The sequence below is a fragment of the Cygnus atratus genome, chromosome 1 (genome assembly GCF_013377495.2).
Source record: "Cygnus atratus isolate AKBS03 ecotype Queensland, Australia chromosome 1, CAtr_DNAZoo_HiC_assembly, whole genome shotgun sequence".
In the NCBI taxonomy this organism is placed as follows: Eukaryota; Metazoa; Chordata; class Aves; order Anseriformes; family Anatidae; genus Cygnus; species Cygnus atratus.
In genome coordinates, this window is record NC_066362.1 from 143,641,350 (window position 1) to 143,763,245 (window position 121,896).

Sequence of the window (121,896 nt, forward strand, 5' to 3'; positions counted from 1 at the left end):
TTCTTTTCCTGCCACAGATTCGCTTGACAGCAGCAGAGAGGAACAGCTTGTGCTGGCTGGGCTGGGCACTGCCTGCTCTGCTCCCAATACCAGGATCCCCTATAGATGTATAAGAGTTTCTGAAAAAAGGGAGGTCATGTTGTCTCCTGTGCGATGCATTTCATTTCCCGACAGCAAATGAAGTTCTGTAATACTATCAACACAGAACAAGGCATCAAGCTCTTTTGACAAATGTGTGCTTTTTTTTCCCTCCTGCCTGCAGGTAAGTAGGTCATTTTTGAAGCCATATGTTATTTTTGGAAAGATTCACACTGCCCACATCAGTGTTTTCCCAGCTTAGCTACATGCCTCTCACAGACTCACAGACCAGCAGAGTTTGGAAGGCACTTCTGGAGCTCCTTTAGTCCAGCCCACTGCTCAAGCAGGGCAACCCAGAGCAGGTTGCCCAGGATCAGGTCCAGGTGGCTTTTGAAGATCTTCAAGGATCTCTGCAGCATATTCTTTTCCAACATGCAAGACAGAGCCTCCTCAGGTCCCACAGAAGAGAATATGTTTGGCTGGTCAAGTTGGGAGATGCTGCAGGGATCACAATGGTATGTAGCAGCTGGGAAGGGGATCTCTGAGCACATGGCCCTCACCCAGCAACACATCCCCATCTACAAACACAGGGTCACCTGCTCTGCAACAGGAAAGGCTGTTCACTGCCAGAGGGTGAGGCCAAAGGGGCTTTTCCAAAACGTGAGATGGCATGTTAGAATAGGGGCTCTGCACTTCCAGTGTGTAAGGTCAAGGTCTGACTGAGGAGAAACACAAGGCAAGAACTCACAGAGGGACAGTCACCCTTACCTCTCAAGCAGCCCCTTTCACCAATGGAGAGTGAACATTGTTCCTTTCATTCCTGTTAAACCCCCAAAGGTTTGCAGTGATTCAGGGAATATCTGGCTAAAGAGCTCTAGGCCACTGATTTCAGTTTTATTCTTTGAAGCCTAAGCTTTCAACACTTTCCACAACACCTTTCTTATTTAAGCACAGCTTAAGACTATTGCTTTTTCTAATACTGTTCCTTTATTATTACTTTGCTTTCCCACTCTCTTTTTCTATATTCCCCATGGGGAATGACTCACTATTCTCCCTTTAAACACAAAAAGTCATCAGAACATTGATTGTGTTTGGTTTTTCCTTTTAAAATTATTTGATTTGTTAATATAAAATAATAACCAGTTCTTCATTTTTGCCCATAAATTATTTGCTATTTGTATTTTTGCTAAGCTCCCTCATCAACCAAGGTGAAAATCTTCTTCCCCTTCCCCTTCTCGTTCTCCTTTTCAATAAATAAGTCACTGTTACCTCTGGAATGATTTTGACTAAAAAGAACTGTTGTTCCTCACCATCTCACCTCATATATGACCTCAAGTCTCCCCTTCCCCCTCCACTCAGCTGCATGCTCACTAGCCTTTTATTTCTAAGTGATATAGTTTTGCAAATACTTACCTGAACACCTTCTTTGCTCGGAACATTACTGCACTAGAAGTTTTCCTTCACATTGCATATGTATGTGTGTCAGATTAATTTTTCTCTAGATGGATTAGCTTCACATTTTCAACTTCTGCATCACTGCTTCCCCAAGAGTACTTGGAGCTACTCCCTGATCTCCTTTCTGTGAAGCTTTGTCACTCCCAAGGGCTTCACTATTTAACACTCCTATTCCTTCTGTTGTCTTCCTTTTTTCTCTCAGGCAGACCTGTCATTCCCTGGCTTGCCTCAAAAGAACAGATAATGTGGAGAATGAGAGAGATGTCTCAGGCCTTTGGGGGATTTTTTTTCATTATTCATTATTCTTCATGAGCTAGCACCTTATTTTTAGATACTGAAATTTAGATTGCCTCCACAGCTATAGACATGATACATCATATATAAGTACACTTTATATAGTCTCATATGAAAATGAAATATAATGTATATTCAGTGAAAAAATGTATATTCATGATGTACAAAAGTTTTTTCAACATTCAATTAAAATTATTAAATTACAATGAGCTAGAAAACCTCCACTATCTTCTATTACAAATGGCCACGAGTCTCTGAGCATGACTATAGACTGGTTTCCTGCCCACTTGGCTTCCAGCTGTTTATTGACATAGCCAGCTCTGACCCTCCATTTACTTTTTTTTTCTTTTGGCATTGCTGTGAGCTTTGAACTTGTAAAAAGTCTCTAACTGACAGCATTGGAAATGGGACATATGATTTATTCATACAGTAAGCCTAACATGAGTAGCAGCATCAGTGTAATTTTGATCTGGTGCATTCCATGTCTCTACTACAAAATTAATAGGTCCAGTTTTCCCCTTCTATACTGACAGAAAAATGCCTCAACTCCAGAGAGAGATATTCTGAGTAAACAAACAAAGAACAGAGACCACTATGAAGACAACTAGAAACATCCTTTGAATATGTCATTAAAGTAATGATGTTTCTGCGGAAACTGAAGTCACTTTCAAGGGAAAGGAATAGCCACACATGACAGAGGGCAGATAACATCATTTTGGTAATGTGCACAAGAATAGGATACCACTACATAAAGTAAGATATTGATTTGTTACATGTCAGTTGCACTGTGGTAACTGTTTGAGTTTACCACAAAACACCTAAGAGGTAGCTTATCCTTCAGAGAAAGAGAGACAAGGCTGCCTCACATCTACCAATGAGGCAAGATATGCCAGTAAGCAATAGCAGTGGAACAGTTAACAGTAAATCCACTCCCTCCTGAATGTGAAGTCCATGACTGTAAAGACCTTCTGAGACACGTGTAAAGTCCTTGATGATTAGAATGTACCAGTTTCTAAGCTAAGCTGGAAGCAAGTGCCCATCTTCAGTATCAGGTTACAGTGGTAGTTTTGTTCCAGGGCCAGTGAAATTTTACACTGAGAGCATCAGCTCATTCATACAGCCACCCAATATTTGGCAATATGTTAATAACTTCAACCCACATTTAGTCTGCATTGTGGATTGGAAGCAAAACAATTCTCCTCAATTATCTCTTGCTTTGGCTTATTTTGCTGTAAATAGTTGTTTTCTGTCATTAGGCTTGGAGGCAGAGGACAAAGTAAATAATGTTGTTCTGTTCTTTTCGCATTTCCATTTGTGGATATGAAATATATTTGGTGAGATGCAAAATTATTATTAATGGAAATAGTGAAAGGCTGGGCTAGCAACAAGTAAAGCTAGAGATTTCACTTGCAGCACTTGTGCACAGCAAACAAAAGGTCTGGGCACTGTTGTAACAACCACAGAAACATTACTAGGGAAGAAGCTTTCCCTGCCAAGTTCACACATATATTAATGACATCACCATGAAAGATTTCACAGAATCATAGACTAATGCAATGGTTGTGGTTGGAAGGGCCCTCTGGAGGCCATCTGGTCCAGCCCCTGCTCAAGCAGGACCACCCAGAGCAGGTTTCCCAGGACCATGTCAAACCAGCTTTTGAAGGTCTCCAAGGAGGAGACACCACAACTTCTTTGGGCAGCCTGTGCCGGTGCTCCAACAACCACACTGCACAGAAGTGCTGCCTGGTGTTCTTTTCACCACTTACAAGAGCCTGGCTCCATCCTCTCTGCAGCCTCCCCTCAGGTATTTACAGACAGGGATGAGATCCCTCTGAGCCTCCTCTTCTTCAGACTGGGCAGTCCCAGCTCTCAGCCTCTCCTCACAGGACAGGTGCTCCAAGCCCTCCATCACCTTGGTGACCTCCCTTGGACTCTTTCCTGTACGTCCAGGGCTCTCTTGTACTGGGGGGCCCACTACAGGAGAGATTTTGCTCAGTATGCTAGAGAGAAACTTCTTTGGACAAAGTGTTCATTTCTGGCACAGACAATACATCTAATGTCTGCTCCCAGAAGTGGAAACCTAAGCATGTCCACACCCCTCAGGTGCTGAGACCAGCCTCAGTGACATACAGTGATGGCTGGGAATACTTGGACTGCAGCTCCAAAAGATGTCATTTTGCTGTGGGAAGTATGTCTAACTCAATAAGGACTAATGAAGGAAATATACATCAAGGGAGTTTGCAGCTTCCCCGGATTATAAACTTTCAAGTGCGGACAGTGACAGTCTTCTTGTCCTTTTACAATGCTGCTGCTGCAGTAGCACTTTCCAAGTGACTAATAGAGAATAAATAAAACATTTGTACTGATAACTTCATGGGGTATCCTGCTGAAGTCACAAGACTGGTTATATCTTCTGTTATTTCTGTCCAGCCAAGTATACATTTCTAATACAGATTAATAAAAGGATACTTGTAATTAGGTGTAGATTAATTTCCCTTAACTAATTATGTTGTGTGCACTAGCCATTAAGTTAACCATGTTCTCAGTTTCATAATGTTTTCATAAAGCAACCAACTATTTGTTACATACTTCCCATTTTAAAATGACCATGGTTAAAAGGGCAACAAGAGCTGCCTATGAGAGAATCCCCACAATCTTGGGGATTGTATACCATCAGTATACCATTGTCTTGATTATCCCACAAGAAATATATAATACAGCATGCCTGTATGATCTTGTTATCTCAGTACTAGATAGGACAAGGGGCTTAAAAATCAGGACAACAGGACCTATTTCTTATAGCACATCCTCTAAATAAAAGGCCTGAGGAGGGAGTGAAAACCTCCTCACTCTGCTCTCCTTTGAATGAGCCAAGCAATAGAAATCATGCCAAGCTATCTTGTGATCCCTGGCAAGAGAATTAAAGCATGAACTTCCCACCTGTGGCCCCTTGCCTTCACCTGGGGGAAGGGAGCCCTGTTTCCACCAAATGCTGAGGAGATGAATGTTTTGTCTCTGCACAGGCTCTCCTGGAGGTATGACACTGAGGGCGCAGCTCCCTTTCCCTGAGCTGTGGGTGCTGCTGGTGAGTAATTGCCTTAGCTAAGCCCGGGCTTTTCACACTCTGGCAGATATCACAAGTTCAGCTGTAATCTTTACTAGCTCAAGTGTCTCTTCTCACACAAAAGGTCTGGAGTCACAGTACCTTTCAAGTGCTGGTTTCTTTTTCTACTCCCAGAGTTTGTGATGTGGCCAGATGCAGTGGTGTGTTACTTGGTAACAGACCTGCCTTGACCACAGGTACAACACCATAAATACATAGTTGACCTCTACAGACATCATTCTGCAACATTACTTCCCAGAAACACAGTGTAGAAAACCCCCACTGGCCTATTGGACTCACAGAAATCTTTGGAGTTCAGAATGCAAGTCAGCAGCAGGGCAAAAGGATCTATGACAGCATTTCCAGTTGCATCTGCCTTATCTGCCGGGATTTGAAGCAATTCTGAAAGAATTATCTCAGAGATTTTACAGAAATATAATATTTCACAATCCACGTATATAATTCACAGAGAGTATGCTTGAAACACAGAAATGTTTTTAAAGATGGACAGACATAAAAATAATCACTTCAGTACAATCCATTTATCCCTTCTTTGTTGCAATCAAATTTCAGTACCTCAGAGCAAACATCAAACATTTCATATTACTCAGTACTTTTACTGCAGTAGATCAGCATTTCTAAAAACATCTAACACCCAGTGTCCTGTCTTAACAACACTAAAACATCAGGATTCTTGGACCAAAATTGGGTTATCTATCATGAACATGAGACAAAATAGACTGGATACATGCATTTGTTCATAATGCAACTTTTGTAGGAAACATCAGGAAGGCAGGCAGGCAGGCAGGAAGGCAGGCAGGAAGGAAAGGAAGGTTGGTTCGTAAATATCTTTGCTTCTCTATGCCAAACAAATGCTAAGGAAATGACAACACAGCTACAAAAAAAAAAAATCAACTTCCAGAAAATTTGGAAATTGATGAGGCAGCTGAATTATCCCAGTGGAGTTTGGAAGGCACCTACACTTACCCTGCTGGGAGCTAATCACACCTCTTTTAGCAGCTTTGCACCTCCAGTAATATAAAGCCGATATACAATCAGATCCAGTGTCAAAACCTACTCACCACCTCCAAGGTCTGAAGCTCTATTAGGAAATCATTTTATGATACCCAGGAATTCATTCACACCTATGCTGAGCATTGCATGTCCCTGAGAGGAAAGCAGTTATGATTTCAGGGGTGCTCCACTGATGAGATCACACCCATTAGCAGTCAGACAGCTCTCTAATGTGATGTCAGTAAATAAAGTACTCCACAGCCTCCTCAGGGAAGCAGAAGGTAGGAAAGGGATGGGGAGCACTTCTGCTTGAGGCAAAGGTGACTGAAGTGAAGCAAAGTCATCTCTGTTTGGAGATGTGGGAGCTGTGCTGAGGGATTCAGAGTTTAGGGCAGGGTGAGCAGGCCTGACTGGGGCAGGAAGATAAAATAGTGAGCGTATGGCAGCAGGGGCACAGGCAAGGAGTGACAGGCAGGCAGGGAAGCTGCTCTCCTACCATGCTCCTCCTGCTGCTGAGCGGAGCTTTCCCAGACAATGCCTATTACCACCCGGTGATTTATAGTCCTCTCTCTCAGATGAACCAAAACATGTGTCTCTGCTGATGGACTGTGTTCTGCAAAGCATGAGGTTTTGCAGTACAGATGCTCCATGTTATCGCCTACAAAGCAAATGTGGGAATATTTATCTGTTTTTTATAATACAACAATATATTTTCCCAGATTCTCTTGACTGAACACGTTGCTAACAGGAGTGTGTTCAGCTTTCCTTAATGCCTTTGGAAAAAAGAGAGAAAATATTAAAAAGCTGAAGACTCAAAGGTAATTTTTAAAAAGAAAAACAAGCTTTTAACTCCATCTGTGATTCTTTGTTCTCACGACTGTTCTAAAATCTACATTACAATATTGCTCATTAGCTGCATTTTATTAAGCAAGTCATTACCCAGAGGAGATTGGTCATACTAACTGGTCGGTTCATCACTATAATAGAAAACAAACAATGTCATACCATGTGAGCAGGCATAGTGCATGCTAGTAGCTGAATGTAAGCCCTCTTTATGGGATAGAAGTTGAGTCAGATATTAAACAGCACTGAAGTTCTAACACTCAGGAGATTGATGGAAAGTTTGCTGTATTTGTTTCAAAGTTTATAAGAGCATCTTCCTTAAACATTCATAAGACCATTTCAATTTGTACAGCTTATTCATTGATAAGTGTTAATAGATGCCAGGAAGTCAGATCATTTGTCATAAAATGCACTTCCTTATAATGCTTTCTTAAATTGGAATTAAACAGATCACCACAATCAATTCTTGGATATATATATACATATAACTTGATGTGTGTTTCTATTGATTCTCAATCTCACTGACATGAAGCAAACCTATTTCATTTTGAAGAATAAGATATCTCAAAGACTTCGAGAATCGTCAAGTATATCTTAACCACTAGAGGAAATGTTTTTGTGAGAGTCTGTTTTAGAAATGGGCCACTTTCACATTTCTATGTGTTCAAACAATTATAACTTGTCAGTTTTTTTGTGATCCTTTGTCACTTGAGCCTTCTTGCCACAATCACCAGGATAGTTTGCTTGACTATTAATGATGTTCTCCCATTGTCTCACAACTCTGCTGCTCTTGCTCTCAGGCAACTAAGTCCATGTTTCATGATTTTTTTCTACTGAAATTAGGCTGTACCTGCTTTGCTTCCTTTGACATCTGTACTACTTTTGAGGCTTTGAAAGTATACCTAGAATAACAATATCTAGCTACTAAATGTAAATGAGTAGATTTCTTTGAAATGTATATATGTGCTACTAATAAACGTAATTCTCAAACATTTAGTAGAAAGTGCAGCAAATACAGATATATGTACAGTATTTTACAGCTGATAAGAAAAACAAATTAAATTAGAAAAGAGTTTAAAATATATCATGTTTGAAGGTAATGTTCTTATCATTAACCTACTTTGAGCTATCTTGATCAATTCTAGGCTCTACTTAAAATTATATAAAAAAAAAAGGGGGAAAGAAAGAAAAAAAAAAGAAAAAGAAACAGAATTCATCACAGCAGATATTTAATTTTAATATCTTCATCTGTTAAAAAAAATAAAAATAAAAAAATAAAATAAAAATAAAAATCTGTTAAAAAAAAAGGAAAGAAAGAAAAAAAAGAAAAAGAAAAAGAAAAAGAAACAGAATTCATCATAGCAGATATGTAATTTTAACATCTTCATCTGTTAAAAAAAAAAAAAAGTGAAAATAAAGGAGAAAAATACAAAATAATGCAAATAATAAACCAACCTGCATTTAAGCAATCAATGCAGCTGCAAAAGGACAAGCACAGTTCTGGCAAATATTAAAACAAGATTACAGCCTCTGACATGTTGAAATAATCCACCTGACATACTCATCTGATAGTAACCTTACTGTAGTATGACACTTTGTTTTGGACACAAAATTTCAAGGAAGATATGAACCCATCAAAGAAAGAACAGTAGAGTATGACCAAAAGTCATATGATGTTACTTAAGAGGAAAACAAATATAAGTTAGAACAATTATAAAATAATGAGATGATCACCTTACAGTACATAAAAAGTTGTCTTTGGAAGGAAGAACCTACTCTTCACTGGTAGGCAGTAATGTGTTTAAATAACAAAAATGCAGATTACAGTTAGACATTAAAGAACAGAACGTTATAGTAAAGACAAGCTCTGGAATAGATTGCATGGAGAGATTGTCAAATTATTTACAGATCTTTAGGAAAACATTGCCTAAATATTTTTTGGAGGAGATCTGGTAGAATTAACCCTATCTTGTAGTAGTGCATGGAATGGAAGGCCATAGCTTTTCCTATGATTCTATGTTCTTAATTTTAAGCATAATATGTACTAGATTCAGTTGGTCTTTAATTTGCGTTAAATGGTTTCCTGAGTTGAAACAAACCTTGAAAGAGTGAATGAATTTAGAAACCTATGAATGCCAGGCATTCAATAACAAAGGGCATTTTTGAAAGTTTGCTTTAATCACTTCAGTTTCCAAGAACACTATATGAGATCAGCTGCTAACAACTTTGACCAGATGTGCATTATCAAGCAACCTCTGTAGATGCCATACCTCAGAAATATTTGAATTCCTCTGAATTTTCTTGCCTGCAAATTCAGAAGCCATGGACTAAACTAGAATAGAGAATAGACTAAATGCCTTCTTCTAAAACCCCTTTTACAAACAGGATAACACACTATAATCTTGTTATGTTTACTTCTAAAACTGTCTGCTTCCTTCTGATATCTTCACGTGATGTACGAAAGTTTGCATTTCTCAGGCTGTGTTCACATCTTGAAAAGAGATAGGACTTAACCTCCAGAACTTTATTTTGATATCTTCACCATCACTAAACCACATACAAAGAACCCAGACTTCAGGTAATGTACATCAATATAGTACCACAAATGCTTTGGAAATTTGGTAATTAAGAACAGTGGAAGATCTGGCCTAAAACTGTAGTTGAATGGGGAAATGGGGCTCTGCTAAGATTTACAAATCTTGCATAGAGGAATAGCATTCCTCTACGTGGTGTTTTGTTTGTTTGTTTAATATTTCAGTAGTTTGCAGATAACTATAGAAGTCCTCATATAAGCAAGCTTATCTGAGTAATTTTTTGATTAATATCTCCCCACCAAATTTGTTTGCATCTTGGATTTTGAGAACGGTGTATGCATAATCATTTGTGTTACTACCATAGCCTCTGTTTGGTCAATTGATTGTTTTGTTATTGTCTTTATGTCTGCTCATTTATACAAGTGAAATTACCTTGCCATTTTATCTTCTCTCACTGTTTTCTCAGATCATTTAACAATGAGCTACATTTCCCACATAGCCCTTTCAAATGAGATGAAAATGGAGTAAACTATTGGGGAGGGACAGAAAACTGAAAAGTCAGTGTCAGATCTGTACTAAGTAATTTCCTTGCTGACAGTGATTTTTCTCTGTTTTTCCAAAAATCATTGTCTTCCTGGTTACACGCATTTCATTTTTCCTATAAGGTCATACTTCACTGATTCTTTCCTGCAATTTATTTTTATTTCAGTCTGGAAATACTGAGATTGTATTTCTCATTTGCAGGAGACAAAACCAAACAAAAATATATTTTTTGTATTAACCATTAAAATGCACTGAAAATTACAAAAAACAAGTAAGTCATTATATTCCCACTTCTTTGGCCTTTTTTTTTTAATATTATTTACAATATTATTGCCACCTCATTCCTGAATAACCAACATTGTATGCCATAGCCTGCAGTGAGGGTCTTCTTGAACCCTACTGCTGGGTGTGTGCTAGATTGTAGCCCAGACCATTTGCCTGCTCAGGACACACTCACAGTTTTGTATCACCTCCACATATCACAGGCTGGGGTGCCAGGGTAAGCAGTTATTGATTACCCCTCCTTCTGTCCAGGAGGATAGGGAAGAAATTGGCACATACCTCGCACCAACTATCAGAGCATATTATTTCTCCTTTTTGTCTGGATGGTTAGCAAATGTGAACTAAACCAGAGACAGACTGGAAGTGTGCCTGTCTGAGGAGGGATTCCTTCCTTTCACTGTGCCTCAGCGTGGCCCCTATACAGCTGCACTGACATCACTCAGCTTGCATACTCAAAGTCTAACAAGTGTGAGACAAAAGTGAGTTTCACAGGCTTAAAAAATAACAAGTATTCTCTTTCCTGAGTAGCAATATGCTAGTCCTTAAATTATGTAAGACACTAAATTGTAAATGATTGTGCTGTGGCTAATATTTAGGAAACCTGCAAATAAACAGCTGGCCTGCTTGGGTTTTTTGTTGTTGTTTTGTTTTGTTTTGTTGTTTTTTGTTTATTTGTTTTGTATATATCTGTCAACTACCTAATGCAATATAGGAAAGTATAATACCATTTTACTTCATTTAATTAGCTCACATTGTTGTGGGCCTTGTCACATAAAATAAGAATGTTTCTGTGTTCTGCTAATCTGCTGAGTGACCTAGGAAAAAAAAGAGTGAAGAACAAGGTGGGAAGGGGAAAAAACAGAAAATAGCCACTCAGCATAGGCTGTCAGTTGAAGAGTAAGATGATGTCTAGACATAAAATAGAGATTGTCACAAACAATTTCCCCTGAAGCGATGTAGAAGCAGAGAACCAAAATGTGGCTATTCAAGCCATTGCTTTTTCTTAACATCCTGTTATTACAGCACAGCTAGGCCCTATCCTGTAATTAGAGCAAATAATATTATTAAAAGGAGAATCATGTGGAGAGGAGAGGAGAGGAGAGGAGAGGAGAGGAGAGGAGAGGAGAGGAGAGGAGAGGAGAGGAGAGGAGAGGAGAGGAGAGGAGAGGAGAGGAGAGGAGAGGAGAGGAGAGGAGAGGAGAGGAGAGGAGAGGAGAGGAATTCTGCTCCATGATACCTGGTGATACATGTCCTCAAATGTGTCTAAAATCTGTGGCAAGTACTGTGGTTGTGCCCTGGGTAACAGACTGGAAATGCTACATTAACTTCCTCTTTCAAACTTTTCCAGTATAAAATGTGAGATTTATTAATAGACCAAGTGGAACAGTGGAATTTTCCTTTTACATTAAAAAAAAAATTGTTAAAAGAAATCAGTGCTTCTTGCACTTTGGGTTGTCATCAGATTTTCAGATTTCCTGGTTTTAATATAGCATAGGCAATACTAAAACATCGAGCACTATAAATGAATGTTCCTGATGATAGCAACCATGGAAAAGCCTGCACATGGCAACACATGTTTCAGTCCTTCTTACACCAGTCCTTTGGTTTTAAACAAAAGCCGATGACATCATAGAGGCAGATGATCACATCAGGGAAATTGTTCTCTTGCCAGAGGAAAAGCTGAGAAGCTTATGGCAGTTGTGTGGCATCCTTTCTGGCATATGAAAAGGTTAGTCAACAGGCTGGAACTGTGGGATAAGCACCTTATCTTCATCTACTGACATCATCTTTCATTAACTAATTTAGATGGAGGTGGGCATAGAGGCGGATGGAAAGGAATGTATCCTATCTAACTTTTAGCAGTAAATGCAGGTGCCTACATAAAGAGCTTAATCATACGAATTTTTCCCCATAGTCAACAGAATGGGTAAGACAGAGATCTCAGCAGATGTTCCAGTCCATCTCCAGAGGAAACCATTTATCTTCCCTGATCACATACAAGCCTAGGAAAAACTAAATTTTTGGTTCAAGTAGCTCTATCAGATGCCTAAACCTGGGCAGCATTTCTTAGGCCATTACCTAAAATTTTCTTCAGTCAGCCTTTTGATCAGATGAGTTTAGATCATTCTTTCTATTTCCTGAAACAGAACTATTTTTTTCAGGCTGCCTGCAGGTTTGACGGGACAACATTACCTTGTTGGGTGGTTATTGTTTGTTTGTTTGTGTGTTTGTTTTTCTGCATTTGATTTTCATTGGACCATTGGAAAGAAGAGGTTTCATTCAAAGCAGACCCTGAATCCAAAGAAGGGGGTTCAAAATTACTTTCCTTTAATCACCTCTACACTATAACATAAATTTTATTTCTATCTGTTCACTATTTTTCTGTATCAGTAGTAGATATCTCAAAAATAGGGTATTTGAATTGAGACATTTTTCAGCTTTTAGTGTCTCTTAAATCGTTTCACTTGTTTTGATTGAAATTTTGTAGTGGGAGGGATGTTGAAAAATCGAATGACCAGTGAAGTATAACCAGCATCCAAGATAGTGTGAAGAATGTGAGGCTAAATTACTTAGGGGCTGATATATAATACTTTTGTCAGAGACTTATACTTGTTGAGGTATAAATTGCATACAGAGGAATTTTAATGTGTGGAAGTTTGTGGAATTTTGCCATTAGGTTGTTTTTCAGTATGAGCGGGAGAATTTGAACAACTCAGATACTATCCATCATTTGACTGCACATCCTCTAAACAAGTGTAGGGTTGTGTATGGCTTTCTAACAGCCTTCTACCCATAGATACTTAATCCTCCCCAAAATATTCACACTTCTGGATGCTCACCAAGTTACCTGTATACTGTTTAGTGTCAGTGTCCAAAGAGTCTGTCTGGCTAAAAACAGGCATCTGCAGTGCATGTGCCTACTTCTGAAGCTGTTATCCCAATGTCCCATTTAAACCACTGGAGAGAATCAGAGTTCTGTTCATCAGCTCCTTAGGAGATGTCTTCACAGATTCCGCTGACCTAAACCTTTCACTTCAGTTGAACACATGCTTCATTGGCCATAAAGCCAATCTGGGGTGACTAGCTCACATGAAGATGTCTATGATGCTGGTGTCTGAAGTTAGGTGAAAAGACTTCTTTTTGTAGTTAAAATGGTCACAAGTGAACCACAGACACTGTCTACTGCCACTGCAGTACCTGGTTTTGACACAGGCTTTCAGCACCCCTAATGGAAAATATGACTATTTCTCAAGTCATTCTTGGATCTGTATAAAGTAGTGCCATTAATATGACTTGTTTGTATGGGATTTTTGTTTGGTTTTGTATTGTATTGTATTAGCTTGGTTTGGTTTTAATAAATACAGTATCACATACAATGTATGCTTTGACATTTCTTTTTCTGGAAATCTAGTCCCCCTCACTGTGAGACCCTCCAGTGCTGTTCTTGTCCAAAGGAAGTTCCAGCAGGATAAGGGAGGGAGGGAACAACAAAGTCCATTCATTTGACTAACATGTCTGATGTTGCTCGGGAAACTGTGGTTCAGTGGCCTACTACCCATCTAGACCATGGTAATTTAGTAGCTGCTACTTAACAAGTAGTGGGTCGTGTCTATTATTTGCTGAGAACATTATTTTCAAAGATTGTTCCCTATCATGTTTCAAGAATGTAATACACCAGCCACTTCCTGGAAAAAAAAAAAAAAAAAAGATACAGTCCTTACTTCAAAGAGTCAGCAGTGTTAAAGTGGTTTATTTAGCTTGTAAAGCATGATTTACTTCATTTTTCACTGTTGTGTATATTCTGAGGTCTTAGGACACAGGAGAAATTCATACACTGATATCTTTCGCTGCTTGCTCCCATCAAATGGGATATTCAGGTGACTGAAGCTGGTATATGATGTCAGTGATAGGCTCTGCTGCAGGCTAGGGTTTGTTTTGGCAATCAGTCCTTGGGGAGGCTTTCGGCATCTACACGTTAATATTTCTCGGGTCGCATTTGAGCACCAGGAGGCAGCTCAGTTTCTGTCCATGGTGCTGATCTCTTCGGAAGCCTTCCTGGTACTGCTTCTGTAACAAAAAAAAAAATATATATATATATATATATATATATATATAAAGGCAAAAATAATAGATTTACTGGAAACTCAATGAAATTATGGGGAAATAAATGCATAAATTAAATTTTAAAACACTAATTATTGTATTATAAATACCATAAATAATAATTAATTTAATGCTTAATAGTTCATATATTATAAATATTAATTTATGCCTTCTGCCAATTTATGTCTTGAAATTACAACCCAAAACCCTTCTACAAATTACAAAAAGAAGTTAATCAAGAAAATTCATAAATTAAGATAAATATGTGTCTTTCAGTTTTCTTCTACATGCTTCTTCTTATTACTTGTTGTCATTTAACCCATCAGGAAGCTAAGCACCACCACACAGCTATTCGTTCACCTCCACTTGGTGGGAGGAGAAAGGGAATCAGGAGGGTAAAAGTGAGAAAACTCATGGTTTGAGAATAGTTTAATAAGTAATTTAAAAGATGTGCACATGAGCAAAATAAAGAATTCATTTACTACTTCCCATAGAAAGGCAGATGTTTAGCCATCTATAAAAGTAAAGCTTCATCAAACATAACAGTTACTTGGGAAGACAAATACCATAACTCTGAATGTCCACCCATCCTCAGTCATTGTGATGTTCAACCCCCCCTTTCCACCTCTTTCTTTCATGCAGCTTTAGTGCCAAGAATGATGTTATATGGTACGGAATATCTCTTTGATCAGTTTGAGTCAACTCTACTGGCTGTGTTCACCACCAGCTTCCTGTACACACACAGTTTACCTGGGGTTGGTCACTGTAAGAAACAGAAAAAAATCTTGCTGTGTAAGCACTGTTCAGCAATAACTAAAATGTTGGTGTACTATTAACATAATTTAATGCAAATCCAGAAGATATGAAGTGACATAATAAAGATAATTAACTCTATCCCATATCAAATCAGTACATTACTCTAAGCAGAGAGGGTGAGACTGCATTTTGAATACTTACATGCAGATTGATTTAAAACAAGTATATATCCACAAAACACATGTAAAGAAGCATTAAGTCAGTAAGAAGGCAAGTGGGAAGGAACTGAGTTTCAGAAGCACCTCTCATTTATTGAGATAAGTTCCATGAGTTTTATATGAGAAGTGTTGTTTTTATATTGCCCAAAAGTTGCTTCAGATTTGCTATCTTCTACAAAAGCACACAAGTTCTTTTTCTTGTTCTCATTACTTCTAAGAGATGCAGGATGGATAGCCTGTAAACCACAGAGCATGTAATAAATAATGAATCACTTTGAAACATTACTTTTATGAAAAGTCACATACAAGTATGATGTTTACTTGTAATTTGTTTAAGTTATAAAAACACTAGCAGAGAGTGTGACTTCCCTATAAATCTGCTGGAGTACAGGGTAATGAAGCCTAGCTTCTTTTCTTTTCTTATTTTTTAATTTTTCACCTCTGTTAATTTATGAGCCCTTTCCAAAATTATGCTCCAAAGCACATTTTTTAGTAAATTCCCCTAGTCAAATGCATCTACAGAATTGTCACGAGGTTCACTTCAATTTCACATTTTCCCAGTTTCAAGTTCAAGGAACAACAAACAAATCATTGAAAAACACCAGCTTTCTTGCTATTTGCATTTGCCTCCCAAATATGTCATAACACTAATACCTTAAGTATTATTTCACAAATGTGAACTCATTTATTTATAGTTATTTTTTTCCATAAATAAAGCAATAGAAGTAATTATTCTAATTAGAATATGAATTATTCGAAACTGCCAAAGAAAATTGTTCTGCCAGTGTCAGTTGCATTTCTGCTTTAGTAAAAATTACATATTCTAAATTGGAGACCTAAGCTTCTTACAGATCCATAAACATGTTTAGCAAGTCTATGCAAGTTTCCTACTTACTTGTGCTGCTGTGACTCAGGTTTGCAGGAACCATAGATTTTAAAAGTTCACCTGGTCTTTTCTTGAGTATACCAAGGTGACAGCAATTATGACTATGAAGTGGGCTCTATTTTGACATGAAGGCACACAGAGACCCCAGAACGCCTTACAAACACAACCAAAGAGTAGCTCTAGGTAAAAAGTTTTTTTTTGGCCAATAATTGATCTTATCCTACTAGCTTCAAAGGTGCCTCAGGAGATTGGTATTGGACATTCTAATCCCAGTCTTCTTTCAAAATCCTTCTTGCTGTGATCAGATGAAGTTTTGTCAAGTATCTCACAATGTGGAATCATTTTTGCCATTTACACTTTACTTTGCAGACTAAGACTCCTGTAATAAATCTATAGCATTTGGGGACTCAATTTTATTTCTTTAATTCACCCATTTTTTTACATCTTGATCCAAGTTTCACTGAAGTCAATGACAATAATTCTGCCAGGCACTGAAGCAGTCCCCTTGAATTGGGATTACGCACTTACTGATACATAGAAGTTACAAGAGACATTATTCAGAATTTTATCAATACGGATTTGGATGCCAAATATTTTCTGATTGCATTTAAAGTACTAGCTTAGATTAGAGAAATAAAGGGGGGGGGGGGGGGGGAACCATTTTTTTGGTAAAAACATTCTCAAGGTAAAGAGGACATTTTTGTCAACTGTTACGGACATTCTACTGAAAGTATTAGTTAGCTTTGACTTATTGGTTTCAAATACCTACAGGAACTGAATTTATCATTTAAAATTTGTAAACCCGTTACTGGAACCACTGAAATCTACAGGATCAGCCTGATTAACAACTAGTTATCCATAGGAAGATCTGAACTACTGATAGCAGAGCCTGGTTCATAAATAGCAGTAATGGACACCAAAACATAAAAATAATATTTAGTTTAAACAACTTTCATTATAGATGTGGTAAGGAAGCAGTAAAGAATTAAAAAAATAACAAAATGATTAACAAATAAGAAAGAACTATGCTCTGTGTCAAATTAATCTATGTACAGGGTCCTACAAAATGCCCAGGTAGTATCTAAGGTTTACTGAAGCCCTTAAACTAAAATAAACATTTTTACATTGTATCTTAAAATAAATAAATAAATAAAAAATAATAAAATAAAATAAAATAAAATAAAATAAAATAAAATAAATATTGTCATGGTAATCCAGTTGTTTTCCCATTCTGCTCCAAATCCTTTGAAATTACTTTATGAATTCAAAGGGAACACTTTTCTGCTCTTGAAATTTAAGTGTTGTTTTTTTTTTTTAATCTCATGAATTTCAACCAACATGTTCTAAAAGAAACAGATATTCTTCATTCAGCTTCAGCCCAGTGTTATGACAGTCTGCTAGACAACATTTATGAATGTGCATTAGTAAAAGAAAAAATACAAACCAATGTACTTCTCCTGCGAAGTTTTAGATTACTCAGCAATCACAGAATAGTAACTTGTGGTCATAAAAGATTATCCTGTTGAAAACAGATAGCATTTGAGACCAGAATTATTGGCTTTGTGAATCTTATCACAAAATGTGCAAGTTTTCCAATTTTACAGTTTTACATAAATTTAGAGTACCTTTCATAACATCTAACTCTTGTAGAACTTATAGTTAAACAGTGCCTTTATAAATTCCTGAACACTTTAAATACCACATTTCCCTCACATTCCTCCAAGGATATATCTACAATGATATTCTTTTCCCACACTAATTACAAACACTCTGCAAATTCCTGAGAGAAGTAGATGTGTTTATAAAATCATATATCAGATGAATGTGATGAAAAGGATGACTTCAAGGAGGATAAAATCAGAATCATTTTACTTTTTGTTTTCATTTTAGCTGTAAATATTATTTCAAGTTCTCTGGCTTAACAATAATGAAATGAGATATTTTCCATTTTTATGTAGCCAGATGATTTAATTTGAAAAGACTAAATTATATTTCTCATAGATCATTTATAAATTAGATCACAGAATTCTGAAAATGACTGAATTGTGTCCTGATGGCTGTATGCAGCTGGTTGGCCACTGAGAAGCTGACACTTTTTTCCTTTTTTTTTTTTTTTTGGTAATATGAGTGGCTTCTACAATAAGGATTACTTTTCTGATTCTTCTCTGTTAGCCCACACATTTTGCCTTGTGTGTGCTTTTTAAGATACTGATAAGTAAGAACATACAATAATTTTCCTAAAAGAAAGGAACAGGGAGCAAATGAACTAATATGGATGTTTAAATTGATACTGGATAACATTCAAGATAGAACAAATTTTAAATCTCTGCAGAAGACAGGTCTAATTTATTCTGAAAGCCTTAGAAGTATGAACAAACACTGAGATATCATGCCTAATGAGTTAAAAAAAAAAAAAAAAGTTGATTTACCTTATCCTAAACTCCTCACAGACTCAAGTCAATATTTTCAGTTTTTCCCCTCAAGAAATCATTGATTCTCTAGCTGAAATGTATGGGCATGAGTGTAGAGAAGTTGAAACCAAACAGCACCAGCTTTTGATGTATCAGTTTACCCAGTGCCATAGATAAAATAATTTATATTGTTTAGTTTCACTTAATGGTAAAGACTCACATTTCCTTCATTAGATTTTTTCAAGGAAATTCCCATGAATAAATCTCAAGGGGATTTTCTTCTTCTTTTTTTTTTTCCATAGTCTTTGTCTGTTCCTACTTGGTCAAAATTATGCAATAAAAATATTCAGAGTTTCCTTAAAAATGTCTTTTGTAAGATGACAAGCACCACACCTATTAATAATGGTATCATTTAAAGTAAAGCTTAAAATATATCTTCAGTTCATGGTTAACCAAATGCAATTTATGTGTGGTTTCATTTAGTGCTCATCAACTTTACTGTATTTTTTGCATTGAGTTCAGTTGGCTTTCTGATTTCTTATTAGAAGGTGGCATACAGGGATCTATGAAAGGAATCAGAATTACAAACATTTTCACAGATTTCCTCTAAATACTGAAGCTCTATTAGAATAAATATTGAAAAGTATGAAGATGGGTTGTTGTTTTATTTCAGTGATGGTACAGAAAAATCTTTTCTGTAATTTTTTCTAAAACTGCCTTTGTAAGACCATCTCCATGCTATCGCGCACAAGCACACACAAATCTTCCTAAACTGAAATTTGTAAACTTGATGCCTTTGAAAACCTTTCTCAGTTCCTATGATGTTTGGTTTTTTGTTGTTGTTTTTTTTTGTTTGTTTTTTGTTTTTTGTTTTTTTGCAAGACAGCAACAGGAAATTGGTTGGTAAATAATGAACAATTTGAATTCAGACAAATTAATACAAATCCTTCATGACTGGCACTGGGACAATGTAGCAGATTTTAAACTACAGCTGAAGGTGTTTTAAACTCACCTGCTAATCTTTTCATCCAAAAGAATTTTTTTTTCTTGTGTGCTAAACTTAGGACTACAGGCCATCTTCAGCACATTTTAAGAATATTCATATAGTCAGTAATAACACCAAAAGTGTTTCTGAAGCTGCTCATCCTCCTTTGATGGCTTTATCTTTGGTGTAATAGGGCAGTTGACTGTCTCCAAACAGACCTGTGGCCCATTTCTACATCAGTTCACACATGAATTTGTGACCTTATTTGCTGGGGTAAAGCTCTAACATTCTCCACTTACCAAGCACTTTTTTCAGCTTTTGTTTTATATCTGGATTTCTGTTTTCTGAGTGGATATGAGGCTCTAATGTGGTCTAAAGATCATAATACACAGGCAGGCACAACCCTTGCCTTCTCAGGTATGTGGCCACTGGCACACTGTAAGTCATCATACAACTCAAATTGTAAACAGCACAAGTGCTAGCCTAGCTGTGTGTTTCTATGCAACTGTCCACCAGTTCAAAGGTCTTTTACTGTAAGCTTAACAAACGGTGGGTCTCCTTTCAGACAGATTTATTGCTCAGGGATATGTTTCCCCAGAAATCCAATAAGCATTTCAATCAGCTTGATCTTACCTAGTTCAAGACACCCCCAAAAAGGTGGATCCTTGGTAAGTCTGTTCCCCTTTGCTGGTCCCAGCCCAGCATCTTTTCCAAAAATCAAAAGGAGAATGACAAGCATTACATCCAAGTAGTTTGCCAAATAGCTATTTTGTACTATGTCCTATGTTAAGAGTCACTAATTTGTATTATAGTTTTATTTCATTACAGTTATTTTATTTTTCTTACTCTTCATGTAGTTCACTGGTGCTGATCTACAACGCAGAAAGGCCTAAAGGATGTAGTTTCTGTCTCAGGGTCTTCCCTTCACCGTATGTTTACAAAGTACTTATCACAATGGAGATTTGATGTGACTGGCTTCTGGGAACTGCTGGCAATATCAACATTAAATAACGATAACAATACACAGCTTCCTCCCTTGCTTCTCTTTAATTATATACTCTGCACAGTTCAAATATAACAGTTTACCATAAGGCAGTGTATATCTTAGATCTGATTCACTCTTATTTACTCTAAGGTTAAGAAAATAATAATGCAATACAGCTGGTGTAAGAATGAAAAAAAAAATGAACACATTCTATTTTCTCTTTCAATCCCCTAATTTCTTCATTTCTAAATTTTTATGATAGCTTTCTCACAACATGTGTTGAAAAGCTAGTTTACTTCAAGTTGCCTGAAATTTCTCGCAATGAAAGCCTTACTTTTAATTGCATACAACTTTGCCAGGGATCAGGCTACCAGCTAAAATTTTTCATGCCAGATGTCTGACTTAGATTGAATATTGATTTTCTTTTCTTCAGCATTTCAGGAAAAGCAATTTTAATTATTTCTGAGATTTGCATAAACATGGAATAAAGAAGCAGCAGAAATTGACTGGAACCAAATTTTAAACATAGAACACTATAAAAATGCCACCCATTCCCTTAGCATGCTATGTAGATAAAATTATCAGAATCTGTGAAGCACTAATACCATGCACTGAAGAAACACTTGGAGGAAATCACCAATTCTGTTTTCATTATAAAGTTTGAATGAAGTGCAATATATAAGGCCACATGATTAAAGAGGAAGATAAATTAAAATTGTGAAGATTTACTCTCAGTGAAAGAGACAGTCATCTCAGGGAAAAAGTAGTATATGATCATGAAGTTAAAGACTATAATTAAGACAAGATAACTGTATTAATATTTCACACACTATCTTAACTCTGCTTTTCTTATGTTTGTAAGTACTTAACTTTTCAGTCTTGTCACTCTTCACTGTTTGTGTTGTTTTCTTTTAATATTATAGATTGACAGAAATTATGCCACACTATTAAATAATATGTCACATGTAGTATTTGCCACAGAAGGAAAAAGAGTTTTTTCTCTGACATTTTATCCAGTTCACAATCAAAAGTGTCATAGCAGTGAACTGCACTGCCTGGAATCCTGAAATCTCAAAACTGCGGCTGTATCTGTATCTTCCCTTAAGGTAACAAGGGACTGTTACTATCTTCAAAATATATCTTCCAAAAGAGTTCTCGTCCAGGTGTTTTTTCTGAGCTGTTGAGCAAATAGATGGATAATTTCTTTGGGGACTCCATGGTTAATAAAGAAACTGCACAGGGGAATCTAAGATGGATGCTATCCCCCAAACCACAAACTCATTGTGAGGCCCTTTTTTGGAATAATTTTACAATAAACCTTTCTGTAGCATCTGTCTCAGAAAAGCTTTTATTACAGGGTTTACAACAAGCTGTAGCAAAAGATTTCTTATGAAGAAATCTCTTATCAAAACTTTGTGCTTTTCTATTGTTGTTATTGCTTTGTTTTGTTTAAGGAAGATAGTGGTTTTTTTAAGTAACTCTGTAGTCCGATTTTATAAATGACATCATTACACTATGCAACACTTAAACATAGAAATCTGCCAGAAAATATAATTTTACCTCAAAAGTGTGTTCAGACAGGCAGATATTTATTTTTTAGAGGTTTTATATAATATTTATATTTTAAACATGCAGCAGCTCAAATACTATTAATTATCTTCCTTATCATAAATGTTCACTCCGGTTAGACTTCAGTTTCTGTCCCTCACATTCCCCAGTATTCAGATTCCACCCAAAGACCAACTAGCAAGAAGCATTAAGACAAATAAACTAGGTGGCAATTAGCCTCCCTGGCCATAACCAGATGGTTTTAAATTGGATCAACTCCACCTTTTTCTAAGCAAAATCTCAGTAATGGACATGGGTTTAAAAAAAAAAAATCTTTACTGATACCAAGAGAGAGTTCAGTAACTATATGTAGGCTGAGGAAATCTTTGGAAATACTGTAAAATGCTTGCTTAAAAAATGACTGTACATGAAAGCTAACTTCCATCATTTCCTGTGTAAAGCAATGAAGGAGGAAAGAATGTGACAAAGAGATGGGTAACAAGGATTGACTTAAAAACTGAAGGCTCAAGCCATCTAATTTGGGATGAAAAACAGTGTTCTGAAACAATCTCAGTAGGGCCCTGTACCTTTAGTCTTCTGCTCCTTTATAGTTATCCCACCCCTGTGCATACTCACCGCAAAAATATTCAAAGGATTTGACTGTCACTGAAGTAAACATCCATTTCAATATTTAGAAAATTGCCACAAAAAAAAAGGAGAAGGAGAAGGAGAAGGAGAAGGAGAAGGAGAAGGAGAAGGAGAAGGAGAAGGAGAAGGAGAAGGAGAAGGAGAAGGAGAAGGAGAAGGAGAAGGAGAAGGAGAAGGAGAAGGAGAAGGAGAAGGAGAAGGAGAAGGAGAAGGAGAAGGAGAAGGAAGGAGGAGAAAATTTGATGCCAGTTTCTGCTAGAGGAGTAAATCTCAAATGCATTCAAGTAACTTACTTTGCATTGCTCCAGATTTTCACTGTGGCTATTTAAAGTGAAATATGGCCTGTTACTGGTGTTTAACAAAGTCTAGAAGATAAAACTGATAGCCCAGTGCAGAATGAGACTTTGGAAGCTTGCAGCAGACTGGAGCTATTTGAGAAAAAACTTTGTTTACTGAGGTATGCATATTCATCAGATTATTCTTCAGTGCTTCACATTGATTCAGCTAACTTAACCTGAAAGGAAAGAGCAGTAAGCCAGTTCTGCCAACCCACCCCATCTTCCAATTTTGGACTGCCCTGTGATGGAGTTAACAAGCCCAGTGCTGTCACTGTTCAAAACAGGATTATTGCAGTTGGGCAGGGGCTGTCTATGGTGATGGGCAGCCACGAACCACCAACATGGATAGAAAGACTTGAATGTGATGTGAGATGAGTAAACGTAGGCCAACTTTCTTAACTATGAAAACAAAGTTTTAAGATTAATGTTTAAATAGTGTGTTTTGCAAGCTATGTTCTTAAATATACATATATACATATATATAAAAGAGGATAAAATAATGTTCATGCAAGGAATTATTATTTTAAAAGCAACAAAGTGCCAATGGACTGCCCAATTGTCTTTCCTGGAAAATATGATTTCAGATCTAAGTGTTTCTATACCAGAAGAAAATCTTTTTGTAAATGTGGTCAGGTCTAGTATGGAAGTTAGGAACTCTGGCATCACAGTGCATGTTTTCCCAAAAGCCATAAAATTTACTGGAACCCATTTGTGTACACCCTCAGATATGAGAAATGAACCTTATGTATGGCTCTGTTTGATGGATGGGGTACAGCTGACATAATGCACACAGGGATCCAGTGGAACAGGATCCTTCCCTAAGACAAGCACCAGAAAACTGCCTGAAATGGTACTAGTGGATTAGCAAAGAAGGGATACTCAATTATTAAATCAATTAATGTTCACATCTCACGAAAATGATTGTTTCGGTCTTTCTATCTACATTCAGGCAAATGCAGCTTAAAAACCCAAAGCCATATCTGCTCAAGGAACCTGTGGTTCAAATGAACACCTCATGAGAGACAGAATGTATGATTTAATTTACCTGTGGTTAAATCACTACAGGAGTAGATATAGGTATAAGGTAAAACTTGGCTACTGAAGTTGATTCACTGGTGAGAGGTTGTAAACCATTACAAATAAAAATTAATAAATCTTCAGGATTCATTTTAATGAATTTCATTGAAATTTAATTAATTTAAATTATTTATTTTTTAGAAATGAATAAAAATAATGTTTTGCACTTCAGTCCCATAAACAGTGGTCAATTAAGCCCACTAAGAACAGGAATTCTGACATACTCTTCAGTGAAAACAGTGGTCAATTAAGCCCACTAAGAACAGGAATTCTGACATACTCTTCAGTGAAGACTGAAGCTAGAATTTAACCTAAGAAATATTTATTTATTTATTTATTTTGTCATTGCATAGCATTTTTTGAATGTGCCTAAGAAAGAGTTTTGGCTAACACATTTTCCTAGAATTTTCCTCACTTTGTATTGTCATGTGTTTCTCTGTATTGAGCTTCAGTAAAACAAAATAAAAGGTAATTAATCCTTTCCATAAATATAATTTAATCTAATATTAACATTTTAGCATTCCACTATTTTCTATCTCGTTTTACTTGCTGGAGTTCACGTATTTACTTCTAGTTGAGACAGACTTAGCATTGTTTTCAATGTCTCTGACTTCTACTTATTATTGATGTTATGTTTGCCTACAATGGGATTTCTGTTGAGAAGGTGCCATGATGCTCCCCTGTGTCTAAAGTGCATCTCTGTTGCCTTTTGCAGGGAGGAGTTTTTACTGCAGTCTCCCAAAGCAAGCATTGCATCACTAGCGTCACTCAACAGTCCATGAGATGATTGGCTGACAAATATAGTAACTTTTATAGCATATGATTTGTTGGTCACCTTTATTTGGGCTTCTTCAACCAAGCCAAGAGATCCGAAAGCAGTATTATGTGCACACTTTGCAAATATGCAATCTTAATTCTTTGCACAAAATGTACATAGTAAACGGCTGGGGCTAACATGCTCCTTGTCATGATGGGCTCACCAGCCTGTGAGCAGGCAGCCAAAGGCTCCTTGCTGGCCAGACAGTTGGCAGAGAGCAGGAAAGAGCCAGCTCTCATGTTGTTCATTGCCATGGGTTGAGCATGGCTGGTCTGCCACCTTCCTCTTGTTTTTATATCTTCCCAGATCATGGTTTTCCTTCTTGAGTCTGTGATGATTTTATACAGTCTGTTTGATATTAGTTCTGACTTGAACCAGTCTCAGCTCTTTATTCCTGTGGACATTTCATCTCTACTTTTCTATCCTGCCTGGACCAACAACCCATGTTACCTGCCTCTCACGGGCTGATAGCGACTGGTGAAGCTCAGCATGACCTTCCCTTGGTAAAAACTGGGGCAACAACATGTATGGGTCCTCTTTGCATGTGTACCCTCATTTTCAGCCCTTAGGAGCCCATTGATCCAACATCATTTGGAGACAGAGGCCAAGTGCTCTTTCACAGAATATCTGATATTACCATTGCTCTGCAGGTGGGCTTTAAAAAAGGCATGGCAAAATGGGAGACCCCCAAGTACCAGCAGTACTGTTGGTGGGAAACACAGCTGCAAAACAGGTTTGGAAGGGAACTGTGGGGAAGGATGGTTGCAATCAGCCCCCTGTAGTCTGCCCCATGCTGGGTCCAAGGGCAGTGCAGGAAGGGTGCCAGGTAGGGCAAAGAGAGCACAGAGTGCACCTTCCCTCTCCCTACATCTTCTTTCTCCCCCTTCTCCATCCCTTTTTTCAGCATGCCTCTATTGATCAGCTTTCTTTTCCTCCTCTTTCCCTTGGGTTCCACACGATCCTGTTCCTTCCCATCTCCCCCTCATTCCCTTTTGTTTTCTCACCCCAGTTTTACTTCCTGACCCTGTTTCCCTGCCATGGCACGACAATCACTCTCCCTTGAGTCATCCTTACTTCCCCACAACGTCCCTTAGCACTCTGACGTCTTTCCCCCTTCCTCCCCCCAGCTCTGACGGACACGGTCCTCTCACCCCACTCAACCCTCCTCCTTTATAAAGACATTTTCCTCTTTTTAATCCACGAGCCCCCCGCCGCAGCCTCAGCTCTCGGTGCACCGCCGGCACCTCCGGGGGCGGGGTGGGGAGGGAAGGAAAGAGACGCTCCCACCTTTACTCCTTCGCCCCCCCGCGGCAAAACCCGGGCCGGGGGCACAGCCCCCCGAGCCTCACCCCCTCCGCCGCCCCGCGGGGATGGGCGGCCGTGCCCGGGGGGCTGCGGGGCAGCGCGGAGCCGGAGCTCAGGTGGGGCGGGCGGCCGGGGGGCTCCGCTCCCCGACGGCGCGGTGGGAAGGGGCGGACGGGCGGGGGGGTGCGCGGCCGAGCAGGGCGGTGCGGAGCCCCGCGGAGCCCCCCGGCAGGTAGGGCTGGCTCCGCACGGAGCCGTCGGGGTGCGGGAGGTTCTCGGAGGCGCCGCGGGGTGGCAGCGGGAGAGGAGCGGAGAGGGGAAGGGGGCTCCGGGAAAGGGCTCTCCGGGGGGAGGGGAGCCCCGGGGTTTGCCCCCGCTGCGGTTCGCCCTCCTCGTCTTTTTCTGCCGTTCGACAGCTTGCACGCTTTCCACTTGAAAGTGCGAGCGCGAATTGATTAATACTTTTTCCCCGCTGGAAAATCACCAAAGAGAAAGCGGAGATTTTTAAACGTGGGAGATGTCAGGTGGAGGAAAAGACTCAGCATCCCAACACGTAGACTCCAAAGACGTCTTTTGCTGTTGTGTTTACTACTTCTCTATAGTTCTTATATCACTCGAAAAAGCTCAGTGGCTTGTCTTCTAACTAGAGGCTTCGGTAATAGCCCTCATGGCCACGATCTTCTACCCTATTCCATGTACCATTTCTTGACGAAGAGTTCCCTGGCACTGGGGACTTGGTGACTAAAAGAATTCTGAGTTCTCTAACAGATTTCTAAGACCAGCATAGCTTTCAGCCACATCATTCATTTTCCATCGTAATCGCTGGTTACAATCGTTGGTTGTTGCTCCACAGTTTTAATTGGTATTTAAACTTAATTTCAATTACAACTGAAAGACTCATTTCATAAATTCACCAGAACAGCCTCTTTAATAACCATCTGAGTTTTCTTTGTGTATTGATTCTAAAAAGCATCTTAGCAGGTTTGTTAAAAGCAGACGTATTATTGCATCTTCTCCAGAGGTCTTAATGAAATAGCAATCAAGGAAACAGTCGGGACTTCAACATGCCTTTCCATGTGGAAGGGCTGGTGGCCATAGTTGTATTTTACCTGGCTATCCTGGCAGTTGGGATATGGGCTGCTTGGAAAACCAAGAACACTGGCAGCGAAGGAGATCGCAGCGAAGCTATTATAGTCGGTGGAAGAGACATCGGCTTGCTAGTTGGTGGATTTACAATGACTGGTATGTAAAAATAATTTTTCCCTTTTTTTTTTTTTTTCCTAACCGGTGTATAGTTTGTCGGTTTTCCATCTGAATGAAAGAGAACTATAAATTGTATGTTAAATACAAAATGGAGAAAATATCTATACTTTCTTTTCCAATTGCTGCTGATATTGTTTAGTGAACAGCCAAGTAACATCTAGATAAAAATAACAAACTGTTTAAAATTGTACAGGAAGAATATATTATATTTCTTATTCATTGCTTTTATAGTCATCTGTAGAACAGATATGTTTCTGACAGAAATATAGGAGTTCCACGGATTAATAAGAAATCCAGTTTTAAAATAATTGTTATTGTTGTTAAAGCCATCCAAATTCATGAGTTATTTTTGCTTAATCTCAGTAAGGCAAAATTTATATGGAAAAAGATTTGAGGGAGAGGGTTTCAGCATCAGTTTAGAATAAGATTCTAAAAGGAAATTGGCATAAATCTAAATTTATATGTCCACTGACTTACAAGCAAACTTATTTTGTGGATTCTTTTAGTTTCTTTTTTTTTTTTTTTTTTCCAACAGTTTGACAAAATAATACATTGCTGTGAACAGTACTATCAGTAAGAAAAGCCTCTGTGAAGAATGAGTTCACTAATTTTGTAAGCAGTGCTGTCTGACTCCCAGAGCCATTTGAACCAGATAACATGTGGGTAAACAAGTGTTTCACAATGTGATCCAAAATCTCAAGTTTTGCAGCTAACAGATGGGATCAGAACAAAACTACTTTATAAGAAGAGTGAATTGGCCCACCCTTTTTATTTAAGCAATTTAATTTTATTTAAGCATGCTTCATTGTTTTGATATTCTAAATTCTATTCTGGCAAAGCCCTTTCAATTCCCAAATTTGACTTATGAGGTTATGGGAGTTTTCATTCTGTCCTGTAGTGGTTTCACATTTACCTAATAAGGAAGAGATGCATAAAAACGTGAACCAAACTTCTGTATTCTTTAATCGGGAGTAGTCCCTGTCTTCTTGTAGAGTCATTTTCCTCATTGAAAGATTGAATATTTGGATAAAGAGTAAAGGATGTTTACAAAAGTTGTTAAAGTTTGAAGCCAGGCAGTTGTTCTACTGTTACCACTTCGCTATAATGTCCTGGAGTACATCTGATGCTTCAGTAGCCATATATCCATCAGCTACTGAGGCATCAGATATGACGAGGTTCTACTTACAGCAAAAGCTGGTTTGACTGTTTTCTGCCACATTAAATGTTTTCAAGAGCACCAAAACCAGAATATTTTGTAGAGATGTTGCTTGCCACAAAACTGTAATCATTAAACTGGGGGAGTAGACATGAAACAAGACATTCCCCGCACAGGTAGCTGTAACTAAGAGCCTTGCCTGTGGAAGAAGACACAAATTCTGGTCTCCTTTATCCAACCTTACAGGAATAGTTTTTGTAACAGCTGAAGCAGAGATGAGACTTGAGATTAGGCTTGCTGCATAAGAGGTAACTTTTATAACTACCGCAATTCACACCCACACATGCTCATCCTATTTCATGCAACCTTTGGAGATGATGTAGTATATCATCTCTGTGGTAGAGCATCAGACTGATCCTAAAGTCTTTGCTCAGGTAAAACACTCTGGTGTAAATATCATGGTTTACACACTTTCTCACCTCCACCTTCCATAAATATGGCAATTAAAGCTTGAGATGCCAACTAAATTCCACGTTCACTTTTGGGAAACCACAACTTGCATGTAGAGCCAGGTGTGGACACAAGCCTATGGAATCAGGGGCTAGTTAATGTTTTGTCTCAGTGAGAGTGATTGGGATACGTAGTTTGTAAAGCTATAACAAAACCACTGTGATATTTTACAGCTTTAGTTGTCTAAGAATTAAAAAGCAAAGCCTATCTATAAAAGAAAAACTAGACTTATTTAAAGAGAAGAAGGATAGAAAGGATATTATTTATATGTGCGTGAAACACTTCGGATTATGATTAATTCTGTCTTTCTTGCTTGAGACAAACTCTACCGTGTTCCATACTTAAAAGGGAGGATGACAGGATTTAGTCTATAAATTTAAAACATTCAGAGCATAAGGAACATGACTTCATAGGATGGACTAGAGATTCCTGAGTATTTAGTTCATTTTCTAAATGGCATTTAAAAGCTTTAAAGCAAGTGCACTCCCTATGAATAATGGCTATGGACATACATGGATTCAGACTATGATCCTGAAGAAAACAGCTATACCAGCTACCCACTGAGATGCCTGAACATAGAGGTTGATTGGCACTCGACTGAAAGTGGAGTATATCTGCAGCTATCAAAACAGGAGGGAAAATCCTGAATTCTGGATGGATCACAACAGCTCGTATTAAAATGATCTAACATAGGAACATTCCTAACAAAGGAAATATTTGAAATGATGTAATTAAAATCCTTACAAGTGCCACTAAAATGTCATAATCTATTAATGTAATTATCATTTTACTTGGATGGAGCTTTGTATCCTTCCACAAGAATAAAAGAAATAATATTAATATTATCAATATTCTGGGGCTTTTTAATCACTAGATCAGGAATTTCATCTTATAGAACTTGACAATTGATTCAATAATTTGAGTGGTTGGACAAGCAATCATTTACAAAGAAGTGCCAGAAAAATCTGACCTGCTAATATATATCAATATATTTAAAGAACTCTGAGATTCTTTTCTTTGTTCCTCAAATGAACTAAGTGCAGAATTACACTGCATATCCTCAGTATTTGCCTGATTGTTTTTGAGGGTGTTTATTTTAAATGGACATTTGTATTTGCAGCGGTTTGGGGTCCTTCAGATGTCAGGCAAAGAGAGGATTAAAATGGATTACCACATGAGTGTTTCTATAGATTATTAAATTTTATATTCTTTTTGTCTGATTTAGAAAAAGAAAAAGAAAAAAATTCACCAAAAAGGTATTAGACTAACTTTAAATTGTGGCTTAGCAAACTGAGGATCAGAACATTAATATCTTGGGATGAAATCCCCTCCTACCATATCCCATTATTTTCTTTCTAATATATTTACTGATAAGAGTATATCCATTAACCCCCTGACAAAACGCTGTGTAACACATTTCTAATGCTCTGGGGTCCTTGACAGGTGTTCCAGAGGAGCAATGTGCACACAAAAATTGATCAGCAGCTAATTTTTAAACTCCCAACCAAGAAATGAAGTAATCAATTAGAAAATGAGAGCTAAATCTTCCGTGCCAGCCTACCTACCAATACCCGTCCATAGGGTGTCATTCCTGTCCCCAGGCAGGGAAGGGCTATGGCCCCTGCAAAATCCTACAGAACTGAAGTGACCTCGTCCCCTCTAGGCAGAAACTAGGGAGCTGGGTACAGCATTCCAAGATCTCCTTGGAGGGCACACACCCTTTCAGTGGCAACCCCAGGCAAATCAATGCTGGACGCTGAAGACTTCTTGCACCACAGCTGCAGTTCTGCTGAGCATTTTTCCTTGGCTATGGAATATCTTTTCCTATCTGGAAGTGGGTATCATTCATGCAGTATTCGTGCTCATGCTTTTTCCAGGGAGGGAGACAAATACAAATATTTTTCTAATTATTTATTCAGTAACTTGCTACAGTGTGCAGGTGCTTAAAACATATTCTCAAAGTATATTCTGCTTGAGACACAATAAGCAACACACATCCCAGATGTATATTGACTCCAGTAACCAAAGTACCGTATTCCCACCTACTTCACTAGATTCGCATTCTTAAGAGGCACAAAATCCCAAATGTGTGATGATTTTCTATATAGATTCTGTACCCCTGTATCTTCCTGTCAAGGATCAGTGGTCACCCGTCTTCTCCATGTGATTCCACATGGGCATCACTCACTTTTCTCTGTAATGTGAAGCAGGTCTCAATACCAAAAAGTCTACCAATGCATGGGGTCACTCCTTTGCATGAGGATACATGGGGTCACTCCTTTTGTTGCAGATTTTCTCTGCATACATTTTTTTTGTACAAGCCCATTACAGTATTTCCAACAACAGTTCTGTCTATTCCTGTGTTTCAAAATGCAGGAGGGGGGACAATTGCAACACTGCAACTTCCAGAGATCTTTGATTCTAAAGCCATGGTGTAATTTAGCATCAAGTAGTAATAGAGACGTACAACAGTTAAGTGGAAAAGAGTGGTCAGCTAGATTGTCATTAAAGCTCTTTAGGAATTTTAATTAATTCTTCATCATTTGTGTCCAACTCCATTTCTTCATCTGAGACACAAAATTCTGAAAATTACTTCACTACAGAATTAATTATGAATGATTTTTGCAAGTACAATCACAATAAATTTCTGCGTTTGAGAATTTCTTTCAGACATACTGTAGATCCAAAATTCTCAAATGTAGAAACTTCTCTTGAAGGCAGAGGATCAATTCTGTAAGAGTCTGGGGACAGTATACTAAAATAATGCTGTTTCTTAGACAAATGTTCAGAAATACTGCAGATAGTACAATTCACTTCTGGAATATATCTTCAGGGAACACAAAAATAAATGAGACAACTTTCATAACTTAAATAGCAGTACAAAACTATCACAGCCCTATGTAGGGATTTCCCTACTCAGGGAAATCAGAATATACTAAATGTGCTTCATGTAGCCACAATTTAAAATTTAGTAAGATTTTAAAGGCACTTTTTTCATAATGGCCCTGTTAAAAGATGCATGAATTAAACTCTTGTCTAGTTTAAACGCTCTGAGTTTTCTCAGCTGGGATGACTTTGTCATTTTTTGGTTGTTTTTCCTCTGCTCTCCCTCCTTCATTTGGACTAACACAAAGAAAATGATAATGATTAATGAGTTGATATGCTTCACTCATTGTAAAAAAGTAGTGAGGGACTTGGGCCTCACATTTTCACCGACTGTGCAGAGTCCATCTGGTTTCTCTTTCATATGTTTAAGTTGTAAATTTTTTTGGATTAGGACTACATTCTATAGAAGGATGTCATGTCTGGGACTTGTACAGTACACATAATAAAAAATCGTAATATTATAAGTGATAATGATTTCATTCTACAGCATGGAAGGTTTTCCTTCTTTGTGGGCATTAAATATTTTTTCATCTCTTCTTTTTCAGCCACATGGGTTGGAGGAGGTTACATCAACGGGACAGCGGAAGCTGTATATGTCCCAGGCTATGGTCTAGCTTGGGCTCAGGCACCTATTGGTTATTCCCTTAGTCTGGTTTTAGGTAAGCAAGCAACTAAAGCTAACAGTCTCTGATTTTAAACAGTTCTGATGACAAGACCTTCATCTGAAATGACACCACTAGGGTCTGATAAAAGGACACTGAGGTAAACTAGATCCCTTTTGCTGATAGGCTTAGGCTATTAAAAGGAAAAATGGGAAATTACTTTGAGTAGTTTGATATCTCAAGTCCCCTGAATGCCTCATCAAGACCTAGATGATTATGACCACTATAGTGATCTATGGGGGTCATAATAAGAAAGGGATTTTGTTTGTTTGTTTGTTTGGGGGTGTGTTAATTGTATGTGCTTGGTTTTATATATTCAGGTTTTCTTTAAGAGCCTATGTGATCTGGAAAATAATATCAGATTACTGATTTTCAGATTATCAGATAATATTTTAAATCTTGGACTTCAAGAGTGGCAAATATCCTTGCAGATTAGAGAACTACTTACGTCTTTAAATCTCCAGTGAGAGTATAAATAACTTGCTTAATTTTAGGCAGGTAGTCTGGAGCAGAACCAGTTTGTTGCCTTAAAATTTGTTAAATGTCCTTTTAACTGTAGTAAAAAACTCCAAATCATGTGCCAAAATGCAAATACTGAATCTTGTTGTGTGTAGGGTCGGTGTGTAAGATACAGGCAGCATTGTAATTTTAATGCTGTGTTCTGTAACTCCCCAAATTTAGTCTCAGACCTTCCTTACTTTTCTTAATATCAATTAAAAAAATCTCTAATCATGTCTCAGCTGCATGGAGCAGCTCATAACAGAAATGTTGCCTTGTAAATGAATGCTCCACAAAGCCGTCAAGTGCATCTTCTGCTTGTGAACAGATCAAGTCCCTAAGGGAAGTACTGGCGCAACTGCTTAGAAAGAATATGTTTGCAAAAATGATCCTGTGTTTTTCATCTTTTATTAATACTACTGGTATATTAGACTTTTAATAATACTTAGCCTCTCGGTCTATTTCAAGCCTTTTCTCATGGTCCTCTCAGCTAGTCTGTCCCTTTGTTCCCTTTGGTTTCTTTTCCAGCTCTTCTTGCCCCTATTGTTTCTTCCTGTACAACTCATTTTCCCCTTGGAAGTGCTTTCCTATGGTCTGCCCTGGTTCTCCTCACTTCCCAGGCAGAAACCTTCCACATGATGCATGTTTCTCCCTGGTGTATGCAGGCCAGCTCTAGTTCCAATAGTAGTTCCCATCCCTGACAGCAGCGTTATTTCCTGTAAGGCAAACAGTAATGGTAGATGTCTGCTTGAAGATCAGTTGATGTCATTTTGAGGTCATGAGGGTCATGATCGATCTGTGTCATTAAGTGATCATTAAGATCATAGCCACGAGCATCTTCCAGGCTCATAACCTCTGTAGAATTGGCAAAATTAATAATAGGGGGTGAGTTAGACACTCCCCTCATTTCCAGCTGTTTTTGTTGTTGTTGTTGTTGTTTTAATGAAATCCACATTTTTTTCCTGAACTGATAAGTGTAGGCCACTGCAGAGAACAAAATAAACATCTGCATCATGTGACCACACATCCCTTTGTAGAGCACAGCAAGGAAAGCATTTCTGTAGGCATGATCTGTACGTGAAGATTTAGGGGCAGGAGGAAGAGTTGTTTACACTTTAAAAAATTATAAATACAATAATAGAACCATAGAAGAAATATTATTGTTTCAGACTGAAAGATTTAAGATTAAATCAATCTTCCTTGTAATTCAATGCTCTGCTGCATAGCATTTTTTCTAATTTTTCAAGCAATTCAATTCTAAAGGTTAACATATCTCCTATTACCTTTGACAGGTGTTTGAATGGCCTAATAGATTATATTACCAGTGATTTTTTTTTCCTGTTTTAGCTGTATTTTGTAGTGATGATATAACGAGTAGAATAGGAATGGGATTCATGAACAATGCAAAAATAGTAGAAAAAAAATCTGGAGGTTTTCTGCCTGAAAACTACCTGTCTAAAGAGAGTGTAACACAATGGGTATAAATACATTGTGATTGGTAAGCAAGTACCTTCTGTTCAGGAAACTTAATGAAATGAAGAAATGTCAATGGTATAAGGTAAGACAGAGAAATTCAAAAAATCTTCTGGACAATACAATGGATAGATCACATATCTTGTGATGAAGAACCTAACTAAAGGTCTCCAAATACTGTACAGTTGATCTTATTAGGATCTCCCTGGTCTTATAGTTTTTTAAATGTAGTTTATGTATTGTATTTCAGCAGTTTTACTGTGAGAGAAGTCTACTTAGCTGTAGACGCACAAGTATTAACAACACAGGTTAATGCTGTTTCAGCTTTTCAGAGATGTATCCTTTTTTTCCTTTTTATTTTCCTCTCAACCAGAAGGAATTTGTAGATTGTATATTAGAAATATGTTAGAAATATGAGGACTTTGTACATTTATGTACATATACAGCACATATGCAAGCCAGGCAGAGCAGAATTGTGATTTATCAAAATTTCTGAACGTGCACAGAAATAAGTGAATGATGAATGTTCAGGGAGCCTGACACCTGCAGAGCCCAGAAGGCTTTTGACCTACCCTCCAGGTGGAGTAGGGTTGATTTAAGCATACATTATAAATCTGAATTGTCCTGGAAGAATCACACTTGCTGTGTGCATTCTATACCATGTGTGAACTCATATTTCTGATCCAGTAATCCCAGACAGTTTTATTTTTAGAGTAGCCTCATATAAAGAAATCAGACCCATAGTCATGCTAGGTTATGCTCTAAGTATGAACAGAATTAGGTAAAAAAACATTTCCTTAGGCTGATACAAAATTACACAAAACCCTGACAGCATCCCTAGTGGCAGGTGGAGTAAACTGAACCAGACAAAATAAAACACTAATTTTTCATTATCACACTGTAGACATGAATAGTGTGAGTTTGCTTATGTAACTCTGTAGATAGATGTAAGGTTAGAGTTCCCAGCAGATATTTTAATTGTACCTATTTCTTAAAAAAAAAAAAAAAAAAAAAAAAAAAAAGTATGCATATATATATATGTACCTTTAATTCAAATTCTATGTTTTACCCTTTAATAGCAACACATTTCTCCACTGCAGCCTTCTGCTACTTTTCTTTGTAGGTGGTCTGTTTTTTGCAAAACCCATGCGATCCAAAGGCTATGTGACAATGCTAGACCCTTTTCAGCAGATTTATGGAAAAAGGATGGGAGGTCTCCTGTTTATTCCAGCTTTAATGGGAGAAATGTTCTGGGCTGCTGCCATCTTCTCAGCCTTAGGTAAGGAATTAGCATTATAAAAATTAACTTGTAACGGTTGTAAATGATTAAGAAAATCAGAAATACATAAAAAGCCTGGTTTCAAATGCTAACTATCCTAACTAAATGATGCAGAGTGTGGAAGTTGTCTTGGTCCTATGGTAACCAGTAGTCAAAACTAATAATGACACTCCATTGATTATTTTGGTAATGGAAAGACATGGAAGCTATCTATTCATTTTCAGGTACCCTTAAGTGGTCCCTTGTCAAAGCAGCATGGAAAGATTTAGCCACAAATTTCCCTTAACAGTGAGGGTGACATGAGTCATTGCAAGTATTCCTTTTATGTTAAGGCTGATTGAGCTTCTCTTTTATACCATTGAGACCACAAGAGACAGCTAAAATTTCCCTGAAAAATATGGAACATTGTTGACAATGCATCTAAACAAAATAATCTTTTGCATTAAAAAAAAAGACAACTTTCCATAGCACAAATAATAGAAGTAAATCAAGATGCAGACAAATAAATTTAAGTATTATTCTATCTGACATGGCTTTCTACTAGACAAAATGAAGAAAATATTTAGGATTCAAGAAAGGATACAGAGAATTAGTGGAACTATGACTCAATAGAAAATCATGCAACTTCTCATCCAGTCCTGAAAAATAAATCAGTTTCCAGGGTTTTTAATTATATTTCAGGTTTGAATTTAGCAATCCCTTCAAGAAGTAAGAAAGCCCTTGAGCTGAAGCACCAGCAGTTGACTTTTACCAGCTAATCATACTCATAGTGCACATGCATGTGGCAATGCTTTCTAGCACAAGCTATTTTAAACAGAAAATAAATTTTGAAGGTACTCTCCAACTGTGCTCTGATGAACTGCAAAGCAATGGGGAGCTTGTTTACCACAATTTCATCACAAAACCCTTAAAGGACTAAGAACAAACTACACACTGAGGTGATAGGAGTTGAATAGCTTGAAGAACTCTCTGAGTATTTGGAATATACTTTCTTTTTGATTGAGGACAAGCTAATCTGTGATATTTCAAAGCAAGTGATGTGAATACCTTTCTAGTAGCTTTATATTAACAGCTGACAGCTAAAGACTATCAGTGACAATAAAGGTCTTTGAAAATTTTAACTATCTATGAATAGACCTATTTATATTATATCTCCTGATTTGCACATCTGTCCTCACTGATGAATGTTTAACCCCAGTACTCTTCACTTGTTGATCTTACTCATGATTCCTTGCTTGGCAGGGTTATAGAAGGGAAAGACAGGACTTTCAGTTCGTGAAAGAAGTTCAAGCCTGTAATTCTGAGACACATGAATCTTGAAGGCTCACTGTAGAACAAAAAGCCATCTGTCAGCTCTCTGCAACTCATATACCACACATCATGCTGTGTCGTACTGCCAGAACTTTTCCACCTATGTAGTCAAGAATATTCACCTGCCAATATCTGCAAGGACTAAAAGTTATTGCTAAGCATTTAATTTAAAGTATCCTAATTAGAAAGAGAGGAAATTTTAAACATAGGGTTAAAAGACTGCAATCACTTGAAATAGCTAATACATCTAAGAAAAGTGTATAAACACCTTGATAGCAGCTGGAAGCATGCTGCTGGAGGACACAAAAATTTCAGGAGACTTCTGGAATACACTGACAATTTCCTGGCAAAAATAACCAGGGAACCAATGGATGGCATTGCTCTGCTGAACCTGATACTTACAAACAAGGAAGAAATAGTTAGAGATGTGAAGGCTGTGGGTAGCCTTACCTGCAGTATTCAGGAGATGGTGGAGTTCAGGGTCCTGAGAGGAAGGAACAAGGCAAAAAGCAGGATCACAGCAACAAATTTCAGGAAAGTAGATTTTGGTCTCTTCAGGGGTCTTCTTGGAGAAATCCCATGGGAGATGACACTTGGGAGAACAGGGGTTCAGGAGAACCAATTATTTTCATGGATCCATGGATATTCATGGATCACCTCCTCCATGAACAGTCCACCCCGATGATCAGGAAAACAAGCAAAGGTGTCAGGAGGCCTGCATGGATGAAAAAGGAGCTCCTGGCTAGAATCAGACATAAAAAGGAAGCATTCAAATGCAGAAGCAAGGAGAGGTTACCTGGAAGGAATACTGAAATGTTACCTGAGCATTTTGGGATGGGTTTAGAAACGCCAAAGTCCATACACGTTTGAATCTGACAATAGAGGGCAATAAGAATGGTTCCTAAACGTACATAAACTAGGTAACATATAGGCCTGCTGTTGAATGGGACAGGAGACCTGAGGTCAAAGGATATGGAGAAGGCTGAGGTACTTACTGCCTCTTGCCTCATTCTTTGCTGGTAAAACCAACCTTCAGGAATATCCAGACCCTGAAAACCCTAGGAATGTTCAGGGCTAGGGAGACTTGCTGGAAAAGGATCAGGTTAGGAAACATTTAAACAGACTGAACAGACACAAGTCTGTGGGACTTCACAAGATGCATTGCTGAGTGAGCTGGTTGATGGCATTGCCAGGACACAATCAGTAATATTCTAAAGATTGTGGTGATCAGGGATGTTCTTGAAGACTGGAAGAAATACAAATAAAAAATGCCACTCCCACCGTCAAGGTCAAGATGGAGGGCACAGAGAACCAAAGGCTGGTCAGCCTCATCTTGATCCCTGAGAAGGTGATGAAGCAAATAAACTTGGAAAATGCTTCCAAACAATTGAAGGATAACAGGAGGATTGGGAGGAGTCAGCATGGATTTATGAAGGGGAAAAAATGCCTGACTAACTTGATTCCTTCCATGATGAGCTGACTGGCCTGGTCCACAAAGGGAGAGCAGTGCATCTTGTAGATACCAGCAAGACCTTTTGACACTGTCTCCCATAATATAGATAAACTGATGACGTTGATTCTACAAGCTGTTTTGTGGAGACTGACTGGCAAGCTCAACATTGTGGTCTGTTTTCTACGAATGAAATCTTGTTTGATGGTGCTTGCAGAAGTGCTTGTTTTCTAGGTCAACAATGGTTGTTGAATTCTCCAGTTTGCAAAGAAACCCAACTTTCTCCCATGTAAACAGTTCAAAGATGCTTTAGAAAAGTCAGTGAATGATTGTCTCGGTAGTTGATGCCTTCTCTACCATTTCTTCCCTAGTCAAAAGGGACCAGCTGAGAGCACAAGTGAGATACAAAAGAGTATCTTTACTGCATTTATACACTTGTTCCTATGCAGCTGTAACTCATCCAGGGAGGCTTCAGGTGTCTATATGTGGCTTCTTTTCCCCAGGCAGAAGATTGCAGTCTTTGCAGAGCTTGAGCAGTTCTGTAAGTAAGGAAAAGCTGTTGGGACCCTTCTCTTCTCCATTTGGTAAGAACTTGCAAAAAGATAGATCTTAAATTTAGACCAACAGGAGTCTTCCTTTTCCCACTCCTATCAAAGGTGCAGAAGGGATGTTCAGAAGATAGAGGGGGTTATGTCTTCATGCTTTTGCAGTGTCAGACTGGATAGCAGACCAGTACTGGTATACACAACCTGACAGAGGTGAACCTTCTCATCATTCTGTGACATACACTAACACAGTGTTTTGTTTTTTTTCCCCACAGGTGCCACCATAAGTGTGATCATTGACATTAATATCAATATTTCAGTCATTGTTTCTGCCCTGATTGCAACTATGTACACTCTTGTGGGTGGGCTTTATTCTGTGGCCTACACCGATGTAGTTCAGCTATTCTGCATCTTCCTGGGGCTGGTAAGTTTGGCTTTTTTTCCCCTCTGTTGAAGATTTTTCCTTGAGAATTATGACAAATACTGAGACCTGTTGCCCAGCTGAGATTTTGGAACTGTGCCTTCACTGAGAGTGCAGAGAAGAAATATCTCCACTCGCAGAGCAATGACTTTAGAATCTGTATTTACACCAATGTACAGCCCATACTCTGACAATACTGCTGACAAGAGGTAAATTTCCTGCTGAGCATCTAACTCAGAATAGTACTGGTTCTGATTCCTTCCCTATCTGCCCATAAGACCATATCACAGGCACTGGAAGGAGACATCAGATGCAGAGAACAGTCAGTAAAACAGTCCAGAAACGCTGGAATTGGACCTGTGCAACCGACACTCTCCTACTTCTCTTTCCTATTGCTGTCACCTACTCACACAACTTAGTTAACCTCCAGCTTTAAATCATCTTCTGGGTTTTTCCCTCTTTTTTCTCCACTGACCTTGGAGACCATAGTCTGGGGAGTATCACCAGAGGACCCTGCCATTCAAATATGACAGTATGATTTGTCCATCAGTTATCAATGATATGCTTGTGGGCAGCCTTTTCCCATTTTACTACTGTTCTTTGACTCTTCTCTGAAAAACATCAGTGCAACCAGGGGTCAGATCACAAGGCTGCAATCAAAGTAGTTGCTGTCTTTGCTTGCCAGTGCTAGTAATAGATTGTCATGGTTGTGCAGAGAACTGTGACAGGCTGAAATAAAAGGGTGGCTCAAGGTGAAGGAGCTGAATTGTGCCTTGGGGGACCTAGGGTTGTTTCTCCACTTTCACTGGAGTTTCTGGGCTCCTAGGGAAATTGCTTCAGCCAGTGCTTGCACAGGTGGCCACTAGCCAACCCTGTGTGAGTCCTCACTCTGTGGTGTCTTATCATGAGGCCTGTGGCCTTATTTGCAGAAGTGCTAAGCATTCCCAGTTGTAACTGGCTTCGTGGGAATGCTGCTAAATACTCTGAAAAAGCAAATCCAAGTTCCAGCTGGCCACCTCCGATGAGAAGTTATTCCAGAGCTTCTTCTCTCACACTTCTTTTCTTCACCTGCACAGTGGGGAAAATACTGTCTCCTTCCCTAACGTGCATGTTAATATTTGTGAACCATTCAGTTTCCACAGATGGTGTACATTACAGAAATTCCCAAAATGAAGTAAATCACTCATGCACTACTAAAGACCCTCATCCTGTGGGAATAATAACATGAGATCCTGTAATTAAAGGCAGCGTGAACCTTACAGGGAGGGGAAGACAAACAAAGGTTGTGTAGCAGTTTTCTATATGGTTGGTTCTATAGCTTTAATAGTGTTCTTTTTATCCAAGTTGGGCACTATATGTAATTTCCCGTTTAAAATATGAAATAATAATGTCATGTAGAAGAAATCATATGCATTACCGTAGGAGTCATGAGAAGCTGGAAGCTTCAGATAGCACCTAAATGGTCATGCTGTAGGTGAGGTGGTTTTAGATGAGATGGAACACTTTCACAGCAAGTGTCGCAGCAGCAGATGTTATAGGCTCAATGTCCCAGCTTCCCCTACAGACTCTGGAGCAGTTTGTATTCCTGCTGGCGCAGAGCTTTACTGTTTATTCCTCTAACGTCTATTCCTTAACAGAGAGGCGATGCTTGTTATAATCACTTCTGTTCGCTACCCTGGCTCCTCGTTTCAGGCACAGTCTCTTCCTTATGCAGCTGTAAACACTGGCCCAGCCCAGGCACCCCATGTACTTCACTGGTTTTCTCCATACAACCCCATGTAGTTTCTCTCCTTCCTTTCTCACTCTCCTGTACCCACAACTGCAATTCTCTGCTCCAGCCTGTCTTTACCTTGTCTAGTCAGTCATTCCCTGATTCTGTGCTGTACCCACACTATTTACTGCCTCTTCATCTCACCTATATTATTAATTCTCCATTCTAAACTCTTAGCTGTCATGTAGAAGTCCATTTTTTTTTCTGAGTTTTCAGTCCCACCAGTTCCAAATCCTTTTACTTCTACCCCTGAGCTCCTAGTCACAACATAAAGTCCCAATTTCTACTTCACTTCCACAAGCTGTTGTTTTATTTTTGCTCCATTCAAAAAAGTGATTTTCCTACTCTCATTAGAAAGAGCTCAAAGAATAAATTGGGCAAGAGGAGAGAATTTAGGATTATGTCTGTGTTAGCAAGCTAAACAGTGCCTAGGTAAAAATACAAGATCATCTATACTATTTAATTGTTGACAGTCCTGGTACTGTTTTGGCCCATGCAAACTAGTGCTTTCCCAGGTAATTCCCAGGAGCAGTTCAGGGCTGTCTTTTTCAGCAGGGAAAGGAAACCTAGATGTACAGATGTGAGCTGTGACATGACAGTGAACTGCAGGGCCAGATAAAGTGTCTTGACTTGTTATATTTTCTAATATAGAAGTAGTCCTTGAGATCACCAAGAGCTAGGTTGCTGTCAGGAGCCAGAACGGATTACAAAAGCTCATAATGTGTTTGCAATGCAGTCCCTATTAAATCCTGGGCTGTGGCATGGAGGCTGCATATGGACCTTCAGAAATTTACCCCATGAAAATCTCATCTGAGTATGTGCAAACTACATCTCCTCAGAAGCTCATCTCTGACATGTATGAGACTTAAGATTCAAAAAGAACAATAAATCCATTTGACATCCTCGTTCGCTGTAAATTTCTCAAAAAAAAAAAAAAAGTATTAGTATCCTTTCATTTTGGCAATATATTTATTTTTTCCTCCAAATATCTTGGTTGAAACATTTTGGTGATATTTCCCAGAAAAGCCTAAGCACACTGAGAAGCAAAATTTTCCATCCAAGTGCTTAAATTTGCAAAGTTTAATATGTAACTGAGAAACTGTACTTGATGAACATCCCAATTAATAGGCAGAGCTGCAAAACATAGCAATAATTCATGTCTTCATCAAAAGTGGTTGCAATTAGTGTGCAACAAAGAGGAGGATGTTTGATTTCCCATCTCCTTGCACCTCCATGCACTTAAATCTAATCATTTGGACTGTGGTAGTCTGCTTATATTTGGATGTTGCTGAAGGCTTAAGGATGTTTTGCTTGCAATGGTCTGCTCCAGAGAGCATAAAGACTGGTTTTCATTTCAGTTAAGAACTACCAAGTTCTTACTTGGTAAGAAATTACTGAGCTATCACTGAAAAATTAGTTGGAAAGTAAATGCACAAAAAGTCTGTTGGTGAAGGAAATCCATCTTCTGGCAGAAACTGTTTCCAGGAAGAATTTCACAACTGATGCTCCAGATTAAAACACAGAAACTGAAAATAGTGAAGAATCCAGAGTGAAATTGTTCTTGAGGTAAAAAAGTGCTGTAACATATTGTGTATTGAGTATTTTACACATTGTGTATTGAGTATTTCATATACATATATATATATCATATAAATATATTTATACCAACTGATGTCATCTACCTGGACTTCTCTAAGACTTTTGATACAGTCTCACATGACATCCCAATCTCCAAATTGGATTTGAAGGGTGGATAAGGAATTGGCTTGAAGGCCGCACCCAGAGAGTGGTAGTCAATGGCTCTATGTACAAGTGGAGGCCGGTGATGAGTGGTGTCCCTCAGGGGTCTTTCTTGAGACCAGTGCTGTTTAATATCTTTATCAATGACATAGACAATGGGATCAAGTGCACCCTCAGCAAGTTTGCAGATAACACCAAGCTGAGTGGTGCAGTTGATACCAAAGAAGGAAGAGATGCCATCCAAAGGGACCTGGACAAGCTATAAAAATGGGGTCCATGTGAATTTAATGAGGTTCAACAAGTCCAAGTGGAAGATACTGCACCTGGGTCAGAGCAATCCTGAGTACAGACTGGGAGAAGAACTCATTACGACCAGCTCTGCAGAGAAGCACTTGGGAGTTCTGATGGACAAAAAGCTTGACACGCAGTGCAAGCTTGCAGCCCAGAAGGCCAACTGCATCCTGGGCTGCATCAACAGAGGAATGGCCAGCATGTCAAGGGAGGTGATTGTCCCCCTCCTCTCTGCCACTTGGAGTGTTATATCCAGGTCTGGGGCCCCCAGCACAAGAAAGATGTTGATCTGTTAGAGAGGGTCCAGAGGAGGACCATGAAGATGATCAGAGGGCTGGAGGATCTCTCTTATGAAGAAAGACTGGGAGAGCTGGGGATGTTCAGCCTGAAGAAGAGAAGGCTCTGAAGAGACCTCATTGCAGCTTTTCAATACTTAATGGGGGCTTGTAATAAAAGATGGAGAGAAACTTTTTGCTCAGACAGATAATGACAAGATGAGGGAGAATGGTTTTAAACTTAAAGAGGGGAGATTTAGATTACATGTTTGGAGGAAATTCTTCACTCAGAGGGTGGTGAGGCACTGGAACAGGCTGCCCAGAGAAGTTGTGGATGCCCCATTCCTGGAGGTGTTCAAGGCCAGGATGGACAAGGCCCTGGGCAACCTGATCTGGTGGGTGGCTACCAGCCCATGGCAGGGGGGTTGAAACTAGACAATCTTTGAGGTCCCTTCCAACCCAAGCCATTCTATGATTCTGTTTTGGAGCAAGAGATCTGGAGATTCACCAAAAGCACCCCTCTCTTGTTATGATACAGTTTTGTTGAATTAGAAACAAATTTCCAATTCTGCAGTTGTGTTTGTGATGTCTCATCCCCCTATACTGAGAAATCCTGAATCTTTTGCATGCTTTTATATGTAGATATTGCTCTATAGTGTGGTTCAGGAAAAGGTGTAAAGACTATATGCGGAGTTTAGGGAAAACATAATGAAAATATATAAATGTGTCTTTCCTGCTGGTGGTATGATTTACACTGGTTAATTCTCTACTCACACTCATACTGTCCGGGACAGAGGTAAGCTATCTCTTACCAAGCTCTCCGGATTTTGGAGATGTTCCTCTGGCACGTAGTCTGACTATTCTGCACGTGAACTTGTAATTTGATTTGCAGCATGCAAGAAGAAGAGAAACAAACCAAAGTTGATATAATTTCTTGGGTTTATCATGCCTACATTATAATTGAACAGAGTGTTTCTCTTTGGTTACAGTGGATCAGTGTACCCTTTGCGATGTCCCATCCTGCAGTAACAGACATTGGGTTCACAGCTGTGCACCAGGTGCACCAAGCACCTTGGCTCGGATCTATCAACTCACTTGACATTTACACATGGCTGGACAATTTTCTTTTACTGGTAAGTGATGCCTTGTGTGAAGGAATGAAGCATCTAAGTGCTCACACTGAGTTACTGTTACAGCTGAAAAAAAAAAAAAAAAAAAAAGCAGAGTGTATCCGAGTTTCCAGCAACCTGAAAACTCTTACCCTCTTGACTCCTGCTAAATATTTCTGCACATTTGAACGATTTCAGTGAAATATCAGTACAATATTGTGGCATGACTGTCAAAGTCAGCAGTGCCAGGAATGCAATTTAAATATCATCAGGCTGCAAGACTTGACTTATGCTAAAATTAATTAAAAGTATGTGGCTAATACTTAACTGATGTCATTCTTGGCAAAGTAATTTATATATTGCAGAAGGCAATAAATACATTACACAAATGATTAAATATTCCTCAAGGTGAAGGTGATGTAGCAGAAGCTTTGCAGAGATGGATGGATGAATTCATACACACACATGCCAGAATGAACTGAGGGTTTTTATTATTTAACACCCATATATTACACATGGGATTGGTGGATATTAAGTGCTTTCCGTTAGAAAACATTTTCCATTCTCAGTGTCCCTGAGCAACTCTACAGCACTTGTTATCATACTCTAGTTTGCGATTTCTTTGTCTGTATTTTTTTAAACAATCTCAGCCAAAAATCTTCAGGGTTTTCTGACAATAGAGTTAGTAAAATGCATCATTTTATCCAGTTTAGGTTTTTTTAGACATTCTCAGAGAGCAAATGTATGGCATTAGCACAAGTAGCTGAATTCTGTGTTGAAAGTTTGAAGGTTTCATCTCTGCTGATGAACAAAGGAAAGCTTTGATGTTGCAAAATTGTGACACATTTCCTTTTCATCTTGTTTGTTTTATTAGAGCTCAATAAATTTACACATATTTTGAAAGCTTTGTTAGGGGAATGTTATTAATACTGCAAAGGAAAGCACCCATAAATAGTATGTCAAAATCTGAGTTGCCTGTGAAACATTCATTTGATCCCTGTGTGTGCATGAAGCATATATGAAACACCTGGATACACACTATTAGATCCAAATGCCTCCTGCCTCATTTAGTGTGTAGAACTGGACTGTTCAAGTTTAGTGAGCAATTTGCTTTGTTTTCTTTCCATACTGTTTAGTCATAGGCAGTTATTTACGTAGTGGAGGCTATTCAAATGTTGCTCCAAAGAGAGAATTTTAGCACTTGTTTTTCAGCCTTTGATAAGAATCCTTTATATCATATTTTGCAGGCATAACTTTTCCTTTATATCATATTTTGCAGGTATAACTTTAAGTCTAATCAGGATTTTCATTTATATATACCCAAAACAAGAGAAGAGTTACCACCATAAAATAAAACATTCTTTTACTGCTTTGCACATAATTTATAGTGGTATCATATTTGATCAAGACAGTGGAAGAATTATTTTCAGATTCTCAGGTTGAATGTACACAGAACTTGTTTAGATGATCACATGCATTCACAGTGGAAGATAAAATTTTGCTTTCAAATTCTATCAGTAACTAACCTAATTTTGAGGAGAGAAGGGTTCTGGAAGCCAAGTTCTCCAAATATGAGATATACTAATACTATTTTATAAATTTTTGTAAGGCTTCATCAAGTATTTATGCAGCTCACAATACCTTGAGATTACAGAACTACACAAATGTGAAGTGTTGTTGCTAATTGTACAAAGGAAAACTTGTCTAGAAGAGTGGGATTTAAGTAGTCTTACAAAGGTTTAACATTACTTGCAAGAATGCAAGTTACGGCTATTACTAACTGTCTGATATTTAATAAGTAAATGAAAGAGCAGCATCACAGCTTTCAGCATTCAAGAGATGTTTCCATGTACTCTCTATATGATGATAGCAAAGAAAAAGTGTCAGCCCTCAATAACAGGATGTTGTCCATTGTTTTTGCAGACATTAGGAGGAATCCCATGGCAAGCATATTTCCAGCGGGTTCTTTCTTCATCATCTGCCACATACGCTCAAGTTTTGTCATTTCTGGCTGCTTTTGGCTGTCTTGTGATGGCTCTTCCTGCAATACTCATTGGTGCAATTGGAGCATCCACAGGTAAATGATTAAAAATGAGTAATATAATAAATGTGTAAAAACCCCATTAAGTTTTAAAGTTTTTCCCATTAAGAAAAAAAAAATCTCATGGTCTGAGATGAGGACAGGTAGATCACTCAACAGTTACCATCATGGGCAGAACGGACTCAGCATAGGGAGATTAATATAATTTGTTGCCTAGCAGGCTAGTACAGTGAGAAACTAAAAGCAAACTAAAAATACCTTCCCACCATACATCTTCTTCTACATCTTCCCCCTGAGCAGCACTACAGCAGGGGCTCTCCATGGGCTGCAGCCTCCTCCAGGCCACATCCACCTGCTCCACCAGGGGCTCCTGCATGCATGGGCTGCAGCATGGAGATCTGCTCCATGTGGGATCCATGGGCTGCAGGGGGACAGCCTGCTCCACCAGGGGCTGCTCCACAGGCCGCAGGGGAACTGCTGCTGCGTGCCTGGAGCACCTCCTGCCCTCCTGCTGCACTGACCTGGGGGTCTGCAGGGCTGGTTCTCTCACATTTTCTTGAGTTAGTTGCTAGTATTTTTATTTTATCATAACAGTTATAAGTGTAAAGTGACTGTGGTTTTATTCTAGTTGTTTCAGGAAAGTCATTTATCAGGAATTTATTGTCTTGATCAAAACACCCTTGTCACCTTTGTTGTCATAGTGAGAGTTGTCCCTATTGCAGTGACCATGTAGCTCAGCTGTTAGAAAAGCTCTATTAAAAATGTTTAATACAAAGCTTTGAGCTTTGAACCTGTAATAATTCAAGTGAGTAGTTAAACACATCACAAATGAACTTGGATCTCAGGTTGATTTTACTGAGGAAAATGGTGTTTATGGGTCGTGTAGATTTAATACTACACATTCTACTGCATTACCACAGGATGTGGTCAAACTTAGCTTAGAGGTAAGGAAAAATGCTGAGCAGAATTAAATCTGCCTAACAGAAATCAGTGGGACTGTGCCTCTCTCAAATGCTTAGGTCCAGCCCAAGCAAATTCAGTCACTGAATACAAATGAAAATGTAGCAATATAAATATTTTACTATACATGAAGTAAAGCTATACTGTAGCTGATGACTGCACATTACTCACAACACACTGGTGTCCATGTTGCAGCCTGGAATCAGACTGAGTACGGTGTCCCTGACCCCATGACTAAAAAAGAAGCAGATATGATTTTACCGATTGTGCTCCAGTACCTTTGTCCAGTCTATATCTCATTCTTTGGCCTTGGTGCGGTATCTGCTGCCGTCATGTCATCGGCTGACTCTTCGATTTTATCAGCAAGTTCTATGTTTGCTCGGAACATTTACCAGCTCTCATTTCGGCAAAACGTGAGATTACATTTCCATTTTTTATTTTTAGAGAAAATTTTCAGTGAGACTTTTACTAGGTGAAGCACAGAGAGTCATTTCTTAATGAAACACCTCCTCCACATTCCTGCCTATGAGTAGAAAAAGTATAGCATTTCTTTCCTAACAGTATACTGAGTAAATTGAAAGTCACAAAATATTTATGGTTGTAACCGATGACACAGTTGAAAAAGATCAGGGGAGACAGCTTTCAAGTGTTTTCATGGCACTGGAGTTTATTCTAAACAGCTCCTAATTAGTGTTGCAACCCTAAGTTTTACCTAAAATACTTAATGAAATGAGGCATCTTTCTGAATTACTGATTTCTTAGGAAATCATTTGACACAGAGGAAAGGCACAGAACAGGCTAGTGAGTTGCAGATTTTCTTAGGAAATGGAGAAAAAATATTCTGACACAGATGTTTTTTTCTTGTTAATCCATATTGTGGTTATTTTTAAAAGTTATTTCTACAACTCTGTTGTTGTTTTTTCTTTGACACACTATCAAATTTCCCAACTTTTTCCAAACAAACAAAGATTAATAACTTGACAACCACACCCCTTGTTTTTTTTCCTGTGCTTGAGATAGAGATAGAGATATTAGTTTGTAAATATTATTGAATGTCTTGCAAAATTTCCTTTTACAATGTAGTGTCTTATACACACTCTGCTCATAAATGAAAGCATATGTATATTACCACAAAAAAACACCTAACACTGCACTTTTTTTGCAGGCCTCAGACAGGGAAATCGTATGGGTCATGAGAATCACTGTTTTTCTGTTTGGAGCATCAGCAACAGCAATGGCACTGCTGGCTTCATCTGTTTACGGCCTGTGGTACCTCAGCTCTGACCTTGTTTATATCATCATATTCCCTCAGCTCCTCTGTGTGCTATTTATTAAAGGAACCAACACCTATGGTGCCATTGCAGGATATTTATTTGGCCTTGTTCTCAGAATAACTGGAGGAGAACCGTACCTTTACCTTCAGCCCTTGATCTACTATCCTGGCTGCTATCCAGATGAAAATAATATCTATATCCAGCGATTCCCATTTAAAACACTTGCAATGCTTACCTCCTTCTTTACTAACATTATTGTCTCCTACATAGCCAAATACTTATTTGAGAGTGGGACTTTACCACCAAAGCTGGACTTCCTTGATGCTGTGGTTGCGAGGTACAGCAGAGAACACATGGACAAAGCAACTCTTGTAAAAAGTGACAATATTGTATTAAACGAACTTGCACCTGTAAATCCACGACACAGTCTGACTTTGACTTCAACATTCACAAACAAGGAAGCCTTTAATTATGTTGATTCAAGTCCAGAGCTGTCCAACACTGAAGATAATTAAGAAGTCCTATACCCACAGACAAAGCAATGCAAAGCAGGGTATTCTACAAAGAATAGTCAGAGGCATTTTATCAGAAGAAAAACAAAACTTTGGAATAAAATACCACTTTAAGTTGGTTCTATGAGCAGGAGCATCCCATGGGAGGAACTTTTATCTGGTGTTATCTGACATGTTGGATAAGATCATAGTCTGTTTACTGAAAGATACACTCAGATCCCTTTCTTTACACCCAGAACTATACACTATGTAATTAAAAAAATATTTACAATTGAAAATATAAGTAGGAGAAAAGTGCAACAGTTATTTAGCTAAGACATCATATGAAGAAATTATAATACAGTCACTTTAAAATACTATCAGTCAACATTTTATTGGAATTGTATGAAAATATATTGTCACAGCTATAAGTGATTTATTACTAAACAGCTAGTTGCCTGGGCAGACAGATATATAACTTCCTTGGGTTTTTGGTCTGGTATTCTTTTCCTCATAAAGTGTTTCAAAGAATACAAATCTAGTATTTTATAATTTGTATAAGACAGCAAAATGTGCAAATATTAATAAATTCCTTATGGGAGTGCTAAACATTATATATTCATTAAAAAAAGAAGATTAAATCACAGGTTTAAAGTGATGTTATACCTAATGCAAGATGACCTTAAGCAAAGTATGTAATTATAGGTGTTCTTTTTCCTGTGTTTAGTGGCTGTCACCAATGGAGGATAACAACAATTTTAAAGCAATAATTGGAGTTGAAACTCAACTTGTGAAAAATGACAGAACTTTTATGAACTGAATAGAACTTTGCAATGTTGTAGAAAGAAGCCTTATCTTGATTTATCATCAAAATGAACACTAAGCAAATCAGTCTGGCACCGAGCAACCACAACAATGGAGCAAATATTGAAAAGTAAAGAGAATGAAGGAGGCTGCTCGAAAAAATTAAGATTAAAGGGCTTTCCATGGGGAAAATGCCCATTTTTCACTTATTTTAAAAAAAAAAAAAAAAAAGCATAGTCTCAAATACAACAAAAAGTCTTTGGGGTTGGACTTGCTGGGATTACTCTGGAAAGAGTAAATTTTCCATGGAAAATCACCTTTTCTCAAAAAATTGATTTCCTATGGGAAGAGAAGCTTGGTGGAGAGCTTTCCATGTCTATAAGTGTCCACCTCCAGAAGCAGCAGCAGCTTGGAGGGGATCTGAAAGGAAAGCTGAACCCACAAGCACAGCAAAACACACAGCATTGTCTATATAGACTAGACTCCTTTATAACAGCTATCCTCCTGGGCAAACTTCGTGCCTCTGAGGAGCACCAGCAGCGTTCAGACCAAGGTGTGACTTCACTCATAAATTGTACAGCTGGCTAGGAACATCAAAGTAGGGAGATTAAGCCTCTTCTGACTTCGGTCTGGCCAGCAGGGAACACGCAATTTTGTTTCCGTTTGCCCACGGCTGAGATGATTGTGTCTGTCCTCACTGGTACTGTGCCTTTCACAGTGGAAGATCTAATAGCTAGTACAATTAAGAGTTATGCTCCAGTAATTCTTTTTAATATCTACGCGTGATACAAAACATGCAAGTGAAATCCAGATATCCTCCTCTTGCTAGTCACTGGTGAAAATTTCTTCTTAACATCTACAGCAGGAGGAAATATGCTGGAGGATAGAAAGTGTAAAAATAGGTTTTGCTGCTAAAGGAAGAAGCCATCAACTTGTACATTCAGTGTTGACATAAACTTTCTCAAGGTTGAATCCTTAGATATGTTTTTGCTCCTTTTGTGGAGTTTTAATGGCATATATATATTTCATATGAAGATAAAATTAATTTTAGAGATATTATTTTTTTCCTGCATACAGTGCATTAGGAATAATACTACATTTGAGTTCTGGGTATGCATTGTGAACTGCAGTATTACTGTGTGAACAAGTATTGGGTGTGCTCTGGGTGGAGGAAATCAAAATCAAGATCTACACCAAGCCCCAGAAGAGTCAATATAGCAAAGAAAATATAAGTTCCTCTGGGGTGAGTGAACAAGCTACTGATGAATTTCAGGGTGCTGCAGATCTCACAAACCAGACACAAGCCCAGACTGTTCATTGCCTATTGAACAATGGAAAAGAGAAGCAGAAAGAAATCACATGGAAGAAAGAGAGGGAAGAACAGAGCCACTGATGAATTATTATCCATTTCTGACCCAAATCCACTAGCCTGAATCCCTTTTTATGAGGAAATACCAAGTGAGTTTTACCTGCTTCCATAGCCAATGCTTTACATTGAGGTTTCAAATTAAGTTAGGGGATCCTGATTGACAGCTACCTATAAATTTTCCTGAAATTTTTATCTTACTTTTGTTTTGTCTAGGAATTGGTAAAATTTCACTATGAGAGGCTGCATATTGGCCAGCAGCATTTCTGTATTATGTATTTCAAAATTCTCAAGAGTGGGAGGAGAGGGAAATGGGCAAGGGGATTCAGCTGGACTCTTTTAAGGTATTTTAATTCTCTTGTATTCCCTCATTTCTATAAAAACATAAAGGCTTTTAAAATGCTTAATATGAAATGTTAAATGAAAAATTAAAATGTGTTGGTCCAAAAATTTCAACCCAGATGCTTTCAACATTATCAGAATATTTTATACTGTTTGTCCTATTGAATATTCTTGTGAGATCACTGTGATTTTGCAAGTTTTCCTGTTTAGATGGAACTACACTTTCTGGGAGAAAATGGTTCCTACAAGGTTTTCCAGTCCTCTCTGAGGAAACTGAAAGGTTATTGCACTGTTACAAGCCATGGAAGGTTTATCATGCAAAAGGTAAAAGCAACACAGAAGTCTGTTCATAGTTTGACCTCAGCTCTGCTTTCTACATGGCAAGTCTCCGTGTGTGTCTTTGCATGAGTCCAACAATGGCTGCAGTGGCTGCACTGGTGGGCTGCACTGTGGACTGGATGATTTCACAATCCGAACTAAAACAATCCATGCAAAGTCTGTTTACAAGTTTTCTTGCCTTAGTTCATCTATCCTACCATTAGATTTATACAAAGCTGATCATATAACCAAAGGCTGTATCTATGACAGCTGCAGAAAAAAAAAAAAAAAAAAGAAAAAAGACAAGAAAAGAAAAAAAAAAAAAAGAGAGAGAGAGAGAGAACAGAATACAACCAAGTTGTTTCTACAAGCAAAATGCCAATAGGATGTGATTCTTCAAGTAGACTTTATTTTCCTGTGAATCATCAAATGTTCCTTCTCCACTTTTGCCATTTGTAGACAGTAGTAGTGTGTGCAGTAAATTTGATCTACAATCAGTGAAGTAAACAGCTCGTTTTCAGACACAGAGGTTACTGTTTCTGAGCCTAAGATTTCTAGATAAAATATTCATATCAAGATCATACACTTCACGTTTGGATTCTTAACATCTGTGAATAACAATTATTTGACAGGTTTTTTTACCTCCTTTGCATGAAATGTGTTCATAAAATCGAAGTCAATACATAGCTGAGACATCAAAAAAGTTATAATTTCATCTATATTTGTCCATATGGGATAGTATATGTATTATAAATAAAACATGCTTTTGTGAACCTGAACTGAATGTAAACATTAAGTGATCAAATAAAGTAAAAGTCAGACTTAGTCTTTTATTTTCTTATAGTGCAATAATTTAGGATTTCAACTATTTCTCGTAGGAAAAAAATTGTTACTCATTTTTCCTTCTGCCCTTTGATCAAGTACCATGTGCAGTTAGACAGTGAGTTATTGTAAGTCTGTTATTAATCAGGGCAGTATTTGTGGCTGTTGTTAAAAATAAAAAAGTATATTTTTGTCTGTGTCAGAGATGTTATATAAAGACTATAACTAACAAAGCAGATAAGAAGCATAATATAGATATATATGTTTTAACATCATTTGTATTGTATTCAATAGTGCCCATGCAATTCAGGAAAATACTGTCTAGTTTTGGGTCTGTTTTGTCCATCTATTAAAAATAAAGGCATTTATTTTATTATCGCTCAGCGTCACCAGAGGTTTTATGTCATGGGTGCAGCCCAGTAGAAGTGAGGTGAACTTGGCCGAGAGGAATCTGGCCCTGGCCTGGGGGTTCAGTGGGGCTGCAGTTGAGCCTCCCTACAGACCTGCTCCAAAACCTGGTCCTTGTGTCAGAAGCAAAGTTCATATGTCAGTAATCTCCTCACTGTCACAGCCACGAAGAACAGCAGAGACCCCTGAGCCCCATGGAATACAGAAATGGGACTGAAGCCCAACAGGACTCCCTCCCACAGATGCACTGAGAGGGATCTTTCTCTTGCAAGTGTTGTGCTAGAGTACAGGAGGATTGACAGGATTGGCAGGGTTGACAAGGAGCACAAATGTGCTATGGGAGCAGGAATGCACGTGCCTAGAAGTTGCAGGTTTAGTTCCACCTTTCATGACAGTGGACTGGAGAAAGGGTTTGACAATTCTTCACATAGAGGAAGAGCCCTTTGTAGAGGGACATAAAGTCATCATAGGCATTGAATGTGTTATGAATGCAATTATGTAGAAATCAAAATTTTAGCTGACTAAAAATGAAAGCTCTGCTTTTATCCTCCTACTAAAATCTTGATTTAATGGCCAAAGACACAAATATCTACTGTACACAAAGACACAATAGCTATTGTAATGTTACTATAATGACATGTCAAATATACAGTGTATTTTATCTCCCAGCTGCTTTACAAAAATATGTGGGCAATACCATCCATCCATGGATGGAAGAAATAAGGAGCACTGGCATGCTTTCAAGAGCAGAGGCACCCACTCATGGAGCAAAGCAGAGCCTATGAATATCAAACAATGTGGCATAGCTCAGACATTTCTTTGATGCTGCAGGGCTCTGGCCTTCCTTGCAGTTCTGGAGCTGAATTCCCACTGGTACCTTTGAAAAAATAAAGCACATGTTAAGGCAAAAGCCCTGATATCTTGTAACTTACATCTCAGAATGAAAGCAATTCCATAATTCTGCTGGGTTAAAAGGACAAGAAAAAAAAATTTAAGACGTAGTGATGATTGCTTTGGAAGCATTAATGAACTACTTCGGCACATGATATCGTAGGTAAAATGTCATATGCAGGCCAGCTGTGGCCAGAACCACAGCAAAAATTATTCCATATTTTCCTGTCAAATTCACAAAAGGGAGAGTGGGCATAAAAACAAACAGTGGAGAAGTAAATGGGTAGAGAAAGAAATTAAGCTCTTTAATATAAGCATTTTTATCAAGGAATATTGAACCATTCACTTTCCACCACAGCCACACAAGGACTGATGACAATAGAATATTGAGCAATTACATGAAATGTACCCTCTCTTTAGAGTATATTTAGTTACCAAGCAGTTTAGTATCCACAAAATGAACTGAAAAGACCACAAATACTGAGTAGTTTTCCACTTGAAAATAGTGAACCTGGGTACATCAAAACACCATTAATTCTTCCTGGCTGGGACAGTACTTCCCACTGGAAAGGCTGGAGAAGAATTACACCAGACTTGGGACAAAGTTATAACAGGTTTAAAGAAGACATTGTTACAATGTGAAATGATACCCAGAATTGTTGCCAGGCCATTAAGGTTGTCCCCAGACTGCTTTTGTCTCAAGTCATACATCTCTCTCCCATACCGTCCCCAGGCAAAACTAAGGGACTAAACTGATCCAAGGGCTCGAAAGAACCTTTCCCAATGGACTCTTCACAAGCAGTCATCCTTTTGCAAGAGGTTGTTGGCATAGCCTCAAGCCAGATGTGTTCGCTGTCCGGGAACATGCCTGAACACCTTCAGTTTTGTGGTGTGGATACAGCCTCATAGAGAAACAAAGCAGTTCTCCTCTCCTGATATGGGCTTCCTTTGGGGTCAAAGGAGAGAAGCTGACACATACGACTAATCTCACCAAAATACACACATTGCCAGGAGATGGATTACAACCTAGAAATACCCATGCAGATGTCTAAACATTGGTGATGTGGCCCACTCCTTGCTCCTTGAGGAGGAGGTTGAAGCCATGAATATTATCACACCAAACAGATGTCTCAGGAATTGGTGTGAGGGAGAGGACTTTGAGATGTTTAGTCTTTAGGAACCACTCACAGAAAGAGCACAGTTCTCAGGGGAGTTTACACCTGACTGCCTGGAGCACTGACTTTCTGCAACCAAGACTACAAAAATAGATGAAGGAAAACATCCATCTAGGAGGCAAGTGTTTTGTTATGGCTGGGAGAGATTTATGCTGTCTCCACTGTCGGTGTTAAAAAATAACAGGTGAAAAACAATGTAAACAACAAGGCTGTGGTCTGGAATAAGGCTATACTAAAGAATAAGATAAAAGACACAAGAACAAAAGAATGAAAGAACAAATGAAAGAAGGAACGAAAGAAGGAATGAAAGAACAAACGGAAGGAATTGAATGAACAAACTTCTGTGGGTGAGAGAATTGATCAGGTTGGCTATATTGAACTGTTTTAGGAAATATCATGAAATCAGAAGGAAGCAATGAAGCTGTTTGTGGAGTAATGCAGAAAACCTGAGTAATGAGGTGAAGAACTAGAACTACTGAAGCAGGATGTGACAACATCAAATACAGAGTACGGAAAGCGCAATAGAATAGTTCTCAAGATGAAAAAGGATTTGTAAAAAAGCTTTTGCTGAGGTTATGTAATGAGTTATGTAGGACTAAAGAATTTATCTTGAACGTGAACAGAAACATTTTTAATATTATTAGTGAAAGAAATACTGCTTTGAACTGTATGATCATGTCAACAGTTGAACTCTGCCAGAGCTAGGGGAAAAAAAAATAATACTGTTACAATGGCAGGAAACAAAGTATTTTTGGCCCTCATGGTAGTAGAGAGCTTCCTCAAACAATCAATGCGCAGATAAGAAGGGGTGCTATTTCAGATTTGAATTAAAGTGTACATACAACATTTCAAAAGATCTGGTGACAGAAAAAAAGAAAGAAAAAAAATGTATTGAATGCTGAAAGAGATTAAATTATCTTTATATACAAAGAGCAATGAAAGGAGATATTTAAGCTGAAAAAATTATGCATTAATTCTAATACAAATGAGTATACAACAGTAAAAAATAAATCTGGAATGGAAATTAGGAACAAATTCCTCACCAAATGATTGAATTTCTGAAATAGTCTTCTAGTTGGAATATTGTAGATGAAAAATACAAGTAGTGCCATTGGTAGCCATCTTTCAATGTAAAATGTCAGAAGCCAATCAATTCTTAGCCACTTGTTAGTTCTTCCAAGTACGAGTTTTCTGTTTTTATGACTTGAAGCACTAAAATTCGCTTACTTGTTCGGAAATGGATGAGGCATATTTTGCCAAAATACCAATAAATTTTACTGCAAGCAAAAGAATTGAATGTATCCTGCCAATTTACTAATGGAATGTAATTATTATCTGCACATTAATAACTGAGATTAGAGTGCTGCACTGCACTTTGTATTACTCTATCACTCAGCAGTTCACATCCATCAAAATGTTGGACACAATTTTCAGGAGGACCTAAAGGGAAAGATGCCCTCAAAAATGATGGGTCACAGAGAGGATGTCACGCAAGGAGTGAGGCAGCTCCAATTATCCAGCTTGTCATGATTTCAGGATGATTAGGTAAAACACAGGTTATCTTTGATGATATTTTGACAACAGACATGTCTGCTTTATGTTAGTTATGCCAGTAAAAGCTGCAGAGATGTGACAGCAAAATTATTCTGTTAGGTTTGGCAGAAGCATGCCAATGGTGAGAGGAATTAAATGGTGCCTGCTGTCCAACAGCCTTTTGGTCCTCATTCTGTGTCTCCTTTCTTTGATGATTACATTGTTCTGGATTATGGCTGCATAAAAATTTAGCCTGTCCTTGGCTCCACAGTAGGTGCTCTGGGCATGAACTTGCATAATGCCTACATACTGACCTTGAATCAGGTGAGAGAGCTTTCATTTAAAGACAGTTGTGTTATCTCATAGAATAACCAATAACAAACAAACGAACAGAAAACAACAAGTTGTATTGGGTTAAATTGTATGCAATATTGAGCAATTCTACAAGCTATTACTTTAACAAATGTTAAGGCTTTTTTTTTTCCCCTCCTATATACTAGCACATTTGAAAGATACCAGAGTGTCTTAATTTGCCTTCTTTCACAATAAGGTTTTCACTCCCGTACTGATCAACCACTACTTCCCATAAAGTGCAAGCCTAGTTGCTCAGCATGTGAGATGAATACAAATATAAGCAATGGAAAAGATTTCTAGACTGCACAGTGTGCATTCTTACACACAAAGCTAATGTGACAGAAATATGGCAGATAAGTAAACTGATTACCAGCAGTAATATAATTGGCCGGTGCTGGTATACCAGAGGGCTATGTAAAATTTAGTATTCTGTGTGACTGTAAAAAAATGTTACAGCAAATAAAGAAACTAATAAGTTCCTCTGTTTCATTCCTGTATCCGGTCCGTGAGGAAACCAATATTTGAAGAGATGATGTCCTTTTATATCTGTTGTCTGTTATGCAGGATATTGGTTAATGTATACTTTAATTATATTTTCAAAACAAAATAGTAACTGCAGATCATTGATAAACTTCAGTAACTAGATGCAAGACACAACCTCAACAGGACAACTGCCATTTCCTAAGTTTTAAGGTAGGTTATTAAAATGAGTTATTCAATATGTATCATAGAATTATTAAGGTTGGAAAAGACCTCCAAGATCATCTGGTCCAACTATCCCCCTACCACCAATATCACCCACTAAACCATGTCCCTAAGCACAATGTATAAAGCTGCACAGAACAGCAGGTTCTGGCTTATTACTCCATGATAAAAGGAAAAATATATATATATGAATCCTAGTTCTAATGGGAGATTATTTTACTCCAAACTTTGTCAAGACAACTGCCAATAAAAATGTAAATGTCTGGAAAGTCATCTCATGGTGCCTCCAGATTGTAGGCACAAGATCAGGAATTTTTCCTAGCATCACACTTGAAACATGTTGTCCAGCATGATCAGCTGCACATGTGGAGGCAGAATTTGTAGAAACACTTACTGTGGGAGAAAATGAAAGTAAGATTCAGACCCAAAAAGTTAAAACTCTAGTCATCCAGTGATCCAGTCATCCAGTCATGGTTACTGCCAAGGGCTGATTGGTATTCCTCTACTGCATAAATTAGTATGATATTTGCACACTGCCTGACATTTGATCATACACTTACTATAGCAGCTATCCATGTAATGACTCCACATTAAAGGGAAAACACAGTCATTCAATTTTAGATTTGAAAAACAACTTTATATTTTCCATCAGTATAATTTCTGTTTTTCTACTTCTAGTGAAGTATCCTCAAGGATTTCACTTATCAAAATTGCTTATAACATCATGGAAATGTCTTTTTAGCAGAATAACATAACATTTGAATAAGAAAATAAATAAGATAGATTTTCATAAGAAGCTTATTTTGATGCTAAAAGGGAAAGATGGAACCTTCATTCCTGAGCAGGACCTCTGACAGGATTTCAGTGCTGATATTTTAAGGGGAGCTCATTTTCAGAAAGCTCATTTTACAGCAAGTGTTGAATGTTAGCTCCTGGAATATTAAATCTGTTGAAGCTACTTCAAAGTGGATATACAAACTTAAATCTAGAGCTTTTCAAACAGTTCAGTCTTATGCCCAGTGAACTGAGTACAATGTATGCTTAACTCATCTCGCATGAATGCTTGCATTAAAACTTGGGATGCTTGGCAAAGCCTTTTTAAAACTAATATTCATTCATAAGAAGTTTCTATTCAGATAAACTATGAGAAAAGTATATGCACCATTGGCAAGGCACAAACAAAAATGAGATAAGTCTTGTAGCCTATATGTTCAAAAAGAAAGGTTTTGTTTGAGGGATTTCTCATGTCATTCACGTTCACCTAATCTAGTAAAGCATTTCAAGTTGCACCCCTCACCCATTTTCCTCTCAACATTAACTTCTGTAGATTTATGTTGCACTACAACAACCTAAGGAATACTGAAAAGGTTTTCAATGGGACTAGAGAAACTATCAGTAGACAGATATATTTCACAATATTGTCATTTAAAAATGAGCACACCAAAAAATGAGGAAGTCTCATAGCAATTACAGTATCTGCAGTCGTGAGCAGAAATGTCAGGGAAAATAGGCATTTGGCAGTATGACACTGAATGGCATTATCAGGATAATGATGAGTGTTTCCATTATTTAGTTTTGTAATGAAGGCTAATGGTCCTGCCTCTGCTGTCACTGTATGCCAGAGTAGTTTAAAAACAAATAGTGGGTATGCCATTAAAGGCGTACAAACTGCAATTGAATATTCAAAAATAAAAGTCACATTAGTGAGATTCTTGTTAATCACAAAATGAGCCATGTGAGAAATGTTAGCAGTGTAGAACATCTGATTTTCCACGCCATTTGAAATGCATGGGCTGGAATTGTTCTTAATCATGCAGAACGCTGAGGGTAATAATTTCCTGTACCAAGACCATTATTAAAAAAAAAAAAATGTTGTGCCTTACTTGCAGTATATGTCTGCAGACCTTAAGCAAAGTGGGAATAATGATAGGCACTAACAGCAAATAACCTTGATTCCTAAATCAAGGCATTTCCAAAAGCAGAAGAGGGACTGGATACATTAGATATGTTTGTCCTGCACCCCTCTATGGCGTGGCTATGTGATAGCCAGTAGTTACCTGTATATAAATATTTTGTATGAATAGACTTGACTTCTGGATAGGTAATGGAGTCTTGCAAAAGTCATTAAGACATCAAGAAATTACTTTTCTAAATACAGATCTACCAAGTTTCATTGAAACTGAGGATCCGTGACAAGGAGTTAAAAAAAAAAAAAAAAAAAAAAAAAGATTAACGTGGATGGTATCCTTTGCCTTGCAAGAGAAGAAACATTAGAGAAGGCTGGAGCAGGCTTTTGAAGCAAGTTCCTTCTTGCAAGACTACACGCTGTTTGTCCTAGCTTTGTTTTTCTAAGCTGCACTAAGAACAGAAGATAAGGGAAAGGTCGGATCATATATTTATTTGTTCTAACAAATATTTGCACCCTAATGAATATTTGCACCAGACTATTGTACTAGTGTCTTTGTCTAATTTCTATAGCTTACACAATTTCTTCCTTTGCTTACATCTTGATTTTTACAATTTTTGCAAAGGCCAAATATCTGCTGCTTCACTGTGCTGAAGAACAATATGAAAACGTAGGGAAAATTATTCATGTACGCCTAAGGAAGAGTATATGTGTAAAACTATGAAGGATAACATGGCAGGACAAGGACAAGCTAGCTAAGCACACAACTTCTGAGCTTCCTCTTATATTTTTGCTTATAAAAATAAAATAATAATAAAGTCCAGCTTAGGCTATGTGCTTCTCAAGCATCCTGTTTTATATACCTAACAGAAGCCTTGGAACCAGAGGGGTAATGGTATTGTCTGCAGTACAAGGGACTGGATAGCTGGCAGATCCACCCAAAATTGTCTTCCCAGGTATCTTGGTCATGGGCACCTTTGCAAAGCAGGTGTTTGATGCCACTGTTCTAGATCAGGCCATCTGGGCAGCTAGAATGCCTGCCCTGAACTGTTCTTGGGGAAGGGCAAGGGGAATGGACCCAACCCATCTGCCTGTCACTCACTTGTTGGTTGGCCAGAAGGAAATCAGTATGTATCTTTTTTCCTCTGCTTTTCCTTGTCTCACCTATCTTGTTTTGATTTAAGCTCTCAAAGGCAGCATCCCTTTCTATCTGTATGCAGTGTGTCTAAGGAGAACTAAATTTGTCTGGAATACCTGCATACTGTTGTAATATAAATAATAATGGAAGCAGTACATACATCCCTAGACCTCTGCTTTGACAGACATTTCCCCTGTACAATATTATTAGCAATACTAACTTGAAAGCTGGGTGTTCTTTGGCTCTCATTTGCTCTGAGTAACGTCTGGCAGCTTTTATATAACCTTGTGAATGCAATGTGGTGTTAACAATTAGACATGCAGAAGAATTTCCTGTAGTAGAGTATTTATAAAGCTGTCACATTGCCATGCAAAGATACCCCCTTCCAGCCAGATACTGTATCTGGCACTCAATTAGCAATTGCTAATTTGGTATGATAATGTTTTTGTTCAAAGAAGCATTTTATTTCACATAAACTGCCTACCCTTTTCCAAAATTTATGTATTTGATAGGGAAATTAGAAACATCTTAGAGGCTTATAAATTCAGTGTTCTGCATCTATGCCTGCAATGATCCTCCCTCAAAAGAAATGTGAATCCTGTAGGATTACAGGTAATGAACTTTGTAGTCGTTCACTTCTCCAACCTGTTTTTAAGGTCTGGGTTATTGCTTTTATAATTTATCTGTGCTTTCATTATCTACAACTCAAGGTTTTATTATGTATATCTCATCTCATAGATATTTGAGTTGCATTGCTGGCTCTTTCAGAACTGTTCTTTTTTTCAAATAATAAAATGTATTTTGAAGCCAATTACTAAAGAAACCCTGAAGTAACAGCATGTCTTCGACAGCCTGTCAACCATATGCTGCCAATATCATACATTAATACTAATCCTGTGTTAGAAAACAACCATTCCCTATATTTGACAGTGCATAACTTTAATGTTAATTGGATTTTTCATATGCATGTAAGTAATTTTCTGAAGGGCTTTAAATTGCAAACTCTTTAAACCAGGATTTATGTTTATACTTGTCTCCTGTTCTGGGCCAAGTATTTTTACAAAAAAATAATTGAACACAATAGCATTTTTCAAATGGTTCCCAGATTAGTTACCCAATTGGTTAAAATTTAATGCTCTTCTTGTAAACCTTAAGTTTTGTGCACAACTGACAATGTAATCTCAAGAACACTGAAGCAATTCTAATAGTATTGCAAATAGAGCAGTAAATTAATTGTATGCATACATATAACCTTGTAAGTACATAAGCTGAGAGAACTTTATTAGAACTCACATTTTAAGTCATTTTAGGATGAGTAGAAATGTATGATCTTTGAAATACATTGACTTATAATAAGAGAACAACAATGTTTCATTCATAGCCTCAATCCATAGTTTAGTGTCTTCTGCTAGTAGATTTTTTCAATTATCTAAAGAGAAATATGTATAAGTGAAAAGTCAAAGGCATCTTCAAAATAACTGTCAGGAATTCCACAGTAAATATACTGTGAGTAAAAATATACATAATTAAAACATATTATTTTATAGTTGCATTATCCTCTTCTTCCAAAATGATATGGATGATACACAGATATTCTTCTTGGAACAAAATCTCCACGATTATTCATCTTCACTCTTCTAGACCCAACGGAAGAAGAACTACTTTGCAAGTCAATCATTTTGAATGGACATCAAAGTGAAATCAAGAGCGAGAGTGAAATATAAGTCACCACCATCAATTCTGATCCTGTTGCAGTCAGAATCTCAAATGCAAGGTCAATGAGGGTGGAAATGAGAAGCTTCAGATGCTGAAGGTCTTGCTTTCAATAAATAAAATTCTTGGATGCATATTGGTCTCTTCCCAGTATACCTTGAATGGACTGGCATATTACATTGCTGCCACCAACAGTTCATGAAAGGTTTTGGGGAAGGTTGGTTTAATTTTGGAAGTGATTTTTTCAGACTTACTAACATTAACCAGCTCTGCCAAACCCTAACATCTCAGGCAGGCTTAAGATAAACTTGTTTCTACACAACAATTCCAAAATAATCCTGAGCAAATCAGTGTCACTTGAAATAGAACAGAATGAAATTAAAACACTTCAGCAATCCTGTATTTAATGAAGATATGAGTGTCTACTTGATTAAAGCACTGAATAAAAGTAAAGTTATGCTACTGCTCTGTAGCTGCCCTGCAGTGAACAGGCAAAGAGGTTTGAAAGCTTTTAGCAGCACTAAGATTTGGCTTGACACAAGTATAATACCAACCTATTCCCTTATAGGTCTGTATTCTAAAAGAGTACTCTAATGCCAGTATTTATATAGGACACCAAGACATATAAGTGCGTACCACATGCAAATAACAAAAGTCATGAGGGGAAAAAAACATAGTCGCCACAGCCACTTGAGCTCTTTCCAGCCTAAATCTTCAAATTCTTTGCATTTTATCCTGAGAAAAATCATTCAGTAGTGCTGTGGGTTTTTTGTTTGTTTGTTTGTTTGTTTTTTCTTTCCAATTTCCAGGCTGGTTAATCCGATACTCTAAGTTATGACAACTTCTCAGCAGACAACAGAAATTGATTGTTAGCGGAAATTAGGATGATATTTAACATCTGATTTCTTTAAGGCACTAAGAAGACCCTGAGAGTTGCTTAGACAATGCCCAGATACCAGTATATAGAAGAAATAGAACATTGTACAGGTCTCTCCTACTTTCTGCGCTCTGCCACTTAGCTCACACTGAGATACGTCACAGATCAAAAAACCATACTTCTGAAAGAGTCACTAAAATTAGAGAGCAATATGAGAGAGCCCTGTTTCAAAAGACCTACTAGTTAAGCAAAATAAGAAGGAATGAATCCATCAGCTCACCATAGACAGAGAGGTAAAGCAAGTTGTTACAAAGCATGATGAAAGAGATGTTTGGATGCACATCTGAAGAACTACAAAACATGGTATTCAGAATGCATGGCGTTGGGCACTCACTTCTAAGATGTGTGTTACTGTGATGTCAAAGGACACTTACTAGAGTCCAGCGTTTACCTGTTTCAGAGAGCCCTTAGCAGGGCTCTCACTGAGACAGTCTCAGAAATTTGGAAGTATTTATAGTTCAACCTTTGCCTGTTTCAGAGCCTTGCCAAGGATTTATACTATCCTGAGTATTCTTCACCAAAGGGTGAAGATGCAGAGCTTACCAAGAAGGCATCCTTGACTGGGTGGAGGAGAAGAGGACACAGCATCTCCTCAGTTTCCAATTTCTTCTTTCCCCACCAAGCTCTTCTTTTTCTCTCCCTCTAACTTCATCTTCTTCTCTTTTTTTCTCTTTCTTCTTCTCTTATTTACACCAACTCCTAACACTCTTTTATATCCTAACCTTATCTATTCCGTCCTTGGGGTGATGTGTAGCATGATTTGGCATGACCTTATCAGAACAAGTCTGACTGTTCTCCATAGTTCCTATGTTGGATAAATATATATATATATATATATATTATTTGTGGTACATACGTGAGGCCTTTGTTTTCTGCACTGACAACTCCTGCAGCCTACATTTCCACATCAACGGATGTCATGAGAGTTACCTTCATACAGGCCAGTTCTTTAAACACAGCAAAGGCAAGCAGTCTAAAACTTTGAGACAGCCATTTTAAAGCTAGCTAAATGTTTCATTCACATCAAGGGAAAACTTGTACTGTCACAACCTTCTTTATTACAGGTCCCTGTGTCTGCCTCTTCTGGCACTCTACAAGACTGTGTTTATTGTTCACTTTAAACAGCTGTCCTGTTCTAAGACTGCAGTGTGATGCTATACACAGAAGAGTTTACCAGTTTCTAAAGTGCTTTCAAATTCTTTAACATAAAAAGTCCTGGACACATACTATATTATTAATAATAGGAAGATAGAATGTTCCTTGCATAGAGAGTTTTTGTTATCTTCTTGTTGTTTTTAAATTAGCTTTCTGTTTATGTTTCTTAGGAAAATTAATATTCTTCAGCTGGATTATCATCTAGTATGGGAGACTGCACTAATCAGGCAGTTTAAATATCAAAATGCAATATGGCGAGACAGATATAATTGGCATTTGTACATCTTGTGCACTAGTTTAAACTGATTGCAGAATTATGTCCAGAATTCCTACTGTAGCCAAAAGCAATTTGGTTTTCTCCTAAAAATAGATTCTTGCTGAAGACTTGTGTTGCAGACATTTTCCAAAATGGTTTCTGATTTCAGTTATTTTATTCTTGGGGCTGGAACTAGATGATCTTCAAGGTCCCTTCCAACCCAAGCCATTCAATGGTTCTGATTCTCATGGGCTCATTTTTCTAAGCCTCTCCCCACCACTCCTTACACCTGCTATTCATGGGTGATCCACTCTTTCAAACAGTGGACTCAGCACACCCTTGGTTTGTGAGAAAACTTCACAAATGCACAATTAAAAGAGTAAGTAGAAAGTGTTTACGTGTCATGAGGAGAAGATTCCTCATGATTATTTCTGTTTGATTTCCAAAGCTGATTCATTAACCAGCATTAACCATCCATAGGAAGATGTGTGTGTTACAAATCTAAGCTACTGATTCTACAGCTGAATGGAGACATTGCAACCATTTCTGCAGTTGGAGAGTTTAAATACAGAATGGCAAACAGACAAATGTCTCCCTGAGGTGCTTTTAAGAAGCAGAAATCTCAATGAGCTCATCACTTATAAAACCTGAATACCTGCCTGGGGACAAACAACATGAATGGTAGAGGAATCACACGGTTATGTCTCTCTTCGGGCTTAACATCCAACAAAACTTATCTGGTGATTGCTGCTACACAGTACATCACACACCAAAGCAAGACTAGGCAAGACAGAGGTTACATTAACACAGAGTGACATTTTGTTTCCTAATCATTCCTGTACAGGATGAGATTGCAAACTCTTCAAACAAAGTAGGTTTTACAGATTATTATTCTGTTCAGTCTTTAAACACAAACATGGCTTTTAGAAATCTTGAATGCTTCTGCAGAACCTAAGCAAGTGCATAGTGTTTTATCTGTAAAATGTAATCATTCCTGAACAGAATAACAACCACTAAACCACTGACTTTCATCAGCTCTCAAACCTTATAAATGCATTATATTACCATGCTGGAGTTTGTGTCTGATATGCCTTCTCCTGTAGGAAGAATCAGATATATTTTTCTTATTGTTTTCTAGGAAGTATTTATAAACCCTTAAACAAATAAAGCTAAAAATATGCACGTGAGTCTCTCTTTTAAACAACTCACCAACAAGCTGTGACAACCTCTGTTTTAGGAGCTGGACTCAATGATAGAAGTTGGACTCAATGATCTTCATGGGTCCCTTCTGACTCAGGATAGTCCATCATTCTGTGATTCTTTGCTTTAATCTGGAACATTCCAAGTGTCCTCAAGTTTTCCTTGCAAATCAGGTTATCTTCACAAATGGGATGTATTTTAAAGGCTTGTTTTGTAAGCATCCTTCTGAACATCTTTCAAAGACTTGGAGAGAGCTTCCTCCAAGGGCCAGTTTAGCCTCGATGACGTAAATTGGTTTTGTTTTCTTTTCTTTTTAATTTCTGTTCAGCAGCACAGGGATTCTATGAGTCACTTACTCCATGAGATGTGCAGGATAGTGCAGGAAGCCTCAGTAATTGTTAAATTGAGATGTGGAGGAAGGAATCTTTTTTCTTAATAACTGGCCTTTAGAAAGGGAAGACTGTCTTCCATAGAAAACAGGCGATGGTCTTGGGCCCTCAACACATAGCCCCAGTTGCACACAGCCTGTAGGCAAGGGTAAAGAAGGAGGTTTGCACTTGCCCAACCTGCTATGCATTAAGGAAAGAAATGTGATTGCACAGAAGATGTCTTTGACAACACCTTTGCTGGTGATCGGCATGGTAAAATTGCAGCCTAACTGTACAACTGGCTCTTTGCCATCTGCAACATCATTTACCTGTGAATAACACAGCAAAGCTCAGGATTCAGAGATCAGAAACCTTTCCCCCTCCTTTTCGTGTGTGTGTGCTATACATTCTTCAGACACCTACTGGCATCTCATTACAGTAAAGGTCCAGTTAGTCATCTTTCCACTCTTCAGCCTCCCTGTGTAATACCTACCTTCCTTGGGGGCTAACATCAGCCAAAAAAGGAGGTGTCTAATCTCCTTGCTAGATTACCATACGGGCAGCATCCATGATGCACTGCAGGTTCCTAGGAGCAAGCAGATGATCACCAGCTCCCCAGTGATCAGATCAGCCTGCATTCATGCAGGAGCTCTGTGTAGATACATAGATGGATAGGCTATAGTCTGTAGTTATGATTAAGAGTCCTGCAAAGAGCTAAAACATACTGTGCTTTTCACAATATTGCTGTAACTTGCATGGTATTATTTCAACTGAGGTTCTGTCTACAAAGAGAATCAAGTCAGATTATTAATAAAAAAGAAAAAAATAAGAAAAAAAAAGAATACAGGGGAGAAAGCAACCTACACTAAGTGGGCACGTGAATATCACTGTGTGTATACACATGCATTTCAGGGAGGAAAAAAAAAAAAGAAAAACAAAGAAAACATTTTTTATCATAGTGTTGTTGTCTCTGTTCCACCAGCTGATTTCTTTGTGACTGTTTGGATTTCCAGAAATGTCACACAAAGATACATATATATTTTTTTAAACCAGTCGTTACTACTCTCTTATTTTTCCAACTCCATTTATGACCATTTAAACTATCCACTCCAGCTGGAGGCCTGAGCTATCAATGACTAACAACTGCAGGAGCTGATTTTACATAAACTAGGCAAAAGTCCAGCAAGCAACTCAGAAACAGTTGTTTGGCCAGATTTTATGATCTGAAGGAGCTCACTGTGGCTCTGCTACTTGTATCTCTAGCTCTTACAGGGCTGAAGGCTGGACTGTAGTACAGGACAGATCAGCTGCGCCTTGTCTCCCTTCATCCTACTTAGAGCTAAATGGAATAAACTAGCACAGCAGGAGTAAATGAGCCATAGCAAAATTGATCTTAACCTCCACCCCCCTAATCTGGCAGCCAGGCACTAGGGCAGGAGACAAGATAATTCCCATCAGCTTCAGTGGGTTTTGTAATTCAATTTGACAAATCAAATAGATAGCTCTTATTAACATAACTAAATGAATTATTGCAAATGGGAGAGGTGGACATCGATCTGTCTTCATGTATGCATTCTTTGGAGGAGGGGAGACTGGCTTTAAATTCAAGCTACTGCTGCCTGAGGTAGGAAATCACTGTAATGAATCAGTTCCACAGTTCTGATATCCCCAAACCACCCATTTAACACCAATATCAATAAAGATAAAAGAGAAATATGGAAGAGCACTATGGATACAGAGCTACCAATATTCATACCTGGACATTCAAGCAATTGTTCAGGGCCAAATTTTCATAAATATGAAAGCCTGCTTTATTTTTTGCTGGTGATGGAATGGGACTTACAAAAACACGTACATGTCATTTATTTTCTTGAATACCAATAAAAGACAAGAATATCCTGACAACATTCGTCAGGAATAGCGCTTTCTATGTAAACTGCTTAAATAATTCTTCACTGTACATATGGTGCAAATACATAGATAGCTTCAACAATGAAAGCCTGCAAATCCAGCTATCTAAAAGCAGGTATATAAATTCAGAGCCTAAAGAAATATGAGTATTTCTATCATGCTATCAGGGCTGTGACACTAGAACATCCAAGTGTCAAACTTGGATACGTCGTTTGAAAATGTATTTTCTTATACCTTCATATTCTCAATAGTTAGGTCTGAGAAAGCCAGTGGGTATCTCTTGTTCTCCATCTCATTCTTTGCCTGTATTCAAAGAAAAAAGTTCTCACTGGGCAGATGCCAAGCATACCTATGCTGGCTGAAACATAACACAGAAGACACTCCAGTAATGGAAACATTAAACAAAATAGTATAAGCAGAATAAAGACTGATTTAGCATGTTGTAAAGAAAGCCTTCTTGGAACCTTGTAAAGTGGGGGACTTCTGGGAAAAGAGATTTAACAACTCTTGGACTCATATACCTATCACTTTCAAGATAAGACTAGCAACATATCTTGCCAAGTCATTATGCTGAACACCTGAGATTCTCTCAAGTGGTTCAGCTAGAATGGCTTGGCTTTCTTCATTCTGCAAATTGATTATGTATTTTCTTTTGTCTCCATCCAATAAAACATTTTCCCTGTTCAACTGTGCAAGAATGTTTGGATTTTTTACTGTTATTCTTGCCAGAACAGAGATTTAGTTTTGCATTTGTAAGTGTTTCTTTTGATTTGGTTAATTTGGTACCTAGGCACTTCTGGCAATTTTTATAGCATTTATTCAGGATTTTTAAATTATAGCTCTAACATCACAGTGGAATAGTGTTGGTACAGACTTAAAGTATGCAGTGTACAAATGAAATATTAACCTCATAACTATTAGGGAAAAAGTATTTCTGGGAATGCAGCATTAGCTTAGATTTCTTTTACTAAAAGTGTTTGACTTGTACATCTCATGCATCAGCTCACCATTGTAAGGAAGGCTGTCTCTCCAACAGAAGAGAAACCCAATCTCTGACCAGTTTTGATAATTCTGAACAATTAGAATGCAACTGAAGATATTCCCCAGCTTTTTACCAAAGTGCCCCTTTAAAGGCAGAAGTACCAGCCGCAGGGACAGAGGGCATTACAGCTGTTGTGAAAGCATAGCCTCTCTGTGCAAAGAGCCCTCCATTGCTCCTGGCAGACTCCATCAGTCTGCAGTTTCAGGTGATTTCAGTAGGAAGTTGTGTGAGAAGCATAAGCATCAGATAACTCTGAGAAGAAAACTTTTCCCTCTCTCTTCTTGTGCCGTACTGTACAAGGATATTACAGTGACTACTGAATAAAAAACATCGCAGCACAATAGTGGGAGAGAAATCCCAGCTTCCCAAAGTGGGTCCATGAAATGAACCTTAGGTCTGTCCTAATTCCTTCCTATTTTGCATTTCTGTTACAGGAGTAACAGTTTTGTTAACTAGAGGAAGGTACACAACCTTCTCCTTTTTTTTTTTTAACAGAAATATGTGACCATTACTTTTGCAATCCCAGCCATCATTTCAAGAATGAGTTATTGATATCTGTTTGTTGATCCAATATACCATGCTATAATGCACCAAGGACTTCGGATTAGTTCTGATTTCATCCCTGCTTTATGTTCTATAAAAATGTGCATTCCCTCAACAACTAGTATTAACAGACCTTCCTAAAATATTGCTGGACAAATTACATGGCCTCCTGAATTTAATTAACTGTTCAAGTCAACATATCCCAAATTAGTTTCTAAAATGGACCTGGGGCAAACACTGAAGCAGATGAATGACAGTGGTTTTTACTGCTGTAAGTCATTGGTGTGCATAGCTCAAATAATCCTTGCTCAGGCTGATAGTAAGGTAGAAGTTCACTAATCCCAGAAGGCCATGAAGGGAAAATGAGGAAAAAAGAAGCCTGAATGTAGCCTGTTTCAGAAAGTGTAGATAGGCTACATAAGGGGAAGGTTCAATATGCAACACCTCTTCTGTCTCAATATGGATCATAGTCTGCTGCTCGACACTGTCAGAAACAGATCTGCCTTTTAAGTATTCTGCATGTGTGTCTGCATGTGTATGCATGTACATATATGTATCAGTATGTATTTTAGTCTGGAAGAAACGAACTTAGTGGGCCACATTCAGGTGAAGAAATACTGTTGATAAAACAAATCTATAATGCAAGGAGCCCCGGGGAGCTTTGAATGAGACCTGAAGATGAAATTCTCCTTCCTCTTAGGGAGAACAAATAAATTGATAGAGCAGTCCTCACACTGGCACTGGAGGAGGTTAAAATGTCAATGATTCTTTCTCCTCATAAAGTAAATCCCAAAAACCCAGATAGGCTCCAGTCTCTTGCTCCACATATTTTCCTTGTGTGTTCTTCTTTTCCTTGGGCTACAGGTTAAGTTAGCTTTTCCAAGCATTCCATCTTTCAGATTTAATTAAATAGAAATATATATTTCCTACATTTTTCTCAACTTCTTGTAATCCCACAATTTCAGATCACCTGGAAGACTGAGATCCTGTCATGATAGCTGTAAAACAATAAGAAGACAGACACATACAAGCCCTTCTCTTTCTGCCCATTGGTTTCTGTTTGCTCCCTGAGCAATATGTTATGGTGTAGTAGTCACACATAGAAGACTTTCACTTCAGGCAAGATTAGACAACAAAGCCTAGTGCCCCTGCCTTCTTGATGGCACCATCTCAGGATGACATGGTAGGATATATTCTGGCACTGGCATGTTGGAATGGAGGGATACAGGCTCCTTAGGAAGGACAGTCTGGGGTGATGAGGATGGACCATCACCCTCTGTGTCAATGTATAGCTGGAGTGCATGGATCTCCACCTGGGGATAGATAAGGATCCAACCAAGAGCTGATCGATCACCATTAAAGGGAAGGTAGGGACAAGAGACTTTATGAGGGTCTGCTGAAGACTACCTGATCAGGAAGACCAAGAGGATGAGGCCCCCCAGACAGATAGGAGCAGCCTCATGTTGACAAGCCCTGGTCCTCATGGGGGACTTCAGCCACCCCTATATCTGTTGGAGGAACAGCACAGCAGGGCATAAGCAATCCAGGAGCTTCCTGGAATGCACTGATGATAACTTCCGTCTCCAAGTGATAAAGGAGCCAACAAGGAGCGGCTCTATGCTGGACCTCTTTCTCACCAACAAGTAGAGGCTGGTGAGGAATGTGAAGCTCAAAGGCAGCCCTGGCTGCAGTGACCATGAAATTGTGTAGTTTAGGATTCTGAGGACAGCAAGGAGGAAGAAGCAAGCTCCCTACCCTAGATATCAGGAGAGCAGATTGTGACCTCTTCAGGGATCTGCTTGGTAAAGTACCATGGAACAAAGCCCTGGAGGGAAGAGAGACCCAAGAAAGATGGTTAATATTCAAGGATCATCTCCTCCAAGCTCAGGAGCAATGCATCTCAACAAAGAAGAAGTCAGGCAAAAACACCAAGAGGTATGCATGAATGAAAAAACAGCTTCTGGCCAAACTCAGGCAGAAAAAGGAGGCCTACAGAGGGTGGAAGCAAGGACAGATAGCCTGGGAAGAATACAGAGAAATTGTCTGAGCAGCCAGGGATGAGGTTAGGAAAGCTAAAGCCCTGATAGAATGAAATCTGGATGGGGATATCAATGGCAAAAAGAAACACTTTTATAGGTATGTCAGTAGTAAAAGGAAGACTAGGGAAATTGTGGGCCCTCTCCAGAAGGAAGCAGAAAACCTGATTACCCAAGATATAGAGAAGACTGAGGTACTCAGAGAGACTTTTTTTGCCTTGGTCTTCACTGCAAGTACTCTGGCCACACCACCCAAGTTACAGAAGGCAAAGACAGGGATTGGAAGAATGAATAACCATCTCTGTAGGAGAAGATCAGGTTCAAGATCATCTAAGGAACCTGAAATTGCACATGTCCATGGGACCTGATGAGATGCATCCACAAGTCTTCAGATCTTCATCTGAAGAAACTGGCAGATTAAGTTGCTAAGCCAGTGCCCATCATATATGAGAAGTCATGGCAGTCTAGTGAAGTTCCCACTGACAGGAAGAGGGGAAACATAACCCCCATTTTTAAAAAGGGAAAAAAGGAAGACCTAAGGAACTACTACAGTCTCACCTCTGTGCCCGTCAAGATCATGGAGCAGATCCTCCTGGAAACTGTACTGAGGCAAATGGAAAATAAGGAGGTGATTGAAGACAGCCAACATGGCTTCAATAAGTTCAGACTGTACCTGACAAATCTGGTGGCCTTCTACAATGGGGTTACAGCATTGATGGATATGGGGAAGAGCAACTGACATCATCTACCTGGACTTGTGCAAAGCATTTGACATTGTCCTACATGAAATACTATCTCTAAATTGGAGAGACATGGATTTGATTGATGAACCACTCTTCATCTCTTTTCTGAATTTGTAAAACAAGACAATTAAGGTAGGGTATGGGTAGTTTTCAACGATTGGTTAGTCCTAAATATCTTGTTCTCCTATTCACTCTATTATATTCTTCAGCTGGAATACACTCTCACTTTGACCGTCCATTCCTCCCTTTTGCTACATGGGATCACATGTGATAGAGTTGGCCAGAGCTGGCTTTGAGTCAGGACATGAATAGTATAGAGATGATTCACTTTCTTAAGTGCTGGAAGATCAAGCAAAAAGTCTTTGTCTGAAGTGATGATCATGTCCAGCTATGAAGAATTAGATGCCTTCAACCTTTGGCTAATACCAGAGTATGAAAGAGGGAAAGCAGAGAGAAACTGAATCTGCAAGACTTCAGATACCTCTCTGAAACCAGAAAAAGAATGTACCGTTCTATCTGTGGAGACAGGAGATCACTTCCTGACACAGTTGCAGTGTTTTCTTGCAGTGAATCTTGAAGTGAATCTTGAGTTCTTCCCCATGTTACTGAACTAAGTAAAGGAGTTCTGATATTAATGCTGCATGGTCTGATTTTGTTTTTTTCCCCTGACAGCAAAAATGTTATTTCAGCAGTAAATTGTATGGGGAGACAGTAGTTTTGATAACTTGTTTACTGGGAATAAAAGTGAAAAAGCCATCACCTAAAATTTTACTGCCTTTCAATGCCAAGATCAGACTGAAAGAGACAAAGGAACAATACTGGCTTTATTAGCAATCCTTATTGCTCTAAACACTAAAAATTAGGAAAGTAATAATCTGTATTTCCATTGGTTTGGAGGATCCTGTGGGATGAAAATGTGAATGTGTATTTTGAATAAAAATCCAGCAATGGGCTCACTGCTGTGCTGAGGGAGACAGCATCTGGATAGTGTTATTGCATCGTGTTCATACTTCTTACTTTTTTTTTTTCTGTAAATAGTATTCACCATAAAAAGTTGTATCTTTCTTTTGTCCGTTCATTTTATGTTTTGCTATGTATAACTAATAGTTTAATAAGCCATTAAAGCATATTATTGTTATTATCTAAGCTTCTGGTTCCATTGGCTATCTCTCAGCTGATGTGCTTGGGAATGCTTCCAAGCATCTGTGCTCTGCTATCTGTACCCTTATTGAGTACTGCCTAACTACAAGAGCAAGATTCAGGCATGCAGCCTTCTTTCCCTCCACCATGCATAGCTTTCCACAGAGAGAAAAGCAAATTGCTTGGGGTAGGCAGGAACCATGGTGTGCTCTTTTCAGAGTCCCATTCCAGACAGCTGACCCTATGCCCTGCGATGTACTTCAATGTATAGCCATCACTCAGCCACATGAGAAAAGGGATGTACTAGTTGATTTTGGTCCAAATAATACATCCTCGAACACTGTGTCCTTTAAAGGCTGGAGGAATTGGTTTTACAGTCACACATTTTTTTTTGGAGAGACAGCTTGTGATCTGCCAGTCCTTCCACCTTCTTTAAATAATTTTGTCTTACTGAAGCTGAGAATGCCAAGTATCTCCAGCAACAATTAGTCTCTTAGGTTTTAGCAAAACCTCTCTCAGCAAACTGGAGGATAAATGAACGTTACATATGTTTATCTTGTTCTTCTGCCAGGCATGGTTCCTTAACTATCTTAGCCATGAGCTTTGCTGCATACCAGAACTATCCCTTAGCTTTCCAACTCTCCAGGCAGTGTTGTGAGCAGCCAAGCATGGCACATTGCTGTACAAACTATTCAGGGGGATACAGCTGCCCAGCAGCTGGTATCCAAAGTTAACCTTACAAATTCTTATTTCTATACATACACACAAGTCTAATACAGTCCACTGCATGTTCACTAATTGGTTACACAGTTTATCTGTTTATTTCACATGTAAATGTATGAAAGCTCATGGCATACACAAATGCTTTTCCTGATAAATGGAACTGTGCCCACTTGCAAGCATTTTCCTGGAAATTGTCAGATGTGGTTTGGACCTGGTTATGCTGTGGGGTTTCTGTTAGGCATGTTAAGCCTGACAGGGCCAGTGTTTTACCACACTACAGGACCTGTCAGCAGAAACTGACAATTCCTCTGCCAGTTGTCATGTACAATTTTTGTGATTAAATAAGCACAAGGTTGTTTTAGAAGTATAGAAAGCTCTTCAACGGATGTGGGTCTGTTGTCCACATTGCCTATCCCACTGAAGAGAGGATACCTAAGGAGAAAAAAGTGATTGGTGATTTGGATGTCTGTGGTACAGAGCCCCAGATATGCTCTGTATGCATGAAAAGCGCAGCTTAGCAAAAGCTGTTATTTTCCATTGTGAAGGGGAAACTTAAACCAGCAAGCGAAAGGCTTTTTCAGTGTGAGAGAAACCAGCACAGCTTCTGTATCACTATGATCTAAACGCTGCCGTGGTAGTGTGAGGGTGAGCATGAGCTCATGCAGAAGCAGAAGTAGAGCCAGCAAACAGGAGCATCCCAATAATTCATCCAAGACAAGCAGAAAAGGTGATGGATGCTACACTGACCACAAAAAGTTCCCGAAGAACAGTAGTGTCTTTATGGCAGGTATATGTTTTGCCTCAACTTCCAAGGAATAACACAATCAGTTCTGAGGAAAGCAGGAACCCCTCGGTGCAAATCCATTAGTTGAGACATCTGAGAATAATGAGGCACAGAAGTGTTGCTCTCTTTTACTTGCATTTCTATGGCTGGATTTATGCCTGTCAGGTATTTACAAGCTAAGAAAACCCTAAAATTTTTTAATGTCTGTCTCAAATAAGCAAACAGAATTATGTTGTCAGGCAAAATTTTTCCATTCAGCTCCCTTCCAAACTGCTGGCATCACTCCCAAGGGGAAGTTTAAGCAATAGCTCATTTTTCATACAGTATTGTTGGGAACATGAGATCATCTTCATACATTCAGAGCTCTAAGACAGCTTCACCAACACCTATTGCTTTGAATAAGCTTATTTTGGACAATACAATGTTATGTAGAGATACTTCACATAGCCTAAACAAATGGGTGTGGTAACAAAAGCAACTTAAATATACCTGGAGAGCACACTGCCAAAGCTAATGTAGCCTGTTGCTGGTGTAAGGTTGCTTTCAGCAGCCATGCTACCTGTTAAATTAATTCTCCCTCTGTTAAACCCATAGCTAAAGCAAGGTCTGTTACCCAAGAAGCAAATCTGTGGCTAGGTAGGGGAGCAAAGACCCATGGAAGAAAGAGTGAGATGGAGCCAGAGACCTTGCACATGTCCAGACAGCAAAACTTATCTCATGGGACTCCAAGTGTCTCTCTGAAATATTGGGGTATAAGATGTAGACATAGCAGCCAGATCCCTCAGGTCTCTTTCACATCTAGTTGAGGGAGAGGCTGTTTCTATAAGGTAAGGGTTAACTTGAACTCAGAAAAACTTATTTCTCCAGGGGCTGGAACTCTGAATATTTCACATAATGTTTTTCTCTCTCTGATTCATTCTGTTGGACACAATACATTACTCATTAAATAGGCATAGTGCAACCTCCTCAGGATCATCAGTTCAAAGGTTCAAAGAAAATCCCCTAGAGCATGGAAAAGTTAAAGTGAAAAAAAAAAAAAAAAAAAAAAAAAAAAACAGTCCTTACAAAGAGAAGATTATGGTAAAACTGAGTGTTCAAAGTGTAGCAAACATATTTCAGAAAACAGAAAGGTACAACTATAACCAATCAGTCCGTGCGAATACTTATACTGGAACAAGTGCACTTATACTGGTTCAAAAAACTAAGGCCACTACCACCCTCACATGTGGTATTTGCAGTTCATCAGGCTAAATTTATTTACAGACATAATGTACAATGCCACTGCTGTGGACACACACCACTGACTGAAAAGAATATAGGTCTGAGAGGGTCCAAATAGTGTTTTAAGAAAATACTGTTCTTCAACACATTAAATAAGGCTTAGGAAGAGTCAAAGTAATCTTTGATTTGTTACTTCTTGGACTGATTTCCTTTTGCTGAGGCCACTCTTGAATATGTATGAGAAGATGAAGGAGAGGAAAGGTAGTTAGTTTATAAACACCACGTGTTAGCAATTCTTTTCCTAAATATAATGAGGTGGAAACTACCAGGCATTCACTTTATCTTGTTACTCCCAAGTCTTAAACTCAGGTAAAGCTCCTGAAGCATTAAGTAGTCTGCTTTTACCATTCACTTCAAAACAAGGGCGTATTTCAAAACTCCTTTTGGCATGTGTGCTTCTCAGAATACTAGGATTAACTTCACTGTCAACTTTCAGAACTCAAACACTTTTCTAAAAGCCTACCATATGAGACACCTTTACTGAAAGGGGGTTTATATGCATCCTGTAGCTCTGCCAGATTGAGCAGAAGATATCGGATACACTGATTAGATAGTATACATCCAGACAATATAATAATGTCATTTATCAAGGTGTAATAGAAAGCTCCCCAAATACTTCAGAATAGTTACATCTCATAAGTAAAAAATGCATTAGTCTTTTCCCTTTAGCTTGTGAAATTTGGTTTCCATCTGCTTTATACTATGGTTTATGCCCTCTTTTCTAGAGAACCTTGTACAACATGCCTTTGTAATGAATAGTCTAATCCAGCACAAAACATCAACATAAAACATGACAGTAATGTGGAAAATCAAACATTTCTCAAGCTTATCATGGTAAAATTCAGGTTGCTATGCAGTCATAACAGTGGAATTATTTTATCAGCAACTGCATGTATCCCAAATATGTGGCTTTTTTTATTCATTAATATCAAACATATCGATAAGATCCAGCTGAGAGGTCTCCTTGAAAATACAGAGGTCTAAGATTTCTTGCATTCACCTTACAGGGGTATACTTCATATCTAGACATGTAGTACTAACAATTTGTCTCTCATGTAAGCTTATCTGAAGGCCAAAAAATAAAAATTAAACTAATCTTTCATCCTGATAATATTTAAATATTTGTAGACAATTATCATATTTCTCCAGGTCCCAGCTTTAGTTTCCAAGCTACAGACATTTAACTCTCTGCCTTTCCTTCAAACTCAGTACTTCTTGCTCCCAACTAGAAACCTAATTTCCTTCAAAATATTACTCTGTGCATTCCACTTCAAAAAGGCACAACAGAGGTTAATATTATCACTAGTTAGATAAAGAATTTCTTCATGTACCATTCACACACACACACACACACACAATAAAAAAAGATTTATATTATATTATATTCTTATTTGTCATGAAATGGTGGAGCATCATCACTTCATACCCAACAAGGACTCATACTGTTGTTTTATTCTCCTACTAAAAGAGATGTAGAAATCTTTCTGTATTCTAGATTGGAAAAGTACAGTCCAGTTCTGTTTTCTGTGCCTAGTACTATTAACATGAGTGAATCTGATCAGATGAGTCAGACCTTCTGTAGAAAGTAAATAATTAGAGTTTATTTCTTACCAGAAAAAAAAAAAAAGAAAAACAACAACAAAAAAGTTACGTTGTTTCATTTATGTATATTACATATGCACACACATACACATTTACATACACATATAAATGCGGTGATCCTAATCCTGTGAATTTTTTCTATGTGAATAATTCACTCAACAGTGATCAGTGGGCTTTTGTGCTCCAGTAACAGCTCATGTCATTAAGATTTAGGGTGCCTGGGATACTAGTAATGGAATTATAAAATCTACTTCTAAAAGAAGATTGATGCAATTAATTACCATCTTTCAGTATAAAATAAAAACTTTCTGAACCCTAGGTAAAAAAATGTCATGAGGCAAATAGAACTCATAATAAATCTCCTGTATAAATGTTAACAAAATGGACTCAAGATGCGAAATTCACTCTACATTGCCATGTTGAATACTCTATAAATAAAACATATTTTCTTTTTCACTAAGTAACAATTCAATGAGTTAAAATAATTCAATGTAGTTGAAAATGCTTAAAAGCTGTTCGTAGCAGAGTGCACGGTAAAGGTCCTTATTGACTGATTAGCAATTTGTTTCTACAAACACTGCACAGCAGTTGCCCTGCTTTGCAGCAGGCTATTAGAGCCTAATGAAAAATGTGCATTTTCATTAGAGCTAATGGTCTTGAACAGAAGCCCTATGCTTCTAGAAGGCCTTCTGTACTTAAATTCTGGATTCTTGTCTGTGATTATAGCTGTTGTCCCCTGGTTGTATAATATACACCCATTGCAGAGTTTCATATCACAGTGAGACCCCGGTGAACATGAGGAACAAAGTCCATGGTTCTAATATGAAGGCGCCCTCCTGTGAGACAAGGCAGCAATTCTCTTGGTCAGCAGATAGGCTGAGGCCTGAATGACAAGAAGCAGAAACGTTTTTTCCGTTAGCTGGGCATTTCTGCTGTTGACATTTGGGGTTTTCACTGAACTTTAAAAACTTCAACACAGGGAGTGATAGCAAACAGTATGAGGTGGCATGATGAGGAATCACACAGTAGGCAAAGTCCAGAATTAATTAAAGAGCACCATGTGGGCTGGGGAATCAGTTATATACAACAGCACAGAGCTGGGCAAGGTGTAGGCACCAAGGCGTGCAGAGCAGAGCAGTGCTGCAGTGCAACATCTCTCCGCCAGGCATGGGGCACTGGATGCCAGCACAACTCATAGTTCACCGATCCACAGTAACAAAAATGTAAAGGTAATCTAAATAGGCAAGTAAAATAAAAGCGGGACTATTGAACTATTTAACAGGTGATAACAGAGGCAGAGAGACCACAACTAAGCAGTCTTCCCAAGTCTCACCTGAGTTGGGGGCAGAATGGAGATCCCTTGAGTGCTAGCACTAGTTTTCAGTCCCCCAGGTGTCTGTAATACTTTCTTCTCCTATTCTAATAATGCTAGCCTACTTTGATACCATACTTATTTTGCAATACTAGGGAGCATTTTCTGCATGCTATGACAATTTAAAGCTTGCAAATCAGCTGATTAGTTTCCCAATACAGTCACATTTGCACTGGCAACAATATGCTTCTCACAGTCTTTGTTTTCTACATTTTTTGGATCATTCATTACCAATTTTCAGATGTACCTTAATAAGCATACATTGGTCTGATTGTCAAGTGGAGCTGCATATTTTCCCTCATGTATTACTTCATACCAAATTTGGGAGTGAATATATCCACACTAAGCAAGTAAATCTTTGTATCTGCACGAGTATGTGCATACATATATATGTATGTATAAACATACAGGTGCATGTGTTATAGGTTACATGGCTTGTGTATAGGGCTAGATGTTTATCTGATTTGGCTTCATGTGCATTGAAGCCAGTTTTCACAGGTATCTTTTGTCTACATGCACATAAATGCTCTGCAGGGAGGCTGGACTAGATGATATTCAGAGGTCCCTTCCAACCTTGGCCATTCTGTGATTCTGTGGTAAGTTAGATCTGCCTATATGACCTACATATGTTCCTGACTTTGACACTTGCCTTAATTTTTCTTCTGCTTTTCTTACATCCCTGAAAAGCACAATGCCTGGTCCTTATCCACTTCTTGTTCAGTTACAGTGGAATTTCCCAGAATCTGTTGTCCTAAATAAAAACTGTCCACTTCCCTCCATTTCTCCCTCCCCATTCTTAAGGGATGATTTCTGGAGTGTTCTTTGTTTTCCTGTCTTCTGTTTATTCTTCATTTTGCTTTCCACTTCTTCAGCTGAAACACAGCTTGTGATGATAATGACAATAACAACAGCAGTGATTTTTTGTACTCTTAAGATTTTGCTTCCTGTAAAAAAATTGTTATTGATTGTTCATCAAGGTATCTGCAGCAACCCATGATTTATATCCACTCCAGTTTAGACTTTTGTGAGGGAATTACATGCCCAATGAAGTGAACAATTGTTCTGTATCTGTAATGTTACTTTTTTTTTTTGATTGCTAAGCTTTGTATAAGAAACTCTTTTATTAACTTCTTAGTTCATGTGTTGTTGTTTGTTTGTTTGTTTTTGCTAAGAATAAAAAATAAAATCTGAAGCTAGTCTTAATGAAATAAACATCTGCTTTCTGAAAATAAAAAAAATAAATAGATAAAAACATACAAAATGTAGGGCACATTCACATCCTGTCTGAATGAACTGAGGACCTGAGTAAGTTATCTAGTTTTGAGACTAGCATCAGGTAGTTACAGCCTAGAAATGCAGTTCCCGTGCTCTAAGTTTGAAAGTTACAGAGCAGATATCTACACCTGTTGATTATACATCTCTTTTAGCCCATGTGTGTGGAAACATCCAAGACATCCATTTCACCTAAAATTTTCTCAAGCCTCCCACTGGAAGTGATGGATAAAGGAGTTAAACTGTGCTCAGAAGAAGAGTTTTAGTTCAAGGACTACCAATAAGGTTTATTGTGCTGTGTAATGCACCAACTTGTCAGTTCTCTGTCAGTGAGCCACAAGTGTTTCAGAGGATTTATAATGACCTGCTGGCCTGGAAACTGATGTCTCAGGGCATGCAACCTCATTCATACCGAACACAAAAATACTTGGACCAAACCACTGCACACTGAAAATACAAGATCTTTAGACCTCTTTGTGGGCAGTATTTACTCAAAGATTTTAATAATCTTTGCAAAATAATCAAAATGCATCATATCTTGCTCTGAAGCTAGAATTCTCAAATGTTTCAAAACTCCTGTCTTCTCATCCTGCCACTCAGCGTTTTCCCACTGTTTCAATTTCCACTCACAGCTTTACTGGCTGGGCATCATTTTACAGCAAGAGCCTATGCAAATAATGTGTCTTAGAAACACACTACAGGCATTTCACAGGCAATCACATTAACTGAGAATACAAATTACACTGAGAGAACTGATTTACTCATTCTGATTGCCAAAGTATCACCTAGCACAGTGCGTCTCAATCTCTTTTAATTAGAAAGCCAACGTAATTTTGTGAAAATCACACAGACCAGCTTATACAGTGCTGTCTCCATAGTTTTATTTACAACCAAGGAGAAATCATATTTAATTTTGAAAGCTTATACATTACTTCCATTGCTAGCTTACTTGCATGTACATTTTCACATATTGGAAACATGTAGAGCTTTGTACTGTTCAGTCATGTATCACAATGACTGGCATTTTCTTACATGGTTTAATAAATGTTAACTTGTGGCTTTTGATGATATGAATAAAGAATTAGTTACTGGATCACATTATCTGTGATATAAGCACAGGCACAGTGGTCCAATACATACCAACAGGACTAAAAGAACATAGGGTTGTAAGGCAAGGCATGTTTATAGGCAGGACATGAGTCAACTTCATTATTCGGGGTAGTTAGGAATTAGGAGGTGGCTAAGTCATGTCAATTCTCCTCACTTTTTAAGAAGAGGTGAGGAGATTCCTGATTAAATGTACAGAGTCTCTGTCCATTCCTACCTCATCAGGTTGAGCCTATACACACCTCTGCAAAAAATGCTCCTTTGTGTTGGTTTGGGAAGTGTTTTGTTTGTTTTTGCTCTACTGATAATAAGACAATTCTGATGCTTTTACATACTCCCCTCTATGGTAAAGTGAATGTGTATCTTCCACTTCCAGGTAATGCTATGCAGTGTTAAAAATGTATCTAAAGTCTTAAAGGGACATTGGGGATAGTCATCCATCTTCACTAACTTTCTCTTTAATGTCTCTTCAGAGTTACTTATAAAGCTAAATTTGCCAGAGCCACCAGGCTTATCCCTCAGGGACTTCTGCACTTCAGTAACATAAAAAATAATACTAAAGGCATTTTTCTTCTTCTGCCTAATAATTCCCTCAAAATAACTTGTACATTTGAAAACACAGCTTTACATTATCTTGAACTGAAAGTGGGTTTTATGCTTCTTTAAGGAGAAGCTCCTCAGCTCTACAATACCTGTTATTCCAGGGACACATTATCCTCCACACTGACAGCACAGGAAATTTATTGGAAGCTGCACGTCTTTAAGAAAACTGACATGATAAATGTGACTATGCTGCTCCCTCTCTGAGACTGTAGATGCTTTCTTTGCTTATAAGCTCTATTATTTTATAAAAAGTGTGAAGGAGAAAAGGCTGTTACTAAATTTTAACCCACTACATTTCCAGAAACAGATGCCTGGTTTCATGCTTTCCTGAAAGAATGGGACTCAAAGAGTAATCTTCCCAATGGCTAATAGCTGGGCTTGGCTTCTGCAGTGAACTCAACTGACCTTCGAAGAAAAAGAAAATTGCATTATGTCAGACAGAGTCCAGATGCCCTGCCTTTTTCCACAATAGCTCTTGCTTATATAGGAGCTTAAGTATATGAGACTATTAAAGGAAATCCTAGGGAGATTACATGAGATATGATCCTATGTAAAACCTTAAAATATAGAGGAGGAATGAACCCACTGTGATTTTTTGTTTTGTTTTGTTTACAAGCATATCTGCAGCTTGATTGATGTTGCTATAATCCGTCCTAAATTACTACCATTAATTTAGCACATTAGTCATTAATTATTTACAGCTAGACACAGGAGCATTTGTCATAAACATTAGAAGAAGAGGAGAAAAATGGCTCTTACTAACATGACTGTGTATTTAATTTTGTCATATAATACAACCTAAGCCATTAGTCACTGATATATTTCCTTCTGAAAAGGGCAAGAAATCAGTTATATAGTTGCCCAACAAAATTATAAAGTATACTTATTTTATGCTGCTTAACACAAGCTGACAGTCATAATCAAAGAGGCTTTCTCCCTCTCTGAATCTGTAATTTTTATCACACCAGAAAACCCTACTTCCTCTACTGTGGTCTTTTTCTCTCTCCCCTGCCTCCCAAAGAACGTGTATCAACAACCTGCAAAGAAGTGTATGTTAAAGGAACTGTCATGCTGGCCAGGAGGAGCCAGCTGCTGCATTGTGTCAAATTCATGATAACGCAGCTGCTGAGGGTGGAAAGCACCTCTAGAGATTGTGTAATACAAGCCCCAGCTCAAGCAGAGTCAGCTGAAGCAGGTTGCATAGGACTACGTCCAGCTGGGATTTGTATATCTTCAAGGATGGAGACTCCACCACCTCTGTGGGCAACCTGGTCCAGTGTTTGACCTCCCCCATTTTAACCAATTTTTTCTTAAATTTAAATGGGGTTTTCAGTGTTTCAGTTTGTGATCATTGCCTCTTCTCCCATCACTGGGTACCACTGAGAGGAGCCTGGCTTCAACTTTTTTACCCCACTTGCCCCACTACCAAATCAGGTATTTATGTATTTGGATAAGATCTGCCTGGGCCTTCTCTTCTCCAGGCCGAACCATCCTGTCTCTCTCAGCCTCTCCTTATACACCAGATACTGCTGTCCTTAATCACCTTTGTGGCTCTTCACTGGACCCACTCCACTGGGTCCATGCCTCTCTTGTACTGAGGAGCATGGCACTGGACCCAGCACTTCAGATATTTCTCACCAGTGCTGAGCAGAGGGGAAAGATCTTCTCCTTCAACCTGCTGGCAACGTTCTTCCTAATACACTCTAGGATGCCAGTAGTTTTCTTTGCCAGAAGAGCAAACAGTCAACTTCATTGACTTCTAGGTCTCCCAGGTCTTTCTTTGCAAAGCTGCTTTCATGCTATCGCAGCTAAATGTATGTGAGCATCTACTGCATACCTTTTTCCTCCACACGTCAACGGAAATCAACACAGAAATGAGGGAAAAATTTCCAAGTGAAACATAAGATTCTTATAGTATTCACAAATCTGGTGGGTACTTTATGTCACATACAGTTTCTATTCCCTTCACAGTGAAAAATAAATAAATAAAAAAAAATAAAATAAAATTGGCAAGTAAATGTTCTCTTGAACATTTTTTACTGGGACCCAAGAGCTTTACCAGCACTCCACTCTTCTATCTGTGGGTAAAGCTGGTTGGGGCCCTTTCAGCTTTCAGTAGGCAAGCTATGATGAGATAGGAATGGTAATTTGCTATCTTAAATAAACAAATAGGTGACTGACAACTGTGGGAACAGGGTATGCAAGTTCTGGTTTACCTGGAGCGATTTTATTTCTCCACTGAACATTCTCATTCACTGTCTGAGCTTTATAGCCAGCTGATTAATCTTCCTGAACACCCGGCCACTTGAAATAAGTTCTGGAAATTCCTAACTGCTAATTAGTGAATCCACGGAACATCTGACACACGTGGTTCTTTAATGATCTTGATTTATTAAGTATGTTTCTTAATGTCTTGTGCAGTCAGATATGCAGAAATATTATGGGTAATGGATGCACCTAGGATGAACAATTCATCTTGTAAATAAGCCAACAGAGAGTGGGATATAAATCAAGGCATCTGCTACATGTCATGTCAGTCTAAAGTACATTTTTCTTGTATTTGTTTGAATGCCTTGTGGTCCTTAGTAAATCCCATCATCATTTCTGCAGTATTGTCCAAATGCAGTATGGTATGGAGAGAATTAATTGACTGATCCTCATGCATTTGATAAAGTAAAGTTGTAGTGATCAGATGGCTTATTTTTACTGACACATATCATCAAAAATAGTATTTTCTACAATAATATGGTACTAAACTTTTGCCTAAGTGCATGATGGATGTTTTATCTGTGGTATCTAATATCTGGACGTTGATGGACTGGATTTACCCATGCTTCTTCTGCAAAGGACTACATAAGGATGTATCTATGCTAGAAGACATTAGCATAATGATCCTGAATGCAAAAAACATGGGCACAAACAACAGTGTGGCTTGATGCCACAGACTATTAAAATATTGTAAACAAATTAGGCAGATGAAAAGAATAAGTGAAGTGCCGAGAATTTGAAAGACGCAACCTTGAGTGTTTTGCTGATTATGCTGATAGAATTCAAGCAGGAAACAAGCAGGGACTTTGGGATTCTTCCTGTATGAGTTTATTCTTACTAGTAAAGCTAAAGAGACAATAGTTCCCTTATCCCACTACCCAGACACTGGTGTTGTAACTCCAGAAAGAGGAAGAGAGAACTGTACAGGAAAACATTGCAAAACATTGCTTCCGTGAACATTGCACTGATGAATCTTAAATTAGGCGCTGGTCAAGTTCAAAGTCATGCTCTGAGTCTGATAGAAGATAGGAACTGTTCATAGTAATCTATGTTTAATTTATAGGTAATTAAAGCTAAACAACATCATTATTAGATGGAGTTATTTAGTGCCTATTATTATTATTATTATTGTTGTTGTTGTTGTTGTTGTTATTATTATTATTTCCTTACTCTTAATACAGCTGGTGACTACTAGGAGCTAGAAACGGTGTAAGAATACACATTGAGATTGTTACTTTGTTTTGTCTTCAAGAGGTTTGTGCTATTTGTTTTTAAATTGCATGGTGACTTGTTAAAGAAATATTTCAAAGTCAGTAACACCAGTCCTTTGAAATTGTTTAGCAGTGCAAAACAGCTTTCATGGTTATATAAATATTTATACAAAAATCTCTTCAGAGGCAGGGCCGGTTGAAGCTTGTACACCGCATGTATAAAGCTAGAAAAATTGTAAATTACTCCAGCATATAGTTCAGCACAAAAAAGCCACAGGCCTGGGCAGTACAAAGAATTCCAGGTAACTGCTAAAGGATAAAGACTGGGATAAAGACCCTAGAGTCAGCCCAAAAGGATCTACCTCTTGCTTTTCGTTTTCCCAGTTAGAAAGATCCAGCCATTTTCTGCTGGCTAGTTAAGGCCAGGAAGGAACCAGCTTGCCATCATCAGTGTATGACAGCTGCCATATATGCTAGATAACTGCCATGACAGCTAGATAACAAAATAATAAAAAAGCTAGATAACGGTGAGGATTGTCAAATATTCTTTTTGCCTCTCAGTGCTACCACAAGTTTGGCTTTAAACTGCAAGGAGCATTTACTGTCTGCTGAACCCTGAGAACACAGCCTTCACCAAGGAGGCTGTCAGTGCCACCCCTGCCCCTCACAAAGTGATAACGCAGCCCCACCAAGTCTGTAAAATGAGAGTTGTTTACTATGACTGTTTAAAACTAGCAAGCTTTTCTGGTGCCCTGTAGGGGCAGACAGTCAGAAGACCGCATGCCGCTCTGCGCTTCTTGTCACAGCAGTATAACTCATGCTGATGTCTTAAGCAGTTCACATCATCAGCTTAAGTGCTTTATTATTTTTGGCACAGAGACAGAAGAAAAGGAAAATCTGCAGGACAAAAACAGAAATATTAACTTTGCAAGACGCTGGATCCCTGCCACTCTTCTGATAAAATGAGGAACATAAGCCCTCTCTACCCCCAGTCAGATCCATTAGGAACAAATTGCACTAACCTCTACACTGGTATTAAGTGGGGATGTGAATAATCTGAAACTAAGTAGAATTTCAAGTATGATTTATGTATTGCTTACCGGGAACTTTCCATTCACTCTTACCTATCTGCCAAACCTCAAATAATTCATTGTTTTCTTTCAATATAGTCAGCTGAAACAGATGTAATGCATTCTTATATAATTTTATTTAGAAAACAATTGTTTATTATTACCATCATGACCTTCACTAAAAGCCTTAAGTTGCATCTATGGCTTTTTATTTAATGTTGAAACAATACTCCACAGAGAAAAAGTATTCTAAAAATTATTAGAATAAATATAAATTAAGAATGAATATTCCAAGGATTACTCTACACAGGCTTCAGAAGAAAACGATTTGTCAACCCGACTCAGCAGATGATTTCTAGAATTTTCCAGTGGCAGGACATAAGCTATCTGTCCTTCACAGCCTGGGCCACATCTTAGTGAATTCAGATGACTAAACACTTCTAGTCAGTCTTCTCAAAGCACATTATAGACGTTATCCACTACATCTTCCTTTTGCAATTAAAGAGCATGCCTGGCTCCTGCTGCGAAGAGCATCTCTAGCTCCTGCTAGACCCAGCTCCAGCATGGCATACTGTCACATAGCAGATTTCTGCTCCAACCGCTCACTGGAGTCTTCCAGTAGAGACAAGATGGCTTGGTGTGCCAGGTTCCTCTCAGCAGAAGTTGATGTTACAGAAGGCTGGGAGGCAGCAAAGACCTTGTCCCAGTAAGGAGCATTCAGTGATAAGTTTCCAGGACTTTCTTCTCTTTGGGCTGGTGGATTACAAGGTATTTCCAGGGTTGAATATACTCTCTCTGATGTCAATATTTCATTTCCTGCACTGCTCAGCCGCTCTGCATGTACTCAGTGTAATGCTAATCTGAACAAGAATTTCTTGATGAGAGGACATAAAAAACAAGCTTCATGATGGGGCTTTCCTTGAACTCACCAACACTGATGTTTGCTTAAAAAAAAGTTAGATTTCTACTTTTCTAATGGACCCAGTATTACAGGATGGAGGCAATATCCACAGTGTAAGTCTGAGCACTTCTAACTTGTACAATTCAACTCAGAAGGACAAGGTATCCTGACATCCTGGCATCCTACGTAATTAATGGAGAGAATTAGGCACAGTTACGAAAGGCAATCCAAAAATATCCCATGTACTGCACAGAAAGCCAAAATTAAAAAAATTAAAAAAGTTAAAATTCCCAACTCCTCCATAGATTTTAGATGTGGTCTATTGGCAAGATAAAGTGAGGTGCTGTTTCCTAGTGGTAAGCACCTCAAGATGCTTTCAGGGAGAGGTCTCTTTAGGCCCTGAACCATGTCAAAAATGCCTTTTTTGGAGGAGCGGGTCCTCACCATATGTCTATATGTTACTCTGAGTGAGAGAAACATCCCTGAAGCCTCTGCAGCCCAGCAGACAATAAAATAAGTTTTCAAGGCTGAGAGGAGAAATGTGAATACCTTACTGACTATGACCTGGAGGATGGAAGGCCTGGTCTCTGGTTTACAGAGTGAACAAATGCCAGTGGTCTTGCCAAGTTATCTCAGGGTGTCTGGACTACAGTAATCCTTTAGGGCAGGGAAAATTAAAAAGAAATATTCTGGATATCTTCACAGCAGTGGTAGGGAAGGCTTGCAAATCTGATCCTGTGAAAATACTTTCAGTTTCCATGATATCTCACTGTGGAAAAGTAAACTTGGTTGTTACAATGCAAATGCTGTGGTGGGCTACTAAGGCAAAATAAAAACATTATTATCTCTAGATCTCCTTTCCAAAGCAGTGTTACAATAGTCTTTACAAACTGGAATACTTGCTTGAATTATGATAGAAAAATAAAATATCTATATTAGTCTTCTCCATCTTAGATGTATAACGAGAAAGATAGATATTTGGACAGGATCTGTTTATTTCACTGCCAGTAAGAAAATGTAAAATTAGAAAGTAATAACTGATTCTCATGCCAGCTCCAAAATTGGATTAAATTAGACAGTCCTTGAATATGTCTGTTTCATTCTGTTTCATTCTTTAAGTAAACAGTAACAGAGCAATTCAACAGCCTAGGATCTTTATTCTTAAAAAATAAAATAAATAAAATAAAATAAAATAAATAAAATAAAATAATAAAAGAAAATAAAAATTTTTAAAAAAAAGGAAATCCTCATTTTACAAGCTTAGAGCCAAAGCACTTAGAAAAAAAAAAAAAAACTTCTGAAAGAGCTGATGTTCTCTTCTTTGTAAGTGCAGTGAATAACTAGTTCATGGGTAGGCTGCTGAACATGTGTTAAATTATTCCTACAGAAGTTAGTAAAATAGCATTTTCAGAATAAAGTTGAATAAAGAATTCAGAGTTTCTGTAAATTCAAACCCACAAAAATGCTGGTGTTTTTTTATATACCTTTTCTCCACACCCATCATTGATTTTTGATCTGTTTATTAGGCATATATAGAGCAGTATGATTCAGGAGACATTTCATTTTTTCTGTTTGGCTTTGCAAAAGCATCTGCACTCCTAAAATATCCTCCTCATTCCAGCCACACTCTTCTCTAAGGCAAGAAAGTGGCCTATAAAATGTTTTGAAAGTTAATTTTGAGCTAGTACCAGAATGGCTCTTAAAAGCAAGCCTGTACTATAAAATCCTGCTTCCAGCTACAATTTGTTGATGTCTAATGGCTATCTGACAATCAGACAGTCTGTACCCACATATGAAAGAAAATGGGTATACAAAGAACTTTCAACATTTCCATATCCCAGCTAGCAATAACTCCAAGTCAAAATATAGCTCTCCAAGCATATGTCAAAGCATGGAAAGGACGGGTCAGAGGGGCAGTTGTTTGCGTCACCATAGGTTTAGCTAGACAGAATGCATTAAGAATATTTATGAGTTGGAGGAGCAGAGTCGTCCGTAATGCAATTGCAGCTCATTTAATTGAGAAAAGGGAATGAAAAACGCTTACCTCAACATGACTGCTTAAGCCATCTTCTGATTTACTCCATTTGTATCAATACAGGAAGTCAAAGAGGCAAATTGAATTTATGGGTCAGTAGAAGATAAACCAATTTTCTCTGGAGAAACCCAAGTAACATAGCTCATACCTAAGCTGCCTCTTCTATTTGCACATCAGTCAGTGTACAGAACGTTTCACAAAGCAGTAAACTAGTTTAAATGATCCATACATGTCAGCTGCCATACTGCTCAAGCAGCATCCTCATGGTGGAACTTTGCTTTTTATGTGACCACTGCAAAATTCACCATCCCAACCCCTGCCTGAGTGAGGGTCCCGGGACAGGGCCACCCACCCATCTTGGTGGCTTCAGTAAGGACCTGCCAAGATGCTGGGCTGTTCCCCTGTTTTCCTGCCACACCACAGATGAAGATGACTGTCTGCTCACTTATGAAGTGGCAGCCAGCTATCAGGACTAACAAGTGCTCCTGGCCATCGCCTAGCACCAATTCAATTACTGCACTGTAAAAAGCCTCCACCACCACCACAAGCCTTTCTCTGATGGTTAACATAAACGCTTGCCTTTCAGGGTTGCTTGTTCTAAGTGGCTTTTCCGATTATCTCAATTAATTCCAAATGAAAAGCAACAGTGAGTAAGATAAAAAGCTTTAACGTAAATAGACACAGTGAAAAATACAGCTGATAAGACAGAAGTTTTTCTAGACTTTGCATTTTTGTGACAGAAAAGGCCAGACTTATCAGAACTGAAATGTTCTAGGAATGTGTTGACAAAATGTCCAAAAGATCTGAGGATGATTTCCATGGAAATCTGGTTTGTTGCTGACCATTTGCTCCCTGCATGTCTCCCAACGGCCAACATGGCAGAGAGGCAGGAATTAAGCAGTAAGAACTCCAGAGCTGGGGGATTTTATTCCTATGGAGCCCATGAAGTATGTTTTGCTTTTGAAACAGTGTTTGAAAAACCTTTCTCCACAGTTGGCCAAGATGGGAATCTTACCCAAGACCTTCACATCCACATCACAGTTTTCTCGTTTTTGAGCTTAGCGCAGAGCCTGTTGGGCAGCATCATTTACTTGTTCCGTATAGGCCAATATGTACGGCAAACAGAGCTAATCTTGACTAGTGCAGAAAATCCTAATCCCCTCAATGACTAGTAAACTATGAACACAGAAGAGAAACTGAGGTTAAGTAGTGCACAAAATTTATCTTTAAACAGACTAGCAAAAAAATGTCACACTGTGTAACATATGAGTGTGTGTCCTGATAAGACTAACTACTTGGGGAATTAGTATTTTTTTTAATATTAGGTCAGATCTTCAGTTGGTATAAGTCATGCCTTAAGACAACAGAGCTATGCTGATTTATGTTAGGTAAAGATCTAAGTGTGCCTGCCAATAAACATTCTGGTTTATTTTTCAATTAAGTTTCAATGTGAATGTATTTGACAGATATTTTTTATTTTGTAGCTACTCTGTATTCTGGATGTATCTGCTTTTATCCAAATCAGAAATACAGTCTCGTACTTTAACTGGTGATTACCATCTGAATTTCTATTATCAAACACAGGATAGCCATTATTCAATCAATGCAAGATCTGACTTTGCTTTTTTAATCAATGGTAAATGTTCTGAGAAGGGGCCAATTTTGTAGCTGCTTGACTGATGCCTTATTGCTGTCATTAGTGGCATCTTTAATCCATATCAATGGCACGGTTGTGATTTGTGCCTCATGTCAATTAAGAAGAACTGCAATTAGTTTAGGATTTAAAAGAAGGTTTTATTTGAAAGATAGTCAAATAGATAGCATCAATAGATAGTATATGCAGGACATTGTCATAATATCTTCCATAGTTTAGAAAGTACCCTTAAAGTCAGGAGTAGTAAATAACATGTCCTCTGCTAATAGCAGAATAATATATTGCTTATTAGCAGTAGTATATCATAAGAACATTAGAGTCTTATTTTGAGTTATATTTCCTAGAGTTTTTATTGAAAAATACAGATGTTTCTTTCCTTCCTATGATTCTTTCCTTCCACTATATGGCTTCACAACAGTTTGAACTCATCGTCTGAGCCACAGGAGGTCCCGCAATATTCAGTGAGCAAGAAGATGTTTAGCATAAGCAAGCTGTCATAGCCCACTAAGAGAAATGGTAAATAAACTTAGCCTTGATGTCAAGCTAATGTGGATGCACAGTGCCTGGCTAGGGCAGTATGTGTCAGAGCTTACTCTCTTCTGGTCGATAAAGACCACATAAAAACACCACATAGCATATATGCTCTCAGTTCCCCTCACAAAAGAGTAAAATCATTTCCACAATAATAATAATAAAATAAAATAAAATAAAATAAAATAAAATAAAATAAAGGGCTCTACACATATCAAAGTACAGACCACTGGGGAATCTGTGATCTGTAAAACATATGGGAATTAAAACCTCTTTGTTTGGACTTTTTCCTAGCCATCAAGTGTGTTTTGGATGCCCAGCTTTTACTATTTTTGTGGAACTCATGGCCTTCTCTGCTGCATCTTCACCCACACTTTAGTATAAAATGTGTCAAAGTAAACCCTTGGCTGAAATCCTGCACTGTTTGAAAGTAATCAGCCTAGAAAACCCACTGCCTCCTATGGAAGTAAATACTTTGCTGGCAGGGAAGGTCATCTTGATGACAAGGTCATCTAACACACATGTGTTATAACCAAAACAGAAGCAATCATGAAGTCACTTCAGGGACTGGAAAACTTTTACAATGTGCAGGGCTCTTTCCCCTTATTTTGGCTTTTTCTTTTTCTTTACTTTTCTTTTTTTATTTTTTTTCCCACAAGAAAGGGAAATGAAGCAGGAATAATGAGCAGAGAAGTGGACTGGAGCTCAGATGTTAGTGGGACGTCTGCAGAGCCAGGCCAGACACTTGTGGTTTTGCTCTTAGGAGGGAACATTAAACCAGAGGAAAGGCCGGCCAAGTTCCCTAAGAGCTGCCTGGTAAGTTAATAATGTCTGCTTGGCCAAGGTCACCACTAAGCAGACTGACTACAGCTGCCTTGCAGATGTGGTGCAGACTTCCTAGGTGGGACCCAGCTGACCTTTGGATGTCAGATGACATTCTTATTTTAGGATGCAGATTCCCATGCTGTATATGTCTGAAGTTAGGCAGGGTGCATCTCTCCCATAGCAGTGAGAACTTCAGTATGTATTTGCAAACACATAAAACCCTTTTTTCCATGTGAACACAGGGTTATCCTTCGTATATCCTGGAAGAATTGCACAAAAATCATTATATAAGGAGGCTTACATGCAGTTCTCACTGTGCTCATTCTTAATTTTATCTATACTTTCCCATAGTCAAGATAAGGCATACAAGGTGATTGTTTCACCATTGAAAAGAGTATATTCTGGCCATTCTGGAGGACAGCTACATGCCATCTCCTTGCACCAATGAAATTGTGTTTATCTCCTGCCCAGAGCAGCACAAGTCTGATCAACAATGGCTACAGATTAGCAAACGTATATTTGTATACTAGATTCTGGTCTTTTTCGTAAAGAAAAACAAATTACAAAGAATACACAATTATTTTTAGTGCTTGAGTCTTAGTTACAGGATAAGAAATTACCAAAACACTGAATTTACCACCACTGAAACATAAGTTTTCTAATGGCAAAAAAGTGCTAATGCACATAGCTTTCCTGAGTCCTTGATTAATGTTGAAATTGAAAGGCTGTAGGCTGATTTAAATTGGCCCTCATCTTGAGAGATATTAACAAAGAAGGGGGTTGGTTTTTTTTGCTTTTTTTTTTTTTTTTGATGGGGTTGTGGGTAGAATAGTTACATAAAGCTTTAATTCAAAAGGTAGAACTGCCAAACTCAGCAGGGGAAATAAGACATGACGTGTAGAAGTTACAGAAGAAGGATGCAAAAACCATTAAGGCTTTAGCAGTGTCATTTATAAGGACAACATAGCCTGAAGGAAGACTGTGTATGTTTTAGGAAGGGGAATCCAGAAGCAAGACTTACAGAGAATTAATAAACAAGCAAGTATAATCTACTGTTTGTGACAGGTAACAAACTGACAGGCTCTACAATGGAGTTATTTATCCCTGGACTGTGAACAGCATGGAAAACACCACCAACAATGAAACATTTGCCATTTAACACAGAGCTGCCCACAACCCTAATGTGAAAGGATCACATATGAAATAAATAAATAAATAATAAATAAATAAATAAAAGCACCATGATTATGCCTCTGTGTTTCTTCCTTACTAACTAGATAATCATCAACAGATAATTAACCATACTTAAACAAAATTATAATCTCTCCACTCATTCTCCATTGCCACAAATCTGGGCATGTCAGTAGCCTTAGCTTCCTTTCCTTAAAGTTCTCCAATAAATGTTTGGATTTACAATTTGGGATATTCAAAATCAGGGACAGATACTAACAAAACGTCTGTGTCATTCACAGGAATAACAAGCAGGGATGCATACAACCATCCTCCTTTTAAGACATTTTCTTGTTGCAAACCATGTAGCTGTCCCACCTTTGAGGTCTTCTTTGCTTAGAGACGCCTTTGCGGTAGACCTGGCAACCATTTGTCCTTCCCACATCCTCTTTTTTAGTACTTTTCATGCAACTAGTATATCAGGGTTTCTTCTAATGCATTGTAATTTATTTGCTATTTAACAGTTCCACATACACCTTTTCACATATTTCTCTGCAAGAAGGCCTGGCCATGTCCAGCTAATAGCTGGGAGGCTCTATACTGGGATAAAGATTGCCCAAGAGTAGGTATGTAAAGACATATTATGTTCCATAATATGAGCACCCTGAGAAAGAAAAATAAGTAGATGTTCACCCCAGTGCCTCCCAAACATGCAAAAGTAAGTAAGAAAGACATGTCTGGCTCCATTCTGCAAAACTATCAAGGTGGGGCCCCTGCACCTCTGAGAGGACATTGCTGTAGAGTACAAATACAAAGAAACTTCCAGATTCTGAACTGTCTTAAACTAATTTCTTTAACTTCTGAGTTTCTTTTGGACCTCCTTCAAAGTAGCTTCGGTTGCTGCAGAAAACTTTTGTCACGTGAACTCATAGATGACAAATTAAACTAAAATCCCACCACCTTTGGCAAATGCCACCCGTATCTTGCTGCCATCATAGTTTTCCCACTGCTAACAAGCTTTCATTTGTTAATAGCCTTTGGCTTTTATTCACTTTGTGCTTATATTACAAACAGTCTTAACATTTCTGAACAACTGCCAGTCCAAAGTTTTGTCTTCCTTTCTATTTTGGTTGTGTAAGAGGACCTTATGTGTTTGGCTCATTAACTTTATGCTGTCTGGGAAGTGAAGGCAAAAGCTCTGTTTCTAGACACAATTTGCATGTAGCTGACAGCAGCAATTCATCAGGTTCTTGGATCTTAAAATATAAAAATCTTTGCCTCCATTTAATTTCTAAATCAAGTGACTTTCCAAAGCTATGATCAGGCAACATTAAAAAATAAATAAATTAATAATAATAATAATAATAATAATAATAATAATAATAATAATAATAAAGAAAATTTAAAAACTTCTTACTTAAGACATTCTAATTGTCATGGTGAGATTGCACTATGTAGGCTTTAAGCAGGCCTATAGGCATCTAAAAATCTTGAAAGAATCATTGCTATAAGGTAACTCAAGACAGAAAAACATGTGTGGTCACATACACACAAATTCACCCTTCTATATGAGGACTCAAAATTACCTGAAGGGAAGTCTGGGATTTCTCATTTGTATGATATTTTTAGGAGGACAATTAAAAAATAATTTGCATTATGAACACTTAAAGTAAACATTTAAAATTTATCAATCTTATAATACTATTTTGCATTTTAAATAAGCAACCTGTGTCTACAAACAAGTTTGAAATCACCTCAAAGAGAATTCAACCTTCCAGGCAGAACAGTAATCATAGGACAAAAATAAAAAAAAAAAAAAGAATTTCTCTCTTAGGTGAAGATAGTGAAGGGGATTACCATTGATTTTGATTCAGATACATTCTAACTGTGCAGGTCTACCTTTGCAGTCCTTTTTAAGCTGAAAGTCTCACTTTATTTTTTCTGAAGAAAAGTTGTTTACTTCAAATATAATGTATTTGATTACCTTTTAATTTCTTTTAGGGGCTAAAGTGTTAACCAAAGCCTTAAACTCAACTTCTAGTTCTGTCCTACATGACTTGGTCATGTGTCCAAGAGCTTTGTCTCAGAGCTACTGGAATAGGAGGAATTTAGACACCAGGATCTAGAAACACCATCCAGAAATCTCTGCTTGGGAGCATTAGAAACTGCTTAACTGTGCAGTTATCACAATAGTATACATGCTTTTGTTCTGTACTATAGAGGTCCCTGACTTCTGAAGTCCCAGAGATGGTCAGCCTTCCTGGCAGACTGATAGGGATCTCAGACCTACGTCCAACTAAGACATAACTCTGAAGCATTCCCACACCTTCCTCCTACCAGGCCACCAGTTGAAAAAATGCCTAACACACACTGACAGGTTCAGGTTTTCTGGAGGTCAATGGTAGTGAGGACACGTTTTCTTCAGGAATGATCCTGGTTTCTTAAACAAAAAAAAAATATTTTTTATTTGATGCACTTTAGTTTCTTTTGACCCAATTGTTTGTCAAATACTTGGGTGAAGACCACAAACTGGGAGTAATATAGACTCCTCCATCTTGGCAAAGGTCTACAGACTCCCTCTAGACTGCGCAGAAGATATCTTACTGAAAACTAAGATTTAGGCTGAGATTCATGCTTGTAGTCTGAGCAGCAAGGTGCATGTGGCAAGGTCTGGATTGATTAGGCTGTGTTTTAACAAATCTGTAATTATTTTCAGGTGTCACTACTAATCACGCTTTACCTTTAAAAACATCAGAGCAGGAAACCTTAATGCTTTGATCAATACTCATTGACAATACTGTATTTTATTCATGGTTTGCTTACTGACAGAAGTAAAAAGAAAAATGATGCTCTCTATATGTTACTTCTTTCTTCAGATATGTTTTTTTCCCTCTGGGGACATAAGCGTATGACTTGGAAATGGTCAGTAACAAAAACCATTGTTTAAATCAGTAATGTTTTCATTTTTCAACTGTTGTGCTATTTTATTTAAAGAAAAAATATGAAAAACAAATGTGCTACTAATCAACTCAAATTTGAAAGGAGCAGGAACTAATGTAAGTAGGATGTTTATTTATGTTTTATAAAGCCTTTTTACTAAACAATTTGAAAACTCAAAGCTGCTAGTTTTGAGATTTTTTTTAATCTACCATCTATTTAGAAAATATTTGCATCAATTTCTTACTTCATTTATTTATTTTATGAAAACTTGAATAGGAATTTATCTGATCTATCTGTTTATTCTTTACTCAAGGCTATAAACTGGAATTACAGTCATTTGTCTTTGTAAGTTTACTTAAAAGGAAGTAAACTGAACTTTCAGGAAATCATGTAACAGTTTTTTGTGAAGACAAAAGTAAAAATAATGTGTTTTGGAGATGCAGCTGAAGGCACTGCAATTAGCTACTGGAATAGAATTAATGGCTTGTCACTAAAAAGCTAATTCTCTGGCTAAAACATCTGGCTGGGATATGGAACTGGCTGCTACAGACATTATGCTGATGTCACATTATGCTATAAGAAATAGGACAACATAAAATCACAGAGAGAATGAAGATCTAGTTTTGTGGTCCTGTTGCTACCAACCAAAAACATGGGGAAAACAAAGGACACTATGTCTGTTGTTCAGTTTATAATTGTTCAATTTATAAGTATAAATGTTTGATGACATCTGTACTTTCTCCTTACTGTTTTTATGAAAAAATTTAGGCTCCTAAAAAAATATATATTATGTAGTCATTACATTTTCATTTCCCATTGCACTTACCTAGACATTTGCAATAAAAAAAAATAAAGAAAACTGTAAAATCCAAGAACTGTTTTATTCAGTGTATGCTGTTGTCACGCATTTCAGCTATCTTTCTGGTTTTCCCAAATTAAGCTAAAGTAAGTATTGCTATCTTGTACACAGTGCTAATTACAAGAAATAAAACTACTGTCAGTGAAGGAACTGAATTTGTTTAATAAATGAATGACATATTATTTTCCATATCCCACTCTGTGTTTTATTTGTGTTTTATGTGTGGTAATCCTCCAAATTAATTTTTTTCCTATGCTAGTTCATACATTAACTTTTCAGAAAACAATGGAAAAAAAAAGAAGAAAGAAAGAGAAAGAAACCCTGCTGAAAGAAAGCTGTTAATCACAGAAATACACATTTTTCCTTTCCGTTTTACTGAGCCAAATCAGTCCTTAAAGCTATCCAGATGCTGCAGTTTCAGAGGAGCACTGAAGTAGAATACACAAAATTACTCTAATTGTCCCAAAGTGATTAAATTTAGAAGAGGCAGTGTATACATCAGCTCAGGGTTTTGTTTTTTTTTTCTTTTAGAATAATAGATCAAACTCTCAAGCATATGAAGCTGTGTTTGTGTATTCTTGTTTTTCCTTAAGTAGCAGCAGCACAGTTAGAAATTCAATCTTAGTTTTGCTGTCTGCTTGTTAGCATGCTAAAAGATCTCTTCTTCAACCGTCCTGCAACATTGCTGTTTCTTTTTGTTCTGCCTCAGTAACTTCTGAACTCCTTGTCGTCTAGGTACACACACAACTGCAGGTGCATTAAAACTGCACCCTTTACAGAAAAAACTTCTGTTTCCAAGGTGAAAATAGAACAGATTGATAGGGTCAGCATTAAAGTGGCTCCCTATAACGAGTTAAAGACTCCCATCTGTTCCATATACTTATGTGGCTGAAGCCTGCAAGGAGAAAAGAAAAAGATCAATACAAATTTATGGGCTCTTCATAAGCATTAAATTAACAGCAAGAGAAATGCAGGGTTGTGTGGAAGGGAGGCTCATGATCCTCCTCTGAGGCTTATAAAGCTAACTGAGCACAAAATGATATAATTATGGTGTTAAATAAGACTTCTAGGGTAATATTCCTAGATGGGGAAAAAAAAAAAGGATGCTTACTACAGCCTTGATAATTAAAGAAGCTTTTCCAAAAGGAAGTCAGCCCAACTCTTTGGGGTCAGCTACCCCCAACTCACTCTCCCTTTCTGTCTATCTTTCCAATTTCTCGTATTAATACTTAGCATTTCCAGTTCCTCTATCTAATTGCTTTCTCCTATACATCTCCCATGATCTATATTTCAACAAGATTCAGTGCTCCAGCTGAAAGCTATTCATTGGAGTTGGCCTCCATCCAGCACTGCCTCTTCTCTAAATTCAGTGTGGCTAAACTCCTCCTCTTGACCATCCTTTCACCATCAGCCATTTGTTCCCTCAGGATTTCCCATAAATTGCCAGAGCTAGCTCACATTGTTTCCTCTGCCTTTTTTTTTCTTTTTTTTAACCTCCTTATAGTAATACTGTCATGCCTTGTTAGCGTACATTCATGTTTTTTTTCCTTCTCTTTCCCTGTGTTTGGCTTTACCTATCAAACCCATAAGATGTCTCTAGCACCTGCTCGTACTTTAAAACTTTTTGTAGAAATCCTGGTCCCCTGCTGCAGATTAGTTTCTGATATCTTCAAGGCTAAATGAATCTGTGCCAGCAAATTTGTTGAAGCTGGACCAACACTTTCAGTGGTACGGTTCTGTACTTTTGGACTGATCCTCAGGCCCTTCCCTTTTCTTCATGCCATTTCGCTCTCTGTATAGATAACATCCCTAATTTCTGCTGTCTGATCTCCACTGAGCTCACCTCTCTCTCACCCCTCAATGTTGTCTCTGATTTCTCGGTCATCTCTGGTTCCCTCTAATTGCAGCATGAATATATGTTTGCCTTTTCCACCATAAGCCTACCTCTCCATTAAGTTACTGGTTAGTCCCTTTCTCATTCTCTTTCCCTCTTTCCCTTTCATCATTATACTCAGTTGAAGCACAGCCTGTAATAAGCCTTTTGGTGTCCCTCTCTTCTCTTTAGTCTGACTCCTTCTAGTGGCTTTCCACCAAGCTGACAACTACCAGTGCCTGTGGACATTCCTCTCCTGGCTCAGGATCTGTCTCCATCTTACCTCACCCCTTCAGATGCCCGCAGTATGCTCTGTCAAGTGTTTCCTGATCTTGTCTGCCCTGTTCTCTCTTCCCTCTCTTCCTTCCCTTACAATTATCTTTCAGCATGTTTTTTGGAAGATGTTCCTCCTCTTGCTTCAGTTATCTATAAGAATCCTGTAACCTTTGTCAACATACTTTTTCTCCCTCTCCAATTTTTTGCTCAGTAACTTCATCCTCAAACACAAGGTGCACTGCTGACTCTGTGCAGATGACCATTTATGCATAAAAGCTTTCTCTGTGCTACCCCAGTGCTAAAATTTCCATGCAGGCTGTCACCTAACTGCTTACTGAAACAACTCTTTTATTTGGTCAAGACCAATGCACTGTTCAGGTCTGTACAACCCTCTGCAGACTTCCCCTTTTTGTCAAATGAAATAATAATGGCAGCAGTTTTTTAAAGGTTGTTGAGGTTGGTATCACCCTGGCTTGAATCACATACCTTGTTTTAGAGAATGAGTGACCTCAACAGTACAATTCAAGAATTGCTTTGCCAGTTGACCTCAGTACAGAGAACAACCTTAAGAACATCCCATTTATTACTACAGACAGAACCTAAGCTGGAGGCCTAAACTTTCCTCTACGCACCTGAAATCATTATTCAATCGAATATCTGTCCTTTTTTGTAACTATTTTTCTCACCACTACTCAAAAGGAAGACTTCTGTAAACTCCTAACTAAGCCTTTGCTCACCTGCAGGCTGCAGTGATTATTGGTTATGAAGTCCTCCCATTTCTTGGGAAATGGTCCAGTCACTGGCAAATTAATTAAAAAGCATCATCATAACTACTTTTTATATATTAAAAAATATAAATAAATGGTAGTCATGGCTGCATTTTACAAAGACCCTGTGGGAATGTGCTATGAGTTATATACAAAGGCTTATCAGATCAAGCCCTTTGGAGGACCAAAAGTAGAAGAAGGACTTGTTTCCATCTCCCAGCTGGCCTCATCTCAAATCACTGTCTTGCTGAGCCTGGGCAATCCTGGGTATGTGCAGAAGAAGAATTCCCAGGCAGTACAGCAGCTGTGGCAGCTCACAACTCCCCCACATTAGGTAGCTGAGCAAGATTTTCAGGATCTAAATGCCTTCTCAGTCTCACATCACTCAACAATTATGCTGTACTGCAACAGTCTTCCTTGGCAATGAGTCAGAAGGACTTTTATGGATATAGCTTAAAGTATTGCTCCTAGCCATCAAGAGGACAAATATAATTTTGAATGTTAATATATATAATTAGAGTGTTTCCAGGAGTCAGTATTTTCTTTGTCTTTACAGAAATTTACCTACATAAATCTCAGTACAGAGTACTTCATTCCACATGCAGTCACAGCAAGAAAATCTTGGAAATCATTGCTTTTTGGAGATTAAGTAAGTTTAGAGTGGGGGGTTATTTTCTGTTTTGTCATAAGTTGTTGATGAATAATGTCAGTCTTGACTTGATGCTGAAAAGCAACACATCAATTAAAATCAGCTCTCTGAAAGTGAGTGTCTTCTGATCTGAAAAAGTGAACTAGTGAAATTACTACATAAAATATAAATTAAAATAATATAAATATAAATTAAAATAATAATATAAATTACATTACTATAATGCAATTATGGGAATTCATTCTATTACTGAAAATATATGGATTTATATTCTAAGCATAGATAACTGTGCTCAACTTTACCTTGAAAACTGGCAACAAAAGTGAGATAAGTCACTGTTTTAACTGTTTCTGCGAGCTTGGAAGTGAAGGGAGTCAGCTTCTCTAAATTTGGAACAAAGCTGTGCTTATTTTCTACTTTTTACAATTTCATCCAATTTTAAGCTGTTTCTGCCTTCAGAGTAGTATAATGGAATTATACTGTGTAGAAATCAAAGGAGTAATTCACAGAGAGGATGGAATAACTTACACAAGAACTATAAGGACATCAGGAAGAAAAAATGATAAGCCTCAGTATTCAGAAGTCTTACATCCTTTCATATGCTCCACATGTACTAGGTTCTGCCTGGCTAAATATCACTATCACTTATATGAGAAGAAACTTTTTCAACATTTCCCGGGTGCGTGCAAATGCGCTAAGGTTATATGCAGTCTAATGGCTTTCTGCTGCTAAAATATAATGAGTGAATGAGTCCTGGTGACCAGGGGCAGATGGAAAAGTGGAAAGTTTTGTACTGCTTTCAATATGTTATTATGACCCATTATATGTGTCAGTATTTCCACTACAAATGACTCAGAGCCAAGGGAGATAACTGCAAAACATAACATCAAAATCAAATTACAGGGTGTACATAATTTGTTTCTGGATACGGGCATAATTGCTATGTTCTGCTTTACTGGGAAGCTATTTGAATCAAGACATCCAGACTCTATATTGAGATATATCTGTAATCTCGAGTGAGTTTTGATGTTCACAGATCTTTGACTAAGTTCAGAAAAGCTTGTCCGTGTGTCTACTGGACTCTATGAAACTTAGGGAAGAATCTTTACAGCTTGCACAGTGACCAATTTTTTCAACACCACATCCAAGAAAGTTCTTCCTGAAAACATCGCAACCCTTTTAAATTTGAATTAAAGGCCTTTCTCCTTCCAGGGAGACTGCTTTATATGCATGCACACCTACTCATGTGTCTTATTAGGTTTAAGGAATCTTCCAACTGCTTTTGTTGAGCCTTGTCACCCTCATGATTAAAGAATAATACGAAAGTTACAAGGTGATGAACAAGCTGTTTTGCACACTAGCTTCAGGCATGCTGTACAGACTAGCCCAGCCCTTGGCTGCCTCGTCCCCTGGTGCTTCCACCTGTGACCCCTCCCTATTCCTTGTCAGAACTGGATTAAGCTCTCTGCACCATCTTTTCACTACAGTTTACTCCCTTATCCCTTCCCTTCCTCATGTGACAGCAATCTTCCTTCTCCCCAGCAAGCCATCAGAGCAGAGCTGGTGAACAGAAGGGATCATATGAGGAGTATATTAGTAGGTGAAGGGGACAGATGCATTGATGAAGCATGTCCCATGCCTTAGGCCACTGACGGAGATGGACAGGGTCCTGCTGTCACCCTGTTCCACCATGGGGTGAAGTTCCCATCAGGAAGTTCCTATGGCTCCTCTTGCGATCCAAATCAGATAGGAGTGTGTTTGGGACTTAAAATGGGGAGAGGTCCTGTCCCCAGCTGTGGCATCTGAAACTGTAGAGATTCCTTGACTAAAAGGTCTGATAATACTGAAACAGTCACCAGTATTGTAATAGTATCACTTTTGGTGCAGTCGGCGATGTTGACAGTATCCCTCCTCACTAACTTTCTTAAAGGCTCATTAATCTCTGAGATAGAAAGAACCATTCATCTTTTAGTCTAACCCCTGGAACTAGAATTTCACTGAATATTTTCTATATTAGCTTTGAACTTTGAATCCAAGTCAAGTATTCCAGAAACATATCCAGTCAGGTTTCTTAATCTTAGAATCACAGAATCACAGAATTGTTGAGGTTGGAAAGGACCTCTGGAGGTCATTTACATCTAGTCCAACCTCCCTGCTCAGGCAGGGTCCCCTGCAGCACATTACCCAGGATTGTGACCAGACAGCTTTTGAGAATCTCCAGGGAAGAAGACTCCACAAACCTCTTTGGGCAACTTGTTCCAGTGCTCAGTTACCCTCATATTAAAAAAGATTTTCCTCATGTTCAGACAGAACTTCCTGTGTTCCAGTTATCCATTGAGTGCCCATTGCCTCTCATCCTATTGTTGGACACCACTGAGAAGAATCTGGTCTGATCCTTTTCACACCTTCCCTTCAGCAACCTATACACATTGATCAGATCCCCCCTGAACCTTCTCTTCTCCAGGTTGAACAGGCCCAACTCCCTCAGCCTTTCTTCATGTGAGAGATTCTCCAGTCCCTTAACCATCTTAATAGCCCTTTACTGGACTTTCTCTAGTAGCTCCATGTCTTTTTTGTACAGGAGAGCCCAGAAGTTGGACACAGTACTCTAGATGAGGCCTCACCAGTGCTGAGGAGTGGAGAAGGATTACCTCCTTCAGCCATCTGGTAATGGGAATACACCTCATCTATTTTGAATTGCTCCAGGAGATCGGCCATAATCACCACTTAATAACTTGCACCTTGTTTAAAATCTAGATTAGCCTAGAAAAGATTCCAGTCTTGAAGTCTTGTTATATTTTCTGATGGTGCATTAAAGAGCTGTAGGTTTTCTGAAACTTTTCCTGGGTGTATGTATCAGTAGGCAATGAAGATATTTGCACCTTGAATAATTTAAGATTACTGTGTTCAGTTTTGCCCTTGTTTTCCAGACTATAGCTCTGACTTTTCTAAAATCTTTTCATTTTTTTTCAGCAGAATTATGAAAATCAGGGCCCCAGAGCTGAAGTGTTCCAGTGATAGCCTTGCTAGTGTTTACACAGAAAGTCCTGCCTCTCTTCTTAGCTCTGACTTTCCTTATACTGCCACAGGTCACATCAGCTCTTCAATGGATAGGATAGCTATCTCAATGAAATGCCTATCCTGCTAATTACATACTGTTCTCCTAAGATCTTTTCAATGTCACAACATTACAGTGTCCTATCTGATAAGTGGCACCTGCATTCTTTGTTTGAAAATCTACAACCTTGCATTCAGTAGTCTTCAAAGGTCTATGACTCAGATCAACCCACTTTACAAAATAGTCCACCTCACTCTGCATGACTAACCTGTTCCTGTCTCTATTTACTTATCCAGTAGCTTGTGGTCATCCACTCATTTTGAAAGTAATGATTTTCTATTTTCTCACAGCTGATAGATACAGTTATTGAACAACACTGAATAATGTCTGGAACAAATCTATGCTTTAAATACAATATAAGCAGTGAATGTGTACATAGATTTTGTTTCTCTTGTGATTTTCATACAGGAACCTCCTAAAAACTAAGAATGGCAGGTGAACTAGCCTCCAGAATTATTCTTTCCCATAGAACAGAATACATTGCGGTTATACACTCAGAGTACTCAGTAAGAATGCCTTTAATTTACACAGAATGTATATACAGTCTCCTGTAAATAATGGTGTTGGAACTTAATCAAAGGAGAAACATAGCAACAACTCTAATGGAGCTTTCTCTTTCATTATTCAGAATGTCTTTTCCAGTTATTCTTGCCAAACATCTTATCTTATCCCAATCTGCAACAGGCATTGTATGGAAAATTTGGTGTTTTTTTGGGAGCAGCCTTGGAAATAAAATGGATTAATAATGTTAACTTTGTCTAGTGAACAACTGGCTAGTCAGAGCATTTTGCCGTCACTGCTGAGTTTTCATTTGTTAAGACAAAGGACATGTACAGAGATAATTTGTAGAGAGACTGAAATCCACCAACCATAATCCGTGGTTGGATTATCCCAACCCATGGCATGATGTAAGAGAGATCACCAGTGCAGGAGAAAACAGACTTGCTTTTATTTTGCACAGACCACCATATTCAGACACTTTTGACAACATAACTCCTTGAATTCCTAGTCCCTTGTACTGGGTTTACGTGGCAAGGCTTTGGTAGCAGGGGGCTTCTGTGAGAAGAATCTAGAAGCTGCACCATGTTTGGTAAGGGCCCCACTGCTGACCAGAGCCGAGCCAATAAGTGACGTTGTTTTGCGCCTCTGTGAGAACATATTTAAGACAGGGGAAAAAAAAACACTGCGCCACACAGCATCTAGGAGAGTGAGAGGAGTGAGGAACAGCCTTGCAGGTGCCAAGGTCAGTGAAGAAGGAGGGGGAGAGGTGCTCCAGGCGCAGAAGTCCCCTGCAGTCTGTGGTGAGGACCATGGTGAAGCAGGCTGTCCCCCTGCAGCCTATGGAGTACCACAGTGGAGCAGGGTTCCACGCTGCAGCCCATGGAGGAGACCATGGTGGAGCAGGTGGACCTGCACCGACGGAGGCTGCGGCCTGTCGGGGACCCCTGCCAGAGCAGACTCCAGGCCGGAGCTGCAGCCCGTGGAGAGGAGACCATACAGGTGCAGGTGACCTGGCAGGAGCTGCTGCCTGTGGGGGACCAGGTTGGAGCAGTGTGCTCCTGAGGGATGGACCCCATGGTACGGACCCATATCTGGAGCAGTTCTTGAAGAGCTGCTGCCTGTGGGAAGCCCATGCCGGATCAGTTCAGCAAGGACTGCATCCCATGGGAGGGACCCCACAGCACTGGGGATGAGAGTGACCAAGAAGGAGCGGTGGAGAAGCAGCGCTATAGACTGACCATAACCCCCATTCCCCTGTTCCCCTGCACTGCTCGGGGGGGGGGTTAGTAATTAGCAATAAATCTTACTATCTCCCTATGCTGAGTCTGTTTTGCCTGTCACGATAATTACTGCGCGATCTCCCTGTCCTTATCTCAACCCTTGAGCCCTTTTCATTGTATTTTCTCCCCATTCCTCTTTGAGGAGGGGGAGTGAGAGAGCAGTTGTGGTGGAGCTCGGCCACCCACCTGAGTAAAACCACCACATCCTTTCACCTCATGCATAACAACTCTACAACAGTCCCTGTTTCAGAAATAGTTTGTTATCTTCACAATCTATAATATTTCTTCTTCCTTGACTAAAGGAAAGAATGACAATTTCAAGGGTGAAGCTCAATTCCACCTTCTTTAAAAACGATGGAAATCCTCTAGACAGTGCATTGGATACAAGATGAGGTCCTTGAAAGCTCTTACTTTTTATTGTATACTTCCAAAAGCATGCTTATAAAGCATTAACTTAATTTCAAAATTGTTTGTTCAAGCAGTACACTTTTAATATGTCTGGTCCTAGGCAGAGTTCCTGATGAGACTTTCATGAGTCTAAAGCAGGAAATGTTCAGGCAAATTCAAGGTTAGCTACAGTGTGCTGGGTTATCTTTGAAGTAACAGGATAACCTGCAGCAAACATCATAGTGATGACATGCTGATGCCGAAACACATTTCTCTCCTGAAGAGAGAAAACAGATTCCAAGTTTGTAAAGCAAGCAATCTGCTTGTCTCATGGGCTTTTAAAAAGAGAAATGGGGGAAGGGGAGAGGGACAAAAGAAAGCTCAGCAGATGTTCAATGCCACTAAGGGATAAATCATAAAATATTTTTTTTTCTATGAGTCTTGCCCTTGGTACATGTCCTTCCTTTTCTTCTAGAGTTCATTTTTTACAAATCACAGTGTGAACTGTGGGAACCCTACTTATACTTCAAGCAAAGTACTCAGTCAGCCAACTTCATCTTCCTTCCTTAAGTAAAACCACCAGTGATTCAGAGCACCTTGCCTCATTTTTGCACAGAAATATGGGAACAGCTTTTTATTATCTCTCTCCAAAATGGCTTAGGTTATAGCATGAGTTTCTTTCTCAGAGGTGCCATAGTAATTGTAATTGTCAACGATTTGAACTGACATTGAAAAAAAGTTCATTAAGTAGAATTTCCATTCATTAATGATAGATGAGAACAGCAATAACCAATTCTCTAAATACTATAAAACTAAAACAATCTTCTCTCAACTACTTTACTATGAAAAGGTTGAAAGCAAAATAAAGAAAGTGGTGCATGCTAACAAATAATTGCTACAATCAGAGACTGGAAAACAAAACAAAATGCCGGATAAATCAGGTCTTGCTCATCTTTAAGGACCATATATTATGCCATTTGCTTTTTCTTAGTATGATTTCTTCAGGGCAATGGGGAGTTCCATGTAAAAAATCAATAGTTCAATCTGGCCCTATAAACACCAAGTAGCGCAGCCATCTACAGCATTGTGACAGATTCAGGAGAAGATGGATGAGGTTCTCTCCTTGAAATTCATTCTCTGAAAGCAGAAAAATAACTCAGGGGTGGCATACTAAGAAGAGAATAGACTTAAAAAAAAAAAAAAAAGGAAGGAAGGAAGGAAGGAAGGAAGGACGGACAAGAATTTAGCATAATTAGAAAAGTCAAGTATATTGTTTACTTTCCATAGTGCATTACCACTTTCCAAGTGGTTTCCTCATAACCTTTCTCAAGTGTACTTTGTATCACCCAAGCCTAAAGTATCACCAAATAAAACAGCAACTGTGATGAACATAGCTGTTGTGCTGCCTCATAATAACACATCACTAAGGTAGCTCTGGCTTCCATGTCAGGGGAGAAAACAGCAGCTATTTTTAAGGAGTTGTGGCAGACCAACATATGTGCAGGTAGACAAGAGATATGACTGCACTGATTTGAATGTTTAAGCACAGACTATCACTCCTCCCTTACCCAAAGGTGGAAACACCTGAAGAAGTCACCAATTGCTCAGGGGCACTATGAGAGCTCTGGACATTACATTTTCTCGTGAGGTCCGTATAGGACAGCATTCAATGCAGTAAAATGCATTATACTATTAAAGAGGTGCAGGAAATGTTCAGTCTCAGTGAAACTCACATTTAGGTGAAAAAGACGATGATGATCCCAGTTTTTTTCTTAGCCAAGCAGAGAACAAAATGGACACTACCATGATTGTCTTACCAAACCTTCCCAGAGAGAAGTGCTCATTAAACTGTGATCTTTCCTAATTACATCCTCATGGTCTGAGATGTTCTGTACAATCACTTCAGAACTGCTTACAAAGAGGTGATGGATTACAACTCTGTGGCCACTTTCCTCCTTCTCTTCCTATTTAATGCTTAAGCATTGAATACAGTACTGATTGTTTTGTTTTGTTTTGTTTTTAAGAGAAAGAAAAAGTTACCCTTCAAACTGTATAGCACATTACTGCATGTTTCATGTGCTCACAGAAAACTGCAGATACTTTTATGAGTGGCTCTTAAGCACAATGGCATATTTCTGATAATATAAAACTTCAGGATATGACTCACAATAGAGCCATGCCTGGTAGACATAAGAGAAATGCTTAAATGCCTTCTTGTGTGCTCAGAATCCTGCTACAGTCACAGCGCTCATTGCACCTGCAATGTCAGACAGTCTGCAGACAACCAGAAGTGCTGTAGAGTGTCTGAAAGAGCAGCTATACTTACTTTTCTCTCTGGGTTGCAGAAGCAGAGTCTTGTAAAGTAGTATTGTCTAGGCTGTAATACGCAGAGGCCAATCCAAAATGCATAAATATAGGTCCATTGCATCCTTTAATTTGGCCTTGTTGGTCATTCACTTGAATACTCCATGGACATATTCCCCAAAATCTGTTGTGAATGAAAACCATATCTGGTTTAGATGTCCACAGGAATTTTGTGTAGGGGAAGAATAAGCAAGAAATGCAAGATTTGATTCTTTATGGAATAATGTAGAGTAACAAAGAAGAGTCAGGGAAATGATACAACTCTGCATTCAAAGTCACCCTAATGAAGTAGCAGTGTACAGCTGAAGAGCAATTGGAAGGCTACTCTAATGTTCATTTGGCACAAACGCTGTCTTATCAAAATAATCAAACTTTGAGAGCACTAAATGGACATCTCACATTTCTGCTCAGCTCCAGTGTAATCCTTTAAATTGCTCATGCTTGCCCTATAATGGCAAATGCAATCAAATAAATTAATCTTATTTTCTAATGTAATTTACCATAAACCAAGTTCCCTTATAGCTTCTGTGCTACAACAGTATCCACATGCACAGAATATCCTTCTGAACCTGCATGTGACTTTGAGCTAGTGTCTTGATGTTACAAATGGAAAAAGTAAATTTATACTGACCTGTAATTCAATGAGAAATGGCACAAACTGTCTCCTGAAGGTCTATCAAATTGCGTGTGTGTGTGTGTATGTGTGTATGTATATATATATTTGTATATATATATGTGTATATATATATATATATTTGTTGTTGTGGAAGCCTTTTAATAAGCAATATTAATACACGTGTGGGTGTATAGAGGCAGACAATGCACGGGTATTTGGGAATTTTTAACAAAGTGACAATTCAGTGCTAAATTAAGTAAATTCAACCTCCTAATATTCCATATTTCTTATGGTACAAAAATAAGAATTGCCATACCACAAACAACCAGTGGCCCATTTAGCACACAATTTTCAGATTCAGGCTAAGTTATTTAGATGTACTTTCCCACCACTTGCTGATACATTGTACACTATTCACGGCGTTGTCTGCATCAGTAGACTACACTTACATCAGCTGAACACACTGCTTACCCTTCAAGTACAGTCTAAACAAGTCACAGTGAGTTTTCAAGTTATCTGAAGACAACATTATAGGTAGAGATCCGCTTTCACAAGACCTTGACATGATAATAATGAAATGCTGTCGATAGCAATGGTGTAAGAAAATGTTCTGCCTTTCTACTCTGCTCCTCAATCCACTACTTTAATGGGTCAACAGTTACAAAGCTTTCCAGATTAAAGGAACTGCTGTAGCTACCATGGAGGGGAGCAAAGACCGGGCTGAGGAGACAAGATTCTTCTAATCAGTGTATGTATGGAGCATGAATATTTACATCTTATCTCCTCTTGTTTCACAGTCAACAGAAAAAAACAGAAGCTTCAAAGCAAGGACCCATCTCAGAGACATCTCATGCTTTTCACAGGGCTGCACAGTGCCCAGCAGGAGGCTGGATTAGCTGACTTCCAGAAGTCCTTTACAACTCAACGTTTTCTTTGATTCCTTCTAATAGCAAAGTTTCTCACCATCGAGCATTATCCTCCAGAAATGCATAGTGCAAGTCCACAACCGGCACTAATGGATGATGAGACATTCTGATAAGAAAATGCAATAAAACCTTTTCCTTTCTAGTAGGAGCCAATATAACACTAGGCATTAAGTCTCTCACAATGGTCAAGAACTGAATTGTTCCATCTATGCTGTGACATCACACACAAAAGCACATAGTTCTGCAGAAGGCTATAAATGTTGCAGCAATAGACGGTCTTGTAGACTGGACTTTTAATAGGGAAACAAGGAGAAGAGATGAACATTAAAGTTTAAAAGTTCTGCTAAGCAGTCAATAGGGGACTTCCTTTGGAAGTGACTGACCGCTCTTCCAGAATAGGTGCTGTAATAGGTGCTATAATAACCGATTTAGAGGAGGAGAGCAGTGTAACGTAGACATTTGCCTGATGTAAACTTCTGATGTCCAAGAGATATGATTTATCTCTCCTAAATCTTAGTTACATAAGTCTAAGTCAGTCATCTTCCGTTCCTTATACTTTGAGCAAAGAGAAAGAGGCACCAGGAAATGGTGGCTTATCACACATACTTCTGTTACCTTATATGAAAAGAAGTTTTCTCTGAAGATGTTTGTTTCTTTCTATTTACAGTACTTGGAGCTGCCTCAGGTAGTGAAGAAGTTAAATAAATGTTATGCATCTAAAATTGGCAGGAGGGAACCCCAGCTGTTGAGTCTGAAGGTGGTCTGTATACATGAAACAACCTAGCAAATGTGGTGATTATGGAAGTGTGTACCTTTGTCATGAAAGATATTTGTCTAAAAAAAGACAAATTCCCACTTATGCCAATGCAAATTTAATAATGTTTGATTTCTGTTTCAGTTAGTAGTTCTGCATCCAGATATGCATAGAATAAGATTACTTTTATTAAAAAAAAAAAAGCAACACAATTTTTACTAGAAACAAAGTATCTGCATGTTTATGCCTCAAATTAGCATTGCTTATCAAGTCATTCTCCAGAACTTGTTTATATAAAGAAATTGATTTTTTTTTTTTGCAATAATGTTGCTTTGACTTTCCATGTTACATTTTATTCCAGCAAAATGACATTTCATTTTACTGATGTTTGTTTAGAAAGATGGCAATGAAACAAATAAACAAACAATTTGGTTTTGGACTTGAGTCACAAATGTGTTTTATGTCTCAAATGCAAATGCATTTTAACCCCATGACTACCTTGGCTGAAGAAGAGAAATTTGGGGGGAAACCTAACAGCAACCTTCCAGTAGCTAAGAGAAGATAACTGAAAAGGTAGAGCCAGGCTCTTTACTGAGATGAATAATAGGAGAGCAATAAACAATAGTCACAAATAGAAACAGGGGAGGATCCAAATGGATATAAGAGGGGGGAAAAAGTGTTTTATTATGAGGAAAATTTAGCATTGAAACAGGTTGCCCAGTGAATTTGTGGAGTTACTGGCTTAGTCGGCCTCTGAGACCCAACCTTAGTAAAAGTTCTTAGCAACCCTATCTGAACTTAGCGTTGATCCTGTTTTGAGCAAGGAGGATGACCTAGAGACCTCTCGAGGTCTCCTCTAACCAGAATCATTCTATGACTTCACAGTCACAGGCCTTACATCATGTTTCAAAAAAATCTCCTGATTTAAATGAACCCCCCAGCAATTATGATGACATTTCTAGCTTTCTGTTTCCACAGGATAGAATATATGGATGCCTTGATGAAAAATACCTCTTGAAGTTCCCATAAAGGGAGAGGTGTTTTCTGGCTGACCAATAACTGGAAAACACGTATTCACTTTCTCTTTTAGCAGAATTGCTCTTATAAAGAATCCAAAATAAATCATAAGGATTTACTGTTACATTTGTAAACATGTTAAAGGGAAGAAGAACACTATTGCTTCTACTGTGATAACGTTCTTCCTTGAAAGGAAAAACCCAGTATAAAACAAAGCCTGCTCTGGAACCTGGTTAACTTGATGATAATAATCCCTTCAGTCCGTAAGTAAATGGCTAAAGAATAGCAGCAGACTTTCTGTTGCTTTTATTGACTTTTTTGCTGTGCACAATCTAGCTTGCACACAGAGGCAGCTTTTCACTTTATCTTTTCTCTGTACTAATGTAGTGGAAGCCATTGTACAAATTACAGCTGAGCTCCTTAAGATCATGATTCATAGTTATGGGCTTTGTCAGTGTCTTTAAGTAATTTAATAAAGTAGGAATGGTGTAGCTATTGGATTGAATGAACGGTGTTCAGATAAGGAAAGTTCAGCTTTTAAAGATGCATCATGCTACTTTATCTAGCAAAGAACACATGTTGCGTGTAAGAAAAAAGGTAAGATTCATAAATGTTTCAGGAGGTCAGAATTAGAGAATAGATGTAGGAGGGGGATACTGTAAGGGAACTTTATTTTGTACTTTTTTTTTTTAAAGGAATCAGTATTGGTAATTTGGTAATTGAAGGATATATTTTCTTTCCTTTACTTTTTTTTTTCTTCTGTCCTATTTCTTCCACTTACCTGTGAGCGTACTATTTATTTATTTATTTATTGCTTAGTGGCAGCCAGATGGAAAGCCAGAGGATAGATGGTGCAGCTACACTATCACTTAGCATAGTCCATGGGAAGCTCTGTTACACCAAGACTGGCCCAAGGATAGAGCTGGAGGTCCAGTATTCGTCATGCTCCCCTCCTGCATCACGGAGAGTTGTCTCAAGAGAGAAGAGAAGTCTTCATCACATATGTAACCTAAGTCTGGTATTACCACTGAGAAATGAAAAATGGCCCATATTTGTTTATATATGTATTTGTGTAGATACATAAATGTATGTGCATATGCATATTTATATACATATTAGTACACACAAACATATATATGCATATTTGAATAGAAGGTTGATTTTTTTCTACATGTTTTAGTATTAATGTTAATTATTTTAATGCCTTCTTATGCAGCAAAGAATAAACTGTAAGGGATGGGGTATTGTATTAAGAATGCAGCACTCTGGAGGGTCTTCAAGCATTGGAGTACATATTCAGCATATTCACCTGGCCTCCTACAAGTCTGGCCTTCCCTTTCCTCCTCCTATAATGATTTGTTGAGAGACAGTAATAGGATTTTGACCTTTCACTCTTCCCACACCTTTGGTGAGGTACAATGCAGAAAGTTTCGTCAAAAGTCCATGGAAAGGTTCCTGCTCCAATGCACAGTTGCCTCCTGGTTAATCAAGATTCTGGTCTCGTGATATCAACCACATTCGTACAGAAAACTAAACTGTCTTAAAAATGTCCATATTAATGCTGTTATTATGGGCCCTATAAGGAAAGCATTTAAGTCAAAATAGGGGTTGTAAACAAATTAGTTTTGTTTCAAGGATAGCTTGAGGGCAAAAGCATTATGAGTGTATTAGTAATCTTTTAAACTACTCACTTATCACAATCTTTCAGTGGGTTCAAATGACTGCTGCATTTAAAGTAATCAAATATTTCGACTGTTTAGGTTGCTTATACACAGTTATCTAAAGTATTTTGTAGATTGATGAAGGAAAAACAAATGACACAGTGTTGGACAACTGAATCCTTGTATTTCTGATGTCAGGTGGCTAAGTTAAGTCCCTCACTTTAAGCCCTCAAAAAACAGCTTTTCTATAAAGTTTTGCTAAATATTTATTTTTTTTCTAAGCTATGACACTATTTCAGCACCAATGCATGGCAATACTCTTTTGGCAATTAAAAGGGTTTTGCATAATCACTGAATAGGTATTATTATACCTTTTTTAATCCACTGAACTTCTGTAAACTTCTGTGTCATGTCACACAACTTTATTTTGGACAAATGAAAGTTCACCGTTCCAATTTTAACAATGTATGACATTTGGTGATTTATCATAACTAAAGATGAGTTCTCCTCTGTCAGGCTAGAACAAACATAAAGAATGGCACTGCTTAACATTTATTGCCATAAGAAATTTTACACTTGATAGAAACAATTTTGAAAAAAATTAATTGTGATAATTTAATTATTAATGATTCCCTCTTCCTTTTACAGGGAGGAAATATCAGCTCTCTGGAAATCAGCAGAGAAAGAATAAATTGTGACAATAACTCTAACAGGAAAAACACAGTCAAACTCTTGGTCAGCTTTTCTAAGCCTGAATATCTACATCTGAACAAAGTCATATTAGACACCTACAAGAAGAACCTGCATTTCCTCTTTACTCCATTGGCTTTTAATGTCAACTCAGCAAGCTTGAAAATTAGATATTTTTTTTTTATCATTTAAACATCATCTCAGGACAGATATAAATTACTTGTTTTAGGAATATAGTCCCAACAAACATTACCACGTTTATTTTCTCCTCTCTCTGGAAGACAAGCTTCCCTTTGGACAATTCCAAGGTTTCTGCAGCAGCTATAGGTTAGCAATGCAGGTCTTCAGAGTCCTGAATGACATGTTAGCTGTTCACCCTTCAGAGATGAGCTATATATACTGTGATGCTTCAAATGGATTTCTGAGGAGAAAGAGGGTCAGAACAACCAAAACATCACAAAAAAACATGGAAAACTGAAGAGTAAAAAAATATTTTCCAATTTTTCCAACAAAAGAACTATGAAGTACTCATTAAATGTTCAGACAGGAAGTTCCAAAACAAGAAAATGGTTGCCTTCTGACACAGAACATAAGTATATTTTGAATGTCATATAAGTTCAAAGTGGAATCAGAAACAGTTGAATCAATTCAGGGAAAATAATCCACTGGGGTACTTTAAATATAAACAGTGTTCAAGCCAAGATGACCCAGTACTACCTATGCTCAGAATTTGGAACACCATACTACAAGAAAGGTTGTTGTTTCCCATCACGTTTCCCTAATTACTAACTACTGAATGCAGTGGTGGAGGTAGAATAATGAATATTTAGCTTGACCCAATTCTTTTACTCAATCTCGAGATCGAGGGAGGATAAATGGATAAATAGGAGCATGACTAAACCAAGGAAACTGCCAGTAGTCTCAGCTCCCAGTGCTCAGTGACCTTCTCACAGCCCTGAACTTTGTCCTGACTTGTAGGTACTATTTCTTCATCTGAAATTGTGCAAAGGTTTCAGAATTAAATGCAATTACTTTAAAAGGATCAATAATATTGTAAGACATCTCAGAGTACAGAGTGTGCCTAAAATAAATTTTTAACTTCTTTTTTTTGGAGGGGAAGATGTTTGGAATAGGATTGGGCATATGTTCAAAAAATATTAAAGATGTGCCTGAATCAGATTAAGTGCTAGCTCTCTGGGTCCTAATATCTTGGCATGTTGCCAGATAGCAATCTCAGTGATTGAGTCATTTTGTACAGGGAGACTTTCTTCAGATAATGCCCAAGTGAGTCATGAGATCTAATCCAGTTAAAAAGAGTCATGAGGTCCACAATCTTAATTACATTTATGCTACTAAGCAGAGGAATGCTTAATGGAAAAAGACAAGAATAACTCATTTTGAGCCCCTTCCAATGGAGCCAGAATAGAAACAGCATTGCCCATGCCTGAAAGCATGAATTTGTCTCTCTGCAAAGTGTTTCAGTTACAAGGTCCACAAGCATTGGAATTGTCACAATACCATTAGTGAAATTAGAAATGTGGGGTGAGGGGTGTGGAAGATGCTGGAGCTGATGGTCTTCCCAGAGAGTGTGACCTCTGCTGATCTCACTCCGACTGATATTCTCTTAGATGAGTTCAAGTGACAAGATAAAACAATTTCATGACTGCTAAGTTCAGATAAACATAGACTCAAGCACCACTTTTTGTTATGCATACAGGCACGAGCCACATTTTCCTGTGCTAATGAAAGAGTGGGTTTGTTTTCTCTGTCAGCTGGACATAACAGAGATGGAGTCTTACTGACACAGTGTAAGCAAGGAAAGGTCTTTATTCTGCTTCTTGTTAGAATGCATTTATTTATACAAACTGCCTCATATTTTCATAGTTTCTTGAAATCTTTGTCTAAACAGGTATTCATAGATATAGTATTTTTGAAGTAAATATAAAAATACCACACTGTCCAAAGACACTTGCTAATTTATCTGCTATGGCCTAAAAAGGAGCTTAATTACTCTTCATCTTTTTAAATAATCACATCTATATTCTAGAGTTCTTGAGTTTCATATATGAGAGGTAAATTTCATTCTACACATTTTCCCCGTTGTTTTATTTGCAAGAAAACCATAAAAAATGCTGAGGAAACAGTACAAGTCATGTGTAAGTAAAACCTCAGCAGCCCATCCCTGTGCTGGGATGAGACACAGAGAGCAGCAAGTCAGACTGCCTGCACATATTGCTATATGGGCATGGCTATGCATTAGCAAGCAGCACGGCACAGCACCAGAGTTACAAACAGGGTATGGAGGAGCCTGTGCTCACACACCTTGTGCAGGTCAGGGGGTACCTTAGGGCTGCTCCAGCTCCAGGTCCCAAATGCCCATGAACAGCCAGAGCTCATCAAGTGTGCTCTCAGAACACAGCTGTCGGTGACACTTCCATTAGTCATGATGTGAATATTTTCATCTTTAAACTCTTCAACTACAATGTTTAACATAATTTCTTTACTGCTCATTTCTGCAACTAATTAAAAACTGGTGATCATTAAAATTGGATAAAAGATTTCTAATTTACTACTTCACACCTTGTCTTGACTGAAAAGGAGCTTTAATGCCTTGACATAACTAAATTGGTTGTAAGTTCCAGACTGCTGAAGCAAGTCTTCTATAACAAGATGATCTGTCTTCAAGTCATTTTTGTCTTGACAGTTGCAGACAATGATTTCATCAAGTCTAGCATAAAAATGCCCTATTTTCTTCCCAAACGAATCCTAATCTTGTAATCCAGGGGAAAAAAATAAGCATGAAAAGGTAACACTTCAATCAATGAGTTTAAAAATGTTTCAATGTATAACACCCAATTTGCTTTGAATAGTTTGTAAGAAAACACCACAGATAATGAAATAGAGGTCATTAAGTCATTGATATCATCTTAAAGATCACCTTTAACAACTAACTATTTGACAAAAGACTCATTGATCCAGATTTAAATTTTACACACCACTGTGAAAAGTATGTACAGATCCACATTTTAGACAATCTTACTAAGCCACAGGCATCCAGAATTGAGACTAATAGAGACAGGAGGAATGACAGTCATCAACCTGTTTGCTATCCTGTGTGCCTAAAAGACTTATCTTGCAAGAGTTTTGCAGGAGGATTTGGCCTCCTTGCCAAAGAGAGCCTGCAATAGAGCCAGGAATGGAGCCTATTTCTCTCAGTCTTTACGGAAAGAAGTACAGCTATTCACATGAGAAAAAGTAACAAGGATGCAAAAGGCTTAAAGATTAATAAAAATAAAAAATGAGTTAAAAAGCTTGTAAGAGAAATCTCTCTAAGCAATCTCCATTTTGGTCTGCTCCAGCAAATTCTTTTTTTTTTTTTAACTAGCTATTAAAATATAAAATGCCTTGTGAAATATTTTCATAGTCTCCTCACAGCCCCTTTCTGAATTTGTGCCAGCAAAGCTATTAGCAGTGATTGAAGGTGAGACAGCCAAGATGAAATTCTCTGGAGAACAAGACAAGAGACACCTTTCTGCCCTCAGCCTATCAACTATAATGAATGATAGGCACAGTGCATGACAGGGACTGAAATAGGAGACTGACAAAGACGGGCTCAGGAGTGCTTCAGAATAATTCATTCAGTTGCATTTGGCAGCAGCAGGTCATAATATTTTCGTGTAGCTATGCTGTCAGAGCAGAAAATAAAATACAGAATGGCATTTGCATGCTGATCCTGTTTCCATCAAAAAGAAAGGAATACTGAGTTAAACAAATGCTTAAGTTAAATTTTCCCTTCTGCTTTCCACTGTCCGTAAGCACAAAGGGCAGTATGAGACAGCTGCATGAAGCTGAGGAAGGAGCAAGGCCTAATTAGCAATGTATTGATTACAACTGTTTCTTTTCCTTTCTCCCTCACATGATGGTCCACACTAGAAAAACTCAAGGCTCTGCTCGCTGGCTAAGGTTGGAGTCTTTAACTGCATCCCTGTTGAAAGAAGAGTTGGAAACACAGCACCACCCTTGGAGAGTAAAGGGAACAGAGAAAAACTGAGGTCAGATCCCAAGGTGGAAATCAGACTCCTAGAAGCAAACTTGCCATCCCATCTATGATCCCACAGCTGTCACCTCACCTTACAGACAGCAACTCTCCATCCACACTTCACCTGCTGAAATCAAAGCCCCCAGGAACCCAATGCCTCCATGCCCACATGGGCTCACAGGTACAGTGACTTGTCACAGCTGGACAGGGCACTGCTGAAGCAGATACATAACTCCAGCCTGAATTTGGGAAACCCACATAACATGGTTGGTAGTGAATTTCTGCAAGGTGCTGGCAAAAGGGATGGTGGAGGCAAACAGTATCAGCAGATCCCAAATAATTGAGACAAATTCATGGACAACAGGTCCAGAAATGAACCCTAAAAGCAGGGCTACCCTCTAACATCCCTACCACAGACATTCTGGATGGCCAGGAGTCTGAAGAGTGGGGACTGGAGATCAGGCTCCCAGTCCAAGCCCTGGGATACACCTTCCCCTGTCAAACCTAGTAGGGCGTTTCCTATGTTATTCAGGGTTCTTCTCTCTTTGTCTTTGATAGATTTGAGCTAAAAAATAAAATAAAAAATAAAATAAAAAATAAAAAAATGCCTATTTTGTGATGCACGGTGCAAATGTTATACAAATTCCCTCCAGTTTAATCCCAGAAATGAGAACATTCATCTAGGATATGGAAAAAAGAAAATTATTTTATACAGTGACATTAACAGGTTCAAGCTTTCATTCTTTACTCCCTTTACTCATCACAACCCTAGAAGCCATTCCAAAAGACAGATGACTATCTGCTGCTCCTTTGGAAACATGAGAATAGTGAAACGAAGCAAGCTCTAGAGTTAAGCAGAGCACACACCCTACTCTGAGTCTTGTTTGGGTGCATCCCGATATTATAATGGAGAGTTTTTATAAGAGAGGAATAAAATGGTTTTGCAGAAGAGACTGGCATACCCTCTATTTAGTGGGTGTTTTTCTTAAAGATGGGAGATGTGGCATTGAATTCCCACCAGAGAGGAGAGAACTTCTGTCCATCACGTCACAGATGACTGTACCGGACACTGAGCTTACCACCAGGAAAGAGGAAAGACACTTCCTCTGGTGGCATCATACAGCCATGACCCCTTGCTCTCTTTAGAATAAAAATGAGCACAGCCACTTACTTTCAGCAGTTTTGTCCAAGGAGTCCCCAGAGAAGAAGGGCACTTTTCTCAGGCACAGGACCGGCTGTCTCAGCAGGTTTTTTGTCGGTCTCTTCTTCATTGCTCCCCATTCTCTGTACAGAGGTCATCACCATTCAGACTGAGTTCTGGTGGCCATTTTAGGAACTCAGTATCTAATGTTCTCCAGGAACGTGGCCCTCAGTCCAACCCCTTGATAGCAACAGCTAACAGCAAATCCCGCCTTCATCCCAGTAATACACTGACTAGGAAGATTTGCAGCTTCCTTGCTTTGTTCTAGGCAAAAGGGTAAATTATGGCGAATTGCCCTGCAGAGAAGTGCTTGGGGGTACTGGTGGATGAAAAGCTCTATGTGAAACAGCAATGTGCACTTGTAGCCCAGAAAGCCAACCGTATCCTGGGCTGCATCAAAAGCAGCGTGGCCAGCAGGTCGAGAGAGGTGATTTTCCCCCTCTGCTCTGCTCTCTTGAGACCCCAGCCAGTTAGCTTGGAAAACGTACAGAGGACAGCCTTTCTACACTGATGCAGGGATGTTATGAGGGGTTTGACTCATGGTTTTGACGTGGGTGGTTAAAGTTCGGTATGTGTTTTCCCCATACTAAAAAGAATGAATGAGAAAAAATGACTGGTCACCAGATATTATATGGTGAATATTTGAACTTTTCAAGGCTTCTGCAAACCACAAACTCCTTGGGTTCATTCATTAACAACACAGAAAATATGCTTTAGACTTGTGAGTTACTAGAAATTTGACACTTTAGACAAATTCAAAAAGGGATTTTGAAGCCTTATTCTTCAAACTAAACATTGTGTAGGATACACAACTAGGCCAGCCTCCTTTAAAATGATTTAAATACAATGTAATCCAAAAACTTAATATTGAGAAACTGTGATGAGCAAAAGCATATGTTTGGGTTTGGATCGATGCATTATTCATCCCAGGTATTTGTTGGGTCTATATCTGTGCTCTGTTCTGAAAACTGTGAAGAGCTGCAACCAGATAATTAGCAAAGTGGCAAATATTCAGAGTTAATCTAACAATTTTCTGTTCTTAAAGTGATTGATTAGGAGCCAGTTCAGAAATGGATAGATGCCTGAGGGTAAACTTCATATACAGAGCAATATTGCTCTATAGAATAGGAAAC

At 38.3% G+C, this 121,896-nt stretch overlaps 1 protein-coding gene and 1 long non-coding RNA gene across 5 annotated transcripts; one reads left to right on the top strand and one right to left on the bottom strand.

The window, feature by feature from the left end:
• Positions 1-13,879: 13,879 nt before the first annotated feature.
• On the bottom strand, positions 13,880-121,252 carry LOC118253608 (uncharacterized). 2 transcript variants are annotated; one of them, XR_004780471.2, is made up of 3 exons: positions 120,734-121,252; positions 37,713-37,977; positions 13,880-14,214 (listed from the first exon to the last, which is right to left on the bottom strand). It is a non-coding gene; the product is annotated as an uncharacterized LOC118253608 (long non-coding RNA). The 2 variants fall into 2 exon arrangements; XR_004780472.2 differs by lacking the exon at positions 37,713-37,977.
• Positions 26,049-54,541, top strand: SLC5A7 (solute carrier family 5 member 7). Of its 3 annotated transcripts, XR_004780470.2 has the most exons (11): positions 26,151-26,340; positions 27,244-27,466; positions 32,585-32,698; positions 35,796-35,951; positions 39,216-39,296; positions 39,533-39,681; positions 44,745-44,888; positions 46,788-46,941; positions 48,061-48,278; positions 49,031-51,892; positions 52,017-54,541. XR_004780470.2 is itself a non-coding variant. In XM_035558124.2 (10 exons), exons 2-10 carry the CDS (start codon positions 27,289-27,291, stop codon positions 49,652-49,654), a joined length of 1,818 nt encoding a protein of 605 aa, XP_035414017.1. In that variant the 5' UTR covers positions 26,049-26,340; positions 27,244-27,288; the 3' UTR covers positions 49,655-54,541. The 3 variants fall into 3 exon arrangements, 2 of the variants coding, with proteins under 2 accessions (XP_035414017.1, XP_035414019.1); XM_035558124.2 differs by having other exon boundaries at positions 26,049-26,340; positions 49,031-54,541; XM_035558126.2 differs by lacking the exon at positions 39,216-39,296 and having other exon boundaries at positions 26,121-26,340; positions 49,031-54,541.
• Positions 121,253-121,896: the final 644 nt, after the last annotated feature.

Excerpts from the sequence above, each read along its gene's own strand:
- SLC5A7 (XM_035558124.2), top strand. The coding sequence starts at position 27,289 with ATGCCTTTCCATGTGGAAGGGCTGGTGGCCATAGTTGTATTTTACCTG. Across the intron at positions 35,952-39,215 it reads TGCCATCTTCTCAGCCTTAG|GCAGAAGATTGCAGTCTTTG; the intron begins GTAAGGAATTAG and ends TCTTTTCCCCAG. Across the intron at positions 48,279-49,030 it reads AGCTCTCATTTCGGCAAAAC|GCCTCAGACAGGGAAATCGT; the intron begins GTGAGATTACAT and ends CTTTTTTTGCAG.